Here is a 144179-nt window from a genome sequence, read left to right on the forward strand (position 1 = left end):
CTCTTTGTACCGAATGATGAAAAATTGACTGAAAAAGTAAAACTAGTAAAACGGTTCTCTGAGGACATTCATATGGAATTTGGACTCGGTAGTGTGTCAAGTGCACATTTGTAGAAGGTAAACCAACAAAAACAAAACAGCCGTTTTTACAGCCATTTTTCCCTGTTTAGCAGGGGTTAGCTTTTTTGCGGGCTCTGTGCAATCATGGTTCCCTTCTTGAGGTAATGTTTTTTTTATGGCCGGATGCCCTTCCTTATGCCAACCCTGGTCGCCTCTTATGACACACAGGGATATGGTACACCTATTCTAACCGGGGCAAACACCGGGACCAGTACACTGGTACTCATTTCACCGACCTCGGAAGGATGACAGGCAGAGTCAACCCTACCTGGTATTAACACAACAGCTGAGGGGGATTTGAACTCAAGAACCTTGGATCCCAAGCCAGCCATCCTATCCACTAAGCCAACTTCTCCTTCTTCTTTTCACTGCTCCCGTTAGGGGTCGCCAAAGCAGATCATCCGTCTCCATCTCGCTCTGTCCTCCAAATCTTCCATTGTGACACTAACCACCTGCATGTCCACCCTCACTACATCCATAAACCTCCGCTTTGGCTTTCCTCTTCTCCTGCTACCTGGCAGCTCCATCCTCAGCATCCTTCTCCCGATATACCCCGCATACCTCCTGTGCACATGTCCGAACCATCTCAATCTCGCCTCTCTCACTTTGTCTCCAAACCATCTTACCTGCGCTGTCCCTCTAATATACTCATTTCTAATCCTGTCCATCCTCATCACTCCCAATGAGAATTGCAGCATCTTTAACTCTGCCACCTCCAACTCCGCCTCCTCTCTTTTTGTCAGCGCGACCACCTCCAAATCATACAACATAGCTAATCTCACTACCCTCTTGTATACTTTAACTTTCACTCTTACAGATACCTTTCTATCACAAATCACTCCTGAAACTCTTTTCCACCCACTCCATCCTGCCTGCACTCTTCTTCACTTCTCTACCACACTCTCCATTACTTTGGACAGTTGATCCCAAGTATATTAAACCCATCCACCATCACCACCTCAACTCCTTGCAACCGCACCATTCTACCACCCTCCCTCTCATTAACCCACATGTACTCCATCTTACTCTTACGGACCTTTTATTCCCCTTCTCTACAGTGCAGACCTCCACCTCTCGAGGTTCGTCTCAGCCTGCTCCCTATTCTCATTACAGATCAACATGTCATCCGCGAACATCATAGTCTATGGAGACTCCTATCTGATCTCGTCCGTCAACCATTGCAAACAGGAAAGGGCTCAGAGTCGATCCTTGATGAAATCCCACCTCTACCTTAAACCGGTCCATCATTCCTACCGCACACTTCACCGCTGGCACACTGTCCTCATACATATCCTGCACCACCCTCACATACTCTACCACTCCCGACTGCCTCATACAATACCACAACTCCTCTCTTGGCACCCTATCATAAGCTTTCTATAAATCCACAAACACACAAAGTAACTCCTTCTGGCCTTCCCTATACTTCTCCATCAACATTCTCAAAGCAAACATCGCATCAGTGGTGCTCTTTCCTGGCATAAACCCATATTGCTGCGAACAAATCGTCACCTCTCCTCTCAACCGAGCTTCCACTACTCTTTCCCACAACTTCTTGGTGTGGCTTAACAACTTTATCCCTCTGTAATTTCCACAGCTCTGCACATCACCCTTGTTCTGAAAAATCGGAACCAGTACACTTAATCTCCACTCCTCCGGCATCCTCTCACTTTCCAAGATTTTATTAAACAATCTGGTTAACAACCCCACTGCCATCTCTCCTAAACACTTCCATGCCTCCACTGGTATACCATCTGGTCCAACTGCCTTTCCACTTTTCATCCTCTTCATAACAGTCCTCACTTCATCCTTACTGATCCACCCCACTTCCTGATTCATTATCTCCACCTCTTCCAACCTTCTCTCTCTCTCATTTTCTTCATTCATCAGCTCCTCAAAGTACTCCATCCACCTTCTCAACACACTCTCGTCGCTCGTCAGCACATTCCCATTTACGTCCTTTATCACCCGAACCTGCAGCACATCCTTCCCAGCTCGGTCCCTCTGTCTTGCCAATCGGTATAAATCCTTTTCCCCTTCTTTTGTATCCAACTTCTCATACAGCTCATCATATGCCTTTTCCTTAGCCTTCGCCACCTCTCTCTTCGCCTTGCGCCGCAACTCCTTCTACTCCTGCCTACTTTCTTCATCTCTCTGGCTATCCCACTTCTTATTCACCAACCTCTTCCTCTTTATACTTTCCTCTACTTCCTCATTCCACCACCAAGTCTCCTTATCTTCCTTCCTCTGTCCAGATGTCACACTGAGTGCTTTCACAGCTATCTCCCTCACCACTTCTGCAGTAGTTGCCCAGTCATCCCACACCTCTTTACCACCATCCAACACCTGTCTCGCCTCTTCCCTGAATTTCACGCAACAGTCTTCCTCCTTCACCTTCCATAATCTGGTCCTTGGTTCAGCCCTCACACGCTTCCTCATCCTCACCACCCAAATCATCCTACAAACCACCATCCGATGCTGTCTCGCGTCACTCTCCCCTGCCATCGCCTTACAGTCTCCAATCTCTTTCAGGTTGCATCTCCTGCTTAAAGCAACAAAAACTTAAACCTAACCACGAAGCCAAAACCAGGCTTAAATCAAAAAACCAGACAACATAAAAATTGACCTTGAAACACCAATACAGCAGTAATACCTCGGAGTAGAAGAGGGCCACCAAATACATCAAAAACAAATGCACAAAACAATCGCCAAAGAATACCTACGTAGAACGAAGCTGATCTTGAAAAGGTACCTCTCCCCAAGAAACAAAATCTCAGCCATAAACCAACTCGCAGTACCAGTGTTCCAATACAGCTGCAGAATAATAAATTAGCCCCAATCAGAAATCAATAAGTTAGATATTAAACCAAGAAAACTCCTTACCATCCACAAAATGTTTGAGATGGGAGGGAGCGGCCTGCTGGAACTTAACCGGGTGCACAGAGTGACGAGTGTTGGACTAGCTCAGGATGTAAAATGCTCAACAGACGATTGGAATTCAATTTGTAAACAAACATGAACACAACAAACCCGAAAAAGTATCCCCAACTCACCTTGCAAAAAAATTCCCAAAAACAGGTGCGAAGAGAAGATGCTACAAAGGAAAATGAAACAGCAACAAATACAGCCCAAACGGTTGCAAAAAAAATGCAAAATGTATAATAAAAGTGTGTGTGTGTGTGTGTGTGTGTGTGTGTGTGTGTGTGTGTGTGTGTGTGTGTGTGTGTGTGTGTGTGTGTGTGTGTGTGTGTGTGTGTGTGTGTGTGTGTGTGTGTGTGTGTGTGTGTCAGTGTCAGAGTGTGTGTCTCCTCCATAACTCCAAAACCATGAAATCGAGCAGCCTGAAACTTTGCAAGCATACGAATGGAACTCCAAGAGAGTGCACAAGTGAAAATTGGGTGTTTGGGTTAATTAAAACACCCCTTATTAAGATAATTAACGGCTTTATTTAATTATATCTTTCATCAAGGTGTCGTCCATAGTCAGCTCTCTGTTAATTAACTGCTCTGGTCTTAAGTTACCATTTTGTTCAGCTATTCAAACATGCCTTGCTTTAGAAGCACGATCTATTCTCACAGAAGAATTGAAATATATAATCGAAATATTACATCTGATTTGGGAATCGGATCTCGTTCACGAAATAAGCATCAATCTGGAGAGAAATCTGAAATTTTTGAAACAAATTAGGGATTTTTATCACCAAGTGCATTTATTTAAGCAAAACATCTATATATTACGAAAACTCTCATCTTGTATGTATGTATGTATGTATGTACCTGAAATACATCCAAAACGGTACACGATAGCACAAAAATTTTATGGCCACCTTACTCACCATTCTCCTGCGGTGTGCAATATCAAGTTTCATTCAAATCGGGCAAAGAAAAAAATATTAAAAATCAATTCCTCATTCAGTCAAGTACTCTTCGGGAGTATTTGATCAACGCAAACAACCTCAGTGGTATATTTCGCTGGAGCTATCTTTTTTTCTTGAAATGATGCTTTTTTCATCAACCGCTGTCACAACGGGAACCCAGCGGGTTCACGGGTCGTCTAGTAAACTATAAAGCTCAATTTTTTCTTCTGTTCGGACGATTATATTTAATGAAGGAAATATTTTTAAATGTGCAGAAAGTATAACTTCATTGGGGGCAACGCCATGCTCGATCTGTAAACTGTTTTTGCAAGCCATGGCGATACAGTCCACAAGGGTCCCTTTCAGCAATTACGTACACAGTTTGCTTTTTCACCATTTTGTGCTCTCTGCTTTCGTTAAAAAATATTATTTATAAATTACTCATAGTTGCTGCAATATATCAATTGTCATTTTCTGCAAGTGAAGAGGTACTTTATTTGTTGCTGCAAGTGAAGGTTTTTTTTTGCTTTACACCATTTTGTGCAATCTGATTTCATGACAAAGTATTATTATAATTATACTAATAGTTGCTGCAAATATATATATATATATATATATATATATATATATATATATATATATATATGTGTCTGCAGTTGCTGAAAACGAAAAGATACGTAGACAGCACATATGGATGAGGTGGTGTGTGTGTGTGTGTGTGTGTGTGTGTGTGCGTGCGTGCGTGCTGGGTTTTCTTTAGAACACTGCAGTTAAAAGGAAAACGTTGCTGTTTGTGCATATTTTATCACCCCGGTCACACCCTGGTACACTGTCCACCCTCCCCTTGCACTGCCTTCCCTTCAATTCCCCACATGCTGCCTTCCCTTCCCCTCACGCTGCCTTCCATTCCCCTCACGCTGCCTTCCCTTCCCCACGTGCTACCTTCCCTTCCCCACATGCTGCCTTCCCTTCCCCACATGCTGCCTTCCCTTCCCCACGTTCTGCCTTCCCTTTCCCACACACTAAATGTTGAGGATTCTGTGTGGGTAGAGATTAGAGATTGTAAAAACAGTAAGATACTGGAAGGATGCTTTTATAAAGCTCTGGATGTGAAGGAAGAGGAGGAAGGAGGAGACATGAAGAATTCAAAATGGCAGGTGGAAAGGGAAGAGTATTGATTATGGGGGATTTTAACTTGCAAGGGACAGATTGGGTCCAGTAACAGGAAAAGGGCAGAACGGATGAGGATTTCCTAGTTTTGATCCAAGATTGATTTTAACCCAGTTTGTAGATCATCCCACCAGGAGGAGTGCAGTGTTGGACCTCCTTTTAAGTAACGATCCCAATATGGTGGAGGAGGTGGAGGTTGGGGCACATTTAGGAGCAAGTGACCATAACATTGTGTGTGCAAAGATTCTGTTGAGGGTTAGAGTTCAGGATGGTAGGGTAAGGCTATTAGATTTCAGGAATGCAAACTTTGAGGGTATGAGGAGAGAGTTGGGTGATGTAGATTGGGAGACTCTAACAACAGAGAAATGGGAAACCTTCAAGGACCAAATGTGTGGAGTGCAGAGTAAGTACATTCCAATGAGGTGTAAAACAAGAAGTAGAAAGAGACCAGGGTGGTTGATCAGTGAGATAAAGAATGCTATGAAGGAGAAGCAAAATGTATTTATCAGGTTTAAAATATCAGGACTGGAGTTAGATTTATATCACTATCGGAGTAAACAGGCAAGTGCAGAAAATAACTCGGCAAGCCAAGCGAGAGGATGAGAAGGACATGACTAAGAATATTAAACATAATAGCAAGACTTTCTTTAAGTGTATCAGGGGAAAAGAACAGGTTAGGACCAGTGTGGGCCCATTGAGGAATAGCACCGGGAGAGTGGTCAGTGATGAAAGTGAGATGGCAGGCTTATTAAACAAGTATTTTGCTTCAACTTTTACGCAAGAACAATCAGGAGAATTGGCAATAGCTGAGAGTATCTATCGAGGAGATGAGGAAGGGCTTTTACAGAAGATCCAGGTTGGAGTGGAGGAAGTAAAGGAACAGCGAGGTAATGTAAGAGTGGATAAGGCTCCGGGTCCAGATAATATGCAACCGAGAATATTGAGGGAGGTGGTTGAGCAGGTAAGTGAGATGTTAACGGATGTTTTCAATCGCTCACTGGAGTCGGGACAGGTACCGGAGGATTGGAGAGTAGTAAATGTAACAACATTATTTAAAAAAGGATCCAGAGAAGAATTGGGAAACTATAGACCTGTGAGTTTGACTTCAGTTGTGGGGAAGGTGATGGAGACATTAATTATAGACCTGATGAGGAACCATTTAAACAAATACAAACTAATTAAAGGTAGTCAGCATGGGTTTACCAAAGGTAGTTCCTGTTTAACAAATCTTTTAGAGTTCTATGAATCAGTGTCTGATTGGGTGGATGAGGGAAAGGCAGTGGACTGTGTACGGAGTGCTGTTGGTGGGGATCTTGTTGAGGGGGGCTGTGTGGTTGATGGGTGTTTTTAACCAAGCCCACGTCCCCTCTCCGAGGGGAAGAAAAAAAAATTACAACAAAAAAATTACAAAAAGACAAAAAAAAAAAAACTACAAATTTTTTTTTCTTTCATTTATTAAAAACATTTTTTTGCCTCATTTTCTTTGGATCTTGGGTTGGTGTGGTGTTCACGCAGGCATGATGGGCTGAATGGCATCCACCTCTGTGTTGGATTTCCTTTTTGTTCCTTGTTGTTGTTGAGGTTGTTTGCATTGATCAAATACTCCCGAAGAGTACTTCACTGAATCGGGAATTTATTTTTTAATAATTTTTTCGTTGCCCGATTTGAATGAAACTTGATACTGCACACCGCAGGAGAATGGTGAGTAAGGTGGCCCAAAATTTTTGCGTGATCGCGTACCGTTTTGGCTGTATTTCGGGAACATACAAGATAAGAGTTTTAGTAATACTCGTGCAGGCCCGTAGGTGCGTGCCAGTATGTGCAGCTTCGTTCCTTCGCTCTCGTAAACGACGACTGGATTGGGGCATCGTTTCAATTAGATCAGACCAACCATCTATAATTCCAGCAATCTGTGTGTCTGTCTGTCTGTCTGTCTGTCTGTCTGTCTGCGACCGCCGTTTCTCAATGGCTGCCAGTCCGATCTCATTGAAACTTGCCAGGAATATTGCCGGGGACCCGCGGATGTGCCTTTTCGAGGTTTTATATCGATCGGACGAGCGGTTCCCAAGTTACGGCCATTTATCTGTCAACCAATGACAAGACACGGTGCTATGACGTCACGAATGACGTCACAATTGTTTATTTATTTATTTTATTTCATTTTTTTTGCACGATCGATGGTCCGATCTGATTTAAACTTGCCAGGAATATTGCTGGGGACCCGCGGATGTGCCTTTTCTAGGTTTGATATTAATCGGACGAGCGGTTCCCAAGTTACGGCCATTTATCTGTCGACCAATGACAAGACATGGTGCTATGACATCACGAATGACGTCACAATTAATGTTTATTTCTTTATTTTTCTTTTTTTGCACGATTGACGGTCCGATCTGATTGAAACTTGCCAGGAATATTGCCGGGGACCCGCGGATGTGCCTTTTCAAGGTTTGATATTAATCGGACAAGTGTTTCCCTAGTTACGGCCATTTATCTGTCGACCAATGACAGGACATGGTGCTATGACATCACGAATGACATCACAATCAATGTTTATTTATTTATTATTATTATTTCTTTTGCACGATTGAAACTTGCCAGGAATATTGCTGGGGACCTGCGGATGTGCCTTTTTGAGGTTTGAGAGAGAGAGAGGCTGCACATACTGGCACTCACCTACGGGCACGCACCTACGGGCCCGTACTAGTATCATAAATGGCCATAGCTTAGGAAACATATTCACGTCCCCAGCATCAATTGTGACGTCATATCAAACGAAGAAGAAGACGAATTGTGACGCCCCTCTCTCTCGCCTCCCCTCTCTCGCCCCCCTCCCCTCTCTCGCCCCCCTCTCTTGCCCCCCCTCTATCCCCCTAGTCTTGCCCCTCCTCTCTCCCCCTCCTCTCTTGCCCCTCTCTCTCGCCCCTCTCTCGCCTCCTCCTCTCTCCCCTCTCTTGAATTGTGACGCCCCCTCTCTCTCACCCCCCTCTCTCGCCCCTCCTCTCTCGCCCCTCTCTCTGTAAATGTATTCACAAATGTCTACCAAGCAACACAATTAATTCAAACCTTGGGAAAAAACAGCTTTCAAACCCTTGTGAAATAGCTGTTTTCCTTGGGAAAATTCAACCTTGGGAGTAATTAATAATTTGAACCATTAATTCAAACCTTGGGAAAAAACAGCTTTCAAACCTTGGGAAACACTTGCGAAACAGTTGAAACGGATGAAGAACGATATCAAACCTTGAAAAGGCACATACTCAGGTCCCCAGCATTGATTGTAACGTCATACCAAATGAAGAAGAAGAAGAAGAATTGTGACATCAATCGTGCAAAAAACAAACAAACAATAAACATTAATTGTGACGTCATTCGTGATCTCATAGCACCGTGTCTTGTCATTGGTTGACAGATAGATGGCCGTAACTTGGGAACCGCTTGTCCAATTAATATCAAACCTTGAAAAGGCACATACTCAGGTCCCCAGCGTCGATTGTGACGTCATACCGCACGAAGAAGAAGAAGAATTGTGACGTCAATCGTGCAAAAAAAACAATAAATAAATAAACATTAATTGTAACGTCATTCGTGACATCATAGCACCGTGTCCTGTCATTGGTTGACAGACGTTATTGGTCATTATTAGTTGACAGACAATATATAGGTCGTTATTGGTTGACAGACATTGGTCATTGTATCACATTATTCTTTTTATTACTGCCAATTATTGTGCTATTATTATTAATATGCTGTTCTCATTATTCTGAGATATCTTTGGGAAAAAATGGCATGATAAGGTGGAACGACACTTCAGCTGCGACATAAACACCTTTCCAACACTGAAACAAGCAGTCATAGACTGGTACTTACGAAATCGTCAACTTGACCTCTGACCTTGTTTAATAAAAGCTGTCTCGAGAGAAGGTAGCGACGCAAACCAGAAGTTTTTATGATGATTCTGTACCAAACCATCAAAAATCGTAACGTCGACCGAAGCAAAAATCTCCATTTCTCCACGCAATTATTTAATATTATTTTATAAAAGTCACAAAACCGTAATATTCGGCCATCCACCAACAATCTTTACATAATCCGACGGCTTAGCGAGTCAGACATGCGACGATAACCTTTATTGGGATAAAAAAATGACTTTTAAACACCATCTTTATCGAAAACACCGTCAGCGCGCACACTCAAAACCTTTACGTGACTCAACGACGCCTCTACTCGAGCGCGCTGCACCACGTGACGAGCCGTGATGCGGTGAGTGAAATATTTTTTGTACAATCTTAAAACGTCTCCAAAACATCCGATTTTTACCAGAATTTCGACAACCCAGTGTTAAGCGTCCTAAGCGATCGCAAAAACAGAAGACAAAATTAAAATTGAAGTTAAAACGAACTCGTAACATCGACCGAAGCAAAATTACTCCATTTCTCCACATGGATTTACGGAATTATGTTTGACCTCACTGTGACCTTGACCTTTGACCGATTTTGACCAAAATCTAATCAGCGCTAGCCATCATCCTCCTGAATCAAGTGGTGTAATTTGACATTGGTATCTTCTTCCATTCTCGAGTTATTGTGCCTACAAACAAAAACAGAAACACACACACAAACAAACACACACAAACAAACACACAAACAGAGGACGGAAGTCATCAATATACTGACGAAATCTTTAGACTTCGTAAGTAAAAAGCAATAAAATGGCCGTAATTTGGGAACCGCTCGTCCAATTAATATCAAACCTTGAAAAGGCACATCCGCGGGTCCCTGGCAATATTCCTCGCAAGTTTCAATCAGATCGGACCGGCGGTTGTCAAGAAACGGCGGTCGCAGACACACACACACACACACACACACATTGCTGGAATTATAGATAGATACTAGACGACCCGTGAACCCATTGGGTTCCCGTTGTGACAGCGGTTAATAAAAAAATCATTTCAAAAAAAAAAAAGATATCTCCAGCGAACTATACCGCTGAGGTTGTTTGCATTGATCAAATTCTCCTGAAGGAGTACTTGACTGAATCGGGAATTGATTTCTTAATAATTTTTTCGTTGCCCGATTTGAACAAAACTTGATACTGCACACTGCAGGTGAAATGGTGAGTAAGGTGGCCCTAAAATGTTTGCACTATCGTGTACCATTTTGGCTGTATTTCAGGAACATACATACATACATACTTACACACAAGGTGAGAGTTTTAGTTTTATACGAGCAAAGTACCCGCTCATGGGAGGGTACAGTTATCTGTTGAATGGCGTTGGTCCTGTTTCGATCGGATGAAATTGACATTATCCGGTGACCTTGACCCCGTGACCTTTGACGTTGATCCCCTTATGTCCATTCCCAGGGATCACATATGCCAAGTTTCATCTCATTCTATCCAATGGTTTGGCCATCTATAAAGGACAAACAAACATGAAAAATTGACGTTCTAGTCAATTTATGACGTCATATCTCGAAAACCGGAAGTGGGAAGTGAATGTCGTCAATCAACTGTGTCATTTAATTTTGATTATCTGTCGAATGGCGTTGGTCCCGTCTCGATCAGATGAAATTGAAGTTACCCGGTGACCTTGACCCCTTGACCTTGAACTTGACCCCCCCCCCCATGTCCGTTCTCATGTCCCAAGGATCACTCATGCCAAGTTTAATCTCATTCCATCCAACGGTTCGGCCGCCTATAAAGGACGAACAAACACACACACACATACATACAAACATATTCTGTTTTTTTAGTATAGTAGATAGATTATTATCTTGTCATCGATTTCAACAATTTACCAGCCTGCATCACTCTACATCTGCTTTTACCTTCCAAAAAGCACAGACATCTTCATGATCACAACCACAATATGGAAAATAGGAATTGATCTTGGTTATCTGAACACATTTATGAGATTTCATTTAATCTTGTCTACAACTGCTGAGCAAGACCCATAGTGGGTCAGGCTGCAACCTTCATGGTCTCGTGGAGATACGTACTTGTCCTGCATGTAATATATCTACAACTTACTCCAAGTGCATCAAAATGTATATCTTCTTTTGGGATTCGTCCTATCGAGCACTGTATTCATAATGAGTGTTTACATGATCATTTATTTATTTCAATTTGCTTGTTACCTCCACCACCGAAAGTAGACGGAGGTTGTTTTCACCCCTGTTTGTCCGTCCACCCCTGGTTGTTTATCTGTGAGCAGGATATCTCAAAAAGTTATGGACGAAATTTGGTGGATAGGTTGGGCGCTTGACAAGGTCAAAATGATTCCATTTTGTTGACGATCCGGATACGAGAATATTTTGAGTGATTCATTTTCACCATTGAGAGATAGGGCTAAAACGACCTATAGCAGGATAGCTCAAAAAGTTGTGGATGGATTCGGACGAAACTTGGTGGATGAGTTGGTTCGGTGACAAGAACAAGCCGATTAAATTTTAGTTCAGGTTCGAATCCAGATCCGGCCTATCAATGGGATACAAAACGTAAACGAATCAGCCTGGCGGAGGTATGCGCTCCACCGCGCACCGTTCTAGTTAGTATTGCAACATTTATGACAAATTTAACAAGATTTACTTAATTTCCTAAATAACTCAAAAAGTCCACTCACGAGGAACGTTAATCATCTGTCTGAAATGCTCAATTAGTTTCACGTGTTGAGCACTGAAACGGGAGTGCGACCACAGACGTGATGGCCTGAACGGCCTTTCACGGTATCAGACTTTCTTCTCTTGGAAAAGCAAAATTGATTCACAAAATTTGTTTGAAAAGCTGTCATCTTTGTTATTGATCAAAATGCTTACGCAAAAATATGTTTGTTTTCCCACGTATGAAAAATAGCAAATCAGATTGGATGTTTGCGATTAAGCCATCGCACAACAAACGACCATGTCCTATTTTATAAAAACACATTTGAGAAAATGTACACGTTTGAAATGCTCTGTGTCCCAATCTTCATTGCACAAACAAACGTACATTCATCTCGTTTCTCTGCTTGTAAAAACTGGCACACGGCCATGTTACCGGGGGTTTTTACCATTTTTCATGCTTTACTAGCCATCTCTCCGATATGTGTTGGCTCCAGGCCGGTGTAGCTCATATTGAGTTTTTGCTGCACCAGCAGAGTGGGAAAGAATCACATCTGACTTATCTCTCCGGTACAGCAGAAATTTGACAATACCTTTCATGGTTTATGCGATGTTTCTCCATAGCAATCAAGCCATCATGTCAGGTCAGGAAACGTGTTCGCCGACGAGTTGACGAGTTGTCTCGTGCGGTGACCAAAGGGTTCAAGTTATGTAGGCGCATGCAGGGTGGCCTGAAAGTCGCTTAACCCCCTCCCAATAAAACATTTGTTCTTCAACTATTTTAATTGACAGGTCTTATTGTGTCGTACTTACAATAATTATGTATCTGTATACGCTCCATCATTCTCCTTGCACCACCGAACTTGGTTTCCATGGCGTCAAGCTGAACAAGGTGTGAGGAAGGGGCGCCAGCCCAGAGTGGAGAACAGTATTGAGGAGACGGACACACTCACGGTGACAGTTAGTAGTGCAGATATAAATTCATAGTATTTAGTACACTATGCAGTAACACAAATTAATGCAACAAAATACTGGCATTTCAAATGAATCCATCCATCCATCCATCCATCCATTGGGAGCATACTCTGTGCAGAGCATTGGTGCTGCCTAAGCGGTGTCCTTGGCTATTGGGTACAATCCTGGGCGGGTCACCGCTCCGACACAGGATACCAGCAAGCTTGTACTCATTTTGCCGACCTCGGAAGGATGACAGGCAGAGTCAACCCTACCTGGTATTAATTCAACAGCCGAGGGGGATTTGAACTCAGGATCCTCAGATCCCAAGCCCACCGCCCGAACCATTAAGCCAACACCAGACATATTTCAAACGAATCATCTACATTCTACATCATCAGCCCCATAGTAGTCATCATCGCCACGCCACCAACCCACAGGCGCTGTTCTTGTTCAGTGGCGGTATAGCTTTTACAACTCTTACACCCATAAAAATCGTTGCAAGACAAACCCGACCAACAGCATGAGCAGAGCTCTCCTTCACAATGAGTTTTCACACAGTCACAATGAACACTCTCTTTGAGGATACACTCTGTGGATTGTCATCGATGTGATAGACAGTTCATTGTTTGATACGTTCCACCGATGTCCATCTGGGGAATGGGAAATTATAATTTATCATATCGGGGGACGACCCTTATAGAAGCCAAGTCAACAATATCTTGGCAGATTGATGTCAATGTGACGTCGGCGTCATCATCTATCACGACAATGTTTGTCATCCTGGGAACATTTGACAGTCCAACACTCCAGACATGGAGTTTATACAATTCAACGGGGATGGTGTTTTCAGCAGTTGCAAGCGCAAGAGCTCCTGCAATCGGTGGCCATGGACAGTCCAGAGCAGGTGTTCTATATGCAAGGCATTCTTCATGATGAGCGCTGCTTGGTGGACATGCGAAGTTTCATCAACATTTGGTGCCGAAGCTACTGAATGATGACTTCATTCAATCTCAATGACAAGGACGTCACTGTGCAGGTTTCAGTCAGCTTCGGATGACAAACCATCCGCCGGCTCCGTTAAAGAATCGTTCTTGAAGCGGTCAAAAACAGTTCTGGTCGATAGCAGGTCGACGAATACAACCCGACTTCCGTTCGGCACGTAGAGTTCATGGAGCACGAGCTGCGGGTAGTCCTATTGTAGCTTTCGCTTCAGTTTATCCGACCTGCGGAAAACAAAGACGATGTTTCGAGGTGACAGAGGAAGAAAAAAAAAGTTCTATCCAGAAGTGAGATGTTGTTGTTTTGAAATTGTGAAAAAGTCAGCAACGACAACAACATTTCTATCAAGTTTCAAGTTTAATCTCTAAATGTGAACCAGTCTCATAATTTACTTCGAAAGAAAAAAAAATTCATAATCTCGATCTCCTTTACCGCTTTAGATGAGGAAAATACATTCTGAAACAAATAAACAGCAACGCAACCACACGAATTGGCGCAGCAGGTGACTTCTCATGGACTCAGTATTTGTGTCCTGAAGCATCATTTTTGAGTCCATTTTTTGAGATGGCGACCGGCAAATGACACCGAGCGCCATTCACTACGCACCTGCATTTACCTGAAAGTCTGTGAGGGGGAGCCTCGTTCTCTTTCAGCACATTTCAAGAATCAAGTGATGGGCTCGTAGGTCATCCGGAATACTTCACCATTCTCGATTCGCTCCTCCTCCACGCGACGGTCCTGCGAAATGAAGTGGAGGCTGCGTTGTGGTTGGCACTGAAATTAAATAAATACATCATCAGATCATGGCCATCCTTAATCTTGGAAATAAACTCACTGTTACATTCAATATGATGATTTTTTTTTTTTTACCTCTCAGGTGCAGTTCTTGGTTTTTGGTTATTGCACAGGAACCTGTTGTAGTCCTTGTATCAAAGTTGATGATGTCTCACTTCAAGGGCAACGCAGTCTTTTCCTCCGATGTACGTCGCACAATGCTTTCACGGTGTTTCGGTGTGGAAACTTCCAGAAGTTTTCCTGAAAAGTCATCCGAGTTGACGTAAAATAAATTTCCATTCATCCTTTTCACTCATTCAGGGGAATTTTGATCGTTTCACACTCTTGGAAAATTTACTAACCTGCTGTCAATGTCCCGACTCACATTGAGGCGCCTTTTGTTGTTTTATGAGACACTCTCACATGGCGGCATTACACCTTCTTGAAAATGATGCACACTGCAGGCAGGACATCTGCTCAGGCAGGAAGACTCGATGGTGAATATAATTTTTAGATCCTCGTGGAGGATCTCTCAGTCTTTACTCACGTTGTTGTTCTTCATCTTCTTCTTGTGGACTTTTTTGTTTCACAGCCTACAGTTTTCATCGAAACTTCCTGAAACTTGGCACATATATATCTTCTTCTTCCTCTTTCGGCTTGCTCCCGTTAGGGGTCGCCACAGCGGACCAACTGTCTCCATTTCTCTCTATCCTCCACATCTTCCATTGACACTCCAACCACCCGCATGTCCGCCCTCACCGCATCCATGAACCTCTTCTTTGGCCTTCCTCTTCTCCTCCTGCCTGGCGGCTCCATCTTCAACATCCTTCTCCCGATATACTCCGTTTCCCTCCTGTGCACATGTCCAAACCATCTCAATCTCGCCTCTCTCACTTTGTTTCCAAACCGTCCTACCTGCGCTGTCCCTCTAATACACTCATTTCTTATCCTATCCATCCTCGTCACTCCCAACGAGAATCGCAGCATCTTTAACTCTGCCACCTCCAGCTCTGCTTCCTGTCTTTTGTTAGCGCCACCGCCTCCAAACCATACAACATAGCTGGTCTCACTACCGTCTTGTATACTTTCCCCTTCACTCTTGCAGCTACCCTTCTGTCACAAATCACTCCTGCAACTCTTCTCCACCCACTCCATCCTGCCTGCACTCTCTTTTTCACTTCTCTCCCACACTCTCCGTTACTTTGGACAGTTGATCCCAAGTATTTAAACCAATCCACCTTCCCCACCTCAACTCCTTGCAACTGCACCATACCACCACCCTCCCTCTCATTTACGCACATGTACTCCGTCTTACTCCTACTGACTAACATTCCCCTTCTCTCCAGTGCGTACCTCCACCTCTCAAGGCTCGATTCAGCCTGCTCCCTACTCTCCCTACAGATCATGATGTCATCCGCGAACATCATGGTCCATGGAGACTCCAGTCTGATCTCGTCCGTCAACCTGTCCATCACCATTGCAAACAGGAAAGGGCTCAGAGTCGATCCTTGGTGCAATCCCACTTTAACCTTAAACTGGTCCGTCATTCCTACCGCACACCTCACCGCTGTCACACTGTCCTCATACATATCCTGCACGATCCTCACATACTTCTCCAACACTCCCGACTTCCTCATACAATACCACAACTCCTCTCTTGGCACCCTATCATAAGCTTTCTCTAAATCCACAAACACACAATGTAACTCTTTCTGGCCTTCCCTATACTTCTCCATCAACATTCTCAAAGCAAACATCGCATCAGTGGTGCTCTTTCCTGGCATAAACCCATATTGCTGCTCACAGATCGTCACCTCTCCTCTCAACCGAGCTTCCACTACTCTTTCCCACAACTTCATGGTGTGGCTTAACAACTTTATCCCTCTGTAATTTCCACAGCTCTGCACATCACCCTTATTCTTGAAAATCGGAACCAGAATATATATATATGTAGAAATTCCTTACGCAGGCAGCAACCACCTCCGATTTTGGAAATTCTTCCGAGAAAAAAGTTGACGTCATAATATTGCCGCTAATGGAAATCGCTGATACCGTTATCTCCGAAACTGGGCAGGCTGTTTGAATTTTGTTTGCGGGAATCAAGCCGGGCATTAGCACAGATAATTTATCGCAAACCTGATACATCACAATGACGTCATATTCGTTTTTATGATGTCATCATTAAGAGGACGAGGATCTTAGCTCATTTGAGCTTGTTATCACCAAGCATGGAGAAATAATCCAACATTAAAGCTTACCAAACACCTAAACCTGCAGGAATCAACAGTTAAACTTTTAGTATGTGCTACATATTACCTTTTTCTCTGCATACTAATATTTATGTTTTAGAACTGTGACCTCAGAATGAAACTGAACAATATAAATGGTGTTGGGTTACAGCCTTTCAACGTGTGAATTGAATTCAGCAGGAACAAATGATGGTCTCAGACTCCAAGGCGACTCCACAAGATTAATGGAGCATGAAGACAAACGCCTGAATGATTGAACAACAATTGTAAAAGTAAATAACGATGGAACATTAAATTCACAATGTCTTCCTCTTTGCCTCCCTGATGTTAACAAACAGTATTTTGCACCACTCCTTCACATTTACATATCCAGGCGATGCATGACGTCATCACCAGGCGGGAAAGGAAAGGACACTCGGTTTTTACTCCGTTTGTTATTTGGCAAAAAAAAAAAAAAATTTTGGACAAGCATGTTGACCTTTTACCTTTTAATCGCCTCCCGGTCACAATTTTAAACGGATCTTCACGAAACCACCAAATTGTGGAGTGGGTGGTCAGAGAGAATCCTATTTCTTTTTGAGGTCAAAAAGTTCTCATTGGCCAAAGGTCAAAACTTTTTCTGATTCCTAAAACCCTCGATTTTCATCTGATTGACTTTAAATTTGAAGAGGATTTATATTTCAGGTCACTCAAAGGTAAATCTAGACCAAAACGTCAACATGGGCCAAATTTCCAACTGTCAATTTCCATCCGATTGACTTGAAATTTGAAGGGCATTTGCATATCGGGTCACTGAATTCAACCAATGAGTTGTTGAGGTAAACATAGGCCATAAGGTCAACATAGGCCAAAATTTCTCAAATTGTCAATTTTCATCCAATTGAAATTTGAGCAGTATTTTCACATCAGCTCACTCAACAAAATCACCAATTATTTTTGAGGTCAGCATATGCCAAAAGGTCAACATAGGCCAAAGGTCAACAACTTAGGTGCGATTTCCAAAATCCTCAAATTTCATCAAATTGACTTCAAATTTCAAGAGGATTTGCATATCAGGTCAATTAATTCCAACCACCAATTATTTTTAAGGTCAAAAGGTCAACATAGGCCCAATTTCTAAAATTAAGAGATAGGGCCACAAACTATATGTGTGTATATATATATATATATATATATATATATATATATATATATATATATATATATATATATATATATATATATATATATATATATATATATATATATATATATATATATATATATATATATATATATATATCTCCACACACACATCTCATAATATCTCAAAACGTTGTGGATGAGTTGGCCAGGTGACAAGAACAAGCCGATTCGATTTTGGATCATATCCAGCCCATCAGCACAATACAAAAAGTAAATTTTTTAACCTGGCAGAGGTATGTGCTCCACTGAGTGCCGTTCTACTTTGATCTGTTCTGCCAAGTGTCCCTCTGAGTGTTTTGTTTTTAATATACAATGTCAAGGCTCATATAAGAACCAACACACAGAACGTGTAACAAAGGCAGCAGGAGACAAGAGGGACAAGAGAGGGAAGCACAAAACAGTGGGGAACAGGGACATTGGGAGATCTGTGGAAGGAAGAGGGATGGGGGTGGGGTGGGGAACATGGGGTAAACAAGATGGACACTCCAGAGACTTTCAGGAAGGAAAGCAGGGAATTAGAAGGAGGTTGGTTTGGAGTGCATTGATGGTGGTAGAAAGGATCATGCTTTTAGATGCGAGAAGATAAGAGATGGTGGTGAACAGCTGTTTTGTTGATCTGGAGGGAAGAGTGGGATTGAAGAGAGTGTGGGAGTTTGTTCCAAGGGCGGTAAAAAAAGAGGAATGAAATACTGAAGGTGAGCAGTGATTCTTGATTTTGGTAGTTTTACCAGAGGGGAGTTGCTGGCAGACCTTGAGCACCCTGCAGAAATATGGGGGGGGGGGGACAGAGAGCAGACAGCAGGAGGGGCAAGGCCAGAGAGGTGATGACAGAATACAGAAAGACCGACTTGCCTGCGGTGAGAGAGTGAAAGACCAAAAGGCTCAGCCCCATCGTGGGAGATACCAATGATCCTAAATGCCTTGGTTTCTATAGCACAAAGGTGAGAGGCTGGATCACCAGCCCAGAGGAGAGAGTACTCCATCCGGCTGTGGACAAAAGCTTTGTACATGGTTAGAAGCTCAAATTTGCCAAGGAAAGACTTTGCACGACGGAGAACGCCCAGTCGGTGACTGGCTTTGGAGGCCTGGTTGGAGATGTGGCTTTGCCAAGAAAGATCACGGCAAATAGTGAGACCAAAAAGTTTGAATGAAAGGACTTCAAGAGGATTATTGAGAAAGTTGATGGGGGGGGGGTTCCAGATGGTACTTTCATAGAGACATAGTAAGAGTGTGAGATTTGTCAGGATTGAAAGACATGTTCCAAATGTTAGACCAGTTTGTGATTTTGTCCGGATCTGCAGAGAATGAAGGGGCTGTGACTTGCCGATCTGAGGGATGAGAGATGGTACGCCAGAGGATGGAGTCACAAAAGAGATAAAGAGGATTTTCCAGAGAGTCGGAGAGGTCATTCATGAAAACCCGAAAGAGCACAGGGCCCAGAACGCTACCTTGAGGAACTCCAGCCTGGACAGGAAGAGGGGATGAAAGAACTCCATTAATGGGCCACACGTTGACTGCAACAGGACAGGAAATCTGTGAGCCATGAGTGGAGATTGCCTTGGATACCCATAGGAAGAGAGTTTGGGAAGCATGGATGGGGTGCCAGACTGTCTCGAAAGCACACGATATGTCGAGCAAGATGGCTCTGATCTCAAGTCTGGCATTGAGGACCTCCATCCATTGTTGGGAAAGTAGTAGCAGCAAGTCCAGGGTAGAGTGACCTGGTCTGAATCCAAATTGATGATTAGAAATCAGGCCATTGGAGAAGAGGAAGGATTTAATGTCAGAAGCGATGATGGATTTCAAAACCTTGCTGATGATTGGGAGCAGGCTAATTGGTCTGTATTTGCAAGAATCTGTTTTTGCACCTTCTTCTATGCAGAGCGGTAATGTTTGCTGATTTCTAAGGTGATGAGAAATGGATGACCTTGAGTTTTTGATGAAGAGAGCAACTCCGCTGCCAGGAAGATGCTCAGGTATATCGTACTAGAGTAGGCAGTCACCGGAGAGAGAACCAAAGGAGTCAGAGACGTCTTGAAGGAGGAAAGTTTCTGTTAAACAGATTATGCCTGGTTTGTCACTGGCAACCTATTTGGAAAGATCTGTCAAATCTTTCATTTGTTTGTTTTTTCATGTTAGTCACCTATTTCCATCTCATCTGGGCAATACCCTAGGCACCTTTTGAGCAAGGATGCTGATATTTGGACACAATAGTAGTACAAGAGAAAAGAAAAAATATAAAAAAAATACAAAAGGTCGAGTAATATAAGATAAAATCATCGGATAGACAGACAGACAGACAGACAGAAGCAAACAGAACTAGAGGGGGAGCACTCGGGAGAGTGCAAAACCTCCGCCGCCAATACTGCTGGGTCACTCAAGTGAACCTGATATCTTATTCATTAAATATGATGTCAACAGTGCTGACAGTTATAGTTCTTTTCTCCATTTTTTTTTTGGGGGGGGGGGGTTGGAAATCACTTAAAACATGTAAAAATGCCAAAAAAAAATCGAAATTTTGTTGAAAAAAAAGTTGCAAAAATTTTTTTTCTCTAACAATTTTTTTTGGGGGGGGGTTAGAAATCACTTAAAACGTAGAAATGCAAAAAAATATATATTTTTTCTTTTTTGGGGGGGGGGGTTGGAAATCATTGGTGATATTAAAAAAAAATAAATTATATTGGCAAAAAATTAAAAAAAAATTCTCCAACAATTTTTTTTTTGGGGAGGGGCGGTTGGAAATCACTTAAAACATGTAAAAATGCAAAAAAAAAACATTTTTTTCTCTAACAACTTTGGGGGGATTGGAAATCACTTAAAACATGTAAAAATGCAAAAAAAAAAAATTTTTCTCAAACAATTTTTTTGGGGGGGGTTGGAAATCACTTAAGACATGTGGAAATGAAAAAAAAAAATTTTCTCTAACAATGTTTTTGGGGGGTAACTTTTTTGGGGGGGGGTTGGAAATCACTTAAAACATGTAAAAATGCAAAAAAAATAATTTTCTCTCACAATTTTTTTTGGGGGGGTAACAATTTTTTTGGGGGGGGGTAACAATTTTTTTTGGGGGGGGTTGGAAATCACTTAAAACATGTAGAAATGCAAAAAAATTCTCTATTTTTTTTTGGGGGGGGGGGGTTGGAAATCATTGGTGATATTAGCAAAAAATAAATGATATTGGCAAAAAATTAAAAAAAAATTTCTCCAACAATTCTTTTTTGGGGGGGGGGTTGGAAATCACTTAAAACATGTAAAAATGCAAAAAAAAAACATTTTTTTTCTCTAACAATTTTTTTTTGGGGGGGGTTGGAAATCACTTAAAACATGTAGAAATGCAAAAAAAAAAATTTTTTTTTCTCTAACAATTTTTTTTGGGGGGGGGGCGGGGGGGACCAAGTCCAAAATTTAATGGCATGATCCTTGGACCATACCTAACCCCCCACCAAGTTTCGTCGAAATCCGTCGAGGAGTTTTTCCGTAATACTGTTCACAAACAAACAAACAAACAAACAAACAGAAAGGGGTGAAAACAGTCACCTCCATCCATCTTCGAAGATGGCGGAGGTTAATAAGCATTTATACATTCTACAATGTATAGGAATTGCATCTTTTCTGTATGTCCGAACTACAAAATGTTAGTGGTGAAACTCATGAAGCAAACAAGTGGGCAATGAGGCGCACATGGCATAGTTAGTTTAATCCTTATCTTGGAATCGATGGATAGTCTCAATGTTGTGTTTGTTGATGTGGAAATCTGTGCACCGTTTCACTTTCATGAGAAAGGATTTTGTCTTACAGAGGCATTATTACCCACAGCGCTGCTACATCAAATATGTTTTTGCAATTAATATGCAAGATGTACAGATTTTTTTAAAATCTCAATTTATTTATTTTATTTATTCGTTTGCAGCCTGTGGCTGCTTGGCTGCATCATTTTTTGTGGACGCAGCTGTGCTGCTGATGCAATGCCCCGTTTACCAGCATGCTGGTACTCATTCTGCCGACCTGGGAATGATGACAGGCTGAGTCAACCCTACCTGGTGTTAATTCAACAGCCTGATGGGAGACCCAAGCATGTTAAGCCAAGCACCTTAACCATTAAGCCAACACCAGGCCTTACTTCTGTAATCATGGCTCCCTTCATGATCTCCTTGGATCACACACCATCATATTGGAAGACTGTCAGCTTTGAAGACTGGATTCTACCCTCGATAAGGTTGACTGCTCACCAGGTGCATAACCGCAGCCTGGACGTCACTTTGTCCACGGTCTTCCACCTGTGCTTACCTTTTGCAATCTTGTGCCTCCTGTCAACCACAGCTGATCGATTCTTTTGCTTTTCCCGTGCAGAAAGGCTGCTCGTTTCGGTGACACAATGACATTTTTTTAATGTCAATCGCTGGAGAAACTATTTCTCATACTTACCGTGATAAGTTGATTTGGAGTTAGTTGTTGTTACCAACAAAACACATGATATATGGCACGAAAGGAGCCCGTTTCTCAAATCACACCCATCTAAATTTTAAAAGATCGATTTCGGACATCACAGGCAATTACCTCGAGCCAGTCAGTTAGAGGATTTGTGCGGTGGCACAAACAGCCTTTATTTTGGTTATAATTATTGATTTGGCACTGACATTATTCACAGCGTCGAGCAACTTTTCTGAAAACAGGAAGAGTAGAGAAAGTAATATGCCAATCAATAACCACCATCATTTCATGTGCACCACATGACTGCAGGTTGCATCATTGCTGGAAGTGTGGATGTCCCGCTGATGCAGTGTCTCTCCCCCCCCCCCCCGACCCCCAGAGCAGGAATTTGTCATTTGTTCAGGGTGCCAGCAACAGCTTACCCACGTACTCTTCATTTAAGACACTGTGGGATCTTTAACATCCAACGACTCGTTCTAGCAGATAAAACACCCAGCTTAACGTCAATCCGAGAGACGGCACACTTCGTGATGCAGTACCCGGCCTGTGAAGCACCAGTCCAAGTTTATAGTTGGGTCGGGAATCAAACCCAGAATAGACAGTTCAAAGCGTGTCATCTCTAAGCTATCCTGCCACCTCCTCTCTTTACAACCTTCGATTTTCTCGAAATACTATATCGATAGAAACCTTTCAACCACATTTCATGTTTGCAAAGATACAAGGAATAGACATTTGGCACTTTCACATTCCTGCTAAACTTGAAAAGAAACGAAATGAAAGCTAACACTCGTATTCACCCGTTTAAGGAAACTTTCCCAAGTACTCGCGAATATCACCAATGATGTGGAATGAGACAGGACACCCAGCTTAATTCCCCCATTAAAAGTGCTACCGTGCTAGGAAATGCAGCCAGCACTGGATGAATCAAATCCAGGATTACACAGAGCTATCCTACAACACCCTGGGCAAGGTGGTGGTATTGTGGTGAGGGTGTTGGACTGGTATCCAAGAGGTTGGCAAACCTAGCCAAAAGGTACATATTAAGGATCTAAATTCGAAGCTCTTGGAAACCTCAGGTCTTGGGAGAATTACCCCGTTAATATTTGATGACGAGAATGGTTTCCTGGGTCTTCTGGTCAATTGCATGCCTTTGTGACTCCGCAAGTCCCCAAGAACATTTAAAATCTGAGTGCATGCGGCACGTGTTCGTCGCTGATGAAGGCAACTGTCGATGAAACGTTGGCTCATTCATAAACCTACGTTTCTTTACGGATTCTATTTTGTCTGATGAATAGAGACGCCTCTTATCCTTCAACGCAGGGTCTGCAAGTTGTGCGACTGGAGAGCACCAGTAGTTTATCACGTGTTGCCAAGACAACAAGAAAGGTTCATTGTGGCATCACAGTTCCACAGGTCGAACCATCTTTCCTTCCAGCAGCGGCTTTCTGCCGAACCTGCCATTCCTGGAAACTGGGAACGTTTCAGATTAAAGCCATTTTCCGAATTGTTTACCCAAAAACCCAGTTTCTGCATCTCTTACAATTATTTATTTAACAACTCGCTGAGATTTGTACAGTTTCACATCATTCTCTAATTGTAGCAAAGGGTTAAAATTCTGGAGGGATGATAGGACGAAGAAAAAAGAGGAGTGGAAGGTGTATGGAGAGAAGATAAAGGAGTTTAGAAGCAGGTAGGAATGAGAGGAGGAAACAGAAGAGAAGGAATATATTACTGGGGAAAGGGGAGTGGGGGGTGAGGGGTGGGGGGGGGTTGGGGAGGAGGCGAAGGAGTGTGGAGGAGAGGGGTGTGTGGTGGTGATGCAAGTGTGGGCTGGAGGATATGAGAGGAGTTGGGGGGGGTGGTGTTATGGTGGGGAGGTGTGGTGGTAGGGAGGGGAGTTTGAGGAGGGGACGTGGGGAGGAGACGATTTTTGCAATGTTTGTTAACATAATAATAATAATAATAATAATAATAATAATAATAATAATAAATATAATATGGCCCCTTACATAATCCTGATTTCCACAATGTAAATGACATGTCCATAAAGCAATGCCCACACGATGCACACAAATGGGCATTGATGAGTTCAAGTGAAACATTACTGAGAACAATGGACATCCATTCATCCCACATGTAAAGCATCAGGTACCTCGTATATACATTAAACACCGACACCCCTCATGATGATCAGTCCGACATCATGAAACAGAGTCCACATTAACTGGGTTAATATTCTTAAGGCAAAAAGTTATTTGAATAATCGAGTAAAATTCCTACATCCAGCACATTCACCTAGGCCCTAGGGGGAGGGTGTATCGGCCTCCTCGGAGACACCACCACGATGAACCACAGAGCCGGGAACACTCGTCATGGATCAAAGTACAGCATAGATTCTCCACCCTCACTTCTTGGGATTATTCTGAAAATACGAGTAACAATAAACGACGAGATGAAACTCAATTTCCGAACGAACAGAACTCCACGATCAATGCCTCCGAGGCTTGTGAGATTACATTACAACTTAACTTTATACAAGAACCTCATGTAAACACGGCTCCTCGGTGAGGAATTTCATGTTACCTGCTTCCAATGAGGCCTACGGAAAATGCCGGAGGGCTTTTCATGCTCCTTGTGTGGTTTTTCATCGACAGCTGCGCTCTTCGGCCGTGAAGGAAGGCCCATTGGAGCTTGTGGCGATCCCCGTAAGGGGACTTGCGGAGAACCAACTTTGGAAACGGGCTGAGATTTAGTCGTTGACATGGATGGAACTTTCTTGGCATCGGGATGGTTGCTCTTTGTATGGTCCATCATTGGGACCTGTAAGAAGGGAATGAAGTTGAAGCACGTTAGAGTGTACTGGGGAATGATGCTGGACCACTATAGTTTGGGGAATGATGCTGTACCTTGAGTTCCAATTCTCCATTGCTTGTGGCCTGATCATGATTATAAAGTTATATTAAAGGCAAATTTTTTTTCAAAAAAAAAAAAAAAAAGAGTAACTTGCTTTTTATTGGTGAGTGCCACAATGAAGATTGGACCAAAATGCTCACCCACATGGACATTCATTCTAAAATTGCTAAGTTAAATGAACTGACCCATTGAATGGTGAACGGTGCAAGGTTTCATGATGTTCATTGTTAGATATGGTACAAGGAACCTCCATTCGATCGGAAGGAACGTCATCTCGATCACACAAATGTTGCCACTGCTACACTTCCCTACACCTCGACTTTTAAAGTAAGACTCTCAGTAAGACCGAAAAAACAAATTTCGTACCGTTAAAGGTTCCTCAGTTAGTTCACGTACAGCCTTGCGGATGGAGGGATAGAGGCGAGGAAATGGCCTTCGGCCATCGGCCATGTTTGGTGAAGAAGAGTCTGGCTCCGCAGGAAGCGTGGTGCCATTACTATATGGCGTAGAAGTATTAGAGACTAACAAACCACGACAATGGAGGAACTGAAGGAGGTTCATGTAGTCTGGGATTAATGAGTTCTAGGGTATGGAACATGAAACAGAACAACACCAGGCAAAATTAAACTTGGTTTAGAGAAAGCTGATTAGTAAAGCAGAACTTCTCACAACTATAAATTGCCAAAGAGATTATGAGAGATTGTCACTCAGAGGAACATGTGGCTTCCTGAAGACAACGCATCAGTGCTCCAAGATAATGCATAAGCCAGATGTTATTCTTGACAAAGTGATTTGAAATAAAGAATCAAAAATCCAATTAAAGAAAGGATCTCTCATTTACAACTCTGCGATTCTGGATCATCACATCTTAATCTTGGTCATCACGCCTCACCCCCAAACTGGAACATGCCGTAAGCCACCTGTTCCATCTGCATACACTACATGTTGGTTGTCAAAGATTCCATGGTACCACTCTTAAAGACACAACAGGCCACTGTGTGCTCGTACCCTAGTAAAAATTACAAACTTCAGTCCGAATTAATGGGAACCCTGCTTGAATGGCAAGACTGCCCCAGCACTGATGCAAAAAGGCTGAACAAATTACTCATTTAATCCTAGTCAAATAAACATTCATGATATTGGATAGAAGGATAGGACTGGAACATGGAAATTATCCCTCAGGAATCCTAACATCCGTCTCAGTAACATTCTCACGTACCTGGCCGCAAGGATCTGTGAGACATTGTCTATGTGGTTCCAAAGGTGTCGCCTTGTGATGTAAGATGAGAGAGTCCAGGCTGTCATGTGCCTGGGCAGTGTTATCCACGCAGTAACATTCGTTCATCTGATGCAGGATCCGGTGATGAAAACACTGAGTAATGGTCCTGTAAATACACCTTGGGTTAATGGTCTCAAACTATGCGAAATCATGCAGTGAGTTTGCATAAGAGGCAGTTTTTTTTGTGCAAGTTTGAACTGTTTTGTTCGACTCCTCCTGGGTCACATCCATGATAATGCCCTGTGGAGCTCTCTCTACAAACTTACTCAACAAAATTTCCTTCCAACCCACTTCAGGGAAAACGTAACTCTCTTACTGTTATAATTACAACATTATATTCATTGTGCCAGAATGAGGATATGGCATAGATTTGGAGAGCCAAATAGTCTTTTCCTGTCCCGGCTAAGGGGTAGTTTGGATGTGCAAGATGGAAGTGAGTGGATGAATCAGGAGGTGGTCATGGTGTTGAGATTACACTTTCGTGAGCATGCACATCCTCCATGCAAATAAAGGAAATTCTTAAGCGTGGCTCCTTCTGACTTTTCTCTCTTAATCTTTCAATGCATTCCATGATATTAAAAAAAATGTGATTTTTCAAAAACCACTCAAAAGCAAGAAGGGTATCGACAACACATAAACATCTGCTTCACGAAACGACTTACTTCACAGACAACACCAAGCCAATGGCATTCTCGCTCATGCGTATGAGGAACGAGCCGAGAGGTTTGTCTTTCAGGAGGTTTTCTGTCTGTCTGAAAAAAGCACAAATATTCATCCTTTATTATTATTAACATTATTAACAATTATTAACAATAATTATTAATAACAATTATTAACATGAACATTATTATTATTAACAAGGCTCATGGAGGAGCTTTTACATACACAAGCAGAAAAGCCTGTCAAAATGATGGGTGACCCTTCAGTATTTTCATATTATTCAGCCTTGAAAACTCAGGCTAGAACCGAAACGATGGACAAAATCTTTATGTCTTTAATTCTGACAAATCTCACACTCAAACCATGTCTCTCCAAAATCCCACTGAGATACAGGACAATCTAGAACCCAAACCCCCCCCCCAAGGCCTAAGTCACATTTGGCACGGCGGTCGTAGGGTCTACAAAATCTACGGCCACTAGCAATTATAGGGCGGCCGCAGTATTTCCACGGTCACACAATGTAGCAGTCACATATGTTTTTATTTTTCGGAGAGCCGCACGGCGTATTTATAAATTGTGGAGACCGAAAACGTGGGGGTGCCATACGGTCTTTGATTTGTTGTCGCACGGTGACCTTAGGGCGTCCTTGCGGCGGCCATATAATTTTCAAGACAGAAGCAAGGTAACCTCAAGGTGCCCGCAAGGCGACCGCAGGGGGGCCCTAAGGCGAACGTGCGGCCAGACGGACGGTAACGAGTGGGTATATATATATATATATATATATATATATATATATATATATATATATATATATATATATATATATATATATATATATATATATATATATATATATATATATATATATATATATATATACCAGTTCTTTTTTTACTGAAATAAAAATATAACAGTTTGGAATATACCAGTATATATAACTGAATATACTATAGCGATAATATATATATATATATATATATATATATATATATATATATATATATATATAAATGAATATACCAGTTCGGAGTATAAGCAAGCACCTATACTCTGATCTCTAGCGATAGCGCACGGTGGATGCATGGTCGACGCAGACTGCCACGGAGGCCGTACGTAGGACGCACAGTGGGCGTAGGGGAACCGTGCGTCGACCCTGCGTTGCCCGCAGGTAGTCACACAGACTGCAAGGCCACCGTACGTTGAACACAGGGACACCTTAGGACTACCCTACGGCGACCGTGGAGATAGTGCGGCCGCCGTAATTTTTTAGGGGTTGGCAAAATTCATTTTCATTGATAAGACCCTACGGCAGCCACACGAATAACGCAAGCCCACCGTACGTCCTGCGTACGGTCGACGTGGAACACATCTATGTCACAGCTTGGCTTGTCGAATTGCTATGGCCAACGTAGAAATGAAAAAAAAGTTATAACTCCACGCTATAATTCCACGGCGACCCCTATGGCCTGTAAAAGTTAGCCATATGGCGTAGGGCCACCCTGAGGCCACCTCAGAATCTCTGCGGCCGCCGCACGTTTCTGCCAATTCAGTGGGGGGGGGGGGGTGTACGGCCGCCGTATCCTAGCCGTAGAGCAAATATGACTTAGGCTTTATCTACGTTCTCAACATTCCTCTTGAAGAAGTGCTTTGATTCAAACTTTTAGCCTCATGATCTGCCATGATCTTTCCTGGGAAAGCCACATCTTCAAGCTGGCCACCAAAGCCAGTCGCTGACTGGGCATCCTCCGTCGCACAAAGTCCTTACTTGGCACACCTGAGCTCCTGACCACATACAAAGCTTTCATCCAGTCTGATGGAACACTGCTCCCCCTCTGGGCTGGTGCTCCTGCCTCACACCGAGCTTGACTTCACACTGTGGAAACCAAGGCTTCGAGGATCATCGGTATCTCCAGTGATGAAACTAAGTCTTGGCGTCTCACTTTCTCACTGGAAGCAGGTCGATGATCTTTCTGTCTTCTACCATGTCCTCTCCGGTCTTTGCCGCCACCCTCGCCCCCTGTTCTGTCTGTGATCAGTCCCCCCTATATTTCCTCAGTGTGCGGAAGGTGTTCCAAAAAGACCCCTCTTTGTGAAAGTGACAAAATCAGGAATCACTGCTCACCTTCACTCTTTCATTTCTCTTTTTTCCCCCACCTCTGGAACAAACTCCAACACTCTATTCAATCCCACTCCTTCCAGGTCTTCAAAACAGCTGTTCACCAACATCTCATATCTTCCCCCATCCAAAATCTTGATCTTTTTTACCCCCGTCAATCCATCCCGAACCTACCTCCTTCAAATTCCCTGTTTTTCTTCCTGAATAGTCCCTGTAGTACCATCTTGTTTACCCCATGCGCCGTGCCCCCATCCCTCTCCATTCCCCAGATATCCTATTGTGTTTGTTCCCCACTATTTTCTGCTTCCCTCTCCCGCCCCTCTTGTCTCCTGCCTTGGTATACGTTTCTGTGTATTACCTGCAGGAGTTTTCATAATTTTTTTTCAGTTTTCAAGTCACGTAATTGGCAACTAAAATTGTGTAATGAAAGGCAATGCAAGCATAGCACACATCCAGGCATTTCTCACAGGTAAAATAAACTCACTTCAAAAATGTCAAATGTTCAAATCAACCAAGAGGTAATCAACGACATTGTTCGAATCAACATTAACAAACAGGAGATGAGCTTACGCACCGCCGGGAGATGATGCCGTGGAACCAGTTGGGGAAAGTTTTTGAATGCCAAAGTTTTTGCACCTGGGTGTCCGCAAACCAACGGAACTTTTCATCTTGGGAAATGCACGATGGACCTCCGACGGCTCGCAAGGATGGTTTGTCTGCGGAGACGGCCATTTTGGATGCAGAATCGCTTGTAATGTTCAGCAACCCTTTCTGCCACCGTCACAATATAAAACAAACAGAGTTCAAGATGTAGGAGAACTGCACGATTGTTTTGCCAAACGCAGCCCACATATGGAATCGCAGTGACAAAATGCCCTTACCTCGACAAGGTGATTGTGATTCCGTGGGGGTGGCACGGGAGGCATGCCATTCCGCTCCCCGACCTGAGGAAATTTGGTTCTGGGTTTTGGAATCGGCACCGTGTTCTTTTCCAATCCTGTATAATGAAAACACTTTAAAATTGAAGTGGCGAATGTAAATGAACAAAAATAGTCCAATATCATTTACATGAGTTGAATTCTTGAAATTACAGTTGGTGTGAATTCCACAACTCATCGTTCAGATCTGGGGAATGTTTGATATCTCATCTCCTTATAATTTGAATAAAGAGACATTGATATCTCCTCGTGTGAGAGTTATTCATGTAAAGTGTGTGCAAGCTCTTCCATGAGCCTGAGATGCTCTACTTTTCTGTTCCTCTTCTCTCTTCTTCTCTTCTTCCTCCTCTTCCTTTAATATTCGTAGATCCTCCTGTCTCTGCATCATCAGAATCTCCAGCAACTTCTTGTACCTTCTGAAAACAATAAACCTGCGCACAACTGGGGGGAGGGGGGAGACAGCATCCAACATAGTACTCAAACTTATGGAATTGTTCATTCATTCCTTCATCCAAAACAATAACAATCCAATTTGTGACCACGACATGATTAATGTAGTAATGAGAGCAGAGAAAAAGAAAAGATAATGGTGTTTGTAATAATGGGCTACACGTACACTCGGGGTAGTGGGGGGTGTTCTGTATGTGTATAGAGCGAGTATGGTGGCGGTGGGGGGTGGGGTGGATTCAAACGTCTGACATATTTACATATGCATTAAATATATTGTTACGGCTGTGGAAATTCGCATTACACCATAAAGGACCCTCAGGTGAGATATCTTCATAGGTACATGTGTAGTTAGCCCAAACCCGTTGTATAGAGGGAATTTATGTGATCCATCCGGGCTGCGATGCTTTGAGTCAGTCTTTTTTCTTTTTCTATCTTTTATTTCAAACACACAACATTTCAACAACCACGCCATCCCCATCACAGCGCCAACCACACTGCAACCACGCCACCTCCACCATCTACGCTACTACATCTTCGCCACTACGTCCGCTTCCGAACGGAAAACAAAGGCGCCAAGGAGGGAACTGCGAGGATGTGCAGGTTTCCCCGCCTGTTCCTTCCGTTTGACTTCTCCGCGCTTTGGAGTGGAGGAGGGGCGTTGCAGGTCAAAGGTCAGAGGTCATGTAAAGGAGGGGCCTCTTTTTGGGGGAATAATTCTCTGGCCCAGAGCCAAAAACTGACTCCCACGGCCCCCGCACGGGGCGGGGTGGAGGGAAAGCGTGAGGGAACGCCCTTTTCAGGAACCCTCTCGAAGGAAGGTGGAGCCGAGAATGGGGCGGGGTGAAGGGTGGAACCCCGCGCTATAAAAGATGGACATGGGCGGGCGCACAGTCGCCTCTTCCTTGGTCGCCTCTTCCTCGGTCGCCTCTTCCTCTTCAGCCTCTTCCTCTTCAGCCTCTTCCTCTTCGTCTTGGCTGGTGGTCTGGTTGGACTTCGGTTGGTTTTTGTGGAGAGTTGGTCTTCGGGAAGAGGTCCTGCACCCGCGCCTTGGCGAGCGGCCCTGTCACGAAGGCACGGACGGGAGACGCGGCAGCGCCCGTTGCGAGGTGGACCTGCGTGTCCGGACGGGGAGTGCCGGAGAGGGTTCGCCGGCCGCGAGAGAGGTCGGGGCCAGGTGCGACCACGCTGACGGTCGCGGGAGAGGGACTCACCAGCCATAAAAGGGAAGTCGCGACTTCTTTTTTTCTTTTCCTTCCTTTGCTTTTTGTATAAATGACTGTGGGAGGCGCCTGTCCGACAAGTAGAACTGTTTAAGTGTTGCCGTGTGTACGCGTATTCAGTTATAACTCTGCATCGTTTCTTTTGTTTTAATTGCTTCATGTGCATTACTGTATGACTGCAAATACGTGCCTTACGTGCTTGTCTGTGTGTGCATGTGAATAAAATGCTTGCTTGTTGAACTGTTCCCGCTCTGCTTCGTCTATTTTCCTTTTTTATTGACCCTCCATCTTGCATCACGGAAAGGGGTTCGTAGTGGGTGCAACATCCCGGTAATTAATCGGAACCGTCAAGGCCGACGATAACACCGCTCGGTTATCACTGTAGCACGGAACGGACCACTTAAGCGGTTCGTGTCCGGAGTCGGCCTGTGGCGTGGTACGATCGCCCGGTCGACCATCCGCGCAGGTACTTAGGTAGATCGAATTTGGCGAGCGACCCTATCCTGCGCGGGTGGGCAATTGGCACGGTCGTGGTGGGGTTAAACCCCCACCCGTGACTAGCTCCCGGCGTTGTTCCGAGAGGGTCACGACAGAATTGTCCGTCCGGTGGGCGACGTGCCGCGATTCGAGTTACGTGGTCGTCCGCACGCCTGCCGGCGCGAATTCGCAACAATATGATCCCCAAATTGGCACCATGTAGGCACAAAAATACAAATCGGAACTCTTTAAGTACAGGTGGCAAATTAATTCCTTTTGAAAGTGTAACCCTTTACACAATCAACATTGAAAGCTTTTCTGTTAACTTTATAGACACCAAAGGCTTCCAGGATGTGTCCATCCTGTTGTAGATGTAACTGACATCCAGCATGTGTCCATCCTCATGTTAGAGATGTACAACCGACATCCAGCATTTGTCCATCCTGATGTTAGAGATGTACAACCGACATCCAGCACGTGTCCATCCTGATGTTAGAGATGTACAATCGACATCCAGCACGTGTCCATCCTGATGTTAGAGATGTACAACCGACATCCAGCATTTGTCCATCCTGATGTTAGAGATGTACAACCGACATCCAGCATTTGTCCATCCTGATGTTAGAGATGTACAACCAACATCCAGCATTTGTCCATCCTGATATTAGAGATGTACAACCGAAATCCAGCATGTGTCCATCCTGATGTTAGAGATGTACAACCGACATCCAGCATTTGTCCATCCTGATATTAGAGATGTACAACCAACATCCAGCATTTGTCCATCCTGATATTAGAGATGTACAACCGAAATCCAGCATGTGTCCATCCTGATGTTAGAGATGTACAACCGACATCCAGCATGTGTCCATCCTGATGTTAGAGATGTACAACCGACATCCAGCATGTGTCCATCCTGATGTTAGAGATGTACAACCAACATCCAGCATGTGTCCATCCTGATGTTATCGGTACAACTCCCAAAAGGTAACCAGTCCTACTCTTTTTTTTTTGTCCTTCAAAACGGTAGCTCACCAGTCACCACTGTCTTGTGACAAACTCTGTCTCTTCCTCTGCTCTCTTCTACTCGGTCTAACTATTTTTTGGTCTCATAACTGACATTCTTCCATCCGTGCAACATCTTATTGTATTCCCTAAGACCCCATTTATTCAGCTCTTACATGAACCTCAGCACCTGTGGAGTAAAACTAAAAAAATAAACAAACGAAATCATAAAAAGCAAAGGAACGTACATGTTTGCAAAACAACTGCAGCTTTGCTGAGTCTCAGAACGTACTGGGATAGTTCGTCTTGGTGCCAGTATTTAAAGAACAGTCTGTCCTTCCTGAAACAAAAGACACAATTCAATCAGTGTTCCACCAACATGAGAAAAACAACAGGGAACAATGTAATGGGAATGCAAACTGTGTTTTTCACATAATGTTCCACAAAACAAACAAACTCCATATGCAACTCCATATGTTCCATCTCTAACTTATTTCCAGTTGTTACTCCCGGGGTGTGTGCTGGCCCCCACACTTTGCAGGCTTGTTTGGAATGGATTTTGGGGAGGATGTCAGAGAGATCAAGCTGCGGTGTATCATTTGGGAATGTCAAGATATCTGACCTTGATATCGCAGATGATGCGGTCATCTTTGAGGAGACTCTGGATGTCCTTTTGGGACCTTTTGGGGAAAACTAGAATGTTTCAAGTAATCGACTTTTCTTCGAATAATCGACACCACAAGGTAAGTTTCCATGTGAAACGTCACAAAATTAGACATCGTAAATTGCAGGTGTTAACATCTGAAACCAAGAAGTCTAATTTTGTACGACAGGCCGATTCAAGTTGCACTGTATTTGTAACAAAGACTGAAAGTGACAAGGTCAAACAACACAAAAATTAAAGGACAACAAAGGAACGGGTTAAGGAGAGGTATACATGGTCAACCAATGATCGACGTTTAACTTCACCACACGCTTACCCTGTTTTCCACCCTTCCAAGGCAACTTCATTCAAGACCTCCAGGCAACTGTCGGATGGAACAATAACTTGAGTAATAATTGAAATCACAACTGGTTTATGGACATGTAAAAGTTGACGGGGCCTGAAACCAATCACATGAAGAATAAAAATAGTGAAATCAAATATTGATTTAAATGCACGTTAATCATCTCTACGTTGTCAAGAGAGACGATCAAAGTTCGTTCTGTCAGTTTTAGGGATAATTTTCATATCCACGTTACCTTTCTTTAGTCCGTGCAACGGAAGGTCGAAGAAGCACCACCCCGTATCTAGGAAGAAACTTCAGTTTTGTAAAAAGAAAAACTCAAACAATGCCAACGGTAGTGACGACGACACCACGAGCCGAAGTATTTGTAAACCCATCAACGTTAAACTATTCACATATTTGGATTATTTCTGCAATCACGAAAAGTTACTCAAAAACGAGTCGTGCTCAGTGATCCTGCGGCGAAAGCGAAACAAAAAACAAATTCCTGGTCCACACTCACCCGTCAATGAATTCTGCAAACGATGGTCTCCAGGAGAAGCCTCCTCGACGGATTCTGGTCGTTTCTAGGAGGCCGTTGTTATGCAACTGAGGAAAGGTGCAGAAAAAGCTGACTCACCAAATTGTGTGAAATTTTAAGAAACAAATTATCATTGATTTGGAAATGAAGACGGAACCACCGGCACCATCAAAAAACTGTTTTCACCCTCGAATAAAGACGGAATCTTATCGGCTATCTTCCAGGTACAGTACACGTGCTGCTAATGAGAGCGATGGTCTGTGGGTTCTGGTCAGGGGCATTGGCACGATTGCTCTCAACCATCAAAAGGTACACTCGTACCTGTTCACGGACAAGCTCTGATTGAAAGTTGTCTGGAGTCTTCTCCTCGTTGGGCTTCAAGCAGCGAATGAAATGGGGACGAGATGCGGCCATCTTCTCGATGAGGACAAAAAGCGATTGCTGGAAACACGCGTACAGGTCTCGTTTGTGACCCAGGTAAAGACTTTACGACAACAAGTGGTTAGGAATATTCAGTGCTCGTTATAAAAACGATGGCTGTCATAACAACCTCCTGTTCCAAATGTCCCACATGTCACCATCCCTTCTCTCCCATTTCCCGTGTCCTCTCCTTTTCATTCTGCCTTCTTTCCAACTGTCCTACTGTCCCACGATTCTCAATTTCTGTCCCTAACCCTTTAGTATTCCCAACACAGACAATGTAACATGATTCAAACAAGAAGGGTTTCTGGCTGATGACAACGATGATGATGGTGGTGGGTAACATCAGTCTGAATCCCTCCAGGGATGCATTCACAATAGACACAGAAGAGCTGACAGTCCTCAGTGCATGTAAATATAATCTCAGTTTATGTCTTCGCTGTAAGTTGACAAAAATCAATTTGAGTGCTGTCGTGCAATTTCAAGTGCGGTATTATTATGAAAGTGCATATTATTGTGCATAATAATAATAATAACTACAAAATGAACCTTCTTTGAAACAGAGAGCAATTTCTGAAGTCATGATCATTCCTCGGTGAACTCATACGTCATTAGAGTAGATTTGAGACAACTAGAAGCACCCGCTCCCAAACGGAGCAAGGAGGGGGACCGGGAAGCAGGATTTGAGGTTATGTATATGTGCGTACCATGCAGACACAGTGGTGTGTTCATATTATTATTATTATTATTATTATTATTATTATTATTATTATTCCATAACGGCCCCAATTATTCGCACTTTCTTGTGGGGTTGGCTGAGTGAAGCTTGACCCAAGTCTTTCACGAACTTGCTGGCCAGGTCTGATGCTCCACTCATCTTGGTTGGGGCAGGAACTTGGAATTTTGCCATGGTGCCGGCGATAGCTCACCGACTCTTTGTGAGGGGAACCATAGGATCTTTAACATCCGCCAACTAATGCCAGCAGACAGGATGCCCAGTTTACCACCCATCCGAGGGACGGCGCACACAATGATAAATTACCTGTGAAACACCGGGATGACAGTTTAGCACTTGGTTGAGATTCAAACCCAGGCTAAACGGCTGAGAGGCGAGTGTGTGTACATTGGGGCCATCCTGCCAGCCCCCATGCCAATATCATGTCATTATCATCAGATGGAATTGACCGATTGATTTGTGGTTAAATTGGTTGTGACGAAAAATCAAACTTGGATGACACAGAGGGTTGGAGTCAGGATTAGAAGACGAGTCAACAATCTACGGCAGTGCTTCTCAAACTATCTGATGTGGCGGACCGGCAGGTTTTTTTTTCCCAATGTGCCAGGGACTGGTACCATATTTGTGCCATATTATTATTTGTTTATGATCCGAGAAAATATTGTTTGAACATCCGGAGTAATATTAATTTATACCGGAAAAAAATGTTAAAATATAATGAATATAATAAAACTTGACACATTTTTTAATATATATTTTGTATTACACATATATATATATATATATATATATATATATATATATATATATATATATATATATATATATATATATATATATATATATATATATATATATATATATATATATATATATACTTCTCTCTCGTATTTTGAATTTGTCAACTTAAATATATGATTTTTCAACATTTTATACATTGCATTTTATACATTACATGGTATATATTATGATAATGTGAAACTGGAAACTCGCCGCTGACCAGCAGTCAATGACTCGCGTACCGGCACCGGTCCGCGTACCAACACTTTGAGTGGCACTGATCTACGGTACACTGATGACATCTCTCTGTTGGCAGAAAGTAAAGAGAACTTGATGAAACCGTTGCAGACAGTGAAGAAAGAAAGTTAAAAAGCTGGTCTATAGATGAACCTAAAAACGACTAAAATCTTGTCAACTGAGAAGATCGATGTGTTCAGATTGAGAGACGACCTTGTGGAAAGAGTGGGAAGTTTCATCTTCCTGGGTTTTAAGGTTGAAGTGAGTGGGAAAGATTGATTGAAATCGGATGGGCAATGGGAAACATCATTCGTGCGTAAATATTCATTTAAGCGCCTTTATTAGCGAGAGATCATTGCGGCCGAGCTAGCGGCCAACCTCGAGGCCGAGCAAGTCGAGAGAGCTTGGATCCGTTAGTCTATGGTGGACATAACAAGCATGTCAAGTTTCCTCCAAATTGCTTTCAGTTCAGTGTTAAACCAAAGTATCGAATGTGTTGGACATGAGTGACTGAATAGTTTGTGGTTAAAATAATTTTTACTTCATGTACCTTATGTGTAAAGCCTGGTGTTTGCGGTTAAGGTGGCTGGCTTGGGTCCGAAGAGTCCCGAGTTCGAGCCTGTTTTTACCATTGAATTAACACCAGGTGGGGTGGACTCAGCCTGTCATTCTTCCGAGGTTGGCAAAATGAGTACCAGTGTACTCGGGTAATAACTATTTGGAATAACCTGCAGCGGAGTGGCGACCCATCCACAGGACTGTACTCCTTGCCAACGAAACTGCCTCGGCAGCCCTATACGCCTTCATGGCATGAAAGGAATAGTATTATATTATTTGTTATGTGTGTCCCACAAAATGCCACGATAAGCTATTTATACAGCCTAATACGGAGTTTGTCCAAGGCGGAATATCCCTTTGGGGAGGGGGGGGCAAACAAAGTCGCTACAACCTTCGTCATGTGACCCCTAGTCCCCTTGGCAAGTTTAACTTAGATTGGATAAGTAATGACCAAATGTTTCGCAGTCAGACAGACACTTCCAGATACACCAACTTGCATATTTTAGTATGATGATTGAGTTTCTGCAGATCCTTCTTATCTTACTCTGAACTCAGTTTCATTCAAAATAATTCTCATCTAGATAGTCCATCCAGACACCGATATCCTAGAAATTGCTGGTTGCGAGAATGCTAACGAAGAAACTACTGGACGAGAAACATCAGAAGAGAAAACACGAGACCACTATCCACAAGAACCTTGACCTGAAGACTATTCCACAATTTCACGTCGGTTATCATTCGTTGACACAACTATTGTCCTCGAGCAAGCGTTTGCGAGGCAACGATATGGAGACTTACCCTGAACTGAGCTCCAACTGTTTTCTTGGAGGAGACCACATGGCTTTCACTGCCCTGTGAACAGAACCTCCAGGTTAGCAAGCATCCTTTTAAAAGGTAATGCCTATTAATGAAAGATAAGCTGAAGAAAACAAACCTTTAGTACGGGAAGGTGCAGAGTGCCAGTCCGGGATATTTTTCCTGAAAATTAATAATGAAGATGAACAGAACAGTACGACAGGTTCTTACAAAATGCCCTAACTGTGCGATTGCACATAGGTGAGCACAAGCCTGACATTGAAGAAAATGTCCTCAATCATCGACTGACATGCAGGTGGAATGAAAACAAATGACAGATCGTTGACAATAATATATTAATATATATATATATATATATATATATATATATATATATATATATATGTTATACAGTATATAAAGCTGAGTTCATGTCCATGTGCCGCAAGCACTGCCCCTTCTACAAGCCACACCTTCCCCCTCTCCCCCAGCATCACAAGCACTGCTCCTTAGCCAGCCACTGCAATTTTGTTTGCATCACATGCTGTAGCTTTGACACCCTATAAGACTCTGGTGTACATTTGAAGAATGAATCATGTCTCCTGTCATTAAATAATAAAATGAGTGGGTGTAGGTGTGCATATTTGGAGAGACGGCACACACACATTGATGAATCACGCTACCTGTGAAACACCGGGATGACAGTTTCTAGCGGGGTCGGGATTCAAACCCAAGCTCGACAGCTTAGAACGAGCATGCCTACCTCTTTGCTATCCTGCCATGATGTGGTAATTCATTGCTTTGTAACAACTGAAAATAATTTTTTACTCCTTGTAATCATCTAATGTATTTTGCTGACCCAACTCCGGAGATATCCCCATGGAGAACCGAGCTGCGGCATCACCATGGAAGCTCGTCACCGCCAAGTGGATTAAGCACTTTCGACTCAGATTCTGCAACCGGTCCAGATGGCATCGGTCCACGTGTCCTGAAAGCCTGCTCCTCTGCTCTTGCTCACCCCCTCTCTCTGTTCCATTCACCCTCTCATTTTCTCAAGGTCATCTGCCATCTGCTTGGAAATCAGCAAACATTATTGCCCTGCATAAAAAAGGTGCAAAAACGGATCCCTGCAAAAATAGACCAATCAGCCTTCTCTCAATCATCAGCAAGGTTATGGAATCCATCATCGCTCCAGACATTAAATCCTTCCTCTTCTACAATGGCTTGATTTCCAATAATCAATTTGGTTTCAGACCAGGTCACTCTACCCTGGATATGCTGCTTCTGCTCTCCCAAAAATGGATGGAGGTTCCTCAATGCCGGACATGAAATCAGAGAAATCTCCCGAGACATATCACGTGCTTTTGACACAGTCTGGCACCCTGCCCTGCTCACCAAACTCTCTTCCCATGGTATCCAAGGCCATCTCTACTCATGGCTCGCAGACTTCCTCTCCTGTCGCAGCCAATGCGAGACCCTCAATGGAGTTCTCTCATCCCATCTTCCTGTCCAGGCTGGAGTTCCTCAAGGCAGCGTTCTGGGCCCTGTTCTTTTTCTAGTTGTCATCAATGATCTCTCTGACTCTCTGGAAAATCCTCTTTATCCCTTTGCTGATGACTTCACCCTCTGCTGTACCATCTATGATCCTTCAGATCAGCAAGCAACAGTTTCTTCGCTCACTGCAGATCTGGGTAAAATCACAAACTGGTCCAACACGTGGAACATGTCTTTCAATCCGGACAAATCTCACATTCTTACTATGTCTCTCCGAAAGGACCGTTTGGAACCCTCTCCCACCCCCACCCCACCCCACCCATGTACTTTCTCAACAATCCTCTGGAAGAAGTCTTTTCTTTCAAGCTTCTGGGTCTCACTGCCATGATCTTTCCTAGGAAAGCCACATTTCCAACCTGGCCTCCAAAGCCAGTCGCCAACTGGGAATCCTCCGTCGTGCAAAGTCCTTCCTTGGCACACCTGAGCTCCTGACCACGTACAAAACTTTCGTCCGCAGCCTGATGGAGTAGTGCTCTCCCCTCTGGGCTGGTGCTCCTGCCTCCCACCTTTCTCGGCTTCATGCTGTGGAAACCAAGGCATTTCGGATCATTGGCATCTTCCACGATGAGGCCGAGTCTTTGGGCCTCTCACTCTCTCACCGCAGACAAGTCGGTGGTCTGTCTTCGACCGTCTCTTCTTCAGTCTCGCCCCTCCCTGCTCTGTCTGTGATTTGTCCCCACCATATTTCCACAGGGCGCTCAAGGTCCACCGACAACCCCCTTCTGGTAAAACCACCAAAATGACGAATCACCGCTCACCTTCACTCTTTCATTCCTCTTTTTTTTTTCTCCCTTTGGGATAAACTCCCTTACTCTGTTCAATCCCATTCTTCCCTCCAGGCCTTCAAAACAGATGTTCACCACCACCTCTTATCATCCCCCATTAATCCACCCCAAACCCACCTCCTTCAAATTCCCTGCTTTCCTTCCTGAAAGTCCCTGTAATATCAATCTTGTATACCCTGTGTTCCCCGTCTCCCTTCCACTCCCTTCCACAGATCTTGTAATGTCTCTGTTCACCGCTGTTTTGTCCTTCCCACTCCCTCTCCTCTTGTCTCATACTCCTCTTGCTGTGCGTTGTGCATTAGCTCTTATGAGCCTTGACAATATATACAAAATAAATAAATAAATAAATATAAAAGCACTCAAACAAGCACTCCAACGAAACGGCTGAAGAATATTAAAAAAAAAAACAAGAAAATTTTCATTTTTTTATATATGTATATTCATGTTGAAGTGAGAGGTCATATAATGTCAATGAGAATGAGAGGACACCCGGAATGTCAAGCAGTGTCCGAATTGAACAAATGAGCAAAAATTTTTAGCAGACGGAACTGCTGATAAGTTCAATTGCAGAGTTTACATTCTCAAATTTGGTTCAGATCAAGAGATTCTAGAGGTTAGGGCATGTGCGGAAATGAAACAAAGCCACGAACGCTGGCGTCTCCAGGCATTTATGAACATTGCAATGTATCCGGCGATTCTGTGGTATGATGATCAGGCATTTGATGATATGAGTGAGGAAAGTCAAAAACAAAACTATTCCTGTTCCAAGTTGTGGCATTGTTGAGCAGACCAAAAAAATGGTGAATGAAGGCCACAGTGTGGGACAGCGAGGTGACCAAGGATGAGCGTTGATAAAGGATAATTAAATAAGGTCGTTAATTATGTTCAAAAGGGGGTGTTTAAATTAACCCAAACACCCAATTTTCATTCATGCATGACCTTGGAGTTCCCCAAGTATGCATGCAAAGATTGAGTCCACTAGGTTTCATGGTTTTGGACTTATGGAAGAGACGGAAGGACAGACGGACGAACGGACTGATGGACTGACACATATTAGTATAGATATACGAGTTCCATTTCAACAATGGCTGTTTGGTATGATGAGCTCGATAAATAAAACCAGCCTTGAGGGTTATCTTTGTATCAGACACTGAAGGCATTAACATGTCTACCTTCTACGAACAGGGGGGGCTCGAAAAATCGCTTTACCCGTCTCCAATAAAGTATTCGTTTTTAAACTCTTTTAATATACAGGTTTTCTTGTGCAGTACTCACAATAATTAATCAGTTACTGTATCTGTATGTGCTCCATCATTCTCCTGAGATAACTGAATTTGTCACCAAGTCCTCTTAGACATCTTGTCTTGCATTTATGGAGTCACCTGCGTGAAAAGAGGCCGCAACCGTAGTGAGCAATTCTTCAATCGTCCTATACCAATGTGTTGACACTTTCCTTCTTCATGAAGCTGCAGAAAGATCTGGACTACGTTTAGCGTCATTATATCTGGACTACGTGATGGCCACGGTAGAGGAGCTTTGATGGAGAAGGTTTTTCAAAGCATTCCACGAAAGCTGTCCGCACCTGAGCAAATGTTTGGCTTGTATGTATGTACCCTTTCATGAACCCAAACACAAGCAACCAACTGGTCTTAGACATTGCAACAACTTGTGTCCGTCGCGCCCTCCAACTTCCGACCGACTCTTGCGTCAGCGAATCATTGTTGCCGCATACCACGACAGTGTGGAGGTATGAGAAATTTATCAGGGGTAAAGCAACTTTCAGGCCACTCTGTACAGTGTCTCAGGCTCATGTACAAACAATACCATTATGAGATACGAGTGCATGTTATTCCTGAATCACAAGGACATGTGGAGGCAATGTTAAAATCAACACACAACATGAGCATTTCAACCAAGGACCACACCATCATGAATTAAACGCTCAGATGAGAATGCAAGACAGGTAGCTGCTCGTTCTATTGTGCAACAATGACCTTGTCCTTCATGACCTAATCTATCAAGAAACCTTTAAAATGACCCTTACATTGTATATTTTTGTTTTCCATGAAAGTAGTTTCATCTCCCATCTAGTAATTGATCAATTTATCTGGAAAGGCCCCCATGATGTATGACAAATGGCTTGTTATAATACTTTGGGCGTAGACACAACTGGGACATTGTTCGGTCAATTGACATTGTCCTCTTCCTCTTTCCCCCCATTAATTTAGGGCCTACATGTGCTGTTAAATCAGCGATTACTGTCGGGATCAGAGTTACAGTACTTTAACAATACAGCAAGACCTGTACTGATAAATTAACATCTCATGATGCCAAAGGAGGAGGAAAATGTTTGCACCTCCAAAGACTTGGCAAAGCAAATGAACTTCACTCCCCGTTAGGATCTTGCCGATATCTGCATGTAGAGAGTCCCGGTTTTTTTCCAGACACCCTGAAGCAGAATACACCACCTGCGGAGGACATAGCACCCACCACCATGTCCCGTTGAGGGAAGAACAACTTATGAGCACATACTCTACATCACCCAACATACTCAATGAAAAGCCACACTTGTAATCCAACATTCTAACTCACCACGATGAAGCGCCAAAAGAAATGGGTCTTGCCGTCCATGTTCATGACACGAACCATGTGGTACGAACCGTGGACAGATCTTAGCGAATGTTTGGGGTCTATTCATCGAAAAACAATCTCCGATAGGTAATGCATCCAGGCGGATAAAGGCCTTTGGTGCCTATCATGAAATGCTTTACTATGAAGCATAAGCTCGTTAGCGAATGTCCATTGGAAACGATTTGTTTTTTTCTCAATGAGTGAGAAACCCAAAGTGTTCAATGGGTGTTTTTGGAAACGATATTTTTCTCAATGAGTGAACAAACCCAAAGCTGTGAACCAGCAGTTCCTAAACAATTTAACGGATAGCATTTTCTGAGAATACAAACATGGGCGCACACAAGTCAACACAAAACTGTTGTTACCCAGCACAGCAGGTCATTGTATTGAAAAAATAAAATTATTTTGTACACAATGTCGAGGCTCTTAAAAGAGCTAACGTGCAGAACGTACAACATGAGGAGCACGAGACAAGAGGGGTGGGAGAGGAAAGGAAAAAAACACAGTGTGGAAGAGAGACGTGAGGAGATCTGTGAAAGGGAGAGGGATGACGTGGGGTATATGAGGTAAGCAAGATGGACTCTACAGGAACTTTCAGGAAGGAAAGCTGGGAATATGAAGGAGGTGGGTTTAATGTTTGGGTTTGGGGTTTGGGGTGGATTAACGGGGGTAAAAAAAAGATCGTGGTTTTGGATGCGGGGGAGATAAGAGACGGTGGTGAACAGCCTGTTTTGAAGACCTGGAGGGAAGAGTGGGATTGAAGAGAGTGTGGGAGTTTGTTCCAGAGGTGGGGAAACAGATGAATGAAAGAGTGAAGGTGAGCAGTGATTCTTGATTTTGGTAGTTTTACCAGAAAGGAGTTGCTGGCGGACCTGGAGCACCCAGCGGAAATATGGAGGGGGGGACATATCGCAGACAGAGCGGGGGGGGAGAGCAAGGCCAGAGAGAAGACATTAGATGACAGAAAGACCACCGACCTGCTTGCGTTGAGGGAGTGAGAGACCCAAAGACTCAGCCTCCTCGCAGGAGATACCACGATCCTAAAACCTATCATGAAGTGATTTAGAATGTGAAAATCAACACAAGATTCCCCATAAACAAGCATGAGGTGATGAGTAACATCAGGATAAAGCGGTGATGCACATTTAGCTTCAAGCGATTTGACGAACACGCTTTGATTAAAATGTATTTCTATGCTCGCCACCATTTTGTACTCTGCTTGAGTGCTACTATCGAGCTGTGAAATCTTCAGTTGAGTCAGGAATCTAACCCAGGATTGACAGCTCAAAGTTAAGTGCGCTACCGATACACTTTCCTGTCGGAGTAATCAAACATGGGGAACATGACCTTGAGTCATTAGGCTACAGGCAACACTACCCCTGACAATCAATCTGACAGACCATTAAAAACTAGAACGGCACCTGGTAGAGCGCAAACCTCCGCCAGGCTGAACAGATTACCTTTTGTACCCCACTGATGCAACTGGACCTTAACCAAAATCTAATCGGCTTGTTCTTGTCGCCTACCCAACTCATCCACCAAGTTTTGTCATATCGAGCGATATATCGTTTTGGCCTGATCTATCAATTGAGAAGAATCCATTTTGAAATTATAGTATCGGGATCCGGCTCCAAATCTTCACCAAAATTGAATTTCTCCTTGTCACACACCCAACATGTCCACCTCGTTTCGCCGAATCCGTCCACAACTTTTTGAGATATTGCGCTTTATATTAATTTAGTCCTATCTCTCAATTGTGAAGAATCACTTAAGAAATTATCAGATCCGACTCCGTATCTTCACCAAAATCTAATCGATTCGTCCTTGTCACACACCCAACCTGTCAACCAAATTTAATCCGGATCCGTCCAACAATTTTTTGAGATATCCTGCACACAGACAAACAAACAGACAGACAAGCCGGTAGGTGACGAGGGATCCGCTAGGATCGAAGCGCTGAATACTATGCTTTTCATTTTGACCGATCCACCGACGAAGATTCATTGCCAAGACGTATTGGTTCACATACAATTGTTCCTCTGCCTGGCAAGATTTTTCCTATTGCGTATTTTGCCAACTGGCACTCCTCATAAAAAATGACGGTAAATAGACACCCTATTTTTGAAGGACTACCATTTGAAAAATAAAACAAAATCAAAAATCGGCTCGAGTAAAATTTTCTAAATATCTCGAAGTGTTTAATTCCGAAGTCTCGTTTCTCCACATTCAAAACTGTAGGACAAGTATTGAAAATAGTGAACGCGGTTTTGCGGCCGCTGCACAACGGGTGGATGCTAGGCAATGAAACTCAAACGCGCACACTCCCAGCGCATATGGCACCTGTTCACCAAGTTTCATCGAAATCAGTTTGCTGGTTTGTGCTTTGGAGCCTCGCGTTGCAGGCACGCACAACCACCCTGTGTGTCTGTCCATTGCCTATCAACGTCCTTGTAATTCATGTAAAGTACACTGATGTCTACCAAAGTTTTCGGCCTGAATGTGACACATGTACAAGCTCCTCCATGAGACTTTGTTCAAAATGTAAAAATTAAAATAAGAATAATCTTGGAGCCAAAAAGGTTAATGAATTCCTCATCAAGGTGTCGCACAACACAGTGACGAATATTCACGATATCTCGTTATGTACCATGTAGCAAACAATGAACGAACAAAGCAAGGATACGTACCTTTCCTGCATAGTGTTTCACTGCAAATTTAGGGTCACCCTTCACTCCCTGCACAACCTCGTAGTTTGGGTTGTTTGAGAAGTTTCGATTCAGTTTCTCCACAAATGTCACGTCTGATCCCTGAAAATCAAAACAAGCAAAATCACCGCTCTTTGGAACAATCGCACCGGGCGGCAGGAAACACTTTGCTGGGATTTTTCTTTTCTTCCGACAATTTTCAACGGAGTTCAAGTGCCTTTGGGTCTCTGCGTCACCTACTGACAAGCTTTCCTTCAAGCCTTTGCTGATGCAAAGAAAATTAATCCCAGGGTAAAATATTAATCTTTATTAGGGTGATGAAACGTGCTTGTGTTACAGATATAGACGAGTCTTCATCCATACCTTCGGAAAACGACTTTCTTCATCCATCAAAGTCATTAGACCGATCGGTTTCCCCAGAAAGAGATCCTGAGTTCAAGTAGGCATAAAAAAAGAACAAAAAAAAAACAGATAAGTACCAGGCCAATATGATGTCCGTGCACTTAAATCTGGCTCTTGTGGTTTTATTCTTAATCGTCTCGATTCTGACTACAACTAGCGTCTGGTAAGGTGCCAGCAGGAGGCACTGCATTATGGAGCACCATGCCATTTGAAGGGGATGCAAAGCTGGCTATCCAAAGTCCACATACAGTATCCTTCAAAAAAGCAAGCTTTTGGCTCAGTACCATGGACCACTTACAAACTGTCGAAATGAGTAACCTAGCCATCTTGTCTCATTACAACCCCTCCCCGTTTATAATCAATCCATAACAGACTGTGAATGTCCAACTGAAAAGTAAATAAAGACACCTTGTAAGGAAGGGAATTTGTTGATTACAAGAAATGCTCCATTGCTATGTCCATTAATGCACTTCTTTGTTTAAACCTTACTAATTATTTCAATAACAATGGCCGTTGTTGCACGCGAAAAGGAAGAGTTGTTGCGTCTACCAGTAACGGCTTGTTATCCTCGTAAGAAACCAGGTCGCACTCAATGCCATCTTGCTGGTAGGCCTCCTGCTCCAACTGGAACACGTGCTGCAAAGGAAACAGGTACACGATCAGATTTTGTGAAAGGGTTTTTATCGAAGCGTGCTGGACTTGTATTCTGCCATCACAGGTGATCCAACGCGCTTCCATTTGCACCTGCACTCAAGGGAAGGTGAAACGCAGTGATGCATCATTGGTGCAGTCGGTCCACCTGAGTATTCTACGTGTGAGCTACTAACATGGTTACTAGTTCAAAATCCCACAGGCTTGTTTCCATCCATCCATCCAATGGAACCATACTCTGTGCAGAGCGTTGGTGCTGCCTAAGCAGTCTCCTTGGCTACTGGACACAATCCTGGACGGGTCGCCACTCCGACACAGGATACCAGCAGGCTGGCACTCATTTTGCCAACCTCGGAAGGATGACAGGCAGAGTCAACCCCACCTGGTATTAATTCAACAGCCTAATGGGATTTGAACTCAGGACCCTAGGATCCCAAGTCCACCACCCTAACCATTAAGCCAACACCAGGCATAGGCGTGATTGCTATGTCCATTAATGTTACGTGAAGCATTTCAAGGGAAGTATCTTGCAGCTGCACTCCAATTGTGTCCAATTTAAAGGAAAAGTGCATTTGAGCAAACAGGATAAATGAATGAGCAAACGGTGGGAGAATAACCAAACCTTGTTGAAGAAGAACTGGAGTTGCTCATTGGCAAGGTTGATGCAGAGTTGTTCAAACCTGTTCATCTCAAACTTCTCAAAGCCAAAGATATCCAGGATTCCTGTCCCGTAATGACATGGGATTCAGGAGGACGACGTGGATGGAATGATATGCATTGATAAGTTGTTTCATTACATTAATATACCTTCACAAGGACCAATCGTTTTGTTTATAACATTTGTTGAGACGAGGATCTTGAGCAATCCTGAATCCGATTTTATTGTGTAGGTTCCCTGATTGGCATCCAGACTAACAGCCATTTCAGGGCAAAGCGTGCTTTAGCGTCGTTATAAAGTTTTTTGGTCGATTCATCATCTCTGAGCTATCCTCAATCAGAATCAGCCGGGAGCCAGACTCGCACCCTTCACAATTTTTACAGGCGAAAAACAAAATGGTGTCACGACTTTCGATAAATTCTCTTTTGGGCTATATCTTCACTTCTAATGCACTTACACACACAATGTTGGTGTCTACTACGATGTTTTCATGGTCAAGGATTCCGATAATGATAAAATTGAAGGTGTATATATAAGACCTGTCTCATATTTTCAAGATTGGCAACATTTTAATATGAAAAATGGCTATTTTGCAGTTCCACTGATCACTTCGAGTAAGAAATTGAATTTGATGAACCCTCAAATGTTAATACTACGAACAATAATAGTCAATGACGGCCGAAGTAACTTACTTGCAATGATCAATGAATTGATGATTATATTGGAACACAATTTTTACACAAATATATCCGGATACATGTGGATAGTTGACTACGACTTTGGGTTATGTCTTAAAGTAAGTATGTACATGTATATGATTTTGAAATTACCTTTTATTTTTAGGCAAACAAATGTTAACTTCGTTAGGGATGCAATGTTCTACATTATGTTCAATCCTCGTCATTGTCATCGTGATTAGCAGCTACTGCCCTTGTCTGTTCGTCACAACAGTCTGATCCAGCATTACAACTGCAAAACATCGAACATGACATCTGTGCTGCCACACAACCACACCTCCCGGTGGAACATGGCCGGCTGGTGGAGCATCCACACTTGATCAGCTGCAGAAGGGTGACTGGTGCAGCAGACACATCAGGTGGAAGTGTGGTTGGACACAACGTCGCACCGTCCTCACCTTCTTGCCATCCATACTTGATGGGATCCAAGTTCGGAGGGTCTGACTGAGTGGCTGATTTCCATATAATGACTTGATTATGAGCGCGATGTACATGTCGAACAAAGGCATCATGCGATGGGGGCAATGACTTCAATTTCGGAGCAGAGGTAATCTTGGAGTTGGCCATCTTAGACTTCCACAACTGATACCGGTGTGTGGACATATCACCTTGGACTTTGGAACCATAACAGGCAGCAATGAAGGTAGTTGCCTCAGATATCATCTTTTCCTCGTCTGCTTCCAGCTGACCAAGTAAGGTGGAATGATGTCCGCACATTAGTACCTTCAGCGCTGTGACCTTTCCAATGCCAAACAAATACGACACAGTATCGCATCCGGTCAGAGCATGTACAGCAGGCAGATATTTGGCGATGCTTTTGTGTTTCAGTGCTGTTTGGCGAATGTCTACGTTTGCCCTCCCAGCACACGGACTCTCCATGCTGATATCCACAGTCATCTTTTCCTTGAGGTAGAAATGAATCAACAGGACAAAGACATTTGTATCGTCACAGACCACTTTGATGTGTGAGTCACCACTGACACCTGACACAATTATAACTAAGTGATGGATGATGATGACATCTGCTTCTTCATGGTGCGTTTTCAGATCCTGTCTCTGGAGAGTGGAATTGTTCCATACTTGTACTGGTGTAGGATCTTTTCCGGTGATCACCAGTTTGGTCTGGTTGTCCACAATGTGGGTCATCGGATACTGACAGATCAAATCGATCAGTTGTACTTTGTTGTCGGCTACATTTTGGACCACTTTTTGCGCTGGAAGTGTTGTGTGTAAGTTGAGTTGATGTTTTCGAGTTGAATCATGACCTGCGCGACTGGATCTCGTCATTTGTTTCGTGCTGATTTTGATGTACCTGTCGAAAATCAGGTATACGTCACAACACTCCAGGTGGTATTTGATGGTTCCCATGAAGTTGATCACATAATCCTCAACTGTACCATTTGTGGGCCAATGTACAGCCCATAACATGGCGCATCCATCGATGATGACAGCATCTGGAACACCTTGAATTCGACTTGATTGCTCAACATGGAGTTTCGTCTTCAGGATTGTTTTCGACTGAGCCCGCATCGCACCGCTCTCATCAAACAAGGAGGCTGGGACAGGGAGGGGACGGTTCGTAAGAGATGACATCCTTGATATCAATATCCCTGTATTGTTGGAGACGTATGACTCGGGTGCAGATCAATTCGGTATCATATACTGGCCTTCCATCCAGCTTGATGCTCTTTTTGGTCAAAGTCATCAGGGTCACTTTCTTGGTTAGTGTCTTGTTGAAGCTTGTTGGCCGTCCAGATGCAAATTCCGCCATCTGTTGTCGTCCATTCTTGAGAGAATCATCAATGTTTACCTTGTCTGTTGCATGAAACATAGTAGTAGTAGACACCAAAATTGTGTTTGTAAATGCATTAGAAGTGAAGATAAAGCCCAAAACAGAATTTATCGAAAGTCAGTGGAGGCCATTTTGTTTTTCACCTCTTAAAAAAAATTCCTCAAGGGTGCGAGTCTGGCACCCGGCTGATTCTGATTCAGGATAGCTCAGAGATGATGAATCAACGAAAAAAACTTCATAATGATGCTACAACATGCTTTTTCACATTTCCGCTGGACGAGTGATTGTTAACAAATTGCAAGTTCATGAACAATCCATCAATATTGAATTTGAGGTGGCCGGTTTAACATTCACCGATGGGCTATGGCTCATGCTGTTGGGATCTCATACATGTTCAGAAGCCATATTCTATGTTGATTTGTCCAATATCTACGCATGTCCTGAACCTGTATGTAATATATGTACAAGCTCCTCCTTGAGACTTACATCAACATAAAGCAAATCCAAACAGAATTTCCTTTCTGTTGAAACGAGATTTGGGGAGGGAGGTGAGTGAGTGGAGGGGGATGTATGGTGAGTATGTAATAAAAAATAAATAAAAAAACATAACTCACCAATTTCTCGCATCTCTGTCAACCTTTCATTACTCTTTGAAGCTACGAGTTGGTTGATCTTCAGGACAATCCAGCTGAAGAGACGTGCGTAAATGGCCTTGGCCATCGAATCTCTGGCATCTAACCAGCAGAACATACAGATAGCAATGAGGGCTCAGGACAGGGACAGTACATAACGAGCTTTTGCTTTACCTTCATTCACTGCATGGGAAAGGACATTACACAGTCATCATTTTAATATTCGAAGAGACCAGTAAGTACAGAGAGAGATGTCATTAGTAGAGAGAGAGAGAGAGAGAGACCACACTTTGGGAGAGGGAGACTACACTATAGTTACAGTTGTGGAAAAAGGACCCCAGGGAGTTACATTCAACACATAAGAAACCTTTAATTAGACATTTCATGAGTAAGTGTGCTTCGTCAGGTCCCATCCCTTCGGAGCAGGGGACGGGGAAGATGTGTTGTGTCAGCAGTCGGGTGATGGGTCCAACCAACCCCTTCGTGAACCCCGTGCTCACCCAAAAACGTAGCACATCCTTTGGTAGAGAGACAGAGAGAGAGAGAGAGAGAGAGAGAGAGAGAGAGAGAGAGAGAGAGAGAGAGATAGAGAGATAGAGAGATAGAGAGATAGAGAGATAGAGAGATAGAGAGATAGAGAGAGAGAGAGAGAGAGAGAGAGAGAGAGAGAGAGAGAGAGAGAGAGAGAGAGAGAGAGAGAGAGAGAGAGAGAGAGAGAGAGAGAGAGAGAGAGAGAGAGAGAGAGAGAGAGAGAGAGAGAGAGAGAGAGAGAGAGAGAGAGAGAGAGAGAGAGATCCTTAATAGAGACCCCACCCGTTGGTGGAAAAGATTCTACAATTTAGGATGAGAGAATTTTCAAGTGGAGAAGGAGTGCACCCTTTGGAAGAGAAACCACAACATTTCTGGTAAAGAAGAGCTCTCTGTGTTGTAGAAAGGGATCACCTTATCTCGTGGCTACTGTCATTGTGGAAATAACATTGTAATAATCAAGCAACCATCATACACAGACCTTCAGCCTGTTGCTGTGTGTAGAGTTTTCTAATCTCCTCTCCACGCATGGTAGAGCAAGATGATGTAAGGCAGTTGTACAGTTGCTCAGTGCCAACGCCAAGCTGATTCTACAACAGCAAAGACAGGATGTAGAGGATGGAATGATAAGTAGGAAAAGTATTTGGGGGGGGGGAGGACGAGTAATGATAGGTGCTGTTGAGAATTTATGGCAGACAAGGTTTCCCATATTTAATCAGCTGAAAATAGAATAAACCCAATGAACTTGACAAGTGAAGGCTTCAAAATCACGGACGTATAGTTTTCATGAGGTCAAATCCAAATGTTTTGCTCAAGGGGTTTGGGTGAAATGCCCACCCCAAGGTGCAATCCTGACAGTAATTCACGGACTGGTGTTTGTTTGTTTGCGGGTTTGTCTGTCACGCTACTCCTCCTACAGTTGTGGCCCAATTACATCCAGACTTGCTACAGAGGATCAGCATGACCCCAATTAGTATATGGCAGTGTTTTTCAATCCGCAGTGATCTTGGGGGTTGGGAGGGGGGATGCAAATTCTCCATGTAAATGTGTATCATGTAGCACCACCTCCAGGTGAGGGTGGGTATTACAAGTCTCCACCATTTGCAGTACAGTATTCCTGTCCCCACGTTCAGTGATGTGAGGTGTTTTGAATTGTAAGCAGTCGGTATGTTTTTGCTTAATACACGTAACCCAGGTTATTTATTATTATTTTTTTGCCAACATAAGAGCTGTCGGTTGCTGATACACCACCCAAATAAAGTTATGCACCAGAAGAACACATTGCATGCTTGGAACAAGATCACCCGTAGGGCGGGTACTCTGCCAGCATAGGTAAAAAAGAAAGAGCAAAACTATAAATAGTCGATTAATGGGCAAATGTCAAAGTAAGAGAATGCACCCTCATAGAAAATGTCTCATGAGTATCTATTATAAACACCATGGTGTCTCATGTGAGCACAATTTAAGTATCCTACGCCAGTGTGGAGCTGTTGTGCTAACCCCAATGGTGTATTACGCAATCACCATGGGGATTCGTTGAGATGAGGATAGTGCGTGCTTCTGATGCCAGTGATGAGACGTTCAAGACACTTCTCTGATCTCACAGGCGACGTGTCTTCGTGGAAATTAATTAAATACCACGCACTATTCGCCGGTCCTCCACACAGCAGGAGATGGGGTTTTGCAATCACGTGTGTGTGTGTGTGTGTGTGCGCGCGCGCGCGCGTCTGTCCGAGCCGCAACTCTTTTTTACCATTTGAGCTTTTCTCATCAAATTTTCAACAAACCTCAATTATGAGAATATAAAGAAGACAAATCAATAACTTGGTCAAAAGGTCAAAGGTCAACGTCACATAAAATCGTCAATTTTCATCCGATTGACGTGGAATTTTAAGAATTTGCATATTGGGTCACTGAATTGGTTCACCGATCAAAAGTTTGACGCAGATTGGGTTGTTGTTTTTTTTTATATCAAAAGGTCAAAGGTCAAGGTTGCATAAAATCATCAATTTTCATCCGATTGACTTGAAATTGGAACAAGGTTTGCATACAGGCATGGGGTCACTGAATTGGTTTACCAATAAGACAGTAGGAGCTGATTGGTTTGAGTTCAAAAAGTCAAGGGCACAAAATCATCAATTTCCATCCGATTGACTTGAAATTTGAGCAGGGTTTGCATATTTATTGGATCACTGAAGCCTCTTGCTTTTGAGGTCAAAAGGTCAAGGTCACCTAAAAAAAATCTTTTTCGTTGTTGTTTTTAGCTGTTTTTTTCATGTTGAGCATATGGAGGAAGAAGTCCGAATACAAAGCGGACGTGGATGGGTTTTGCATTTTCAGATGCTTTCTCGTCTTCTTTTTTCACAGGTAATTAAGTCTGCCTTCACTATCATTGGGAATTATAATTCTCCCACAAATTTTCATCATAAACTTATATTTACTGCAAAACAAAATGGTGGGTGTTTGGGGGGGGGGGGGGGGTGGGAGGTATGCATGGGTTTAACTGAGAAAAATAGGATTTTGAAAAAAAAGAGAATGAAGGATGATAATAGACAGAAGGGTGGGTAGTGAAGGGAAAGGAAAGTTGGGAAAAAAGGGGGGGGGGAGAAAAAGAGCTTTTACGGGCATTTGGCGAGGGGGTGGCAGGAGTGAAGGGGGTGTAAAATTAATGAATTTAACTGCTTATCACAGATGGTTCCTTATCACATTGAGAAAATTTTTAATGTTCTCATTTATCAGTACTCATAATGTAGAAGGAAAATCTCATAATGATAAAATAATGCTCATACTCATATGAGAATAAAAACTCATAATGTAGAAGGAAGAAGGGGATCAGGAACTTACAACAGCTGTATTCAGCCATTTAAGGGCCTGGCCAGTGATGGCAACCCCTGAAGTCTCCTGTTCGGTAAACGTAACATTTCCGAGAGAAAGAATACCAGCCAGGAGAGTCAGCAAGTCTGTTTGTTCCTGGAAAGCATGGACGTATAGTCGGTGAACCGACATTCTCATACAAACTCCACATCGCAAACCACCACACTGACAGCTGTTGTATAATACGTACACAGCTGCACAAATAAGACGTTTGTGCTGCAAATTATTTTTTAAATCATTTCTAAACATTCAAACGTTATTCGGTTTACCTGCTTCTGAAAGCCAACGAGGTTCATGGCATTGCAAAGATCTTGAAAACTTTCAGACAGGGTCTCTTTCTGCTCCTCAGGAAGTTCCCCCGAGCAAAGGTACCTGCCAGAAGAAAGACACCTGGAGAGTTGCTTCAGCTTCCAATGTATCTTTATGGGTGATTAATAAGTAAATGAACAACCGTTTCAAAAAAAAAAAAAACCATCAACGTGCAGACAGATATGCAAGGTGAAAAAAAAATAAAAAATAAAACCCAACAATTGAAAAGTGCAGGAGAAAAAGAGAAAGTAAAATGTATAATTAAAGAGAGGCAAACGGGATAGTATTTCATGTGAGAACCACATGAGGACAACATCTTACCGATAAAACTGTGGTTCAATCAGTCCATAGCTCTCCTTCTCATTGGGCTGCATTCCGGCAAACATGTAGTGAAACACGTGGAAGTTCCCTTCCCCAGAGTCCTGGTGGACTAGTCGTGATTTCTCGAGCAGGTACTCGTTAATTTTGGCACCAACCACTGAAGGGAACCAAAGTGTATGTGCGGAGGATGTTGAGAGATTGTGAAACACAGAGAAAGAGCACGGTGGATTCTATACTCTGAGATCTACTCAAGGACTGACCTGCTCCAGAAGTCATCCACTCAACAACAGAATGACCTGCTCCACACATCATTCTAAAATTGGCTAAACTCTTATTGGACTAACTCACCTGCTCTCGGAGTTACCTGCTCCATGTATGACTGGAGATACAACAGAATGACCTGCTCCAGGACTGACCTGATCTTCCAAGGAAACGCAGCTGAAGAAACTTTCCAAACCGACTGCTGTTGTTGTTCCTGATAGTGCGGGCGTTCCCAAAAGCCTCCAGCAAAGGGTGTACCTGAGTAGAACATGTAGCATGGACGTACATGTCCGTCAACCAGGACATGGACAGAACAAAGTGCAGAAGAAAAACGACAACTCTTAACTAAAAACTTCCCTGTGTGTCACATCTAACAGGTGATATATTTCAGTGAGAAGTACATAAGCAAGAAAGGTTGACGTGTTTCAATGGAGTACATAAACCTATTTAATCAAAAGTAGGTTACTAAGTTATAACTATTATTAACATGAATTATTAACCCTGAGATACTCAACTCTCTTCAATAAGTAGTCCTCTGTACATAGTCGTTTTGTTTGTGTTACATAACTAATGCAAATTAACTCCAACTGATGAGCATACGGGCACGATAGCCGACTCCTAGATGTATGCACTCTCACCTCTGGGCCTGGGTTTGAATCCCAACCAAGATATGAACTGTCATCTTGGTGTTTCATGTGGCATCATTGTGTGCACCATCCATCGAGTGGACATTAAGCTGAAGGGCCCATCTGTCATCACTGGTTGTTGGGGGATGTTAAAGATCCCACTATGTCTTTTGTGAAGAGTAGGTGAGTTATCCACAGCATCCTGAACAAATTACAAATTCCTGCCTAAACCAACTTCAGTTAAACATCAGTTGAGAGATTCCAGAGCTTGTCATTTCAGCTGTAATGCTATTAAACGTCGAGAGAGTCTGCATGATTTGATACTCCGCATGTGTCGGGGCGGCGTTCATCTCCGGACACGTCGAGGCGGCGTTCGTCTCCGGGCGTGCCGGGGCGGCATTCCGTCTCCGAGCATGTCCAGGTGGTGTTCGCCTCTGGGCATGTCCGGGCGGCATTTATCTCCAGGCGGTATTTTTGTATGACCGGTAGAAAATGGATTTCAGACATTATTTTGATTCCATCTTCAGTGTTATTCTATGCAGAATCATTTTTGAGACAGTGTGAATTGTAATTAATGCTCTTCTGCACATCTGTCTTCCCTTCCCCTTGCCTCATGCATACCTCCTCCTCAACCCCCTCCCCTCCTCCATACCCATAAAAATTAATCTCTTTAATTTATAATCATTACAGCTGAAATGTGATAAGCTCTAGAATCACTGAACCTGAATCAAATTTCAAAATTTAAACTGTGGAATTGAACTTAGCAGCAGTTCTAACTGCTAAAAAAAAAAGTGTTTATTTGTCCAATTCACATATCGTTTGATACCCCAGATGTCTCCTGTCATCTCCGTACAATGTTTAGTAAGACCCAGGCAGTTGTTCCTTATCAACCACTTCATTGGAGCGCTTGCTTGAGTGCTTAATAGTGAGTGGTGGGCGGATCGATTCCAAAGTACTCTGTCTGATTCTAACCGTTGGATTGAAAGGAATTGAGTGGGGAACTGTAATCGACGTCAATTCCGAGGTAGATACCGGTACCATTTGGGTCACGAGGCGAATGTGATTTCAAATTTTGTGTCATGGACAAAAGGTTTGCGAACCACTCATCTAAAGCTATCCTGCCAACCCCTTGCGTGACACAAAGAGAAATGTCACTGAACTGGGTATCCAGAAAACTACGATGGGAGCACACCTGCAAGTTAAAATGGAGCGCAAATTGATTTCTGCATTGAATAAAGTTCCTTCCAATACAAGAAAAGTGCTACTTATGTTTGTCAATATCCTTCTAAATTGCCAAGATGTTGTTGATCAATTTTTGAAGAGGACAATTTCAATATGGATGTGGTGAGTTAGCCATTGCGGTTTCGATCACTCTTTTATCAGCTTAGGCAGCACTGACCACGTCACATCATGGTTTACTTTGTGACAGCTTATTCTGTATTAATAAAACTTCCAGTAATCCAAGAATGTGTGACATGTTTTCGCTATTCCAAAACTGAATCCTATTGGTGCCTCCATTCATAATAACCTCATTCATCATCATCATCATCATCATCATCATCATCATCATCTCGTATGCAGTCTGTGCCTGCTGGTTGCATCATTGCTGGGAGGGTGGCTGTGCCACTGATGCATTGCCCGTTTCTAATAAGCTGGTACTCATTTTGCCGACCTCAGAAGGATGACAGGCTGAGTCAACCCACCTGGTGTTATTTAACGGCATGACAGGGGCTCAAACTCAAGACCCTAAGATCTTAAGCAATACCCTCATTGATTTGAGCAGTGTGTTTGCATTCAACTCTCACAAAGTCCAATTCACATTTTGAAAATAATTATTTATCTTCACACTCACCAACCCATCATCACTACCCCTCCCTCTATTCATTGTTCCCCTTCCTTCCGCAAATTATTTGAGGCACACCTGCAAAATCTGCTGCTCCAGTTGCGAATGCCCTTTGCACATCTCCATAATGTGTCTCACCAACAACTTTGTGCCTTCAGTCTTTCCTGCTCCACTTTCTCCACTGTGATGAGACATGTACACCCACAGCTCTCCTCAACAATTCCAGCACCGTCTCAACACACACTGCAACCAAACTCACCAGATTCTCACCACTGTTACAAGGCATACAATTCAAACTCACTACATTCACACCACTCTCGCAGCACTTTAGCCACACTAACAACAACAAAAACAAAAACAAAAAAATCCCAACTCGCTGCATGAGACATTTGCTGGATAAAAGAAAAGGAAGTCATCAAATTGAAATCACGATAGAGGGGTGAAGGTGGACAAGTGTTAATTCAGAGGGGACATTCTTAATGAAAAGAAAAGAAATACAAGGCAATAAACTTGGAAAGTTTACCTGAACATTCAATCAGTGCCACCTTTTTATCACCAAACAATTTGAGGTTTCTGTTCCAGGCACCCTGAGCTACTCCGCCAATTTAACCATTTCCTTTTTTAAGTGTGACACAAAGATACAGACATGTCTGTGAGAGTTTATTAAACTCTTTTCATTCGCCAAAATTGCAATCAAATGCAACGAAGGTAAAAGTTCATCTTTAACAGGTGCTTGCATCCTCCACCGGTGCTATATCATGAAGCGTCATGTCACTTATTGGAAGCTCATTGAAATCGTTGAAGACAAACTCATTGAAAGCTCATGGAAATATGCCTGGTGTTGGCTTAATGGTTCGGGTGGTGATTTGGGGATCCGAGGATCCTGAGTTCAAATCCCATTAGGCTGTTGAATTAATACCAGGTGGGGTTGACTCTGCCCGTCATCCTTCCGAGGTCGGCAAAATGAGCGCCAGATTGCTGGTATCCTGTGTCGGGGTGGCGACCAGTCCAGGATTGTGTCCAATAGCGAAGGAGACTGCTTAGGCAGCACCAACGCTCTACACGGAGTATGGTCCCGATGGATGGATGGATTGAAATCATGCTTTTATTTATTTATTTTCTCCAGTTATCCGAGGCTCACGGTGGAGCTTGTACATATATCATTAGATATCAGTGTACTTTCACACAATTTACAAGAACATAACTAAAAATTAGACAATAACACATGGTACACAGGATTTGAACCTACGTTCTCTGCATAACGAGCCAGGGAATTCAGAAGGGAGCATGAGGAGGCCAACACAAATCCAATTACTGTAAAATTTGTCATAAACATTTGACCAGTTTCTGAACAACCCTAAAGGTCATCAATTTGATCTCTCCTCTTTATTCCAAGCACAGAAACCTGCAAATGGTTTCCTTTTGGCCAAACAAGACAAAACTGGTCCAGAGCCGAATGTCAAGCAGTGACATCACAACACCACATCGATGATTTTTGTGCAAATATTTGTAAGTTTGTCAACAGCATAAAACACCACTCACCTGATAACCACACATTGGCTTTCTGAACTCGAACTGCCTTCTCCCACTGCACCGCAGTACGCTGAATTAGCAATCGCAAAAATGTGAGGAGGTAAGCAGGTTCTCGGCTGCTCTCTGTAACGGTCTGAAACCTGAAAAATAATCGTTGTCATAACCATATTGTCGGAGATAAGTTGTCCGAACTTGATGTCTTGATTCTCAGTGTGCCCATGTCATATCTACCTTGGGTTCAAACCATGACAGAGTCAGATTGCAGTTGAAAACCACGACGTTGTGCAATGAAAATCACACGGGCTTGCAGACAAGACTGCCTATCCTGTCCACAATCATGTGGGTGTAAAACAACCTGTACCTTTGGACTGGTGAACAATGGATTTTATTAGCGAGAAGTTTGTAAGAGCATGTTTACCGCCACGGGAAACGAGGTGCAGCTGACGTTTTTATTTTATTTTATTTTATTTTTTTTTTACACACATATATGAAGGCTCATGGAAGAGCAGAATGAGAGAGGGTAATGGATAAACAGACAAAATGGGGGGAAAAGGCAGAAGAGTGGGATGACAACAAACCAATGTAGCACAGCACAAGGAGATGAAAGCAGGCGTAGTAAGCATCAGTCATGGAAATGGGAGAGGTAATGAGCTGGAGGTGGGCAACAGACTTGAAATCCTTGAGGGAAGAACCTGAGAGCAGTTGCACAGGTGAGAAAACGGCTTGGGGTTTGAATTAAGAAGTGAGCATCGAGTTTGGACTCAGGAAGGGTAACAAGGAAAGGGCTTCGGGCAGAGCTTGTGTGAACTGGAGGGACAGGGGCTGAGCACATTCCTGGCATTAAATATAATGGATAGTCGAGCAAACATGGCTGACTTTGTGACGTCGTGAACTTTACATCATGGCTTTGATTCGAATAACAAACCTTGGCCTCGAGTTCCGCTTTCAAGTGATACAAATTACACACTTGTGCATTAGCTTGTGGATGGAATCATCACAAAAATGTGGCACGAGGATTGGCCGATTTGGCATTCCGATCCAAGCCCATGGCTTATGATGCTGGAGACCCCCACATTAACATCCTTTATGGGGAAATGCATTCACGGTTTCCATGTGTGTAATAGATAGGGAAATGCTTTGAAAATTGCTTCGTTTTGGTGGAAACACCAAATATTTCTGAACGGAACATAAGAGTCTGGAGTCAATCAGACAGACCCTTGGGAGACAAGAAGTCTATGCAATCACGAGGGGTCCAACTCAGGAGGGACTTGTCGGCCATTAGAGGGATTTTAAAGCAGCACGGTGAGATAAGTCATCAAATTAGTCAATTTGCAGATGTGGAACTTGTATGGGAGAAGAAAGATGAATGTTTGGTGGGAAAGACATGGTCGCACATAAGAAGTCTTTGAGCTGTTTGCTCACATTTCTGACAAGGTGCCAGTAGCCAGATAAGAAGTAGTGTGTTAATAAATAAACTTGGCTGGAATAAGGTCTGTTGGGGATATTTCATGCTACGGACTGCGGAGGTTAAAATTGTTACCTCGACTGCTGCATCAACAGATTTTGACTTGGTCAGGGGAAGCTTTGCCTGGTCGTTATTGTCTGGACGATTCATCTACTGAGCTGCTGCTAAAGTGCATGTCACTTTTAATAAAACTTTGACCAAATTGTATGAAAATCTCTGAAAAGTTTCCAGAGAACCGTTAACTGGCAGCAGCAGTGCAACAGCGAGTAAAGTAAACAGATAAACAGATGATGGCATGTGGATGTCGAACGAAGTAATAACACAACCGAGCTACGGGTGAAGTCACCGATTGTATATAAAACCAGAAGGGCACTCGGTAGAGCGCATACCTCCGCTACGTAATGCCTGATCCACGAGAACATATCGGGCCATACAGTACTATATCGTTTCTGGCCCTATCTCTCAATGGTGAAGAATCACTTCAAAATTAAATAATTCTCGTATCCAGAACCGGATCTTCACCAAAATTGAAACAATTCCTTCTTGTCACGCACCCAACCTGTCCACCAAGTTTCGTCCGAATCCGTCTACAATTTTTCGATGTATCTTGCTATATATTAGTTTAGCCCGATCTATCAATAGTGAATAATCACTTAAAAAAATTATCGGATTCGGATCTTCAACAAAATCTAAGCATTGCGTACTTGTCACACACCGGACCGGTCCACAAAATTTCATTCAGATCCATCCCAAACTTTTAAAAATATCCTGCGTACAAACAAACAAATGAAATTGCTGGAATAACTTTGTCATATCTCCATGATCTCAGAAAAAACAAAAACCTGGAAATCAATTTGGTTCTTACAAGTCGATAGTGCTACTGTTTAAGGAGTTATCGCACTTCGTTTGGTCATGATCATAACTTGGAAGTCAATCGGACTTGAAATGGCGTTTTTAATCGCAATTTGAAAGTTTTGACCCAACCCCCCCTGACATTCGACCCGCGACCGCTAAGAAGGGTGTTGGTGTGACTCCCCAATGAGACATGTGGTTGGATGCAGAATTGGAAGATGCACATTTTGGATTTGGTCTGAAGTCGACACGACCATTTCAGCGGACGTTATTGCGAAAATAAGAATTTCGGTCTTTCGGTGACCTTGACCTTTGACCTAGATTCACCAAAAACGCCAAGTGTCTAAGTTGGACCATGGCCGACGTCTGTACCCAGTTTGGTCATGATCGCTAAAACAGTGTGGCTGATACAGGGTAAACAAACACACAGACAGACAGACAGACAATGACACACACAACCAACCAACATAATTGCCGAAATCCGAAGGATTTGGCCAATTAACAAAAAGAGACAGACAGACAATGGGGTGAAAACAACCTCCTTCACCTTCAGTGGCGGTGGTAATGAAGAAATGGAATACTTACGCCATTTTCATAAATTGGCAGCAGCTTGTAAGGGTTTATTGATATCAATATGTCTCCAATGTACGTCTGCAAAGAGAGAACCCAGAAACTATCGTTACAATTGCACCCTTAAACAATGCAATATCATTTATCACAAAAATGAGTGCTTCTTGTACTCAAGTCAAAGTATAGTGAAATGACATGTACAACAAAAAGGAATACGACTTGTGAAGATCATTAATGAGTGAATTAGGTTTTTGTTGGTCATTAATGAGCTAACATCACTGCAGGGTAATTCTGAGAATGGCTCAGTTGGCAGAAGTTTGGGAGAATACAATTCTTTACTCTCACGACCTACAGCTGGATTTAACCCACAACCACTCGGATCACCAGTCCAGTGTCCTTCCACAAGGCCACCAGCATTCCCATTACCCAATTGTTATGATTCATTGTGGAATATTAACAACATAATATGGAACCATTATCAACATACTATTTTTTGTCCAGTGCTGCCAAAACAGTTTCATGGCAAGGATTACTCTGGGTAGTTTTCCTTTGTCTTCCCAGGTGTAGCAAGGGCAGAATTTTGGGAATTGTTCAGAGTGTCGGCGATGACTCACTTACTCTTGAAAAAAAGAAACCAAGAGATATTTAACTTCCACCAGCAACGACGAGCACACAGGACACCCAGCTTAACATCCACCCGAGGGATGGCACACTTTGTGATGCAATACCATACCGACAACAAGTTGGTAGCTGGAGTATGCATGGGTGATTGTTTACATGTGTGCTGATTGTGATGTCTGTGAGAGGGTCTCAGAGGGATAGTGTGTAGTCGGTGTTGTATATTCTTCACTCTGAAACAACCTTCACTCTCAGACCCCTCGCCCCCCTCCCCCCATTCCCCAAACAAAAGATAAAATAAAATAAAATAAGTTTTTTTATTTTTTTAATACCCTGGTGATATCCCTGAGCCTGCCACACTTTTCCTCTCCCCACTCCTCCCCCCATTCTACCAATTAAATTAAGTCTCTAGGTTGACATATGTTTAATCTGGTGGTGTTGTTGTAGCACAGGCATGATGCGCCGAATGGCCTTCTTCTGCATCAAATCTCATTGTTATAGCTTCATGGCAGGCACACCCCAAGCCCGGATGCCAGCACCCTCTGAGCCTGGCACCCCAGGAGGTCACCTGGGTCCCCTGCCCCTAAATCGGCCCTGCTCCCAGACTCAGAGCTGAAACTCTAACCATTACACCACTGAGTCTGGTTTGGGGATAGTAAGGAGAGTTTACCCACAATACAATAGTACGGAGCTCTGTTCTTCAATGCATGGCCCGTGAGCCACTGGCGGCCCTTAATGGCCTAAAGTGCGGCCCGACATGCGGCCGATAACACACAAATGTGAAAGCACCCCATCATAATCTGCTATAAATGCCATCAAATTGACCCAATGGTTTCAAATGAATGTTCCAACATAAAGCATAAAAGTAACATAACTACATCAGGAGATGGCAGTGGACAAACAATGATGCTTCTTGCATCCCAGTTAACCACAACGAGGAAGAGTACGTGGGGTCGGGGCCGAACAGCAGCCAAGATGGGGTCCTGCAGGCGGTGTGGCGGCTCTCATGCTGATGTCTTGTCAGCATAAGTGGCCACCCTCAAAAAAAAATAGTGAAGATCACGGACTTTGGAGGGTTTATCTGGGATATAAAGGGGAGTAATCCATAATGGAGATGGTAAGGAAGGTTACACACCGAATGAGTATTGCATCAAAAAACATCAACTTCACTCGGAGATGATGTTAAGCTCAAGGGGAAGTGTCTGTTAGCATTTATTTCTGATGAAGATAAGATCCCACATTGACTTTCATGAAGAGTATGTGAGTTATCGCCAACTCCCTTAGCACCGCCCAAAATGACTGCGGGTGAGTGCCAGGTCTGGAGAGCCAGTTAATGAGGAACTTGGGCCACAATAACACGTGCTTCATGAGCCGCTGACCACAACCTTTTGGCACATGGCATAACGAAGAACGAGTTTGGGATCAAAGGAAAATGGTGAAGTACCCAAATATTTGGAGCTTTTTGCATGGCCGTATGGACACCATGGTGTGCAGATGTGGACATGTCACAGTAGGGATTTCCCTATGTGGCACTTGCACTTGCACCAAAGACATGTGACTTTTCAGAGCACACTCATTGGTTACCACACGATTTCTGGTTAAAAACCTGTCTCCAAGGCCATCCATTTGGTGCATCAACTGTTATTACTGACTTTGAAAACTACTCACCAAGCTGGGACTGATCCGAGTCGTGAGAGGCTGAAGGCCTACTTTTGCTACTTCGTTCAGAGAAGCCAATTGTCATTCTCTCTTTGGTAAACCCAATGTTAAAACTACTTGGATCATTAAACAATGCCATCCAGGCATCTGCTACAACAGTAGTACATCTTTATCCAGCAATATAATCTACACTTGGATCAATTAGAGAGATATCCATTGAAAAAATATTGGAAGAAGCAAAAAAAGACCACTCCAGAAGTTGGCGAGTGAAGGCCTTTATTATTGACTTCCCAACTGATGGGGACAAGAAGTGTTTGTTAAGCCAACTCAAAAAGCACACAGACTTGATTGTTACCAATCTACAACGAGACTTCTGGATTCTACGCATCCTCGACGTACTTTTTGCAGTTGCTTCTCTCATAAAACACCGACAGTTGACTGGAGTGAGGCTCTGCCAGCAATGGGGCTACCACATGATCAGGACAGAATGTAGAATTTGAACACAGAGTGGAACCTCATACGGCGAATTAATGAGGATTTGACTTCAACTCGTTCTTTTTTTTTTAAATCACGACTCGTGTCTCGACATAATCTCTTGCTCCGTTTCCCAGAATCAGAGAAGTAGAGATTCATCTTTTGCTACTTCCCGTCACAACAGCTACAGTTGAGCGTTCTTTTTCTTCACTGAATAGAACTGTGTGCTCTGAAAGAAGTCGCCTTCTGCCTGATCATGTAAATGAACTAATGAGCCAATCAATGGAAGGACCCGAGGTATCGGACACGTGGGAAGCCACGAAGGACGATCGCACTGCAATCGAGAAGTTCATGAACAAAGTCGTGCAAAATTACAACAAGAAACCAAGAAGGATGTGGATGTAGTTCGTGTAGTCCTTTATCTAAGGCCTGAGTTCATTATCATTCATCTTAAGACAGCAATAATTTATTAACTTCTCGAGACTTTCCTGCTCTACATGCATGACGTGTCCAAAGTGTTACAGTTTCTGTTTTAGCATCAGCGCTTCTATTGTACACTAGACGACCCGTGAACCCGTTTGGTTCCCGTTGTGACAGCAGTTGATGAAAAAAAATCATTTCAAGAGACAAAAAAAAACATAGCTCCAGCAAACTATACTGCTGAGGTTGTTTGCATTGCTCAAATTACTCCTGAAGAGTACTTGACTGAATGGGGAATTTATTTAAAACAAACAAACAAACAAAAAAAAACATTGTTGCCCGATTTGAATGAAACTTGAAACTGCACACTGTAGGCGAATGTTGAGAAAGGTGGCTCCCAAATTTTTGTGATATCGTGTACCGTTTTGGCTGTATTTCAGGAACATACATACATACATACATACATACAAGATGACAGTTTTAGTAATATATAGATAGATTGTGGTTTAATTTCTACCAGCACTGACTTGTTTGTTCTTCTTGCAGTCTTTTGGATTGATAACAATAGTCTCCAACACCACATTTAGACGGCGCTCGAACACAGCCGAGTGCATACCCTCATCCTCATGATCTCACCTCTCATGCAATATAATCAAAGTAAAGACCAATTACTGCACCATCGTCCCAAGAAGGAAGCCAGACATAATACACGCGCGCACACACACACACACACACACACACACACACACACACACACACACACACACACACACACACACACACACACACACACACACACACACACACACACACACACACACACACACACACACACACACACACACACACACACACACATATATATTGTACTGGTAAGTAGTTACAAAGGTTATTTTGTTTGAAGTTATAACCTTAACTTATTAGCAATTGACTCATTTCCCAACTGCCCAGATCATCAGCTGGGCACCATTCATCATCGAGGTTTCGATCCTTTCAGCCCAGAACCTCTACAAACGGCGGATCCACAACCCCGGTCGCAGGTCCACATCAGTAGAGTACTCAACATCAACGGACCCACAACCTCAAAGTTGTGTCCAGACAGTCAGTCAACACAGCAATACAATATCCTTATACAAACTTATTAGCTGCTCTTAGAGCACCCTTATTCTGGACATTTCCATCTGTCTGTCTGTCTGTCTGCGAAACTTTGGTCAAGCCTCGGGGCTAAACCACTCAACCGATTCCAATGAAATTTGGTAGGTAGGACCAATATTTCTGGGAATCGTGTGCTTTCGAATATGGGACACCAAGCCCCAGCAACGGCCCTTTAAAGTGGTCAAAAAATCGAAAAAAATTAAAAAAAACATGTATCGAAAAATCGAAGCTTAGAGTTCTGTGCGCAATCTATCTAGCTCCCTTCATGCCAATTTGCAGCCCTAACAAAAATATTTGTAGGAGGAGATCGGTTTTGGGCGAGTACATGTCGAACATTTCAGAAACGGTTAATTGCGAATATCTCTAAGAGAAAGAGTCTGATTTTGGTGAAACTTGGGTGAAATGTGTACAATGTGGCTAGCATGTACACAAAAATGAATGGTTGCTATGCACACCACCGTTGCTTCGCAACAGCTAAAATACTTTATCGTACATCGTACACTTATTGTGGACTGTACAAAAAAATCAATACCTCCGAAACTGAACCTCCGAGGGACCTGCTTTTTTTTGTGCCCAAGGAGAATGTCTTACAGCATCATATAAAAAATAATAAAAAATTGATGCTTTCTGCACTCAATTGAACCTCATTCCTTCCCATCATGGACCGACACGTGGCACTGCTCAGCTGGATAATGTACTGATTCCTGAACAATATACAAATTACGAAAATCTCCGATACATGTATACTCTAACTTTCGCTAATTGTACTCTGATCATCGTGCTGTGGCCATTCGATTGTCAAAGAATGAAATTGATTGATCGCATGTACATGAATATCGGCTAGTCGCGTCGGCCAGCTTTCCATCTCGAGCGAGCATCCATGTCGCCTACCGGCTTGTTCCAGCATTTGTAAACGTCATAAGTACAGCTGACAAGGCCAAACCACACCTAAAAATTCCAAACCATGTGCTTACTGTGCTTATATTTAGCTCGTTTGACTCCATGCAGCAGATCCGGTTTGGTCACCTTTCATCTTGCAGGCTGGCAATAATGTTTTGAGCAGGTACAAGGTGTCTGTGTGCACCAGTTTAAGTGCGTTTCAAATCTCTTCTCACACACAAACACAGAGAACGTTATTAGATTATTATGGGGCCACACAAAATAATACAACACCAACCGGACAGACAATGCAGAACAAATGAAAAGCTTTGCAATAAATATGAACAAATCATACCTGGATTTGAAATCAAAATCCATAATGAAGGGGGTTAGAATTGGAGCCGAGACCGTTTTGGCAATGGATCCAAAAAGACCCAAACAAAGAACGTCTCATCAAACGTATTCTAGTCATCGTGATGACTCAGCCTGAACTCGAACCCAGACTAAGTCAGGAGATGACGGCGACTACTATTCCTACTACCACTACGACTAGTACTACTACTTTTGTTCCCACCTTCTTGTGGAGTCAGCCCAAATCTTTTGGCCCAAATCCTTTTGGTCCAAATCTTTCACGTACTGGGCTGGCAAGGCCCGATATTAAACTGATGGCGATTTGATGAGGAATATATAATTTGTTCAGTGTGCCGGCAATAACTCACTTACTCATCAGGAACTGCACCTTTGGATATTTAACATCCACCAGGTAATGCAATCAGAAAGGACATTCGGCGAAATTACTATCCGAGGGATGGGGTACTTTGTGATGTAATTCTCTGCCTGGGAAACACCAATCAAAGTTTAATCAAAGGAACCAAACCCAGACTAGACAGATCAGAGGTAAGAGTGCAACCTATGTACTAGCCTGGCAGACAGGTAAAGTCTGGGTTGCATCTAAGCAGGTTACTCCTGACAAAGAGCCACGAACTTAAGCAGATAATTCAAGTCTTGGGTGAGTCAAGTTTATCATGAGAATCACTCAACAAGAATCACGGGTTGACAGGATGGTCTAGACTAGAGGTACGCACACACGCCTCAAAACTGTCTCGTCTGGGTTTGAATCCCAACTCAGCCATAAATTCTCATCCCGGTGTTTCACAGGCAGGGTAATTCATCAATGTGTGTGCCGTCCCTCAGATGGACGTTAAAACTGGATGTTCCAGCATTCACTGGTGAACGTTAAATATCCCACGGTGTCGTTTGCGAAGAGTAGGCAAGCTATCGCCGGCACCACAAACAAATCACAAATTCCTGCCATAACCAGCAGAGGGCACTGCATCGGCGGAACATCCACATCCTCAGCCAATTATGCTACCCCGCAGCCTCGTGCGACATCCGAATGAAGAAGAATAAGAATCACAGATGGATTATAAAAAATACAAAACTTTGTTTGCAGAAAGTGGACGATTTTACACATTTCGTGACATGTTACATATGAAATGGGATTTTCATTAAAACCTGACCAGGTGTGACACAGGACAGGTGGACTCACGTAGATTTGCTGCTTGTTGTATCGGTCACGCAGCGTTCCCAGGATATGCTCCTCATCCAAGCTGGTTAACTTGGCAAGGTCCACCACCTGATCACAGTCCGGATCAACCATCACGAAGCCTTTCACAGGACTCTGTTTGGAGGTTCACAAAGATGCAGACAGGATTGGCTGTTATTTGTAAAAACTTGCCCAAACACATGCCGAGAATTAGTCACTTCACTTCATTGTACTTCCCATGCCCAAAGCCACGATTAAGAGTCAAAACTTCATCTCGACACCGAAACACATAAAAACTTTTCCTTAAACTTTCAGAACTTTTTGAAGTCAAGGTACAAAACATTTCAAGTTTAGACAATTCGATGTACGTCTCCATTTGGTACACACACTTGTCATGCAGCACATTTGTAATCAACGTTGTCGTAGTGCGCTGCAACAACACATCAACTCACCCCGAAACGCTGGAATATGTTATTCAGTCCAACCTGTACAGGCTGAAAGTGCATTGCAGTATCCTCAATGGGCGGGGACTGCACCACGGACACGCCCACGAGGGCGTGGCCAAAAGTGATACAGCTCATTACAAAATCAAGGACATGTTAAATTATTGGAGGAGTCCATTTGCCCCCTCATCGCTGCGCTACATCAAATTGTGTAAAAATCAGAATTCTCCCATTTTTCAGACAACTTAGATGGAAACGAGACTATATTTCATGGAGGAACAATGCGAGGCTTATGTTTATCCACTAAATGTTAATAAAGAACGCCAATTCCCAGAAAGACCGGAATCCCACTCATCGATCACTGTGAATACGTCATTACGTAACAAATAGATAGATGGCTCCTCCAGCACCATGTGTAAGTTATGATGGTGGAGTGGGAGGGTAAGGGGAAGGGGTGTCCCTTAGTTGAGTGGGAGGGGAAGAGGTGCAGGTGGTTGGGCTGGGGATTCATGGAAATGGGAGGTTTGTTTTTGTGCTCGATACCCTTCCATTTCATTAAATTGTTCCCATTTAGAAAAAAAAAAATCATGGAATTCCAGGCATACCTTGCTTGCTGCTTTGTTATTGGAAGCGAATACCTTTCTTGTCCGAAGTTTTAATAATTGCAGGAAGTGGCGTCACAGTGGTATCAATTTATGGAGACAAAGTCTCAATGAGTACATCATACTGGAGGGTACAGACCAGTCCCATAAATGGTGGACAGGGAAGGGGAAGTCAAAAATTCCTGACATTTGTGCACCGATGTTTATGTAATAAACGTGCGTACCTAAAAGCAACTTGATTACATGTTTAAAACTTTACAGGATACTGTCACAGACTTCGTTGTCAAGCCAGCCCAGTTGTCAGGTCCGAATCCTGACAAACCACCGTCACAATGATCACTGCGGTCTACTGGTTTGGACGCTCCAATCAGGGTCGCGGGCCTGATTGCCAGCTACCACACTTTGGTGGAACGTCTGAGCTGGTTAAGAGACGTGCTGGCACTCCCTCAAGCCCCACACCAAATGGGGGTACGAGCGGTTAAGGCGCCGGACACAGGGTGCTTTTCCTGCAGACACTAATCGTCCCGAACCCAATCTGTCCTTTTCCAGACAATTCATTATTAAGGCCGTTTGCGATCAGGGCAAATCGAATCGCTCAGAAACCAAGTGACTTCATATGCGTATTTATTAAATTAATGGGGAAGGAGATCAAGGGACACGTGAACATTTATTGACGGATCATTTTTATGCCTCGAGTGGGTGACGAGGCGTAAAAATGATATACGTATGTACGTGCAAATTTTCTCCGTTTTCTCTGCAACCGCTTATCCGATTGACACAATTTTGACCATCGATGTGAATCGTCATGCGGAATTTTTTCATCATAATTATGGCGTCATGCGTCACGTGGGGGTGGCATCCATGTTGGAAAAAATGGAAAAACATTGGACCTCTATCTCCTAAACCGCAAAATGGGGAAAAAATTGAAACTTAGCACCTGACAACTACTCTACATGGGGAACAAGAGCGATTTGACTGTGATGTAATCGGTGAAGTGGTATTCGACGAGTAGAACGCTGCATTCAATCAGTATGAAAATCTGTGAGGTTCATCTCAGGAAATATTTCAACACGGAAAAAAATATATTGTGACGTCATCCATCACGTGGTTTGGCAGCCATATTGTTTTTTTTTTTTCATGGAAAAAAATCTTCATCTCCAGAACCGCTTTACAGATTTAAGTGAAACTGCACACAAATGATCGACTCTCCATGCTGAATAAAGTTTGATAACTATAACATGATCGGTCACATGTTCTGGCAACCATCTTGGATTTACCCTCAAACCTTCAAAAATCTTCTTCTCCAGAACAGCTGGACAGATTGAGGGGAAACTTCAGACATGTTCCCCATGAATTAGGGATATGAGGATGATCAAGAATAATTGATGTCACGTGGTTTGGCGGCCATATTGGATTGATGAAAAATATTAAATAATGTTTTTTCTGGAACCGCTTATCCGATCAAAGTGAAATTTACCAAGTATTACCAAACCGTATAACTGCATACAGTGTGGAAATGATGTCAACGGTCACGTGGTGTGGCAGCCATATTAGATATAAAAACGAACCTTATCCAATCAAAACAAAACTTCACACACATGATCTGCTACCAAATCTCAGGCAAAGTCCATATTTTCAATGCCATTGGTCACGTGGCTTGGCAGCAATGTTAGTTTGAATACCAAAAAATTAAAAAACCCTTTTCTCCAAAAAAAAATATTTGTAGCAACAGTAGTGGATCATCACTGCAAAGTCTCACATCAAAAGGCTAAGCAGTTTCAGAGAAATATTTTTTTAAAATGTGATCGACTTGGCATGGGGAATATTGGTTGACAATTTCAACATCGGTCACAAGGTCTCGCAGCCATGTTGGACAAAAAGCCTTGTCCGATCAACGCAACTCCAAAAACGTGATCGGCCACACATTCCGAATCTGATTTTATAAAGAAGACGTCGTGGGTCAGGTGTCCAATCGAGGTGGGGTTGTATATAAGCGGCATGGTTGTTTTTTATCACCATAGAAATTTCATGAAATTTTCACAATAGATGTGACTACTGGACCTTGGGGATATTAGGATGATACCGCAACAAACCATCTTCTGTGAAATGCAAGAGTCCCCAGGTTCTCATGGCTGGTACTGCCCTCTTCACGTGAATTCCCCGGAACTTCTTGGAACGTGCTCGCAATATTCCACACCGAGGTCCAATGTGCGACTCTCCGCCCCTGGTTACCCACACATTTATACTCTTGGTCTCCGCTCCACCCCATAACATTACCCCACACTATCCACCCTGCACCGAATGGCAATTCAACTGTCCATAAAGGCACGCCCCACCCCTAAACTTCACGAAAACTCTTTGAATATGGCTGGATGCACCCTTGTTGCACCAAAACTTGTGCCCATGGTGTGGTCTTTCCCCCAAAAGATCATCGAGGATAAACTACAGAGGAATAAAACATTAAAAATGTGCCAGTCCGATGAATTAAAAAGGTTCCAGGTAAAGTGGTTTTAGATATGAACGTGCAGGGAAGGAAGACGGTTGCTTTCTATACAAATAACCACACATTTCCTAGCATGGTCATTTTACCTCTCTGGAGGTAGAGCCGAAGAGAGCCACCGCACGCTTACACTAAACATGCACTTTGGAAATAGTGATAGGCAATGCAATGTTAACCACTACAAGTCATTCCCATTTTAAACACCAAAATAATGAAATAAATGCACATTTAATAAATATATATTAAATAATACATCTATACTAATAAATACACATTAAATAAATACATCTAAACTAATAAATACACATTAAATAACTACATCGATACAAATAAACACATTAAATAAATACATCTAAACTAACAAATACACATTAAATACACATTAAATAAATATATATTAAATAAATAAATCTATACTAATAAACAAACGTTAAATAAATACACATTAAATAATTACATATATACTAATAAATACACATTAAATAAATACATCTATATGAATAAATACACAATACACATTAAATAAACACATCTATACTAATAAATACACATTAAATAAACTCATTAAATAAATACATCTATACTAATAAATACACATTAAATAAATACATGTAAACTAATAAATACACATTAAATAAATACATCTAAACTCATAAATCTATACTAATAAATACACATAAAATAAATACACATTAAATAAACTCATTAAAAAAATACATCTACATTAATAAATACACATTAAATAAATACATCTATACCAATAAATACACATTAAATAAATACATCTAAACTCATAAATCTATACTAATAAATACACATAAAATAAATACACATTAAATAAACACATTAAATAAATACATCTATACTAATAAATACACATAAAATAAATAAATCTATACCAATAAATACACATTAAATAAATACATCCAAACTAATAAATACAAATTAAATAAACACATCTAAACTAATAGATCTATACTAATAAATACACATTAAATAAATACACATTAAATAAATACATCTAAACTAATAAATACACATTAAATAAATAAATCTAACCTAATAAATCTATACTAATAAATATACATTAAATAAATACATCTATACTAATAAATACACATTAAACTAGAGGGGGAGCACTCGGTAGAGTGCAAAACCTCCGCCGCCAATACTGCTAGGTCACTCAAGTGAACCTGATATCCTATTCATTCAATTTGACGTCAACAGTGCTCATAGAGTTATAGTTTGCAACTTTCCCTTTCACTTTTAAGATTTACATACTCAATTCATTCGTACTCACTCCTCAATTCGTACTCCACATACTCAATTCATTCTCTAAAAAAAATTGTTAGAGAAAGAAAAAACACAAAATTTTGGTTTTTTTTCTCCATTTTTTTTTGGGGGGGGGGGGGTTAGAAATCACTTAAAGCATGTAGAAATGCAAAAACAAAAATTCAAATATTTTTTTCAGAATGGCCGCCATAGCGACCATATTGGACTTTGGACCATGTCCAAAATCGAATGGCATGATCCTTGGACCATACCTAATCCCCCCACCAAGTTTAGTCGAAATCCGTCGAGGAGTTTTTCCGTAATAATGTTCACAAACAAACAAACAAGCAGTCATAGACTGGTACTTACGAAATCGTCAACTTGACCTCTGACCTTGTCAAATAAAAGCTGTCTCGAGAGAAGGTAGTGACGCAAACCAGAAGTTTCTACGATGATTCTGTACCAAACCATCAAAAATCGAATGTTTTGGATGTTTGACCTCACTATAACCTTGACCTTTGACCGATTTTGACCAAAATCTAATCAGCGTGAGCCATCACCCTCCTGAATCACGTGGTGTAATTTGACATTAGTAGCTTCTTCCATTCTCGAGTTATCATTTTTTGGATGTTTGACCTCACTGTGACCTCGACCTTTGACCGATTTTGACCAAAATCTAATCAGCGTGAGCCATCACCCTCCTGAATCACGTGGTGTAATTTGACATTGGAAGCTTCTTCCGTTCTCGAGTTATCGTGCCTACAAACAAACAAACAAACAAACAAACAGAAACGGAAGGCATCAATATACTTACGAAATCTTTAGATTTCGTAAGTAACAAACAGAAAGGGGTGAAAACAATAACCTCCATCCATCTTCGAAGATGGCGGAGGTTAATAAATACATATAAAATAAATACACATTAAATAAATGCATCTATACTAATAAATACACATTATATAAATACATCTATACTAATAAATACACATTAAATAAATACATATTAAATAATGTCAATACCCAATTTGAAATTGTAGCAGCTTTATTTATGAACCGATTTGAATGAAACAAAATGTAAATGATAGAGTGTCCAACAGCATGAAGTCCAAAAACCTTGATGAACTGGAGGCAAGAATAACCAATTAATGTTCTCACCAACATTCCTGAAAACATGTTGCGATCAGCAGTAGCGGATGTGCCAGTCCGATGAAGGAAATGTCTTGACAGTGCTGGAGGAGCAGATGTGGAGATTTAAAGAGTCATATATATATAAAACCTCACTGGACACTTTTTCATTTACAGTTTATTTCATAAATAAAACTGCTACAACAATTCAAAATTGGGTATTGACTTATCATACACTCTGTAGTAAGACACAACAAATATATATTTAATTCTTTAAATAATTAATTAATTATATAAAGTTGAGGCTCGTGGAAGAGCAAGACCACAATGGATCAGGACACAACATGACAACAGGAACAGGAAAGAGAGTGAGTGGGTGGGGGGGGGGGGGGGGAGTTGGGGGTTTGGGGGGGGGACACTGACAGCAGAGTTGACGGCCAAGATAAAGGTAGACTTGGACAAATAATGGGTGTGGGGAGGAATGATGGGCAGGAGAGGATGCATGGGGTAGAAAAGATGGATTCAGGAGAGAAAACTGGAAATTTGGAAGGAAGCGAAATTAGGGTGGGGTGGGGGATTAATGAGGGTAGAAAAGATGATGGTTTTGGATTGGGGACGGTTTGAGATGGTGGTGAAAGGCCGTCTCGAAGATATGGAGGGAAGAATGAAATTGAAAAGAATGTGGAAGTTGATTCTACTGCGGGAAAAAAATGAACGAATTACTGCAAGTGAGAAGGGATGCTGGATTGAGGTAGTTTCACGAGAAGGGGTAGTTGAGGTAGTTTTTCTTTCAAAGAAACTTGCTCTCCCTCATGCACGGATTTATCCCCTCTCGTCTTCAGTTGTCCTACCCTTCCTCCCACCCTTGGTTCACTGAAGCTTGTGGTGAGGGTTGTCCTGAAACAACTTGCCTTTGCCTCATGGAAAGCAAACCCAACTGAGAGTAGTCTCAGTTCCTTCCATAAAGCTCAGAACAAGTGTGTATCTACCCTCAGGAGAGCCAGAAAACAACATCTTTCGCATCTCAAGTCTCAACTCTCAAACCTCTCTCACTCCTCAAAATCCTGGTGGCATCTAATCAAATCTGTTTTTGGTGTATGTTCCCCCTCCATCCCCTCAATTACCTCAAATGGCCGCACAGCTGAGACCGCACGTGAAAGAGCTGAATGCCTAAACTCGGTGTTTGCAGCTAAATCTTGTGTCCAAAACCCATCACTTTCTCTACCCACCTTACCCAGTCGGACCCAACTGTCCCTGGACTCTGTGTCCTTTTCTCCTGACAAGGTGGAGAGCTTGCTGTCAAACCTTGACTTGAATTCTGCAACCGGTCCACACGCCATCAGTCCACAAGTCCTCAAAGCCTGCTCTTTTGCTCTTGCTCACCCTCTCTCAGTTCTGTTCACCCTCTCATTTGCTCAAGGTCATCTGCCATCTGCTTGGAAATCAGCAAACATCACTGCCCTGCATAAAAAAGGTGCAAAAACAGATCCCTACAACTCCAGACCAATCAGCCTTCTCCCAATCATCAGTAAGGTTATGGAATCCATCATCACTTCAGACATTAAATCCTTCCTCTTCTCCAATGGCTTGATTTCCGATCATCAATTTGGTTTAAGACCAGGTCACTCTACCCTGGATATGCTGCTTCTGCTCTCCCATCAATGGATGGAGGTCCTCAATGCCAGACAGGAAATCCGAGCCATATCCCTGGACATATCATGTGCTGTTGACACAGTCTGGCACCCTGCCCTACTCACCAAACTCTCTTCCTATGGTATCCAAGGGCATCTCCACTCATGGCTCGCAGACTTCTTCTCCTGTCGCAGACACCGTGTGGCCCGAAATGGAGTTTTTTCATCCCCTCTTCCTGTCCAGGCTAGAGTTCCTCAAGACAGCGTTCTGGGCCCTGTTCTTTTTATGGTTTTCATCAATGATCTCTCCGATTCTCTGGAAAATCCTCTTTATCTCCTTGCTGATGACTCCACCCTCTGCCGTATCATCTATCATCCCTCAGCTCGGCAAGCAGCAGCTTCTTCGCTCACTGCAGATCTGGATAAAAAATCACAAACTGGTCCAACACGTGGAACATGTGTTTCAATCCGGACAAATCTCACACTCTCACTATGTCTCTTCGAAAGGACCATTTAGAAAACCCCCCATCCACTTTCTCAACCATCCTCTGGAAGAAGTCCTTTCTTTCAAGATTCTGGGTCTCACTATCTGCTATGACCTTTCCTGGGAAAGACACATTTTAAACCTCGCCTCCAAAGCCACTCGCCAACTAGGAATCCTCCGTCGTGCAAAGTCCTTCTTCGGCCCACCTGAGCTCCTGACCACTTACAAAGCTTTTGTCCACAGTCTGATGGAGAAATTCTCTCCCCTCTGGGCTGCTGCTCCTGCCTCCCACCTTTCTCCGCTTCACGCTGTGGAAACCAAGGCATTTCGGATCATTGGCATCTCCCGCAATGAGGCTGAGTCTTTGGGCCTCTCACTCAATCACCGCAGGTTGGTCGGTGGTCTTTCTGTCTTCTACCGTCTCCTCTCCAGCCTCGCCCCCCTGCTCTCTCTGCGATTTGTCCCCACCACATTTCCACAGGGCGCTCAAGGTCCACCAACAACCCCCTTCTGGTAAAACTACCAAAATCACGAATCACTGCTCACCTTCACTCTTTCATTCCTCTTTTTCCTGCCTTTGGAATAAACTCCCTCACTCTATTCAATCCCATTCTTCCCTCCAGGCCTTCAAAACAGCTGTTCACCACCAATTCTTATCATCCCCCATCCAAATCCTCGATCTTTTCTACCCCCATTTATCCACCCCAAACCCACCTCCTTCAAATTCCCTGCTTTCCTTCCTCAAAGTCCCAGTAATGTCCATCTTGTATGACCAATGTTCCCCACCCCATCCCTCTCCCTTCCACAGATGTCCTAATGTCTCTGTTCCCCACTGTTTTGTCCTTCCCACTCCCGCCCCTCCTGTCTCATGCCCCCCTTGCTGTGCGTTGTGTTTGCTCTCACATGTGCCTCAACAAGTATACAAAAAAAAGAAAAAAAGAAGGGGGTTGATGGTGAACTGCAGAAACGTTGGTAGACATTTCTATAGTTCACCATCCTGAATCATCCCGAACTACAGAAACCTGGGGGTGGGGAGCGGGGGAGGAGGGTGGGGAGGGGAGGGAGGATGGGGGGGGGGTTGCGGGGGTGGGGAGGAGGGGGGAGAGGGGAGGGGGGGATGAGGGTGGCCCAAGCACAGATTTTTTTTCTTCAATATTTCAACAAATCATTATAATCTTATTCTTAATCTTCTTGAGTCTGGCAGCTTGGTTGGGGTGGCTATCTATCATTTTGTTGGGCCGGCTGCACCGTGACGCTGATGCTGTGCCCCTATACCAGTACACACTGGTGCTCATGTCGCTGCCATCAGAAGGATGACAGGCTGAGTCAACCCCACCCTGTGTTAATTCAGCGGGTAATGGGACTCGAACTCAGGACCCGAAGATCCCAAGCCAGCCCCCTTAGCCATTAAGCCAACACCAGATTAAATCTTTATTTTGAGAATATGGAGAACAATATATAATCCATACATTTAACTTCCTTTGCTTTTTCTTTCGCTGGTATTTTCATCAAGTTTAGTTTGAGCACAAAATGGACGCGGACGTGCTTTGCATTTCGAGACGCTTTCTCGTTCATTATTAAATTGGCCAAACATTTCCCACACCTGGACATTCACATGAAAAACACCAGTGATCGCCAACATGTTTACTCACTGCTGCGGAGTCCAAGTAGCCCCGCCCCCTAGCTCGTCCGCCGTTTGTATTGGTGGATTATGTTGATATTGGCCCCGCCCCCTAGCTCGTCCGCCGTTTGTATTGGTGGATTATGTTGATATTTGCCCCGCCCCCTAGCTCGTTCGCAGTTTGTATTGGTGGATTATGTTGATATTGGCCCCGCCCCCTAGCTCGTACGCCGTTTGTATTGGTGTATTATGTTGATATTGGCCCCGCCCCCTAGCTCGTCCGCCGTTTGTATTGGTGTATTATGTTGATATTGGCCCCGCCCCCTAGCTCGTCCGCAGTTTGTATTGGTGTATTATGTTTATATTAGCCCCGCCCCCTAGCTAGTACGCCGTTTGTATTGGTGGATTATGTTGATATTGGCCCCGCCCACGTCTCGTCGTTGTTTGGATGAAATCCGCTACGTTCGGTTCCGCTTTCTGCTTTGTTTGTCGTCTGAGTTATGACCAAAGTTTAATGTTTACGGTGTATTGTGGTCGTTAATGTAAATTTATAATCCAAACGTAGATATTGAAAAAGAATGAATTTCTCGCCATAAGAGACTGCGCTGACCACGCACCAGGAACTGCCACGATGGGATCGGTGTGAGATCCAAGGCCTCCGTCAATCGCACACCTTCAGTAGCAGGTGAGACTCAGGTCCCGGGGAAATGCACTTTAGAGTTTTTAGAATACCTTGATGTAAATGGTTCCATCCACGTGGAGATTCTTATGGATTATTTATTACGAATGTAAAATGTGACGAACTTTGACCCTCGCGGCTCGCACTCCTTCCTTCCCATGGAAACCGACTCACCACTCTGAGTCCGCACCACTCTGAGTCCGCACCACTCTGAGTCCGCACCACTCTGAGTCCGCACCACTCTGAGTCCGCACCACTCTGAGTCCGCACCACTCTGAGCCCGCACCACTCTGAGTCCGCACCAGAAAGCTGAACCCCGGCCCACACGATCACTCAACCCGGAGCAACTACACATCGGACAATGTCATCAACTTGATATATCTCTCATCACGTCGTGTGTAACATCGAAACCTTAAAAACTGCTACAAACCCCCGAGAGTTACCATATTGTTACGGGCCGGGGGTCGGCCGCCAACCGACCGCTCTGAACGGAGCCGCAAGTCGAGTCGGCCCGACCGATCGCCCGGAATATAGATCGCCGCCCGGATAACTCTGAGCAACGGGTCCTTGTACAAGAACCGAAATACGCCAATCGGCAGATCACGTGGGGTGGGGTCGATTGCCAATCTTCAATTTACCTTAATACCCACGTGATCCAACTACCGGGATATTCCATCCTCGACGGATCTCGTACGGAACAAACCGCCGAGGCGAGCCTGTCCGTGCGCGATTCCGAGCGGCGTAATCGCCGAGAACCGTCGGTCCAAATGTCCCCCTATTACGGCAAACCAACGGCTTTCTAACTACCAAAACACGAAATGTTCAGTCAATGAGGGAATGGACGCAACGAGCGGGTTTACATTCACACAAGGACATTTATTATAATGAAACACGTATGCAATTAAATAAGGCAAAACACGTATGCAATTATACAAGCAACAAAAGCACGACAAAAGAACTACAAACGTTGGCTGAGGCACACACACACACACACACACACACACACACACACACACACACACACACACACACACACACACACACACACACACACACACACGAAATCACGAGATTTCGAAATCACGAAATCTAAAACTCAGAGCTTGACTCGAACCTTTCCACCTCGTGTGGTCTTCAACTTGTCCGGACCCGGGCTCCAGCGAGAGCGAGCTGGATCCAATCGCCGCCATCCTTACCGAGCTCCCGCGAATCCTCCTGCGCTTCTCAACACGTGCCGGTGAGACAAGGCGCCGATCCTTCCTGTCGATCGTCGCTTCCCCGAGGATCCAACTCCAAGAAGAGGCCGATGTGTTGCACCAAGCCGGGAAACAAAATGGAGAACAAAAAGCTCCACGAACCAAGAAGAAGAGGAAGGAGAGGAAGAAGAGGAAGAAGCCTTCACTCGCAGCTCGAGCCGAACAACTGGCTCAAGTTCCTTCCAAAACAAAGCAGCAGCCGAAGCTCACTGAGCCAGCCGAAGCAAAAAGCTTCTGAAGGCCTCAAGCCAAGCAAGCCAAGCAGGATCTGATGGCCTGCTGAACGACTGCTCTCTCCTTAGCAAAAAGCTTACTCCCCCCACGGGACTCAGCACACGAACTCTGCCACGGGACTCTTCACGAACTCTGCCACGGGACTCCCACAAACTCAGCCCTACCACGGGACTCCCACGAACTCAGCCCACGAACTCAGCCCCACCACGGGACTCCCAACACGAACAAAGAAAAGATGTTCTCTTTATCCTTTGCAACCCCTCCCCCGCACCCGGCGTGACTCATGCCCTCGTGATCCACCCCAGCTCAACCACGGGTGGGAAGGAGTTGTTGACGTCACCGCAGGGTTTTTATTTTTTTTATTTTTTTTGTATACCTTGGTCGAGGCTCGTATGAGAGCTAACACACAACTCACAGCAAGGAGGCATGAGACAAGAGGGGCGGGAGTGGAAGGGACAAAACAGTGGGGAACAGACACATTAGGTGAACTGTGGAAGGGAGAGGGATGGGGATGGGACGGGGAACATGGCGAAGAGAAGATGGACATTTCAGGGACTTTCAGGAAGGAAAGCAGGAGAAATGAAGGAAGAGGGCTTGGGTGGATTATCGGGGGTAGAAAAGATCGAGGATTTGGATGGGGGAAGATAAGAGGTGGTGGTGAACAGCTGTTTTGAAAGCCTGGAGGGAAGAATGGGAAAGAATAGAGTGAGGAAGTTTATTCCAAAGGCGGGAAAAAAGAGGAATGAAAGAGTGAAGATGAGCAGTGATTCGTGATTTTGGTAGTTTTACCAGAAGGGGGTTGTTGGCGGACCTTGAGCGCCCTGTGGAAATGTGGTGGGGACAAATCGCAGAGAGAGCAGGGGGGCAAGGCTGGAGAGGAGTCGGTAGAAGACAGAAAGACCACCGACCAACCTGCGGTGATTGAGTGAGAGGCCCAAAGACTCAGCTTCATTGCGGGAGATGCCAATGATCTTAAATGCCCTGGTTTCGACAGCGTGAAGCCGAGAAAGGTGGGAGGCAGGAGCACCAGCCCAGAGGGGAGAGCAGTACTCCATCAGGCTACGGACAAAAGCTTTGTAAGTGGTCAGGAGCTCAAGAGGGCCGAGGAAGGACTTAGCACGACGGAGGATTCCCAGTCGGCGACTGGCTTTTGAGGCGAGGTTGGAAATGTGACTTTCCCAGGAAAGGTCATGGCAGATAGTGAGACCTAGAAGCTTGAAAGGAAAGACTTCTTCCAGAGGATTGTTGAGAAAGTGGATGGGGGGGTTTTGTAAACGGTCCTTTCGAAGAGACATAGTGAGAGTGTGAGATTTGTCTGGATTGAAAGACATGTTCCACGTGTTGGACCAGTTTGTGATTTTATCCAGATCTGCAGTGAGTGAAGAAGCTGCTGCTTGCCGGTCTGAGGGATGACAGATGGTACGGCAGAGGGTGGAGTCGTCGGCAAAGAGAAGAGGAAGGGTTCTTCTTCCTCTTCGCAGAAAAGGGGGAGGGACGTCTCCATTGTTCGCTCCCTAACTATTAAATCGATCCGCAGCGCATCTAATCGATTTCAAAACATTTAAACAATGGAAGGTGAGCTATCTAGGGAACATGCACTTATCGACATAGCTGACTAAGGGAACCTGTATGTTGTGTGCAATTGAATTCCAAATTCGTAACACTACCCCCTCCCCTTTTTACAGACTCGTCCCGAGTCGTCAAATTTTCGTGTGACCAGCATGTGTAAGTTTTCCCCGAGTACATTCTACCTTCGGATCCCTGAGTGCGACATTTCTTTAAACGTGTCCCAAAAATAAATAACCTAATGCGCTGCGTAACTAACTAAACAAACTCTCACAGACTCATTCGGACAACTTAACTTAAATTGCCGGCGCTAAAACAAACATGCAGGTGGGGTTCCACGTATTTACAATCTTAACTTATCTATTACATTGCACTAACCATGGCCCAGGACTTGTGATCTGTGAAAGGCAAAGGGAAAAGTCATTGCAAAGTCTTTGGTGCAGGGGAATGGATGGAGATGGTCGCAAAACAAATGGACATGATGGATGCATGGGCTGCCTGCAGGGCAGTCCTTGCAAAACTGGATGTTCCTGGCGCACATGGTGATGGATGGACACAGGGGCAAACGCAAACAAGGGCTAGCAGGCATGGGGTCATGGCAGAGGCAGACAAACGAGGCATGGCAAGGCAAGTCCATGCAGAACAGGCGGCCGCAGCACAACAGGCCGGCAGGTGAAGCTGTCCGACCTCTGGTGTGGTTCCATCAGGTTTGGAGGGAGTGCGGTGGTGCCGGCCGCTTTGAAGGCGGGCTCAGACCTCGCCTACTGTCCCCCCCGCCCCCCACTCTCTCGCCTTTGCCTGTCTCTGTCCATACCCGCTCCCTTAATTTGCCACAAAAACAACAAAATTTAGCCCCTCTTTATTTTTTTTATAATTGTCTCCCTAACCCCCTTTATTGTCTTTGTCCGGCTAGCCTATCATGTCCACCTAGCCTACTCCCAACCCCTACGTTCCCTCTCTGGAGGGTAATAGGGAGAGACTAGCGTCCTGTCTCGAGGCCCAACGAAGTCTCAGAATGGCCTCCTCAGAGTTCAGCGATCTACCAAGGTGAGTCCAGCGGCCTACAACGAGCGAAGGGATGGATGGTGCGAAGGGGTACATCTCCTATCTACCCTAACATTCATTAACCTGAAACTACCCCGGGGCTGTCCAAAAACGCCTCACACTTTAAAACTATCGGTTCCAAAAACCATGATTCCCGTGGCCTGTGTGGTGTCCATTATAAATTTGGGCCTTGCTCTCAAATTTTCATACATGCCCTCGCACAATTTCCAGGGTGGGCAGCGTGGCTCAACTGGCAGGAACTCCCCCTCTGCCGAACTCTAATCATGGCACCCCCTGGCCCGCAGGCTGCCTCCGAGCCTAGCTGCTCCCTATAAATGTGGGGGGTTGCCCTCTGGCATTGCCCCCCTCCGATGCCCACGTGGCGTGTTGATGCCCCGGGTCCCTTTCCGAGGGTCGCCCGTGCCCACTACACTATCCCGGCCTCTCTTGGGCCCTTGGCCTACTCTGGCCGACTAGTCCAGTGCCCGGGGTGCCCATTAAACAAATACTCAACTTTCCACAGCCACGCTCCCAGCCGGTCCATGAACTCTTGCACCCATCCAAACGGGTTTCGTGCCTTCTCTCGACACCAACAACAAAACGACCTCCTGTGAGTAAATTTGAATAACCCACTAGCTTACATTAAACTGACCCCAGGGTCACTTGGGTGGGAATCACTCCTCCCCCCAACCAGTCATTCGCACCATGCATACCACATTCGCTCCACTCGCACACTTGGGCCCACTCTCCTACACTCATTCCTCACCTCACACCAACACTCCACACTGCCATCCTTTTAACTAAATCCCCTGACTAACTCGTGCTCCCTCGTCATCCCTTAAAACTCATGCACGTTCCATTTACTCTACGTAGCTCAGCAACATCTCCACTACACATTTCCAGTCTGTCCGTGTCTCCAAAAATCCAAAAATTCCATTTCCTAAATCTAGACTAAAATCCCTCTAACTAATCCATTCCACGGGCTCCATGAGGTACAACCCATGTTCCCATGAAGCCGGTCTCACTAACTCTAACCCATCCTCCTAACTAGTACTTCCTGTGCCCCCAAACAAGGGGGTCTTCCACCCCTTGCCTGGGAATCCTGTTCACCCGAAGCGAGGCTTGCTTTTCTCAACTCTTTTTTTTTTTTTTTTTTCATAATGCGCACCACCAGCACGGCAGTTCACAGCCGCGCTCTTTTTCCTTGACGTCATGGCAGCTGCTTGCGCCCTGCGCACCTCATCCCTCTTGGATGGTACCATCCGGCAGGAATTCCCTTCTGCCGGATTCCAAACACACGTGCAGCCATGATGTCACTCTGCGCATGTCAAAGCAAGCCCCGCGTTTCGAGGGGTTCCCTACGCGAACACATGTGCTCTGCTCGTCGGAGCTTTACAAACACGCTCGCGGGGAGAACCCATCCGGTCCAAATTCCGAATCCAGCCTCGCTTCTGTCCGTCTGTGGGATCGGCTAACATCCACCGCTGGCGTTTCCGGACCGGGTTTCACCTGCGCAGCCGCACACGTGGCGGCCTTGTGCGTAGCATAGCACGGACCCCGCGCTCGCTGCTGTGCAAACCCGGCACGGTTCTCAATTCAGCTGCGGCCGCTACTCGGCCCTTGTCCTTCATCTGGTCCCGTCGTCGCCGTTCAACGCACACACTCCTGCGTGCCACGACGCTCACACACTCCACCATGGCACTCGGACACGGGGATGCGGTTGTGTTCTCCCGCACAAGACTGTCATCTCCCTTACACACAGCGACCTCACACACGCTGTCTCTCTCACATAACGTGCTTCACTCACACGTGCCGTTTCCCTCGCACACGTGGTTCCTGTCACGCACGGTGCTTCATCCACGCACGGTGCTTCATCCACGCACGGTGCTTCATCCACGCACGGTGCTTCATCCACGCACGGTGCTTCATCCACGCACGGTGCTTCATCCACGCACGGTGCTTCATCCACGCACGGTGCCTCATCCACGCACGGTGCCTCATCCACGCACGGTGCCTCATCCACACACGGTGCTTCATCCACACCATGCGTGCTGGAGAGCACGCATTTCGGCACACTTGCAAACACACATTTCGACACCACACACACAGGAACAACCACGCTGGGAATTAGCACCACCTCAAGGGGTCCCGGGGTTTCCATAACCCCCAAGCTCCGCGTGCACCCATTCACAGCACTCGCCCCCTTTACCTCGCAAGGCTCGACCGGACTCTCCTCGTCGCGATCCGCCTCAAGGGAGCACAGTCCCTCACCTCGTTCCTGAAGGAGGCTATCCTGCCGCTCGCACCAGGTCACACAACACTCCCCCAGCTGACCCCCATTGTCCCTCACTATCCCTACCTGTGTGTGCTCGTCAATTACCTGGAGTTTCTCCTCTACTTGCTTTATCTCAGTCACCTCGTTTATTATTTCCGTTTCTTCATGGCTTTTTGTCTCTGTTTCCTGTTCTATTCCCCGTGGCTCTGGTGTTCCTTCCTTTGTCTCCTGCATCTCCGTGCATTTCTCAGTCACCTCCACGTGTCTCGTCCTGCATGTCTCGATCACCTCATTTAATTTTTCCCTCTGTGTCACCGTCACTTTTTCCATCACCTGCACGAGTCTCGCCCAACGCGTCTCCCGAATTATTTTGTCCTCCACCGCGGAGCCGACACAATCCACACTCTCTCTCAGCTCGCTCGCTGGTTCGATGCCTCTGCCACGTGGCGCCGCCATTTTGCACTCCACTGCCCGTATCTCGCCATGTGCAGGCGCCATTATGCCTCTTATGCCCAGACTTACTGCCTTTTGCCCTTCCTGGAGGTCCAGCCCCATGCTCTGCATTTCACCCCGCATTTCTTTCATCTCTTCCTTCATTTTGCTTTGTATATTTGTCTCCATTTTTCCCATCAACGCCTCGAACATGTCTCTTACATCAAATAACCACGTGGCAGTCAGTTCGCCATTACCGGGCGCGGATCTGACGGGGACTGAGGAGGGATTTTGATGGAGGAGGGGAGGGGGGTGTCATACACCGCGGCCCCCGCCGCTGCGCCCATTGCGGACTCTGCATTTATTTGCGGGGAATAGTCAACCTGCATAATGGGAGTGTCCTGCATGGTCATTTCGTCCTGAGCCATAGATTCTAACATTTCCAAATCCATTCCTAATGCCTCCTGCCCATGCTGGCCTTGGCTGAACATTTTACGTGCTGGGAATAAAATTTATAACTCTCATAATTTGGGGACACGGGGTGGGGGGGGGGGTTTGCTCCGTATACCCCTGATCCGACTCCGTGAATTTTGCTACTGAGGCGGAGGGGGGCCGAATCGCACTCCTGACAACCAATTGTTACGGGCCGGGGGTCGGCCGCCAACCGACCGCTCTGAACGGAGCCGCAAGTCGAGTCGGCCCGACCGATCGCCCGGAATATAGAACGCTGCCCGGATAACTCCGAGCGACGGGTCCTTGTACAAGAACCGAAATACACCAATCGGCAGATTACGTGGGGTAGGGTCGATTGCCAATCTTCAATTTACCTAAATACCCACGTGATCCAACTACCGGGGTATTCCACCCTCGATGGAACTCGTACGGAACAAACCGCCGAGGCAAGCCTGTCCGTGCGCGATTCCGAGCGGCGTAATCGTCGAGAACAGTCGGTCCAAATGTCCCCCTATTACGGCAAACCAACGGCTTTCGAACTCCCAACACATGAAATGTTCAGTCAATGAGGGAATGGATGCAACGAGCAGGTTTACATTCACACAAGGACATTTATTATAATAAAACACGTATGCAATTAAATAAGGCAAAACACGTATGCAATTATACAAGCAACAAAAGCACGACAAAAGAACTACAACCGTCTACTTATTATGTACAGTCATTTACACTTAACAGCAGTTCCTACTTATTAGACGGGCCCACGGACACACGTACGGACACACACACACACACACACACACACACACACACACACACACACACACACACACACACACACACACACACACACACACACACACACACACACACACACAGACACAAGAAACGGTGGCTGAGGCCTTTAATCACGAGCTCCAGCTCGGAGGACAGGTGAGCTGAAACTCAGAGCTTGACTCGAACCTTTCCACCTCATGTGGTCTTCAACTTGTCCGGACCCGGGCTCCAGCGAGAGCGAGCTGGATCCAATCGCCACGATCCTTCCCGAGCTCCCGCGAATCCTCCTGCGCTTCTCAACACGTGCTGGTGTGACGAGACGCCGATCCTTCCTGTCGATCGCCGCTTCCCCGAGGATCCAACTCCAAGAAGAGGCCGATGCGTCGTCCCAAGCCGGGAAACAAAATGGAGAACAAAAAGCTCCACGAATCAAGAAGAAGAGGAAGGAGAGGAAGAAGAGGAAGAAGCCTTCACTCGCAGCTCGAGCCGAACAACTGGCTTAAGTTCCTTCCAAAACAAAGCAGCAGCCGAAGCTCACTGAGCCAGCCGAAGCAAAAAGCTTCCGAAGGCCTCAAGCCAAGCAAGCCAAGCAGGATCTGATGGCCTGCTGAACGACTGCTCTCTCCTTAGCAAAAAGCTTACTCCTCCCACGGGACTCAGCACACGAACTCTGCCACGGGACTCAGAACGGGACTCTTCACGAACTGTGCCACGGGACTCCCACGAACACAGCCCTACCACGGGACTCCCAACACGAACAAAGAAAAGATGTCCTCTTTATCCTTTGCACCCCCTCCCCCGCACCCGGCGTGACTCATGCTCTTGTGATCCACCCCCCGCTCAACCACTGGTGGGAGGGAGTTGTTGACGTCACCGCAGGGTTCTTCTTCCTCTTCGCAGAAGAGGGGGAGGGATGTTTCCATTGTTTGCTCCCTAACTATTAAATCGATCCGCAGCGCATCTAATCGATTTCAAAACATTTAAACAATGGAAGGTGAGCTATCTTGGGAACAAGCACTTATCGACATAGCTGACTCAGGGAACCTGTATGTTATGTGCAATTGAATTCCAAATTCGTAACAATATTATATCCTCGGCTGGTCCAACTTTTATAATTGGGGAAACGAACACCTGAATACGGGACCGACGCTTCCATGTGACGGGACCGACGTTTGCGTGAGACGGGACTGGCGTGTCTATGAGACGGGACCAACGTTTCCTTGTGACGGGACGACGTTTCCATGAGACTGGACCGGCGTTTCCTTGTGACGAAACCGACGTTTCCTTGTTTCCGACGTTTCCGTGTGACGGGACCGACGTTTCCTTGTGACGGGATCCGCGTGTCCATGAGACGGGACCGACGTTTCCGTGAGACGGGACCGACGTTTCCGTGAGACGGGACCGACGTTTCCGTGAGACGGGACCGACGTTTCCGTGAGACGGGACCGACGTTTCCGTGAGACGGGACCGACGTTTCCGTGAGACGGGACCGACGTTTCCTTGTGACTGGACCGACGTTTCCTTGTGACTGGACCGGCGTTTCCTTGTGACTGGACCGGCGTTTCCTTGTGACTGGACCGGCGTTTCCTTGTGACTGGACCGACGTTTCCTTGTGACTGGACCGACGTTTCCTTGTGACTGGACCGACGTTTCCTTGTGACTGGACCGACGTTTCCTTGTGACGGGACCGACGTTTCCTTGTGACTGGACCGACGTTTCCTTGTGACTGGACCGACGTTTCCTTGTGACGGGACCGACGTTTCCTTGTGACGGGACCGACGTTTCCTTGTGACGGGACCGACGTTTCCTTGTGACTGGACCGACGTTTCCTTGTGACTGGACCGACGTTTCCTTGTGACGGGACCGACGTTTCCTTGTGACGGGACCGACGTTTCCTTGTGACGGGACCGACGTTTCCTTGTGACGGGACCGACGTTTCCTTGTGACTGGACCGACGTTTCCTTGTGACTGGACCGACGTTTCCTTGTGACGGGACCGACGTTTCCTTGTGACGGGACCGACGTTTCCTTGTGACGGGACCGACGTTTCCTTGTGACGGGACCGACGTTTCCTTGTGACGGGACCGACGTTTCCTTGTGACGGGACCGACGTTTCCTTGTGACTGGACCGACGTATCCGTGAGACGGGACCGACGTATCCGTGAGACGGGACCGACGTTTCCGTGAGACGGGACCGACGTTTCCGTGAGACGGGACCGACGTTTCCGTGAGACGGGACCGACGTTTCCGTGAGACGGGACCGACGTTTCCTTGTGACTGGACCGACGTTTCCTTGTGACGGGACCGACGTTTCCTTGTGACTGGACCGACGTTTCCTTGTGACTGGACCGACGTTTCCATGAAAATGTTACATTGATAAACCAATGTATTGAATGTTATTTAAATTTACATAAATATAAACGATTAAATTATAAAACATGAGATTTATCATTTTATTAACATGACACGTTCAAACTCAGTCCTTCAAATTTCTCCATAATGGTTGTTGTGTTTTTGATAGTGATAGACACTGAAAGAATCCAGGTGCAAACATGAAGGTAAGGCGTTTGAATCCCATAATTCATCCCATTTAAAAATGTAAATGAACAGGTTCCTCAAGTTCTTGTTCTTTCTTTGCTGTAACAATGAGTTCCTCTCTCTAACAAACACCTAATGCTTTGCAGGTGTTTCAGACCGTAAACCGTAAGTCCTTCCCTGTGATTGTTGTGTCCCGATTGTAATTTTGGATAATAAGTTGATTACACACACGTTTATTGGTGTACGTTTTAGTTTCCCCGACAGTAATCTAAAAGTCATTTGAGGGCTTGGACGTGGAGACATGATGGACTGGACATTTATATGAATTGTACAGATAAAGGGACAAATAGACACAGGATATAGGATTTGAATTTGGGATTCCAACATTGTCATGTCCTCAGATTGTAACACAAAACAAAACCGCCCAGAGGATATTATAGTAATGTGAGAACAAATCAGATAGGGTGAGTGCGAGTGCAGTGATACACAAACACTTGCTTACTCTATGTCATCATCGGTGACTGGAGACAGTCTTGCCCAAAATGGATGGGTAGAGACGAGACCTGCCCAAAATGGTTGGGTAGAGACGAGACCTGCCCAAAATGGATAGGTAGAGATGAGACCTGCCCAAAATGGATGGGTAGAGACTAGACCTGCCCAAAATGGATGGGTAGAGATGAGACCTGCCTAAAATGGATGGGTAAAGACGAGACCTGCCCAAAATGGATGCGTAGAGCCGAGATCTGCCCAAAATGGATGGGTAGAGACGAGACCTGCCCAAAATGGATGGGTAGAGACGAGACCTGCCCAAAATGGATGGGTCGAGACGAGACCTGCCCAAAATGGTTGGGTAGAGACGAGACCTGCCCAAAATGGATGGGTAGAGACGAGACCTGCCCAAAATGGATGGGTAGAGACGAGACCTGCCCAAAATGGATGGGTAGAGACGAGACCTGCCCAAAATGGATGGGTAGAGACGAGACCTGCCCAAAATGGATGCGTAGAGCCGAGACCTGCCCAAAATGGATGGGTAGAGACGAGACCTGCCCAAAATGGATGGGTAGAGACGAGACCTGCCCAAAATGGATGGGTAGAGACGAGACCTGCCCAAAATGGATGGGTAGAGACGAGACCTGCCCAAAATGGATGGGTCGAGACGAGACCTGCCCAAAATGGATGGGTAGAGACGAGACCTGCCCAAAATGGATGGGTAGAGACGAGACCTGCCCAAAATGGATGGGTAGAGACGAGACCTGCCCAAAATGGATGGGTAGAGACGAGACCTGCCCAAAATGGATGGGTCGAGACTAGACCTGCCCAAAATGGATGGGTCGAGACTAGACCTGCCCAAAATGGATGGGTAGAGACGAGACCTGCCCAAAATGGATGGGTAGAGACGAGACCTGCCCAAAATGGATGGGTAGAGACGAGACCTGCCCAAAATGTATGGGTAGAGACGAGACCTGCCCAAAATGGATGAGTGGGAGATCGACCTGCCCCAAAAGATGGCCATTTCCTGGAGTTTTCAGATATTCAGTGATTGGATATTTGCTGTCTATCCCGTTATGCCTCGTATGTTCCCTTTCTTTCCTCTCAAACTCCCTTGTCTTCTCTTATTTTCCTATTCTTAATCTTCATTTGTTTCACTTCACCCTTTGTGTACACAATGCGTGTACGTTGTTTCCAAACCGCCCTCCCACACCCGAGACATTTCCTATATCGGTCGAGATTCGAAGAGAATTGCTAATTTTTTATTTATTTATTTTTTTCACAGTGACCTAAGACCCATGGAGTTTGCACACATATCAGATGATGTTGTGCAGAGACAGTAGTATACATCTGTGTGCTTATGCATGAATTACTGATGCATCAGTAGACAAGAGATAGGTCTGACGGGATAGCTTCGACGGATGCACACACCCTTCTGAGTTGTCTCACCAGAGGTTAAATATCGACTCGGCTATAAAAACTGCCACCCTGGTGTTTCACTTAATTGCTGCGATATGTGAACCATTAACCAGAAGAATCTTAAGCCGGGAGGACTGGTCTGCCAGCACTGGTTGTTGGTGGACGTTAAAGATCCCAGTGTCTTTGTGAAGAGTCGGTGAGTTATCGCCATCACACTGAACAAATTAGAAATTCCTGTCGAAATAACCTTCAGTTCAACGTCAAGCCTGGCTCGTCTGTTCATGAAGGGCTTGGGCCAAAAACTTTACCTGTCCACCCCTACAAGAGGGTGCGAATAATTGGGGTAGAAGTAGTAGTGAACAATGGACAAATTCATATAGGTGTGTGGGATTTGAACCTGTTTTCCTGGCATCGTTAACCACGGGTTCAGATGGGAACACTCACAGGCCAACTTGATTATAAAGGTGAACTGCTTTGTGGTTTCTGCCCAAGTGGTGCTCTTTGTGTGTTTTGAAACAGTTCTCGAGACCACACGCTCCTGGTACCTGTTCTTGTACAGCCTGACTCTGTTTCTGACCTTCTCCTGGGTCTTTATCAACATGACTGTTCGATTCATCTCGTTTGGAGAAGGTGAGGATAAACTGCTGAGTGAGATGAGTGCTCTGATTCTAATTTGTGATGCGCTCTCATTTGGGTGGAAGGTTGCTAAATGTTTACATCTTTTGGCAGATATGTGAATCACATTACTCGGAACAAGTTATTTGCAACGTCGGTACAAATGTGGTGCAAAAATTATTTTGCACCTCCCCCCTCCACCCTTTCCCCATGCATACATAATAAATAGATGGCGACAATGTAAAACCACACGGTTATAAACTTCCTGTTGCGAAAACAAAAGACGCAACATGCGGAGGTGCCAATTTAAGTTAAAAATATAAATATACCAAAACAGATCTGGAAAATTGATGGGACACTTTAAGAGAATATGATGGAGTCTCACAAATACGGGACTTTCAAAATTGAGTAATCCGCCCCCAGAATGCTCCGCACGCCCTTGCAGAAACCCAGAGAAAGAGCGATTTTCGGGGAAGGTGAACTTGTATCGAGCGTTCACGACAGGGTTTGTTACCTAAAATGGTTCACAAAGCTACTCAAAGAAGCTGAAAATAATTGGAAAAGTATCCGAGTGAAAGCTGGGGTTTGCCTCTGCACAACAAAAGAGTTGGAGGGAGACACAGTATTTGGTTTGGGTGCTTCCCAACACCGATGGGTAGGACATATCTGGGACTTTTGAATGCACAAGATAAATTTAAGATCAGCTTTCAAAATGAGGAAACTTACTCTTAGAAGGTGTGTGTGTGTGTGTGTGTGTGTGTGTGTGTGTGTGTGTGTGTGTGTGTGTGTGTGTGTGTGTGTGTGTGTGTGTGTGTGTGTGTGTGTGTGTGTGTGTGTGTGTGTGCACACACGCACGTCTTCTGCCGCTCGCTTGTGCTAACAGGAAATGGTAGGAACTTGACACCTCTCATCCATGGATATGTTTTCGTATTTCTTATATTTGTATCTCGGAACACAACATTTATGGTTAACCACTTTGAAATTATCACTCTTTCGTTTCAATGCTGAAAAAATTGTTTAAAAGACCATTTGACTTAGAGATTTTGCTCGAGCAATAGCAGGTTAAAAGTGCCCCGTCTAGCGGAAGTGAGTCCCTGAAAATGCACGCACAGAGCATGCATGAAAGGACTCGTTAGCATTCATCCATCATTTTGAAAGTTCTGTGTACCACTTGAAGCGGTGAGAGTTCCATTGCAGCCACTGGCTTTGGAGGCCGGAGAATTGCATGAAAGACGCATCTAAGTGAGTATAAGATGCGTGCTTTGCTCCTTTGTAAGATAAGTTCTGCCGATTGGATAGATTGTGCTCGCCTGTTGTTTCTTGTCATTAAGTGTAAAACGTTATTGGCGTCCATGGCAGTACCTGTAAGTTCCGTACAGATTTGTGTATTCGCTTCCCTGTTACTTGGTCCAACGTTACAACGGGATTTGTGGCCTGCCTGAAAATGCCTCTACAATGCTCTTTGTACTGCTCACTGTGTGTGTGTGTGTGTGTGTGTGTGTGTGTGTGTGTGTGTGTGTGTGTGTGTGTGTGTGTGTGTGTGTGTGTGTGTGTGTGTGTGTGTGTGTGTGTGTGTGTGTGTGTGTGTGTGTGTGTGCTTGGCCCTCTGCACTCACCTGCTCCGTTTCCAATCCTCAACTGCCCGCTGTCGCCGTCACGGCTCCTTTAATTATCACCTTCCATGTTCCACCCATGGTTCTTGTTCAAACCTGTATTTATTGCATTTAGTTGTTTTTATTTTAGTATCAGAAATCCTAATCAACATTTTCTGCTTAAAATAATTAAATAAATAATCAAAACTTCTGCTCAGAAGGAAGCATGAATGATGAGCTTTCTTTGGGACGCAAGATTGTTTTCGATGGGCAAAGTGAAATGAAAAAAACTATTCATTTGATTTATTGCGATAGCTCTGACTGTTTTTGTCATTGCGTCAACAATATAATGAATGAATCCACAAATTCTGAATGCGCTTCATGTCATGTGACGGTGAAACTTTTCCCTTTCTCTTTATTGATTTCTAACATCTTCCCCTTACCTCTCACACCGCTTCATCAACTCTACTAGACTCGTTGACGGACACATTCTATGCCATTGGAAACATCATGGGGTTGTCTCAAGGCCTGGCCATCTTGGAGATAATACATTCCTGCTTCGGTCTCACCCAAACTCCCGTTCTGGTGGTGATTTTAAAGGTAAACGTTTTTGACTCTTGATGTACGAGTTTCATACGTGAGTTGTAGGTAATCATAAACTTGGCTGTAAATCTTTGGGCGAATTCAATGCATAGCTCGAGCAGTGACAATTTTCTTTGGTGATCTAAGGATCGTAGAATAGTGTTCGAGGACACGTAGCACATCCAGGACGGATATTAGGAGTCGATGCAAGACATGGGGTTAAAAACTGGGATCGCAGCCTCATGGGTTGAATGTTGAGATGGGAATGCCAAACATAATCTGCATTGTAAAGGAAGCTCTTATGGAGAATTCTGTAGATATTGAAGCTTTCCACTAGTTTTGCTTGCATGCTTACCATGAGATACAGATGTAAGTCGATAACAGATGTATTGAATAATTTGTGCAATTGGTGATGGCAGAGGAGAGGCAGTGAGAGATTGTGTACTTAGCGTTAGGGTTCTGGAGTTATGAGTGTAAAATACCTGAGATATGGATTGTAAAACAGAAAAATAATCCAACAAGTGAGAAAACTTCCATTTTAAATATGGATATTTCTGTGGATAAGCATCTTCTGCATAAGTAACCTTTACCCTCACCAGTTGTTACTGGAGTTCGTCAGGGGTGTGTACTGGCCCCCACACTTTTCAGCGCTTGTGTGGACTGGTTTCTGGGGAGGATGTCGGAGAGATCAAGCTGCGGTGCATCGTTTGGGAATGTCAAAATCTCTGACCTTGATTTAGCAGATTATGCAGTCATCTTTGCGGAGACTCCAGATATCCTTATCACCAACTGGTGATACTAATACCTAACTCTCGAGGTGCTGAATGAGGAGTCGGAGCCGCTGGGATTACGGGTTTCCTGGGTCAAAACTAAGATCCAGGCTTTCAATGACATCTTGGATGCTGCTATCCTGTCTGTACCTGTTTGTCGTGAGGATGTTGAGGTCACAAAGAGATTCACTTACCATGGCAGTGATATCCATGTCTCTGCATGTTGTGAGCCAGAGGTCAATAGACGTTTGGGTCAGGCCTGGGGAGTCATGGATTCATTGGATCATGGGGTGTGGCATTGTTGATACCTATGCAAGACGACGAAAGTCCAAGTCTTTGGTCCTTGTATTGCTCTCCGGATGTGAGACTTGGACACTGACCCGGTACCAGGTCTCTTTGGAGAAACCTTGGCTATCATTTGTCAGACCTTGTGTGTGTGTCCAACGAGTGGTTGCTGAGCGCGACTCAGATGAAATTTGACCTGCATAGTCCGTGAGCGTCAGCTGTGGCTGTATGGACATGTGGCTCGTTTTCCTGACGCTGATCCTGCTCACCAGATTCTCTCATTGAGGGCTGATCACATGCCTCATAGTTGCATCTCAGGGAGATGGAGATGGCCAGATGAAGGTCCCTGGAGTACCGGCAGAAAGTGGACACAGCGACGCTTGCTCCAGCGCATGCTCCCATACGTGACCTGACCTGACCTGACCCTCACCGACCATTCCATTCTTTCTTTTTAATCACTTTTCGATTAACATACTTTCATATGCCTGGTGTTGGCTTAATGGTTCGGGTGGTGGGCTTGGGATCCGAGGGTCCTGAGTTCAAATCCCGCTCAGCTGTTGAATTAATACCAGGTGGGGTTAACTCAGCCCGACCCGTCCAGGATTGTGCCCAATAGCCAAGGAGGCTGCTTAGGCAGCACCAATGCTCTGTACAGAGTATGGTCCCAATGGATGGATACCTTCACAATCAACACTGAGCAAAGAATGACATTTTCCATCATCGTGTTTATCATAATAACTGTCTTTTCTGATTTACACCATGAGGAGGAGCATGAAGTAAATGGGGGACGTGTGCATCATCCTGATGTCTCACAAACCTATTAAACTTATCCCAGCAGAACTCTGTATCCTCGAGTACAAGGCCCTTGAATTTTCATGCTTGTAATAAACTTTCCATATCATTCCTTTCTCACTTTTTGTATTTTTTTATTTTCATTTTTAACTTTGAAGGTCCACATGCGCAAATGTGGTGTCACTATATAATGGTATCTTGTACGGGCTGGGGATTCTCATCTGACTGCAGGAAGAAGTAATAAACAGAAACTAAACTTGTATTTTAAAAACAGAAAATTTATTATATCTGATAATTAATTAATTGACCAATTTATACCTTTATATGAATAAACATTATCATGAAGCAGTAAATACATTTGGTGAATTTCGATGGAAGCCGCTGTATCTTGCTATTGGGTGTCTGATTGGCTGTGAAAAGCCCCAAATTTCGCAGCCAATCAGGGACTCACAAAGGCAAGACCTACTGGTGATACCAATATACATTTTGCACTTGATGAAAATGCTCTCCAATAATAAATAAAAGCACTGCATGGAAACCACCGGATGTTTGTTTGTTTTTGTTTTGAACACAGGTGGTAGGCAGGTGCTTTATACTCTTCGTCCTCATTTGGAAAGAGGAGCATGTGCAGAACAATGACATTGTGTTCGCCATATTCTACTTATGGAGCGCTTTGGAATTGTTTCAGTAAGTTATTGAGTCCACAGGTTGGTGCACGCCGGCCGGTATTCCGTACACACGTATAATGTATCATGTTTTACTCCTAAAACTCGATGCAAGAAACGATGTTTTAAAAAGGCTCGAAACAAAGGAACATTTTCTATCGGAGAGGTCAGGTCAGGTCAGGTCAGATCAGATCTGTGACTTGCTACAGGTATCATGTAAATCTGCACTAACCTGTTCCATGGTCGGGTTGGCGATGACTAAACCGTCTCCCCTTCCAAGTATCTTGGTGAGGAGGGTGTTTGAATATGGACACCCAGCAGGATTAAAAACAAAACCTGTCAAAGGGCGGAGGAGCTCCTTGTGGGCCAACGGTCATCCATATGTAGTGCTCGACTGTGTCTGCAGACGTCCTCCTGCAGTTGGGTTACTTCTTATTAGGAGTTTGGTGGCAGGATTTGCACTCCGGCCACCGTAAAACACTTCACCCCGCAAAATAATCCAGAAGCAAAAAGAAATCTGAAAACCCACTCCGTGGGAGTACCTCCTGTGCAACTTCCCTTCGCATGGCAGCTCACCGGATGACGGGATTGGGGCAAAGCCTTCGCAACGCCCAATCTTTAATGATAGGAGGGTAACCACGGGGTAACCTTCCAGGGTCATATTGCGGTAGTGTGTCGGGGTGGTGCTGAGGTGTCATCTACCAGACGGCGGTCTCCTTGGGTTAACCTGAGGCGGTCCCTTCGGGTGGGTGCCTGGAATGTCCTATCCCAAAGAGAGGATGATCACCTGTCTCTGTTATCATCTGAGCTCAAGCGTTTGGACATCGGTATTGCAGCACTCTGTGAGGTTCGGAGACCGGATTGCGGCGAGATAATGGCGTGTGGTTACACCTACGATTGGTCTGGTCGGTCTGATTGTTACCATGCCCAAGGAGTTGCTGTAGCTGTGTCCAATAAGGTGACTCCAATGATAATTGAGCTAACACCGGTTAACGAGCATATTATGAGACTACGGATTCATCACTCTTTGGGGGTCATTTCCTTGTTCTCTGTACATGCTCTGACTGAGGAAAGTGATCTCACCGTGAAGGACGCATTCTGTGCCACGCTTGAGTCTGTGGTTGATCAGTTTCCCAGGCGAGATACTTGGGGGATTTCAATGCAGTAAGTGGAATCGATATGGATGGTAATGAGACATGTGTTGGTCCCCATGGGTCTGGAACTTGTGAACCAGAATAGCACTAAGTTCCTTGACTTTGCAAGAAGTCATGGACTTAGGGTGGCCGGTTCATGGTTTCAGTGCCCACAGGCTCATCGTTGGACTTGGTATTCCAACGCTGGTGGTGTGGCAAAGGAGATTCACCATGTACTCATTGATAGTCAGGTCAGATCAGGTCAGATATGGGAGCATGTGCCAGAGCAGCGCGTCCCTGCGTCCACTTTCTGCCACTACTCCAGGGACCTCCGTCTAGCCATCCCCCAGGCAGATGTCTGGCCCATCCCCATCTCCTTGAGATGCTGATCAACCTGCTGCAACCATGAGGCACGTGGTCAGCCCATTGCCCTCCTCTACTCATGAGACTCCCTCGCTGAGAGAATCTGGTGAGCAGGATCAGCGTCAGGAAAACGGGCCACATGTCCATACAGCCACAGCTGATGCTCACGGACTATGCAGGTAACAAATCTCATTTGAATCTCTCTCAGCAACCACTGGTTGGACACAAAGTCTGACCAGCGATAGTCAAGGATTCTCCGAAGAGACCTGAAACCAAAAGAATTGTCTCCATCTCAGATCCCTGGTCAGAGTCCAAGTCACACATCCATAGAGCAAGACTAGAAGCACCAAGGACCTGAAGACTCGGACTTTCATCCACCCGCACAGGAACCGACAGCACCACACCCCATGATCCAGTGAATCCATGACTCCCCAGGCCTGACCCAGACATCTGTTGACCTCTGACTCACAGCCAGCAGAGACATGAATATCACTGCCAAGGGAAATTAATCTCTCTATGACTTCAACATCCTCACCACAAACAGGCACAGACAGGACAGCAGCATTCAAGATGTCATTGAGAGCCTGGATGTTAGTTTTGACCCAGGTAACCCGTAATCCCAGCAGCTCCAACGCCTCATTCAGCACCTCGAGGGCCCCCAAAAGGATATCTAAAGTCTCCGTAAAGATGACTGCATCATCTGCGAAATCAAGGTCAGAGATCTTGACATTCCGAAACGATGCACCGCAGCTTGATCTCTCCAACATCCTCCCGAGAATCCAGTCCATACAATGCTGAAAAGTGTGGGGGCCAGAACACACCCCTTATGAACTCCAGTAACAACTGGAAATAAGTCAAAGATGGTACCACCACATCTCACAACACAATAACAAATATGCGTTGATAGTCGCTGGAGGATAATTCAGAAGTGCAGGGTCTACCGTAGTGCTCAGTTCCTCAATACTGACCACAGGCTTGTTGTAGCAACTTTGAAGTTGCAGCTTAAATCCAAGAAAATGGTACCATCTCAGCCTAGGCTAGATGTAGGCAAGCTCAAGGATGAGAGGATAGCTGAGGAGTTTGTGAACAGGCTGAGTGGAGATTTGGCGAGTCTGGGTGCTTCGGGAGGTCCTGAAGAGTTGTGGAGTGCCTTCAAGACCACCGTCCTTGATGTTGCTGGTGGATGTCTTGGAACTCACCTTTGGGCAAAGAAGAATTTTGTCTCTCAATGGACACTGGATACCACTGACCAGAGTTGCAGGGCCAGGCTGAATGGCAGAGTTGAGCTTTTCAGGGAGCTGAGGCGTAAAACTGTACGTGCACTGAGGGTGGACAAGGAGGCCGATGTGCGAGGAATCTGTGAGGGGGTAGAGCATCACCTGTGGTCAAGTGATTCTCATCCTGCTTACAGGGGAATTTGCGCATTGTGTTCATCCAAGCCTATCCATCGGTGTACTGCAGTGAGAGCAGAGGGTGGTGGGCTCTTGACGGAGGAGTCCGAAGTGAAGTCCCGCTGGGCCGGTAACAAAGACAAACAAGCAGACTTGGGAAGAACAAATATGTGGGATTGTTGCCTGTTTTTCTCCCTTTATCGTTTAATCATGATATGCCTCCCTGCAGACACCCATACGACATGCTTTCTGCATTAAAGCTCGAAATGTTCTTCATTACGTGGTTGCGTTATTCTGCCTGGATCGTCCTCGACCCACTCACTCTCATGGCAGAAGGTATGCTCATCACCAATTCCTGACCCTCTTTAATTCCCCACACCTTTGCTGGAGGGGGCAGGACATCCTTGATGGCATTTCAAAACAAACAATCCCTCTTTTGACTGATGGTGGGGAGCACAGAATATTCAAATTGATGCGATTCAAGTGCTTGTATGTTCAGGCAATCCAGGGATTGATTTCCATACATCGTTCAAAGTATATGATATGTTAACCATCTCTTGATTCACCAAGTAGTTTCATAATTATTGCATATAATGTCTCCCAAAAAGATGAAAATATTCCACATTATCAATAAGATCCATGTATATCCATCCATCCATTGGGACCATACTCTGTGCAGAGCGTTGGTGCTGCCGAAGCAGTCTCCTTGGCCATTGGACACAATTCTGGACGGATTGCCACTCCGACACAAAAAGATTACCAGCAAGATGGTACTCATTTTGCTGACCTCGGAAGGATGACAGGCTGAGTCAACCCCACTAAGTATTAATTTAACAGCCAAGCAGGATTTGAACTCAGGATGCTAGAATCCCAAGCCCACCACCCCAGCCATTAAGCCTACATCAGGCATATCCATGTACAGTAAAGAAGGAAGTCATTACATAATTAATGCATTTGGTTATAAACAAGTCTGAAGACGACGATGGTTCACGAGCGGTATTTGACGATGTAGATTGTTTCAGAAGTCAAGGATGAGACAATGTGATAATTTTTGACCAAGTTATAAAAATGATCAACATGATGTGGTACGAGTGACAGGTTATTAGCTGCAAAATGTCGAAAATCCGGTTTCGTTCAACAACTTTCAAAATTTAACCTTTGCATAACCTATAAAGGTCACAAATCAATGTTGTGGACATTGTATAGGCTCTGGGGTGGGGGGGGGGGTGTTTGTGTACATGACTCTTTTAGAGCGTCACCCTATTTTTTTTTTTTGTTCTATATGTGAAGACCTTCCAAAAAAGTTTGGGTAACACCTCCAGATCAAGTACATTTTCTCTGTAGGGTCCATCTTGGATTCGCAGTTGGCTACCAGCAAACTATAATTGAACCAAAATGCCCATATTGGGTTGAGATGGAATAAATCATTAGTAAACATCCATAAATTATTAATTTTGATTTACTTCAATTACTTATGCATTGCTTAACACATTTTAGCATGATTTATTCTCTTAAAACTTGGTTCACAGTCGAAAATGACTATTTTACGTAATTTTAGTCAAAAATAGCTTTCAACTTGAAAGTAGCTCAAAGTTTGATGGTCTCTGAATGACTTAATATTGTAAGTAGAGCTATAAAATTTGGCCAAAAGTTTCGATATTAAGTTCTCTGAGCAATTCGATTTTCATATTATCACAATGGGGCTATGTGTGATGACCATAGAGCTCATTGTAAACCAAAGTCACCCCTTCCCCCAAATGGCCACTTTTACGGCATTTCATCAAATGATGATATCTCCTCAACAAAATGGCATTGGAAGTTGATTTTTTTTTTTGTACTAAATATAGGTTATTGACCACAAGAAATTCATTGGTTACATTTTTTTGGAGTTTTTGGAGTTGATCTACTTATTAATAATTCCAAAATTGCTGCCGAAATATTGAAAATTCGGAATGCAGAACAATGTTCAAGATGAAACTCCAACTTAATATCCTTCCCACTCCCTCAAGCCTATCTATTAAAACAAGTCAAAAGCAATATTAATTTCAGAATTTTAATGTTTACACATTGAAATAAGTTCTGGTTTATGCACAACCATTAATACAGTGGTGCACATACATCAATACTATGAGTTACATACCACATTGCTGCCAAATAGCTCAATATGTTCCTGACTTGTTGATATATTTTCTTGAATTATCACTCATCCAGCATTCAAGATAACTTGTTCTAAATGCCACATTAAATATGCTACATACCGCTAGTACTAATATTATTACACACTCTGCATAATTTACGACATACATACATGTACCTGGATAGTTTTCCAGAAAACTACAGTAAACACACTGCATTCTAATACGAGTTACATGTACATTACTACAAACTAGCTCATAAAGTCCAGGTAAAATTGTTTTAATGTATTGTTGATACATTTTCTTGAATTATCATTCATCCAACATTCAAGATTTATAACATGTTCTAAGTACTACACTACCTATGCTACATACTGCTAGAACTAATATTGCTACATATTGGTTACATGGTGGTTGGCCTCGAACAATGGGGTCAAGGTCAAATGGACCCTAACAGCATTGTCATCACAGTATTACCTTTATCGAGGAAAAGCCTATATCATTCTAAACATGGTGTGATGGCAAGAAATAAAATATGGAAATCTTTTGGTTCTTGACCTTGCCCCGGAATGTGGTTGTGCCCCAAGTTCCCCTACATCTAATTAAGATGAGTGTCTCAATATAGTCTCCGTAGGATTGAAGCATATACACATCACTGTTTTAGAACATTAATTAAAACTTCAATGTTAAATCATGTCTACTTTTCATTATTTTGGCAGTCATTTTGAGGAAAATCTTGGGATTATGCTAATTATATCAGCTAAAAAAATACAAAAATGTTACCAATGATTTCCTTGGGGTCACTAACCTATATTTAGTATAAAAAAAATCAACTTTCCATGGCATTTAATGAAGGAGATATCATAATTTGATGAAATACTGCAAAAGTGGCCATTTGGGGGTAGGGGTGACTTTGGTTTACATTGAGCTCTTTGGTCATCACACATAGCCCCATTGTGAGAATATGAAAATTGAATTGCTCAGCGAACTTAATAATGAAACTTTTGGCCAAATTTTATCGCTCTACTTACAATATTAAGTCATTCAGAGACCATCAAACTTTGAGCTACTTTCAAGTAGAAAGCTATTTTTGACTAAAATGATGTAAAATATGGTCATTTTCTACTGTGAACCAAGTTTTAAGAGAATAAATCATGCTAAAATGTGTTAAGCAATGCATAAGTAATTGAAATAAATCAAAATTAATGATTTATGGATGCTTAATAATGATTTATTCCATCTAAACCCAATACGGGCATTTTGGTTCAATTATGGTTTGCTGGTAGCCAACTGCGAATCCAAGATGGACCCTACAGAGAAAACGTACTTGATCTGGAGGTGTTACCCAAACTTATTTTGAAGGTCTTGGCATATAGAACAAAAAAAAAATTAGGGTAACGCTCTAAAAGAGTCATGTACACAAACACCCCCCCCCCCCAGAGCCAGGAGTAATATTAAAATAAGGAAACAGGATACGTGCTATAGCTTATTGGAGTTAGTTCGTCGAAGAAGGTCGAAAACACGGTTCGATTCCCACAACTTTGAAAATTTGACCTTTGTGAACCTTAAAGGTCAAAGGTCAAGGATTATGACCTTTGGTGCAAAACTTCCTCTGGAACATTCCAGGAACAATATAACGTCATATAGGCAATATGGCATTTCGCACTCCTCGGATTATCCAGACTTTGATGAAATCAGCGTAAAAACAAATTGAAGGGGGTGCCACGGGCAAGGTGTTCGAGATAGAGCAAAATGGTTTCAAGACTTTAGGTGGGGAATGACCTCAAGATTATGCATAAAAAATATTGTCATCCTTGCTCTCAAAGTTTGGGTAGTCATATGATTTTTATGTCAAAATTCACAATTTTCTAAGTTCGTGACCTTGTGACCTTGTGACCTTGACCTTGGGACGAAAATGAAAAATTGAGCTCCGTGGGGCTATGCATGTGCCGTTGGGCTAACGAAATACCGAAACCCCTGCCAGATTCGACAAACCCCCTCGGAGAAGATGTAAATTGAAAAAACATGTTTTTTGGGCGTGGCTCCACCCATAATGGGCACAGCACGCCCATTCGCAGGAAAACACAACTAGATCATGATATAAACCTCCCACCAAAATTTTATCAGGATCGGATCAAAACCCACGGAGCTATGCTCGGGACAGACAGAAAGACACACACCAATAACGAATATATTGGTCACTTACTGACTCGTGAACCAATTAGTGGCACTTTGACTGGTGGACAACAACTCATTTTAAATCTTTATCTTGGAAATATTGTCAAGTATTTGTGTGTTTGTACATTATTCTTTCATGGCTGAACCTTAGCACCTCGACCCCAAATTTTGGTTGTAGTAACTTCAGAATCTGGGCAAGGTTTCAATGTCCCACACGTTGGACTTGATGTCCATTTTGGCCACTATAAAATGTATATTGGGATGTGTGGTCAGGCAGTGCTGCTTCTGGCCTGCAGGCAAAAGGTAACCACCATAAGGCCAATAACCCCATAGCTTTTCAATGTCCACCACGTCCCCGAATCATTGCTGGGAAAAGCTCACCCAGCTGGGCATCGCCAGGTAGCTCCTGCTAATAATGAATAGTTACATGTACAATTGTATTTTCTTAATCACCAAAATCCATAAGCCATTGCAGAAAAATAAGTTACATTCTATAGTAAGTACATTTAGACCCAAACAGAAACTCCAAGAATAACCTCTATAAGGTCCAGTGAAACAAATGTGTCGGGGTAGGGGAGAGGAGAGTGGGGGTAAATTTCACAGAGCTATGTCATGTTTACAATGCCTTGAACACTGTGGGTTTCCACTTCATGGAAGTGGGGGGAGGGAGGGTTGGATTCCTGGTACAACAAATGTTCAACTTACTGACCAGTCCAATGAACATCCGTTAATTAACATGAAACTCTATTCTACATGTACTTGTCAAAATAATTATTGTTTTACGATAATATAATTTTTTTTAATGGATGCTTCATAACTAAATTAGTCTTGCCATGTCACCTTGTCTTGCAGTTGTCTGTATCGTGAAATCGACCGTTTACTTTGGCCAATATTCCATCGGCTTCAGCTCGTCGCGAATCATGTCTGTAGAGATGCCGACCTTGCTGTACATGTATATCTTGGTGTTCATTCCTGCAGGTAAATGCACTTTTAGGCAATGTACAGGTCGGTATACTACAGAGTATAATTTGTTATGGATTACCAGCATGAGCTTGTTGTACCCGAATAGCACCAATCATGGCGTCACAAGCTAATTTTACAAGAAAGTGTAGAATGTAAAAAATAAAATAAAGAAGGCAATATTGATGATCCAACCAACGCCAACAATCGATCCACAACATTTGCACTTCTGTACTAAAGGCCCGGTCACACCTTGACGTTTTAGCCAACGTATGCCGATTTTTGAATTTTTTTTCTAAAACGCTGGCACACGTTGAATACGTTATGGGTAAGTTTTGATAACATTGAGAGCACGCTGAAAAACACTGCCATACGTTGTTGTACGTTGGCTTTAAACGTTGTACTTTTTGGTTGTCCTCAAATTTTTTCATGCTTGAAATTTCACGACGTATGCCGGCGTATGACTCGCACGTTTCGCTACGCTGGCCACAAGTTGTATACACGGTCTGCGATCGTTGACAGACGTCAACACATGCTACTTGTAAGTTAATCACAAGTTGAGACACGCCGAGGTAATGTTTAGCGTACCCGAGACTTATTTCTAACCTATGATTAACGTGTTGTTGGCACGTTACGCGATCGTTGCCACACATCGATAGACGTTACTTTTAAGTTACTCATAGGCTGAAAGACGTCGGTATAATGGATCGTCCTTGCGTCAGCGTCCACGGCCACGGCCAGGACACTTATTTGCAGCATTCTTCAAACTTTTCTTCGGCATGACGAGGATGTTCACACTTCGATGTCTAGCTTGGCTATGATTCCAATTGTCCATCGGCAGCGTCTATTTAAAATAGTCGAGTTTGAGCGATTTAACACGTTCAAAAGAAACTCTTCAAATTTCAAAACCCCAGCGTCAAAAAACAAAGGCGAGTGACAGCAATTTAAATCGTTCATTGTAAACAATGAAAATGGCTGAGTGGTACCGTTTAAAAGTCGTTGAGTGTAAAAAAAATCCAATTGTTGAGCGCAAGCGTCTACTTTCAATAGTGGAGATGCAGCCATTTAAATCGTTGAGTTTATCATTTAAATCGTTAAATCGTTAAACGCAAGGACGATCCATCATAACCCACACCCTCCCCCTCACACTCACCTACTACTGCCAACATGAACAAACTACTACTAATACTGATACTGATACTGATACTGTTACTGCTGACATGGACATCGACTCAAAAAGGACTCGAAAACACTGTTGGGTTCCCCTTTTATGAACACCATTTTTATATACCAATTCCCAAAACCGCTGGGAACACGTCTTTATATGGCAGTTGTAAGCTAGAAACACGTTAATTTTTTTTTTTGTCGACCAGAAGATGTCATTGGAATACGTGTACATACGTCGATGTGTGTTGGGACTACGTAAAGAATTGGTTCAAAGCACGTCAAACATAAGTTAGAAATAAGTTTCGCGTAAAAAAGATATTACCGCCACGTGTTTCGACTTATGAGTAACTTATAAGTAGCCTTTGTGGACGTGTGTAAGCGTCCACATATCGGGTGTAAAACTTATCCCCATCGCATGCGGAACGTGTGTCATACGCCGAGTACGTTGTAAAATTTTGAACATGTTTAAAATTTCTTGACGTACTCTACTTACTACGACGTATGATAGCGTACTTTAGCGTTCTACTCACGTATACCAAACTTACTCATACCGTATTTGACGTGCCCCAACGTTTTAGACACATTTTTCTTAGGTCGGCATATGCTGACAAGTTCGCCAAGGTGTGACCGCGATGTTGACACTTCCATTTCTACGGCAGTTATGATTCGAATCGTTGTGCGTCAGCCTTTTAATAGGCTACGTCACGACATCGTCGGCGATGCGTGCAACGCGCTATGCCTAAGTTAGACTTTCGTTGGGCATCGGTTGTGTAGGCCGACAACAGGTTCAGCATTCGTTGGTATAAGTTATCTATAACACAACGAAACGTTCTGTGTCCGTTACCAATGCGTTATACAGAAGACCAAGTCGCTATGAATATGTCCGAATCTTTAAAAAAAAAACATCAAAAGTTCAACGTAAGCCAGCGTTTTACATACATTTTAATACGTTGCCATCACTGGCTAAAACGTCAAGGTGTGACCGGGCCTTAACAACTAACCATCTGTATATTTCCCCCATGAAAGCCAACAGTACCTCCTGCCCATTGTCTTTCATAGGCATGATGCCCTCCACCCACTCCTCCTTGCCCCTGACTCCCTACCCCATACACACATCATATGCTGTGTATGTAACATACACACAGAGTGAGAAACAGCGTTTGAATGATGAACAAAAGAATATTCTGCCACATCAATATACATACGTTGGCGTAAAGAAAATCCGAACCCACCAACCCCATCTTTTTAAATTATGAAACTGGAACCTCACAATGTTTTCCCTTCGTAAAGAGGGTTTCTATTAATTTCAGGATGATAAACTACAAATACAGTTCTCCAACATGACTTCACACCTTATCAGACATTCTTCAGCAGGAAATTGAAATCCTTGTAAGTGGTGATTGGCTTTGATGAAGTGAATAAGTTGTTTTAAGTGATGACAACATTTAAACGAGCGTGACCTTTTTACAAACAAATTTTTTTTGGGGGGGGATGAACCAATTCCTCCTCGTATCTGCTGCTCTTCCCTTTAGGCTTCTATGTCAAATGCAGGTACCTGATGTTACAGAGGAGGAAACTTGTGAATGAATGGAAGGTAAAGCTGGAATGAACTTTTTTCTACTTCAGGTTGTGTGATCGAGGTCAAGTGTTTAAAAGAGTATTTTTTATCGGCAAAATTGTTTTCTACAAACTCCATTGCAAAAGTATTGTTTTTTTCATGAAGCTTGGACTTCTGTTCTCTCAGTTGGTAGGAATATTGTTCTACACTGAAGGATATTTTAGAATGTGAAAATATAACTTACGAGTTCCTTTCCAAGGAGCTTCAACGCTGGATGTTGGTTAGGCCCAGGAATCCTGCACATTGGTTGCCAACCTATGGTTGTCTGTACTCCATAATGAAATTTAAGATGTATTTGTTTTAATTACCCTGCTTTACCAAAAATTATAATTTTTGTTTGTTTGTTTTCTTACTGTGTTGTTTTACCAACAAGGTGCTTATTGTACCTGTGCACAGCTGTGTGCAGTTTATATCATATATATATATATACAAGTCTGGAGACGACAATGGTTCACGAGCGGTATTTGACGATGTAGATTGTTTCAGAAGTCATGGATGAAACAATGTGATAATTTTTGACCAAGTTATAAAAATGATCAACATGATGTGGTACAGGTGACAGGTTATTAGCTGCAAAATGTCGAAAACCCTGTTTCGTTCAACAACTTTCAAAATTTGACCTTTGCATAACCTTTAAAGGTCACAAAACAATGTTGTGGACATTAAAATAAGGAAACAGGATACGTGCTATAGCTTATTGGAGTTAGTTCGTCGAAGAAGGTCGAAAACCTGGTTTGATTCCCACAACTTTGAAAATCTAACCTTTGTGAACTTTAAAGGTCAAGGATTATGACCTTGGTGCAAAACTTCCTCTGGAACATTCCAGGAACAATATAACGTCATATAGGCTATATGGCATTTCGCACTCCTCGGATTATCCATACATTGATGAAATCAGCGTAAAAACAAACTTGAAGGGGGCACCACGGGCAAGGTGTTTGAGATAGAGCAAAATGGTTTCAAGACTTTAGGTGGGGAATGACCAAGATTATGCATAAAAATATTGTCATCCTAGCTCTCAAAGTTTGGGTGGTCGTATGATTTTTTTAATGTCAAAATTCGCAATTTTATAAGTTTATGACCTTGTGACCTTGACCTTGGGACGAAAATGAAAAATTGAGCTCCGTGGGGCTATGCAGCCGCTACTGGACTAACCAAATACCGAAAACGCTGTCAGATTTGACAAACCCCTGAGGAGAAGATGCAAATTGAAATCGGCTATGCCCTAAAAACACATTTTTTGGGCGTGGCTCTGCCCATAATGGGTGCACCATGCTCATTCTCAGGAAAACACAACGAGATCATGACATAAACCTCTCACCAAAATTTTATCAGGATCGGATCAAAACCCACGGAGCTATGCTTGGGACAGACAGACAGACACACACCAATAACGAATATAGTCATCACTTACTTTTTCGTGAATGTATATATATATATATATATATGTATATATATATATATATATATATATATATATATATATATATATATATATATATATATATATATATATATATATATATATATATAGACAGTAGACTAGGCGTAAGTCGTCACCATCGGGACCGAGAAAAAAGTGACGACTTGCGCGTATGCGAACATTCATGATGACTGTGGGGTGAAGGATGAAGTCGCGCGTGGCCTGGACACGTACGTGTGAGAGGGCGCAACAATCTCTAAGCCGGCTATTGTACCAAAAGGGAAACACAATCCTCGGGGCATAGGTGGAGGTTCATTGGTGAGTTGGAAAGTGATCAAGCAAAGATGGAATTCATGAATCACTTTATCAAAAGTAAAGATAATGAACAACTGTAAGACAACTCGTATACCATCGGTGATGGTATATAACTATTGACAAATGTGGAATTAATGGCTGTTAGAATTCATTCATTGGAATGAATGTAGAATGAGTTTTCATATGGAAAGAAAACTCTGATACCATCGACAAATTACATGACACACAGTCATCGTGATGACTACCACTCAATACCTATGTGTAAGTGAATGCGGTGATGTACAAAACAAGCCAATATAAAACCATGATCGGACTTCAACACAAAGCTCGATCGATCCTTTACTCCTTCACCAGAGACTGCATTGCGCAGCCTGTCTACCTCTTCAGATGCATGTGGGACGGCACGCTGACTGAGCTGAACGCAGCGCAGTTATAAATAGCCTATCACTGGCGGTGTACACCAATGAGCGTGCATCACGATTCCATGAAATCGGGCTTCTCACGAGGCAGCAGTTCCGTGTGACGAGTTAGGCGTGGTAATTTACTTGAGTTTCCATTACGCGGGAACGGACAACATCTGACGACTTAGACGAAGTGACGACTTAGGGATGACGACTTACAGACTTTATTCAAAGGGATTTAACATTGGATAAATTCGGGACTTTTTGACGCTGCCGACTTTGGCGAAGTGACGAGTTACACGCTGCTGACTTGCGCCTAGTCTACTGTACATACCGTATCAGGAAAAAGTTCCTGTGCATCATTTTACACCGTTGTGAAATGAGAAATGCAAACAAACACATCACCTTGGTTGGTAATATCAATATTTAGTGTTTGATAAACATGAAATCGACATGAGAATGTCAACACGTATGCAAGACATGTCTCTCAGGGCTTGAAGAAGGGTGTGGTCAATAGTCAGTTAACAGCTCAGTATCTGGTGTGACCACTATTTGCTTTGGTACACGCTTGGCAACGGTGCCTCATTGAGAACACAAGATGGTTGAAGAAGGCTTGAAGGATGTCATTTCCAGATTTGTACCAAGGCCTGCCACAGTTGGGCCAATGTCGCCAGCTGGTTTTGAAGACTGCGCAATCGTCGTTCCATTTCATCACACGCATGTTATTTGGGAGAAAGATCAGGTGATACAGCTGGCAAGGGAAGTTTGGGAATGTTCTCTTGTGCGATGAAGTCGGTGACCACTCGTGCGACGTAAGGGTGCGCGTTATCCTGTTGAAGTGTGACGTGACATCCAATAACCTGCAGGAACGGGAGGACGCGAGGATGGAGAACTTCATCACGGTACCGAATACCTGTCAAATTGTCATCAATGTCCTCCAGCTGGGTTCTGTGATGTGCGGTAATGCCTCTCCATGCCATCACACTTCCAACAACGAATGTTTCCCAACACATTTGTCAGCATAATGTTCCCTTTCCCGTTGATAAACATAACAACAGCCATCACTACTGTCAAGATAGAACCTCGACTCATCTGCAAAGAGGATGGCAGCCCAATGTCGTCTCTTGAACCTCAGATGTTGTCTACACCAAGCTGGGAGCGCATGGCGATGACGTAGAAACAAAATTGTACGTTCTGCTGGTCGTCGTGGTTGGATGTTTTGCTTGTGTAACCGATTCCTGACGGTTCTGGCACTGATTGGTCACAAGGCAGGTGTGCTGCGAGCTATCAAACTTGCTGTCTGGAACTGATTCATAAGGTGCACCAATCGGGTACGGTTATCTTGCCGACGTGATGTCACACATGGTCACCCAGAACATGGACCGTCTCTGATGTTGCCAGTTTGTTGATAACATCTCCAGTGACTATATAGTGTTCTGATGAACACCAAAACACCTCGCCACAACGTTTTGTAGCATTCCTATCTCAAGCATGCCGATAGCACGTAGACGTTCATTTTCAGCCGTTTAAACGTCAACAAAAATGTTTTTCACAGCTGTGATGATTCACTGAATCTTGTTATGTTGCAATTTGCTCAGTACAATGTGAAGCACTGTCACGTGACTCTGCACACGTGCATGGCAATTTGTGTGTGCACTGCACAGTACGCATGTGCAAATTCCGGATATTCATGGGTAAAAAAAAAAAAGATGACGGAGAGAGAGGATGGGAGGAAACGGTCACCTGCAAAGCAGATAAGAGAATTGCGTTATGAAAGGTTAATGGATGCAGAAAAGACCATGGGTAGGAATGGCAGTGAAATGAGATGGTAGTGTCCTGCCTGCTTGTAGCTTTGGACAAGCATGTTCTTGATGGAAGAGTAGGTTTGACCTCAGGAAGGTATGTACACAAACAGTAAAAGTGACGGAGAAAAGAGGTGAAGCGTGTGGCAAGTCTGGATTTTTTGAGTTGAACCAGGAGGGGGTTACTCGAAGAACATGCATGTCTTGTAGTAAGTAGCTTGGGGGGGGTGGAGGATGGAGGGAAGGGGGTTTGGAGGGCTGAGAGAATAGTTATGTAATTTATGCAAAAAGAGCAGGTATTGGCAAACTTGTACATCTGTTGTTCTCTCATTAGCCTTGCCCATTCCTGAAGGGGCAGGAGAGGTTATTGTGCATGGCCATGCAGATCTATAATATGGGTTGGTTAGTCTCAGAACTACTGAGATATATGTATATATTCTATATACCTTGGAGATATCCTACATTGTTAAATGCTCTGTCTTATTCGTAATATTGCCTTATCCACCATATACACAACCCTCATTTTCTGTATCGGAGATATATTGTTTCATATGCCATTATTGTGCTTGTTCAACTGTCTAAAGATATAAAAATACAAATAAAAACAACCTTCTCCAAACGGTTTGTTTCCATGTTATAACGACGTTGAGAAAAAGAGGTAATTCAACAAAACATGCTTCGAGTCATGTGCTACCTGTGCAACAAATGACCAAAAACATCCATGGCACTGTCGGCTATGGGCTTGAGGTGGTCCACCTGTACCCCCCTCACTATTAGGTTTCTTAGCTATTTTTATGTAACCCTGGGTCTGTTGAGTTGGAAAATAATGTTAACAGGAAAAAACTTGGGTCTCAAGATATCCCCCCCCCCATGGACTTTTTGTTCACGTCCATTTTTCTAACCACGGGTAGTGAATTAGGGGTAGGGGAAATTGAAACGGCTGTAATTTTTCAACCAATCATTGTAGAATAACAGATGACCACTTCAAATGTTGGCCTTGGCTCGGCCTACAATTCGATGTATAGCTTATGCAAATGCATTCAGTAAATAGGTCAACAGAGGTCAAAAGGTCACGAAATTTGACCCCTGCCAAAAATCACGCCCCTTCTCAGAAAATTCATCACCCATACCATTCCAAAGGGAATTTCTCAGCTAAAATGGGTTCAAATAGAAGCCAATAGGTACCCAAGTTGATTATAAGTTTGAAAATGTGGATGCTCTTATTTCTTAAGTCATGGTATACAACGGTTTTGGACCCATTTTTTTTTTTTTAAACATATGGTTGTTTTTCCGCCAAAAAGCATGCAAAATTGCACAAACACAATCAAAGTCTAATTTTGTCACTTCAAATGATCCAATTTTGACAAACCTGGTATCAAAATATTGGTATTAATGATTCCTACCCTTAGATGCATCCCAATGCCCGATTACATAATCAGTGACGTCATCTGAGGTTAAATGGCCACACCCATTTTCCAATACAACTGTGTTGTATTTTCCGTTGGACGAACTTATAAATACCAACCTCGACAGCAGCACATGCAATTGGATCCATACCCTTATGCCTTTTTAACCTTGGTACAATTTATCAGATTGACTGAATTCATCTTGATAAAGTGGTGTTCACCTCACCAATATCTTGTAAATCCTGCATACAGTCACCCCTTCAGGCGTCACTGTCACTTTCACTATCACTATCTGATCCCATTCCTTCAATGAGGTCACTTTCATCGAGTTCACTCTCGCTATCACTGTCACAATCTGATTCGTCCATGTCGTTCTCAATCGTTTCCTTGAGAATCTCCACCAACTGCCGTGGCATCACCTCACCATCAGTCCACTTTGGCTGCATGATCCCGGTTTCAAACGTCCACCCGTGCCCGTCGTTTGGGTTGGGAACAGAAGGCTCTGCAACATGCGCCAGCTTACATATCCTAACCTGGTAGATGCACCGACACACATGCTGCTCAAGGGCGCTTCGACACGGTGGCAGTGTGGCCAGATCAAAATGGCTGGATTTGCTGAGGACGTTCTTTCCGCCACATTTTCCTTGCATGACTTTGAATCGGAGTTCATTCACTTGTTTTGAGCTTTTGTTGCCGTATAGCATACAAGTAAACCGTTCCAACTCCTCCATCACCTTTTCATCCACTTCTCAAGAATCCCCCAATTTGGAGAATGCCCTTTGAAATGATTCATCCATTTCACTGCCTTTTATTCCCTTCACTTTTCTTTTGTCTTTAAAAGCGCTGGTACTGTCACAACCCGTGAATTCACATAGGCCGAGCAGTGCAGTACAAAAGAGAGATGTGGAAGACATAGCCAACTTGGTCACATCGATACAGCGCCTCGTGCTGCCCTTGCCCGTTTCAAATATACTATGGATTCCTTCCAAGTATCTCACGTAATGGAGTAGGATGAAGAAAATATCTGAATCGGGACTCCTCACGCGAACAAATTTGAACCCCTGTCCTTGGCATATATGCAGTACAAGATCACCTGAGAATCAGTTTCTTCTTGTGAGGATGCCAAAGACTGGATCTCCTGGCACTTCGTCATTTGTCCATCCGATGTTGACCGATACGCCAGTCCTTCACAAATGAGTAGCACCTCCTGTCGGCTGATGCATCACTGCTCCATGTTGTCAGCAAAACCTGAACGAACTGCGTCTTGTTCTCATGATTGGCGAGAAACAGTTTCCAGTCCTTGGGGCGCTTTGTCTTTTCACGACTGATGATGAGTTTGTCACCACAACCTCTCCTATTCCGCTCCATGGCTTTCAGAGTCCTCCTTGTGCATATCAGTGCTGAAAATAACGGCTGATTGGTGTAGCGCGGAACCTCATATTTTTGCGAGATATTTCACCGAAGTTCCCCGGGACTTCACGTAAACAATGGAAAATTGCATTTCCATCTTCTGTAATGAGGCTCTCCTTTGGATTACTGGGCAAGTCCGCATCATCACACCCTTTCACATCATGTTTGAAGCCTTTGGATTTGTCTGTTTTGGCAAGAAATCCATCAGCCAAGCCAATGCTGTAGGGGACAGGCGTCAGTGGGTACGTAATAAACTTTTCAAGATCAAGTTTATGATCAGTCTGTGTTTGGGACTTCACTAGTAGCTGGAACGCGATGTTTCCTTGCTGCTTGTACTTGATGGTTTTGTTCTGTGAGGTTGAGAGTTTAACGGACTTGTGCATGTTAGCCATAGTTTTCAAGTTGAAGCATTTGGTTGGCTTTGATCTTTTCATTCTGTCCAAGTTGGTAACTTGACTTTATCGCTTCCCTCATGTCCATTTTCAGGTTGAACACTAAGTAAGAACTGAATTGACAGCAATCTGCCCCAATAGGACAAAACCCCAGAGGTCCCTGGTAATCCTTCTGCTTTTCAAGTTTTGACTTCAGCTTTTCAGCAAAACAGCTTTTCACCCCGATAGTTTGGATTTGGAAAGGGTGTTTCATTGAGGTGTGAAATGTAAATTTCACGCAACTCGCTCAGTCGAACAACTCTCTGGGCGAGTACAACGTTTTCGTTGACCACTGAACAGACATTTGCAAAAGTGTCTCGGCGCGCTTTCTCCAGGGCTGCTTGTTGCAGGACATTTTCGTTGTCTTGTGATCTCCCCTTGTCTGGACAATTGACATAGTTTCAGCGGCATGAGGGATGACATTTGGCCTCGCAAGCAAAGAGATCAAAGCCAGAAATTCTCCCGAGAAGGTCACAGTCTCCCTTTTGCTCAGCCAATTTAACGACAGTTTCACTTCCCCCACGTTCTAAGACCTTCGTGTCTTCATTTGTCCACAATCCTTTCACTTTAACTTTCTTCCTTCTTTGTTTATTACAGAACAAACAGTCCGGATTGAAAAGAGTTTTGTCTTTGTCAATGGATCACCTCCTGGGCTCCCTCAAATGGCTGGTTGAGGGTTACTCATCTGCAGGAACCTCCTTGAGATGCTGAAGATTCGCTGTAAATCATGTGCAGCATGTACGATGATACGCATGGTTATCTTCACAAACCTCTGGTATCTGTGCGCAAGTGTCATTCACCCGATATGGAGATTCGAAAGGCTGCAACACAACAGGATATTATCACGACAGGATCTTTTTGAAGTGTTCTTGATGAACGTGAACTCATCAGAATTTGGATGTTTTGCATGGATAATGCAGACTCCCATCTCCTCGCCTGAACAATCATCCACCTTCCTCATTTTTCTACGCTCCATGATACATTTCTAGCCAATACCTGAAAAGAAAAACAAACAAATTTTGTAAAAACAAAGGGGAGGAATCATCAATACCAATATTGAGATACCAGATTTGTCAAAATTGGATCGTTTGAAGTGACGAAATTAGACTTTGATTGGGTTTTTGCAATTTTGCATGCTTTTTGGTGGAAAAACGCAGTATGTTAAAAAATGGGTCCAAAACTGTTGTATACCATGGCTTAAGACATGAGTATCCACATTTTCAAACTTATAATCAACTTCAGTATACCTATTGGCTTCCATTTGAACCGATTTTGGCTGAGAAATTATCTTTGGAATGGTATGGGTGACAAATTTTGTGAGAAGGGGCGTGATTTTAGGCAGGGGTCAAATTTCATGACCTTTTGACCTCTGTTGACCTATTTACTGAAAGCATTTGAATAAGCTATACAGCGAATTGGAGGCCTAGCCAAGGCCAACATTTTAAGGGGTCATTTGTTATTCTACAATGATTGGTTGCAAAATTACAGCCATTTCAATTTCCCCTACCGCTAATTCACTACCCACGGTTAGAAAAATGGACGTAAACAAAAAGTCCATGTGGGGTATCTTGAGACCCAAGTTTTATTTTTTCCTGTTAACATCATTTTTCCAACTCAATAGACCCAGAGTTACATAAACATAGCAAAGAAACCTAATCGTGAGGGGGGTGCATGTGGACCCTCTCCAGCTCATGGCCTATTGGGACATTGAGCAGAGATTGCAGCACTTCTGCTCTCTTGAAAACTCAAATATCAGAATTTATCTCATAATTCTGCAAAAATAAAATCCTTGGTCATTGTGAATTCAATTGAATGTTGGATTTTGAAGACTGAATGGCTAAACTCCATGTTTGCTTCTAAATTTTGTGTCCTAAACCCACCGCTTTCTGTACCCACCTTACCCAGTCATACCGAGCTGTTCCTGCATTAAATGTCCTTTTCTCCTGACAAGGTGGAGAGCTTGCTGTCAAACCTTGACTTGGATTTTGCATCCGGTCCAGACGGCATCAGCCCATGTGTCCTAAAAACCTCCTCTACTGCTCTTGCTCACCCTCTGATTTACTCAAGGTCATCTGCCATCTGCTTGGAAATCAGCAAACATTACTGACCTGCATAAAAAAGATGTAAAAACAGATCACTGCAACTACAGACCAATCAGCCTTCTCCCAATCATCAGCAAGGTTCTGGAATCCATCATCGCTTCAGACATTAAATCCTTCCTCTTCTCCAAAGGCCTGATTTCCAATCATCAATTTGGATTCAGACCAGGTCACTCTACCCTGGATATGCTGCTCCTGCTCTCCGAACAATGGATGGAGGTTCTCAGTGCCAGACATGAGATCAGAGCAATCTCCATAGACAAATCGTGTGCTTTCATTCTGGTCTGGCATCCTGTCATGCTTGCCAAACTCTCTTCCTATGGTATCCAAGGACATCTCCACTCATGGCTCGCAGATTTCCTCTCCTGTCGCAGTCAACGTGTGGTCCTAAATGGAGTTCTTTCATCCCCTTTTCCTGTCCAGGCTGGAGTTCCTCAGGCAGCATTCTGGGCCCTGCTCTTCTTCTGGTTTTCATCAATGATCTCTCTGACTCTCTGGCAAATACTCTTTAACTCTTTGCTGATGACTCCACCCTCTGCCGTACCATCTGTCATCCCTCAGCTCAGCAAGCAGCAGCTTCTTCGCTCTCTGCAGATCTGGATAAAATCACAAACTGGTCCAACATATGGAACAGCCTGATGGAGTACTGCTCTCTCCTATGGGTTGGTGCTCGCACCTCGCACTTTTCTCTGCTTCATGCTGTGGAAACCGAGGCATTTCGGATCATTGGTATCTCCTGCAATGAGGCTGTCTTTGGGTCTCGTACTGCAGGCAGGTCGGTAGTCTTTGTCCTCTACCGTCCTGTACCCCCCCCCCCATATTTCCGCAGAGCGTTCAAGGTACGCCAACAACCCCTTTCTGGTAAAACTACCAAAATCAAAAATCACTGCTCCCCTTCGTTCCTCTTTTTTTCCCCACCTTTGGAACAAACTCCCACACTGTCTTCCATCCCACTCTTTCCTCCAGGTCTTCAAAACAGCTGTTCGCCATCATCTCTAATCTTTCCCCCATCCAAATCCATGATTTGTTTTCTAACCCGATTAATCCACCCCAAACCCAAGTCCTTCAATCAAATTCCTTCCTTTCCTTCCTGAAAGTCCCTGTAGTGTCGGCACTTGAAAGTTCTTGTGTCCATCTTGTTTACCTCATCCCTCTCCCTTCCACAGATCTCCTCATGTCTATGTTCCCCAAAGTTTTGTGCTACCCTCTCCCACCCCTCGTCTCCTGCTCCCCTTGTTATACCTTCTATGTGTTAGCTTTTATATGAGCCTCGACATTGTATATTAAATTTAAAATAATCAAAAAACAAAACAGTAAAATGAACCTGTAGTTTAGCAGTACTTCGGCTCTCCATTTATCCCAATCGCACATGTGCAGAGAGGAGCGAGATAAAAAAAATTACTCTGTCTGCATGCCAAGCAGTAAAACTCTCTCGTTGCACAAATTTGTTTCCATTTCTTGGTTATGATTACCTAAAATGACACCAGCTTCGATTTCCATAAGTGAGCTATGTCAAGCTGCAAGAAGCGAATAGATACAAAAAAAAAAAAAAACACATCCTAAAATTTTTTGAAGTTAATTTGGGAACTTTGAAGTGGCACAGTTTAGTCTTGTGTTGCAGCAGTTGAATTTAAGAAAGAAGAATTTTTTTTTAAAGGGTGAAAGCCCACCCAGAGAGCAGCTTACCCCAGAGGAGAGGGGTTTCAACTGATACAGCACGGCAGAAGGGAATAAGCAAATATTTCAAACAGAACCCTGCATAAAAATGCTGGGGATGTCAGGTTACCATGGATTTTAAAAAATAAAGAAAAAGATTGATGGGAATGGAAGATGACTGCATGAAGAGATGGTGGTGAGCAAAAACGTTGATCCAGTGGAGTGAGGAACATGATTGGACAGACTCAGGTTGGTGGTTGTACAGGGGGTGGGGAAGGAATGCAGGTAAGCAAGAAGCATGGACTGTGAAGGGTTGATGAAAGAACCGCAAGAACAGGGGTCTCCAACCTTTTTTGGCGGAGGACCACAAAACCAAAGTGGTGAGGGGCGGAGGACCGCACCACAAAAAAGGACGCTAAATTCCGAAAAAAAAAATATAATTAATATGTGGAAATTTAAACCAAAATTAGTGCTGAATATATTTTTCTTGCCAACGAATATGATAAATGAATAATCGTGTTAAAAACACGTGTCTAATATGAATCAAAATCATAATAAAAATTACAGAACGCTTTGATCATTGACCCTGACAAATTGGCAGTATCGCGGGTCGCATTGTAATGTAAACTTAATATGGCACCGCGGGCCGCATAAATACATCTAAGGGGCCGCATGTGGCCCGCGGGCCGCAGGTTGGAGACCCCTGCGCTAGAACCTTTAGGGTCCACATAAAATTTTGGATAATTAGGACAAGCCCTTGTATGATTGCATGACGGTGGAAGCGATGTTAACATGCACTTTCACCATCTTGGTCCACCAAGCGTGACTGCTCCAGGCTTGACACTTTGGTTTAAATTGCCATTGAAAAAGGAAGCACCGACAACATGTCACAAGCAGTCATTTTCTAAAAACAAAAAACAAAAAAAAAAACTTATGACCACGCAAATAAAATGCTGTACTCCAACAACTGCATTTCATTTGGAAAGGGGATCAAGACCTCCATCTATTTCGCTCAGGTTCACCAAGTTCTTTCAGCATGTTCCATATGGTTGCAGTCTCCCAAAATATGCTGTTTTGAACGTGTAGCAAGCAATATGGTAAATCTGGGTGAATGGGAATGTGGTGTGGTACAGGCCTCCATATTGACTCCCTCTGCCTGCAATTATTTAATCATTGCCATCCTCCACAACAGCTTTATTTTTGCTCCATCAACTTTATTAGCATCATTTTTTTTGAGGGTAAATGTGTCCCCCAGCCCTCCACCCCTCAATTTCTATTTTGTTATAGTGATGGATGTTCAGTCACAAGTTATTGGAAAACTGTCACTTGTGAATTTGAATTGTGACAACCAACCACTTCTCACGTGTCCAGCATTCATGGATGACAATGCTAAACCGTACCGTTCTCGTGCAGTTACAGACTTCTTACAAAACGATGCCATCACAACGTTGCCCTTGCCAGCAAGGAGTCTTGATTTAAATCCAAAGGAGTATGTTTGGGACGTATTCTGGCATAGTTTAGAGGGCTGCTTTGCACCAGTTATGGAAATTATTCCCTTTGGATTCTCTTTGGCAGCATCTTCAGGAGAGAATGAGGGTTGTAGAAGTTATTTGGTATAATTATAGATTTCCTCGTTATTAAAAAAAATGAAGAAATTCTCGTATCAGGATCCGGATCTTCAACAAAATCTAATCAATTCGTCATTGGCAGACAACCAACCTGTGCCCACTAAGTTTCATCCGAATCCATCCTTAACCTTTGGAGATATCCTGCTCACAGACGGGGGTGTAAACACAAGCTCCGTTCACCTTCGGTAATGGGGGTAACAGTCCAAGATCCCTTAGGCCAACCCAAGATTTGTGTGCCACTTTTTCAAATTGAAGGAAGTACTTATCTACTTCTCGGTCATTAAAAAAGTGTGTGTGGGGGAGGGGGGGACAAGTCTCACACGTCTGGTAATCTCCCAAGAGTTTTGACGAAAACAAGTCTCACATGTGAAAGAAATCGAAACAGATTTCTTTAACGTACTAAATTGTTCCTTATTTGGTGACAACAAATCATCTGATGATTTTGTCACACTTCCGGTCAGGTAACAAAGTGCCCACTCAGGCCAGTGGGGAGGTGATTGTTTACCTAGTTTCAGTATAAGTGATTTCAGTATAAGTAAAGTATATACAAGTTTCAGTATTGTATGTTTCAGTACAAGTGATTTCCAACAAAAAAAACATGCCAAAACTAGAAGGGGAGCACTCAGCAGAGTGCAAAACCTCCGCCGCCAATACTGCTGGGTCACTCAAGTGAACCTTATATCTTATTCATTAAATATGATGTCAACAGTGCTGACAGAGTTATAGTTCTTTTCTCCAACATTTTTTTTTTGGGGGGGGGGGGTTGGAAATCACTTAAAACATGTAAAAAATCGAAATTTTATTGAAAAAAAAGTTGCAAATTTTTTTTTCTCTAACAATCTTTTTTTGGGTGCGGGGAGGGGGGGTTGGAAATCACTTAAAACATGTAAAAATGCAAAAAAAAAATTTTTCTCAAACAATTTTTTTTGGGGGGGGGGTGGAAATCACTTAAAATGTAGAAATGCAAAAAAAAAAAAAAAATTTCTCTAACAATTTTTTTTGGGGGGGGGGACCAAGTCCAAAATTTAATGGCATGATCCTTGGACCATACCTAAACCCCCCCCCCCACCAAGTTTCGTCGAAATCCGTCGAGGAGTTTTTCCGTAATACTGTTCACAAACAAACAAACAAACAAGCAGTCATAGACTGGCACTTACGAAATCGTCAACTTGACCTCTGACCTTGTCTAATAAAAGCTGTCTCTCGAGAAGGTAGCGACGCAAACCAGAAGTTTCTCCGATGATTCTGTACCAAACCATCAAAAATCGAATGTTTGATTCGAATCGAATGATGATTCGAATCCAAACCATCAAAATAAACCAATGTCACCCGCAGGGTGTCCCGTATCTTGCCAAAAGGTGACCACGTGTGACTTCTTTAAGGTCACACTGAGGTGAACAGAGCTGCTATCCACCAAGAGCGACTCCTTGAGGAATATCTGCCTACGAGAGATTCCGATGAGAATCGTTCTTCAGAGTAACCATGAAAAATATGCGTTTTCCTCATAACGTCACCAAATGACGTCATAATGTCTCAAGGTTGACATATCTAGAAAGCACTCATCGAGGTGTTCAATTTGAGGTACTACACGATATGGTTCCTAAAACTTGAAAATTTGACCTTGGGGTCAAATATGTTTGACCTCAGGCGCTAACCATGAAGGTCAAGGCCAATCGCCACCAAAAAATAATCAACTAAGCGCCAGACCATGAACTATATTCCCATGAAGTTTGAAGACGATCCCATCAAAATTACTCAAAAAATAAGGGTTTCGTTGACTCCCCTGATTTGCGCCAAAGTGACCTTGACCTTCAAAATTTTGTGCGCTGAAAGGGACCTCTATAGGCCTCTGATATGCGAAGTTATAAAAATTTCCGATGATAACTGTGCTCTGCAGAATTTTTTATACGTGATTACAGACAGACAAACAAACAAAAATAAAAAAAACATACAAGCTGACTAACATATCTGGCAAAAACTTCGTTTTGGCAAGATAACAAACAAACAAACAAACAAACAAACGGAAGGCATCAATATACTTACGAAATCTTTAGATTTCGTAAGTAACAAACAAACAAACAAACAGAAAGGGGTGAAAACAGTAACCTCCATCCATCTTCGAAGATGGCGGAGGTTAATTATAATTGCGGCTGATTTTGGAACATCAGGTGGATATACCCACGTAAAATCAATTTCTGTCTCAAGGAATCTAGTTATGATGAATGAATTGAGTATGTAAAAGTTAAAAGTAAAAGGGAAAGTTGCAAACTATAACTCTGAGCACTGTTGACGTTAAATTGAAGGAATAGGATATCAGGTTCACTTGAGTGACTTTGCAGTATTGGCGGCGGAGGTTTTGCACTCTACCGAGTGCTCCCCCTCTAGTTTCTTGTGTTTTCAATGACTTCATGTTTCAGAATAGTGTCAAGCATTTTGAATCGGCGCCATATCACCTGGCCACAAACAGCCAGGCTGACTCATTATTACCTTCGCATTCTGCGAAAGGTTATGTTTTGGTCGCTGTGTATTTATTTATTTGTGAATATGTGTGTTTGTTTGTTATTCGCATAACTCAGAAAGTATTAAACCGAATTGCATGAAATTTGGTGGGATGATTCGTGAGTATCCAAGGACGATTTGATTAGATTTTGGGAGCAATCGGGTCAAAGGTCAAGGTCATGAAAAGGTCAAAAACACTCTTGAGCATAACTTCCTTCATAATACAGCTATCGACATGCAACCACCGCCATATTGTTCCATGACGAGATACCTTTCGGATATGTAGTGTCGGATTTGACGTAACGTCATCGGAAGTGCGTCTAAATGACGTCACAAGATGACGTAAATTTTCAATTTTCGATCTCATCAGTTTTGATAATACCGTTTTGTCGGACTTACCTTCAGGACGTCACACACCAAATTTGACTTCGATCGGACTGACCGTTATGACGTCATTGACGTTTGAACATGACATTTTTCAATTGTGGCTAAAATGTCCTGATATTTTACATTCAAATATCTATATAATTTATAAAGCAAAGTCTCCCAAATCCAGGCATTAGGATCAGTACCAAAATATCTGTTTATTGATGTACAGGTTTTGCCAATTAATTCTGTAGTCAAGGTCACACTCAAGGTCAAAATATACTTGAAGGCATAGCTTCAGATCTAATGGAGCTATTGACATGAAAGCAACGTTAAAACGTTCAGTGAACTACGAGCTTTCAGAATTTCTAGTCCCCGATTGGACGTGATGTCCCCGGAAGTGCGTTAAAATGACGTCAAAAGATGACGTCATTTTTCAACTTTTTAATTTTTCAGTGTTTATCATTCCATTTTGTTGGACTGCCTTCAAGGAGGTTACACACCAAATTTGACATCAATCGGACTGACGGTTGTGACGTCATGGACGTTTTAAAATGACGTTTTTCAAATGTGCCCGGAAAAAAGTTGCGGCGGCGAAGGTATGCGCTCTACCGAGTGCCCGTTCTAGTTTAAGTTGTTAAACCCAATAAAACATGTTTTGCGTGAAGGAAAGGGGTCATCTCTGCAAACACTAGTTGATGTGTTTTTGCTCCATTATTGGAATGCTGTTCACCCATCAACTAGCAATACATCCGCTATGCGGTTTTATGAGTGTTCATTGAGATCTAGACTGGACTTGTGTAGTCATATGGCAGCTTAGCTGCCGGGGTAGCTATCATATCTTGAAGCGTGACTGTCGCTGATGCAGTGCCCCTCTACCAGTACACACACTGGAACTGGTACTCATTTCTCTGACCTCGGAAGGATGACAGGCTGAGTCAACCCCCTGGTGTATTAATTCAGCGGCAGACGGGGCTTGAACTCAGGACCTTTTGGATCCCAAGCCGCCACCCTAACCACTGAGCCAACACCAGGCTCTAGACTGGACTTGTTGAGACATAGCAGACTTGTGTCCGTGTCTATCATGTCCAAAGCTTCATCATACATTTGAAGTAGGTCAGCCTGTGATGGTACGTCATTACTTCTACAATTAAATGGGTACTGGAAATTGTCTCAGTGGTACAAGGATCAGCTAATTACAGGGTTAAAACTGATGATGGAAAAGTGTGGAAACTGCATGTTAACCAAATTCATGATCGTGTTACAGCACAGCCATCAGGTAGCATCGAGTCTGAACTTCTTCTTGTACGACCACATCAGGTTTCTATTTAATCGGCAACGCCAGACATTCCAGCACCACTTGGCCATTTGGTCCAAGGTGTGTGTCTGCGTGAGTTCTGACCGGAGAAAATGCACAGGACTTTCTACCTGGTGCGCATGATGCTCAAAATGTGATGGTATGTCACCCCTACCAAATAAGGAAGAATATATGTGTCTCCCAGTCGCTATGTTTGACCTGTGCGCCTCAGAAATTGTTCTCAGCATTTGGAGGACTTTGTCTGTTAACTCCAGACACTTAGAGGGGTACGATGTGTGCTGCATGTCCAGATTAGTGTTTAATATGTACTTGAGCGCCACCCAGTGTTTTGGAACCACTTGGAATAAGGTACAGTGAGTGCATGCTTGTGCCTCCGGCCTCGTCTCTTATTACTTGTGTCGTCAGTGATCACCACACAGTAAAATTATCCTGGAACAGCCTACGTGTCCCAATTCTTGTATAAGAATGCTCCAAGCAGTTTAACCAATACTTTCAGAGTTTCAAATCACTTCTTCATTTAAAATAAAAAACACAGATGCAACAGTAAAAAAACCGTGCCTCGTCCACATAACCACACGTCTCACCAGACCGGGGAAGGGCCCGCTCGCCCTCTCCAGTCGAGATGGTGCACCAAATTGGCGGAGCATAACATACATTTTACATTCAAACTTGGTTACATTACACTCCTCCCCTGGTTTTTATATAAACCACCACAGCATTTGATTGAACTAAAAGAATCATGGGAACATGAGAATCAGGGTTGCCACCTTGGCTCGAAACTGTCAAAATGTTGAACATTTATCAAAAATGAATAAACCGACTACATCGAACATCATATACAGACACTCAATTCATGGACCAGACTATGGCTAACAGAATGTGACAGAATGGAAAAGAACATGAGAATATAAAATTCACAATCAATAGAACACAATGAAGGAGTTCACTCTTCCCTCACTGGTATAAGCAGCACGACCTCAGTTTCAGGTCACAGGTAGATATGGGGTTTGCCGTCCTTCATGGTGTTGGTTCGCACTTTTCAAACGCCACCGTCTGCGCTGGACAATGTCTCAGTCACACATCCAGAGGGCCAGTCGTTCCTTGCGCATCCACCTTCAACAGAACGATATCACTGACACAAAGGTTGTGTTTCTTGACTTGGCACCATGTTATGGGGCTGCAGAGTCGGAAGGTATTATTTGCACTATCGTGACCAGAAGGTATTCGTAAAATGCTGAACATATCACCACTGATAGCCAAAGATGTGTGCAGGGTGACTGGAATTGCCTGATGGTGCACAAAGAACCGTTGTCTTCATGGTAAGTAGTGCCGACTGTCAAGATTTCTGGCATGTCTGCATCTGTAGATACCGGTACAAGTGGACGAGCATTCACAATAGTGCATACCTCTGTCAGGAAGGTAGTGAGGTGTTCGTGGGTTACTCCACCCATATGTGAGGCGTGGGGGTGGGGGGGTGGGATTTGAAATTCCACTTTGAGAAGTGTGTGAAACATTGTGTTCAGTGAACGTTCCTGCTTGAAAGCTGGCATGGCAATGTAAATAAAACTTCTCATCGTTAAGCAACTCTACAGCGGGCAAAGTGGGTTTAATGGGTAGTTCGGAATCCCAGAGAAATGTCAGAAAGTCGTGCTGATCCTCACGCACATCGACATAATAGAACATTTGCTCTACGTTGGCTATAATGGCGATGGATTCCTGTCTCAGGTCAGGTATGGGAGCATGCACTGGAACAGCATGTCACTGCGTCTACGTTCCGCAGTACTCCAAAGGCCTCCGTCTGGCCATCCCCAAGGCAGATGTCTGCCCCATCCCCATCTCGAGATGCTGATCAACATGCTGCAACCACGAGGCACATGGTCGGCCCATTGGTGTCCTGCACTCACGAGGCTCCCTCACTGAGAGAATCTGGTGAGCAGGATCAGCATCAGGAAAACGAGCCACATGTCCATACAGCCGCAGCTGACGCTCACAGAATATGCAGGTAACAAATCTCATTTGAGCCTCTCTCAGCAACCACTCAGACACAAAGTTCGACCAGCGATCGTCAAGGATTCTCCGAAGAGACCTGGTACCAAAGGAATCAAGTCTCCATCTCGTATTCCTGGTCAGAGTCCAAGTCTCACATCCGTTGAGAAAGACTGGAAGCACCAAGGACCTGAAGATTCTTTCATCCTCCTGCACAGGTACCGACAGCACCACACCCCATGATCCAGTGAAACCACAACTCCCCAGGCCCAATCCAGACATCTCTTGATCACTGCCTCTCAGCCTGCAGAGACATGAATATCACTGCCAAGGAAAGTGAACCTTTCCGTGACCTCAACATCCTCACCAAAAACAGGCACAGACAAGATATCAGCATCCAAGATGTCATTGAGAGCCTGGATCTTAGTTTTGTCCCAGGAAACCAGTAATCCCAGCGGCTCCGACTCCTCATTCAGGACCTCGAGGGCCCCCAAAAGGATATCTAATGTCTCCGCAAAGATGACTGCATCGTCTGCGAAATCAAAGTCAGAGATCTTGACATTCCCAAACGATGCACCGCAGCTTAATCTCTCCGACATCCTCCCTAGAATCCAGTCCATACAAGCATTAAAACTGTGGGGAGCCATACACATCCCTGACGAACTCCAGTCATCATCACACCATTTGAAAGCCTTTATCCTTAAGCAGGCATCAGCTTTTTGCGGGCTTCAATCATGGTACCCTTTCTTGTGGCAATGTTTTTACGGCCGGATGCCCTTCCTGACGCCAACCCTTTAGTCGCCTTCGACCTTGCAGGGATAATTACCAGTATACTGGTGCTCATTTCGCCGACCTTCGGAAGGATGACAGGCTGAGTCGACCCCCCTGATGCTAACTCAGCGGCCAGCGGGGCTCGAACTCAAGAGTCCGAGGATCCCAAGCCACCGCCTCAAACACTAAGCCACACCAGGCTCATCCTGACGAACCCCAGTAACTACTGGAAATAAGTCGGTGATGGTACCAACACATCTTACAGCACTCACTCTCAGTACTAGAGTATAGTTCAGACATCAGATTGATCAGTTTTGGTGGCACCCCATTATAACCTGGTGTTGGCTTAGTGATTAGGGTGGTGTCTTGGGATCCTAGGGTCCTGTGTTTAAGCCCTGTTGGTTGCTGAATTAACATCAGGGGGTTGAATCAGCCTGTCATCCTTCTGAGGTCTGCAAAATGAGTACCAATTTAGCAGCCAAAAGGCTGCACACGAAGGAAAAGGGTATTGACGGATCTATTAAATCTTGTATTGGTGTGGCACAGGCAAGATGGGCCAAATGGCCTCCTCCTGTGCAAAAATTCCTTGTAAACCAAGAATCTTTGAAGAGGGCATCCCGATTCACTGAATTGAACACTTTGCAGAGATCAACATATGCTGCAAGCAGCTCCTGCCGAAACTCTCATCTGCGTTCGGTGAGGACACGAAGGGCAAGGATACGGTCAATCATTGACCTCTTTGGTGTAAACCCTGACTGCTCTGGGCGCAGGTGCTCAAGCAGATGGTGGTGAACCCTATCAAGAATTATCCGAGCAAAGACCTTGCCAGGCACTGAGAGCAGAGTCACCCCTCGGTCGTTGTTGCAGTCCTGGCGATCACCCTTTCCTTTCCAGAGAGGGACAAGGTTCCTCTTCCAGTAAATAGGGATGATGCCTGTATTCCAGGCAGAGCACAGAACTGCATGCAATGACACGAGTGCAGCATTTCCACCAGCCTTGAGAAGTTCAGCATGGATGCCACAAATCCCAGGAGCTTATCCCCATTTAAACTGGTTCACCGCAGCCTGTGTTTCCAAAAACGAAGGTGGACCACAGTTGATTGGAGGGTTAGCAATAGTGATTGCAACACACCTGACGTCCAACTCAACAGCTGGTGGATCAGCCTGGTACAACCTCTCAAAGTAAGCGGCCCAGCGGGCCTTCACTTTGGACTCCTCTGTCAAGAGCCAACCACGCTCTGCTCTAACTGCAGTGCACCGAGGGATGGGTTTGGATGAACACAATGCGTGAGTTCCCCTATAAGTAGGATGAGAATCACTTGACCACAGGTGATGCTCTAACACCTCACAGATTCCTCGCACATAGGCCTCCTTATCCACCCTTAGTGCACATACTGTTTTACGCCTCAACTCCCTGAACAGCTCGGTTCTGCCATTAATCCTGGCCATGTGACTCTGGTCAATGGTATCCAGTGTCCCTTGAGAGACAAAATTCTTCTTCGCCCTATGGTGAGTTTCAAGACATCCACCGGCAACATCAAGGATGGTGGTCTTGAAAGCACTCCACAACTCTTCAGGATCCCCCAAAGCTTCCAGACCCAATGGAGGAATTGAGTGTTTGTGCAGGAGTGAAAAATGAAATCGTCGACGGCCTTGTGTCTTTCATCTTTTTCCTTGGAACGTTTCCGCTTTTGAGCACCACCGTCATATTTCCGTGGAGCCCTGGATTTGTGCCTGTCGTCACCAAAGCCGCTCATTGTGGTTTCTGCAGCTGGTAGGTACCGAGTAACCGAGATATTGTCAGAGTACACGTGGGACGTACCACAATCACGAACAACAAGTATTGAAAAGTAGGTTCTGGTAACCTACGGTAAGTCTGCTCATACGGAGGATAACGATGAACAGCGGATCCAGGAAAATACCGTGATCAAACGGCTTGGATGAGATGAGACACCGAAGTTCCCTTGGTATTCATAAAGTGCATGAAACATTCTTGGGCACAAGCGTACCAAACGTTCATACATATGGTGAAACAGCAAAGACTTTCTAACAAGTATGTTTCACACACCTGAAACATAGAAAGTCACACCGTGTTGCTGTGCTGGCCTGGCCTAGTTTTACCACGTCGACTTTCACCTTTTCACCTCTCCTCTGGCCGGACCTCTGTATTCCGTCTGTGCTTGCTGGGCTCTGGCGGGCAGTGCCGTTGTTAGTTGGCCACGCTCAACCATCCGAAGCATCAATGATCGATCCAAAAAAAGATCTGAATGTGGGCCCCCAATACCCGAGGCTTGCCCCAGGAATTTTTGACCACGTTGGATCCGTTCTGTGGACCGTGGAAGAAACGGCTTGAAAAAGCCAAAGCTTGAAAAGGACCCTCACAATGATGGACAATTTTGAAAAGATATCCTTACAAAAAGTTTACAATCTTCTTTCACCGACAATAAAACTTTAGAAGCACATTTTCAAGGGATTTTCAAAATGTCATCGAAATTGTGGGGGGCCCCGAAATGTGGGGGGCCCCGGGGCCATGACCCCACCTGGCCACCACTAAATCCGGTAGTGATTCTTGTAATCAAACAAGACTAAATATCTTTTGTGTTTCCCACGTGAAAAGCATGTACAGTACTGTGATGAAATAAAGGATGAAGTGACGCGCGATCACGTGTCGCGCGGCTCGCACACAAGACAGATAAAACCGAGATGCCACGCGGTCGGTGGGATTGTCCCTGGGGCAATGTCATTTACGGCGGTGGTTCACTCGGTGCTCGTTGAATGGTGAGAATTGAGGGTATACCGGACTCCGTGCTTATGCTGGCTAATTGCTGATATATTTTGCGGTGATCGACTGCACATGTATTCCTTTTGTGTTTGTAGAGACGGCTTCAATCAAGTGAAATAAAGCCTTATACTCCGAAGGTTTTTCTCTCACATTCATTTCAATTTATTTCACTTGATTCCTTCGGCTGCCTCAAACGACAATTGACAAGATCTACAAGCCGGAGAGGTTCGATGCGGACCCCAACGCCACTGACTCGGAAATGAAGTGGACCCATTTGTACCGCTCCTTCTCACACTATCTGACCATCATTGAAGAGGGAGCCGACAAACTGGCCGCCCTTGTAAACCATGTCTCGCCACGTGTATTCAGGCTCTTCTCGGAATGTGACACCTACGACGCAGCGATCGACGTGCTGCGGGCGCTCTACGTGAAGCGCAAGAACGAGGTATACTTAAGACATCTTCTCACCACATGCAGGCAAGAAGCCGGTGAGACAATCGATCAGTAACTGCAAGCTCTGAGGCAGTTGGGCAAAGACTGTAATTTCCGGGCTGTAACTGCCGAGGAACACCGAGATGAAGCGACCCGGGAGGCTTTCATCCAGGGGCTCAGGTCAGCCCCCATTCGGCAACGCTTACTGGAAAAAGCACAACCCAATCTTGAAACGGTTGCTGACCAGGCCCGAGCTATGGATACGGCTCAGCAGCAATCTGAATCATATGGGACACCGGTGTTGCTAATGAATGCTGCTACAGCGGAAACTCAAAGAACTCCCCGGGATACCTAAGACACTAAGGATGGAGATAAACCCGAGGAATCGGATACCCAGACCTCGTCAAACTCCTCGGCAACTACTTCGGTTGCTAAATGTTTCTTTTGTGGGTATAAAAGACACCCCCGTAACAAATGCCCCACCAGGGATGCCACATGCATGAACTGTGACAAGAAAGGGCATTATGCCAGGGTATGCAAATCTACTCTTAGACGAAATAAACCCACTTCTGCGGCCCTCTACTCACAAAAGAAAGTAACAGCAGCTTCACCGGGGAATATATCCAAAGTTATCATCAACGTACGAATTAACGGGCATATGGCCGAGGGGCTGATCGATACCAGTAGCTCTGAAAGTTTCGTCAACAGCTCACTAGCGAAAGGCCGGAAATGGAAGATCCACCCGACAGACAATACGGTATGCATGGCCTCCACATCACTACAGTCCAGCGTAGGAGGGTACTGCAATGTTGAGTTGGACGTAAAAGGGTACACGTATCGGGATGTAAGGGTACTGGTGCTTCATGATTTATGCGCAGATGTAATTTTGGGTCATATTGTCCTCAAGCAGCACACGAGCGTCGAAATACCCTTTGGAGGAAACAAACCTTGTCTAATTCTAAATGCTCTGACCACCGTAGAGGTATCGTCCCCCCTGCTGTTTGCTAACTTGTCGCCGGACTGTAAATCGATAGCGATCAAATTGCGACGATATACCACTGCCGATATGAACTTCATCACTTCTGAGACTAAGTGATTACTGGAAGAAGGTATTATAGAACTGAGCGATTCGCCATGGCACGCGCAGGTGTTGGTGACCACCAGTCAGAACCATAAGAAACGAATGGTTGTCGATTACTCTCAAACGGTCAATCGCTTCACCCACCTCGATGCCTACCCATTGCCGCGCATAGACGAGATGGTCGAACGCGTGGCTAACTACAAAATATTCAGTACCATCGATTTGCGAAGCGCCTATCATCAAATTCCCATTCGGGAGGAAGACAAACCTTACACCGTGTTCGAGGCAGGTAGACGCCTCTATCAATTTAAGATGATCCCGTTCGGTGTCACTAATGGAGTAGCTTGCTTCCAACGAGTTATGGACGACATCATCTTGGATGAAAACCTCAAAGACACTTTTGTTTACGTGGACAATGTCACGGTGTGCGGTAAGGATCGGGGGGAACATGATAGGAATCTGGACAGATTCTTGAGCATTGCTAGAAAATATAATCTGACACTCAACTACGACAAATGCGTATTCTCGGTAAAGTCAATTGATCTTCTCGGCTACACAATAGCCGACGGCACGATTAAGCCCGGTCCTGAACGATTGCGCCCGCTCCGTGAGCTACCCCCACCTCATGACCTGCAGTCATTGCGCCGGGTGATTGGGATGTTCGCTTACTACGCTAGATGGATCCCCCAATACTCTGAAAAAAATACATCCCCTGGTGCATTGCAAAAACTTCCCGCCAGATGCCGCTGTTGTAAAAGCTTTCCACAGCCTCAAAGATGATATCAGTAATTCCGTGGTATTATCGATCGATAGCACGGTGCCGTTCGTGGTGGAAACGGACGCTTCCGATCACGCGATCGCCGCGACGCTCAATCAGTCCGGCCGACCCGTCGCGTTCTTCTCGAGAACTCTCTCTGGAAGCGAGCAGAGACACTCAGCGACAGAGAAGGAAGCGCACGCTATCGTCGAAGCCCTACGTAAATGGAGACACTATTTACTGGGCAACCACTTCACACTCGTCACGGACCAGCGATCCGTTGCCTTCATGTTTGATGGGAAAAATAACGGGAAAATTAAGAACGAGAAAATAATGAGATGGCGGATAGATCTATCTTGTTATAGTTACGACATTGTTTATCGGCCTGGGAGGGAAAACCCTGCTGCAGACACCTTCTCTCGGGTCTACTGTTCGGCAACATCTGGTCGGGCATTGCAAGACCTTCATGTGTCTCTGTGCCACCCAGGGGTAACCAGAATGGCACATTTTGTGCGCAGACAAAACCTTCCCTATTCAATCGAAGATATTAAACAAGTGATTGCCTCATGCCCTGTTTGTGCTGAACTAAAACCCAGATTCTATGGCGCCGCCCCTGGCAGGTTGATCAAGGCCACTTCACCCTTCGAGAGACTAAATATCGACTTCAAAGGGCCCCTGCCGACTGAGACAGACAACAGATAGATCTTCACTGTTGTTGATGAATACTCAAGGTTTCCATTTGCATTCCCGTGCTCGGATATGACCTCGGGCACTGTCGTGAAATGTCTCTCTGACCTCTTTGCCATGTTTGGGAAACCTTCGCACATACATTCAGACAGAGGACCGGGTTTCATGTTGGCCGGGCTAAAACAGTTCCTATTTGAGCACGGCATAGCAACTAGTCGAACGATGGGTTACAACCCACAGGGTAATGGGCAGGTGGAACGGTACAATGGAGTTATTTGGAAAGCCGTAACCCTGGCGCTGAGATCGAGAGGACTGGGGCCCGAGTGGTGGGAGGTTACCCTTCCCGATGCCCTGAATTCCATACGCTCTTTGCTCTGTACGTCCATCAATGCTACTCCACACGAACGAAGGTTTACTCACCAACGACGATATACTGGCGGCCAATCGGTGCCCAGCTGGCTAACCTATCCGGGAACAGTGCTCATGAAGCACCCGGTACGACAAAGCAAGTATGAACCGATGGTGGAGAAGGTCGAACTCATCGATGCTAATCCTGAGTATGCTCATGTTAGGCTTCCTGATGGCAGGGAGACCACTGTGTCGGTTCGCCATCTGGCTCCCGCAGGTACTCCTCCCGCAGGTACTCGTCCCTCTGGTACTCCTCCCTCTGACATTCCTTCCCCAGGTGTTTCCCCCTCAGGAACTCCTCCACCCGAGAATGGTGGCGAGGAAGCAACCGCATTCCACCCGAGAGCGATCGAGGAGTCATCCCCGGCACGAGTCGAGGCTCCCCAAGAGGATCGGAAGCCTCCCTCAAGTGAAACCACCATTTACTCCCGGAGAGGTCGACGGATAAAACCCCCTCGACGACTCGATCTGTAAAGGGGATTATCGGCATCCCTCGATGGCACCTTACCATGCTCCTATAACTCAAAATAACCCTCACTGCTTGAAATGTATGCTTCTGTAGTTTAAATAACCCTCACTGCTTGAAATGTATACTCCTATAGCGTTGAAGTAATCATGGTGCGTTAGTTGAGCCTCTAGTTACGTTTTAAAGACGGGGAGAATGTGATGAAATAAAGGATGAAGTGACGCGCGATCACGTGACGCGCGGCTCGCACACGGGACAGATAAAACCGAGATGCCGCGCGGTCGGTGGGATTGTCCCTGGGGCATTGTCATTTACGGCGGTGGTTCACTCGGTGCTCGTTGAATGGTGAGAATTGAGAGTATACCGGACTCCGTGCTTATGCTGGCGAATTGCTGATATATTTTGCGGTGATTTATTTTATTACATCCCACGTTTGAAGGAACCGACCGACCAACTTCCGCTGTCGAATCTATACATCGCACATAAAATCCCTTCGCGGTATTCCTGTCGTTCTGCATCTGATTTGGCAGAATAACCCACACTGACTCGTTTTCATTTCTAAGAGATGGTGTTAAACTTATGTATTTTTCAATTTTATATAGATAGAGGTGTTTATTTAAAAAAAATAAATCATCGCGAGACTATATTATAAAAAATCGATTGGGGCGTCGATTGATTGATTTTGGTTGATTGTCAATTGGTGGAGATATTAATTAATTATTGGGGAAACCTCCGAAAATATTTATATAAAACCAACGATGAATCTTCCAGCAACGTATTTGTTCAACAGAATCAACAGTTGATAACAACAGTTGATTTATAATGTTGTGACGATGTACAAATTTGAAAATGAAACATGCAATGACGTCACACATTTGCACATATTTAATAAATTAATATATATCCCGGAAGTGACAATGCTCTGGTTTTCCGCTCCGTTTAGGCCCCGCCTTGTTTCGCGTCACTTCCGGCCTCACGAGATCCAGACCCGAGTCCAGCTGTGTTGTTTTCTGACAGGAAGGGCACGCAGCGCAGCTCCGTTTAGGCCCCGCCTTGTGACGCGTCACTTCCGGCCTCACGAGATCCAGACCCGAGTCCAGCTGTGTTGTTTTCTGACAGGAAGGGCACGCAGCGCAGCTCCGTTTAGGCCCCGCCTCGTGACGCGTCACTTCCGGCCTCACGAGATCCAGACCCGAGTCCAGCTGTGTTGTTTTCTGACAGGAAGGGCACGCAGCGCAGCTCCGTTTAGGCCCCGCCTCGTGACGCGTCACTTCCGGCCTCACGAGATCCAGACCCGAGTCCAGCTGTGTTGTTTTCTGACAGGAAGGGCACGCAGCGCAGCTCCGTTTAGGCCCCGCCTCGTGACGCGTCACTTCCGGCCTCACGAGATCCAGACCCGAGTCCAGCTGTGTTGTTTTTTGACAGGAAGGGCACGCAGCGCAGCATCCGTTTAGGCCCCGCCTCGTGACGCGTCACTTCCGGCCTCACGAGAACCAGACCCGAGTCCAGCTGTGTTGTTTTCTGACAGGAAGGGCACGCAGCGCAGCTCCGTTTAGGCCCCGCCTCGTGACGCGTCACTTCCGGCCTCACGAGATCCAGACCCGAGTCCAGCTGTGTTGTTTTCTGACAGGAAGGGCACGCAGCGCAGCTCCGTTTAGGCCCCGCCTCGTGACGCGTCACTTCCGGCCTCACGAGATCCAGACCCGAGTCCAGCTGTGTTGTTTTTTGACAGGAAGGGCACGCAGCGCAGCTCCGTTTAGGCCCCGCCTCGTGACGCGTCACTTCCGGCCTCACGAGATCCAGACCCGAGTCCAGCTGTGTTGTTTTTTGACAGGAAGGGCACGCAGCGCAGCATCCGTTTAGGCCCCGCCTCGTGACGCGTCACTTCCGGCCTCACGAGATCCAGACCCGAGTCCAGCTGTGTTGTTTTCTGACAGGAAGGGCACGCAGCGCAGCTCCGTTTAGGCCCCGCCTCGTGACGCGTCACTTCCGGCCTCACGAGATCCAGACCCGAGTCCAGCTGTGTTGTTTTTTGACAGGAAGGGCACGCAGCGCAGCATCCGTTTAGGCCCCGCCTCGTGACGCGTCACTTCCGGCCTCACGAGAACCAGACCCGAGTCCAGCTGTGTTGTTTTCTGACAGGAAGGGCACGCAGCGCAGCTCCGTTTAGGCCCCGCCTCGTGACGCGTCACTTCCGGCCTCACGAGATCCAGACCCGAGTCCAGCTGTGTTGTTTTCTGACAGGAAGGGCACGCAGCGCAGCTCCGTTTAGGCCCCGCCTCGTGACGCGTCACTTCCGGCCTCACGAGATCCAGACCCGAGTCCAGCTGTGTTGTTTTTTGACAGGAAGGGCACGCAGCGCAGCTCCGTTTAGGCCCCGCCTCGTGACGCGTCACTTCCGGCCTCACGAGATCCAGACCCGAGTCCAGCTGTGTTGTTTTTTGACAGGAAGGGCACGCAGCGCAGCATCCGTTTAGGCCCCGCCTCGTGACGCGTCACTTCCGGCCTCACGAGATCCAGACCCGAGTCCAGCTGTGTTGTTTTCTGACAGGAAGGGCACGCAGCGCAGCTCCGTTTAGGCCCCGCCTCGTGACGCGTCACTTCCGGCCTCACGAGATCCGGACCCGGGTCCAGCTGTGTTGTTTTCTGACAGGAAGGGCACGGACAGCGTGGAAACTCAGGATGAAGAAGTTTCTCCAAGACGTGAAAATGGACGTGAGGTTTAAAAAAGCTGGTGCTGGACAAAAACTCAATGAGCATCGCAGGTTCGTTCGTGTTTTATCTCAACACCGGTATCAGACGTTACCGAGCCCGAGGTACCGAACACGACAACCGCTTATTTGGAACAACATTACAATCTCCGCGACGGACATCGCCCAACACTTCCGTCCATGTTTGTTTGTTTGGGTTAAAGTTTCACATTATTTTAATTCTCGGTGTGGGAGGCTTTTGTTTTATCCGATGTTACTGTATGTGATAAATGTGGAGTGGGTTTGGTTTTGTTAGATTTGTACTCGTGTTGGTGGCGCCGCTTGTGATGCCAGGCTGGAGACCCAGGGATCCACACACACATCGCCCGAGGTCCCTCGGCAAGAACCGACCGCGAGCAGTCAAATGGCGGGTCAAGCAGCGCTAGAGCGTGTGGGGAAAAGACAGTGCAAGACCATGGACTCGAGCAGGCGTGCAGGTGTGCTTCGGTGGTTTTGGTGAACCTTTAACAAAATTGTGTCGATCCATTTGTCGTGGTTTGGTTTGGCTTTGATTGGTCGGAGCGGAGGTCGATTGATTTTTGATTGGTCGGAGCGGAGGTCGGTTGATTTTTTGATTGGTCGGGGTGGAGGTCGATTGATTTTTGATTGGTCGGGGTGGAGGTCGGTTGATTTTTGATTGGTCGGGGTGGAGGTCGGTTGATTTTTGATTGGTCGGGGTGAAGGTCGGTTGATTTTTGATTGGTCGGGGTGGAGGTCGGTTGATTTTTGATTGGTCGCGGTGGAGGTCGGTTGATTTTTCATTGGTCGCGGTGGAGGTCGGTTGATTTTTGATTGGTCGCGGTGGAGGTCGGTTGATTTTTGATTGGTCGAGGTGGAGGTCGGTTGATTTTTTGATTGGTCGGGGTGGAGGTCGGTTGATTTTTGATTGGTCGCGGTGGAGGTCGGTTGATTTTTTGATTGGTCGGGGTGGAGGTCGGTTGATTTTTGATTGGTCGGGGTGGAGGTCGGTTGATTTTTTGATTGGTCGGGGTGGAGGTCGGTTGATTTTTGATTGGTCGCGGTGGAGGTCGGTTGATTTTTGATTGGTCGGGGTGGAGGTCGGTTGATTTTTTGATTGGTCGGGGTGGAGGTCGGTTGATTTTTGATTGGTCGGGTGGAGGTGGGTTGATTTTTGATTGGTCGCGGTGGAGGTCGGTTGATTTTTGATTGGTCGCGGTGGAGGTCGGTTGATTTTTTGATTGGTCGCGGTGGAGGTCGGTTGATTTTTGATTGGTCGTGGTGGAGGTCGGTTGATTTTTGATTGGTCGGGTGGAGGTGGGTTGATTTTTGATTGGTCGCGGTGGAGGTCGGTTGATTTTTGATTGGTCGCGGTGGAGGTCGGTTGATTTTTTGATTGGTCGGGGTGGAGGTCGGTTGATTTTTTGATTGGTCAGGGTGGAGGTCGGTTGATTTTTTGATTGGTCAGGGTGGAGGTCGGTTGATTTTTGATTGGTCGGGTGGAGGTGGGTTGACTTTTGATTGGTCGCGGTGGAGGTCGATTGATTTTTGATTGCTTGGGGTGGAGGTCGGTTGATTTTTGATTGGTCGGGGTGAAGGTCGGTTGATTTTTGATTGGTCGGGTTGGAGGTCGGTTGGATTGTGATCGTCACAGTATAATTACGGAATAATTATTTTGTAGTCGTTTCTTCCTTTAATCTACAAAACAATGGAAATGTAAATCGGTGTTGGGGTACATTGAGGGGTTAATTTTTTACCCTCCTTCCTGACTCCCTGCCTTTGATGATCTTTATCTAGTGCTCCGTGAAGTGGAGAAGGAAAAGCTCAAAGCCCAGACTTCTGCAGCTTCTCAGAAGGCAGAGGTAAGTTCAACAAGTCAATTATCTGAACTCTTCATTTGCAAGCTGTCTTACCACTTCCTCCATTGGTGCTCAAGTTAACCAAACTTTTCATTGAGGCTCATGGAAGAGCTGGATAGCAGAGGTCAGAAGTGGCAGAGGGACACCAGACACCAGACACCAGACACCAGACACCAGACACCAGACACCAGACACCAGACACGTGCACAGACTCCTCGTTTGCTGAATATCCAACTCGTGTTCGAGTAAACAAGTGGTAGTATGATCATGTGCCCTTTGTCGATAATGTTGCCATTTTTGAAACACTTTAGCTCTGTTGAATGAGTGTTCAAAGAAAACGTACCTCTTAATGCTGCCAAGTGATTTGAGGCATTTGTGCTTCGGCTGCACGGCCATTGAAGGAGGTGATTGTAATTGGTAAGTTTGGTGCAGCGTCGGAACGAGCAATGACTTCAGTCTTTGTTGTGGGAAATGTCGTTTCTTACAATTCCCTTCATTTCGATAAATATCACTTCATTTGTTCCTACTAGAATGTTGTAAAGACTACACTGCAGGATGATCCAATGTTTTCTGTTCACGGTGTCACGTTCATCTGCCCTTTCACCGGAGCCATCTTGGACAAAGGCGAGCGAGAGGCTCGGATAAAGGAAGCCATCCTTCAGGTACGTGTTTGCACCCGTACAAGTGTCCTGTCTTCCCAGGAACGTTTGCGTTCCTGGGAAGTTGAACTTGTCTTGGTTCGGGAAACACGTACATGGGAGACGTTGAAGCACACGTTCTTGTTACTCCTGCATGGAAACGTTCTGGAGTTTCGATCTGATTGCTGTACAAAGGAGACCTTCAGTGGGAGTGCCAGATGTGACCGGAACACCTGGCACACCTGGCACTCCCACTGAACTGGACAGTTGAGTTGTAAAATGCTGATTTGTGTTGAAATCTTCTGGATTTCACGGTCTTCAATTCAACAAGTCGATCCAAACGTGTTTGCAGAGATTCTCGGAAGATCCTGTACAGGCCTCCATTATGATGATTCGCAGTTTAAACAAAGACGGGGAAAAAGTGAAAACTGCTGTTGATACCATTGGCAAGTGAGTTTTGTTTACAAGTTCTATGTTTATTTATTATTGATGTTTTATGTAAAATGTCAACTTAACACTTTCTCGTTTGGTCCATGAACATCAGACTCATGTGCCAATCTCATGGATCTCTCCCTATAGGTTGGTTCCCCATCCCCAGGTATAATGTTTCTCATGAAAACTTTTTCACAGCATATCCCACACTCTCATCTACCACCTTGGTTTTTATATTTTACCATTTTGATATTCCCAATGTTCAGGTGGTGTTGAGGGCGATGTCCAACACTTTCCATTATCACTGCCTCATTCCCCTTTTCCTGAGCAATCCCTGTGGAATGCTTCTCAATCCATGTTCCCTTCCACTGCAATGTTTTGTGACCTCTGTTGGGCGTGTGACAAGGATGAATCGATTCGATTTTGGTGAAGATCTGGATCTGGATACTAGAATTTTTTTTTATACTCCAAGTGATTCCTCACCATTAGGAGCTGGGGCCAAAAACGATAAGTCGCATGTTTCAAACAATGATGGCCGCATTCAGACGAAACTAGGTGGGTGAGTGGGCAGGTGAGAAAAACAAGCTGGTTATGAGATTTTTGTTCAGGTCCAGATGCATATCCGGCCTATCAGTAGGATACAAAATGTACCGGTCCTGAGGCACGTGCTCTATCGAGTGCCGTTCTAATCCATGTGTATGATCTACTGCCCTCGCAACTCTGGCTTTGAGCCTCTCTCAGGTAACTTTTGACTCCTTCCAACTACCCCCTCCCCCCCATGTTCTTAATCTGTGGTGGTTTAATTTGCGAACATTCCCGTTGGTTTAATGTGAGTCCTCACACCACTGAAGCCCACATGGTATTGTCGGCCAAGTGTTTTGTGACGTTTCAGGCTCGTAAATGTAGTTTAACATCTGCTTATTCTTCAGACGTCATATGTTTATGGCCTTGCAAATGTTGGTCTTGCCCCTTCTGCCCTCTCTCATCTCTGCCAACACCCTGTCCGTTTAGGTCTCAATTGTTCTACCAGAAGCCCTTTCTTTGTTCCCTTCATCAAGACTAAACTTGATGCTCACCTCCATATATTAATTCCCTTTTTCAACAAAGACAAGGACAAAGAGAAAAGTGATTTTGGCACCATTGGCAACCTGTGTAATTGTTTTCCTGATTATGTTCTCTCAAGTTCATCGTTTCTGGAATTCAAATTTGTTTATCATCTGCTCATGTTCCCCTTGCATTTCCAGCTTTGAGCTATGCCACTCATACTGAGTGAGATAAGCTTCCCTTCCTTCACAACAATTCCTTCCCCTTGTGCTACGACATGTATTTTTTACTGTCCACCACCACCCCCCCCTCAAATTTTGTCTGGCCATTTGTTTTGTTTTATTTGGTCTTTCCATGAGCCTCGATACCTGCATAAAAGGCCTTCTTTGACTGAGATGTTCCATTCCTCTGTTCTTTTCATGCTCCCAAATGGTCCAATGTTATTTATCCAATACGTCGTACCATTCAAACAGGTAACCTGTGCAACACCACAGCATAAGGAATACAACGCGCAGGAGTCTCTCTTGATGTGGTTTCAATGCAGCATGGTGTAGGGGCCTTGAAATTAAAATCTTTTTTGAAACCTCACTACCACGTAAGGATTCATCGATGTCAGTGGACCACACTACTCCACAACAGGTTTCGGTCGATTCGCCGTTATTCCTGGGTTCAGGAGACAGGGGTTAACTTTTTTTTTTTGCTCCTGATTCGATAACGTGTCTAGCTCGTGCTACTCAACTGCAGGAATGTCAGAAATTATTTATTCTCAGTTTTGTGCTCCTTCGGAGAATGTTGCGTAGCTGCGGGAATAGATGCAACAAAATTGGAAACACACCTTGGAGATCGCTCTACATGCTCACCAGTCTCGCATATGGAAATCACTGCAATTGACAAGCTTTAAAGCCCCCTCCCCCTCTCCTCTTCCATCCCCCAATTCTAACAGTGGTGTCCACAAGCAGTATGAAGACTGATTGCTTATCCAAAAGATGCTTAAATTATTTCAGGTTTTGTGCTACAAAGTCACACCAGGTGGTGCAGGGTGCCGTCAGACATAGAGGTGTTGCCTGATGTCACCATTGCCTGACTCATGAAATGCTGACCCTTGTATCCCACCAATTGTGAGAGACGTAGCATCAAAGGAAACTTCAAATTCTGTTTTGGACGTTTGGCAATGGATTAAATTCCCGGCGATCGCCTTCTCGAGATGCTTGTCATGTACTTTACATAAGCCCAGAGGAGCTGTGTTTCATCGTGGTCATCAACAAGTCTTGTCTGTTTCTCCAAACAACTTTGCCTGTTTATTGTTTGCATGGGAACGTGATGTAATGCACGTTGTTGCGGTTGTGGAAATTCGCATTACACCATAAAGGGTCCTCAGGTGAGATATATCGGTAAGTTCATGTGTCGTTAGCCCAAACCCGTTGTATAGAGGGAATATATGTGATCCATCCGGGCTGCGACGCTTCAGTTAGCTGTTTTTCTTTGGCTATTGTTAATTTGGTGCAAGAACAACAACGAACATCGCCACAACCAACATCTCATGATCACGCCATTCACTACACGATGCCACCTTCCACAACTACGCTACCACATCTTCGCCACTCGTCATTCAACGAGCACCATGCGGGCGCGTGCAAGAACAAAAACCAACAACGCCTGTGGGGTTTTCCCGCCTAATTTCCCCGCCTGATGCTTCCGCCTGAATCCCCCCCCCCCACCACGCTTGGTGTGAAGGGGATGGTGCGGCAGTTTGCTCCCGATTGTTGGATGCACGGCGTGAGACGGTTGGAGTGGGGGTGCGCCCCCCTTCGAGAGCTTTCTGGAAATGCCTCGAAGGGAGGTGGGGACAGAAATGGGGCGGGGCAATGGGCGAGCCGGCCCATACAAAAGGCATGGGCGTGGAGAGGCTCGTGTGCGAGGAGGCTCTTGGTTCATTCAAGCGATTGACAAAAGGCGTGGACGTGAAGGTCGACGAGAACGTCGTTCCCTTTCCTGTTTCCTTGTCCCTGAGGGGGAATTGTGGAGAGTTGTGGTGATCGTCCCTGGTCGGAGGTTCTGTTCATTCGTCTGAGCTGTCGAGCGGACCACATGAGCGACGCACGGCACGAGCTCGCGGACCACGCCAAGGGGCTTGGAGTTGCGGTCACAAAAGGAGGACTCGACACGCTCAGGGAAGTCGCACTTCCATTTTATTTTGGGGTTTGGTGTAAATGTGTGTGTGTGGCACCAGTCTTGTAAAGTAGAACTGTTTAAGTGTTGTAATAATTATATTCGGTTGTAGCTCTGCATTGTGTCCTTGCTTTTAAATGTGCATCACTGTATGGCTGTGAATACGTGCTTGTCTGTGTGTGTGAAATAAATGTGCATTGTGTGAACTGTTTCCCGTTTCGTTGCGTCCTTTTTCTCCCCTTATTGAAAGCTCCATCTTGCCTCATCTAAGGGATTGATGGTGGGTTTTAAAACACCCGGTAATTAATCGGAACTGTCAAGGCCGACGATAACTCCGCTCGGTTATCCCTGTAATACGGAACGAACTGCATAAGCGGTTCGTGTCCGGAGTCGGCCTGTGGTGTGGTCCTATCCCTCAGAAGATTACCCGCGCGGGTACTTAGGTATATCGACATTCGGTGATTCACCCTATTTCGCGCGGGTAGACTGCGGACTGGGTGGTGGTAGGGTTAAGCCCCCACTCGTGACTGGTTTCTGGCGGTAGTCCCAGGAGGGTCACGGCTGAATTGTCCGTCCGGTGGGCGACGCGATCGCGATTCGAGTCACGCGGCCGATCGCACGCCGGCGGGCGCGAATTCGCAACACTGGTGTCAGCGAGCGGGAAACAAACTCTCCCGTCTCCAGGCGAAATTCACGGGGATCGGACCAGGGGTGTGCGAGGTGACCCCCCCCCCCGTTCCCTCCAAATTACGAGCAATTTAAATTTAATCCGCTTGCGTGAAATAAGATGGCGTTTCAAAGCGAGTGGGTGCCGGGGGTAGAAATGTATATGTGTAGTAATGTAGGATCCATGGCCCAGGACGGTACTTGTAATTACAGTCCGTGGGGAAGCTCAACCCCATATTCTGAGCACGGACTTTACCGGCAAACTGAGTCGCATAATGGCGGCGCGATCACACCTCAGCGCAGCACGGAGCGGGCGGCTATTTATGGCGCGGCGAATGGCGCGACACGAGGCGAGCGCTCCCAACAACTGTTTCAAACCGCGTGGGCATGGCAGGCGAGGTCAAGCGCGCCTACGTTGGACATTGTCGGGCTTCAGAAACAATTGGAGGAAGAATGGAAAACTGAGCTCGAAAAGAAACAAAAGGAGCACGATTTGGAAGTAAAACAACTAATGGAAAAAATATTGGAGG

General features: G+C 44.4%; 3 protein-coding genes and 1 long non-coding RNA gene across 11 annotated transcripts in view; 2 read left to right on the plus strand and 2 right to left on the minus strand.

The window, feature by feature from the left end:
• The window catches only part of LOC147016173 (uncharacterized), an 18372-nt gene extending 2900 nt beyond the window's left edge, over nucleotides 1-15472 (minus strand). Inside the window, exons 1-3 of one of the 2 annotated variants that reach the window (XR_015050043.1) lie at nucleotides 14566-15472; nucleotides 14312-14469; nucleotides 12553-13919 (exon numbers count right to left, since the gene is read on the minus strand). This is a non-coding gene — a long non-coding RNA (uncharacterized LOC147016173). The remainder of the gene's footprint in view (nucleotides 1-12552; nucleotides 13920-14311; nucleotides 14470-14565) is intronic. The other variant, XR_015050044.1, reaches the window with a different exon arrangement.
• Nucleotides 15473-22474: 7002 nt separating this feature from the next.
• Nucleotides 22475-74964, minus strand: LOC147016174 (myosin-IIIb-like). Of its 3 annotated transcripts, none has more exons than XM_085848940.1 (31): nucleotides 74898-74964; nucleotides 68929-69060; nucleotides 62190-62255; nucleotides 59297-59427; nucleotides 57833-57935; nucleotides 55441-55543; nucleotides 55025-55181; nucleotides 54664-54766; nucleotides 54365-54490; nucleotides 52002-52110; nucleotides 50975-51094; nucleotides 47796-47896; nucleotides 47072-47158; nucleotides 46484-46549; nucleotides 46103-46222; nucleotides 43141-43252; nucleotides 38585-38628; nucleotides 38449-38502; nucleotides 35241-35360; nucleotides 34902-34987; nucleotides 34635-34682; nucleotides 34373-34420; nucleotides 33641-33732; nucleotides 30550-30681; nucleotides 30184-30299; nucleotides 29877-30073; nucleotides 27189-27278; nucleotides 26467-26632; nucleotides 25614-25829; nucleotides 24918-25154; nucleotides 22475-24756 (listed from the first exon to the last, which is right to left on the minus strand). In XM_085848940.1, exons 1-31 carry the CDS (start codon nucleotides 74913-74915, stop codon nucleotides 24739-24741), a joined length of 3318 nt encoding a protein of 1105 aa, XP_085705066.1. In that variant the 5' UTR covers nucleotides 74916-74964; the 3' UTR covers nucleotides 22475-24738. The 3 variants fall into 3 exon arrangements, with proteins under 3 accessions (XP_085705066.1, XP_085705065.1, XP_085705067.1); XM_085848939.1 differs by lacking the exon at nucleotides 74898-74964 and adding an exon at nucleotides 69378-69521; XM_085848941.1 differs by lacking the exons at nucleotides 68929-69060; nucleotides 74898-74964 and adding an exon at nucleotides 64237-64972.
• A 4071-nt stretch (nucleotides 74965-79035) lies between these two features.
• LOC147016175 (very-long-chain (3R)-3-hydroxyacyl-CoA dehydratase-like) lies at nucleotides 79036-112570 on the plus strand. 3 transcript variants are annotated; one of them, XM_085848942.1, is made up of 9 exons: nucleotides 79036-79288; nucleotides 89840-89876; nucleotides 90003-90021; nucleotides 92284-92394; nucleotides 94444-94571; nucleotides 96975-97087; nucleotides 100182-100288; nucleotides 105118-105243; nucleotides 107925-112570. In XM_085848942.1, exons 2-9 carry the CDS (start codon nucleotides 89871-89873, stop codon nucleotides 107999-108001), a joined length of 687 nt encoding a protein of 228 aa, XP_085705068.1. In that variant the 5' UTR covers nucleotides 79036-79288; nucleotides 89840-89870; the 3' UTR covers nucleotides 108002-112570. The 3 variants fall into 3 exon arrangements, with proteins under 3 accessions (XP_085705068.1, XP_085705070.1, XP_085705069.1); XM_085848944.1 differs by lacking the exon at nucleotides 96975-97087; XM_085848943.1 differs by lacking the exons at nucleotides 89840-89876; nucleotides 90003-90021.
• A 24057-nt stretch (nucleotides 112571-136627) lies between these two features.
• Nucleotides 136628-144179, plus strand: part of UBXN6 (UBX domain protein 6) — a 30584-nt gene continuing 23032 nt past the window's right edge. Inside the window, exons 1-5 of one of the 3 annotated variants that reach the window (XM_085848947.1) lie at nucleotides 136628-136949; nucleotides 137178-137320; nucleotides 138639-138703; nucleotides 139231-139362; nucleotides 139691-139788. In XM_085848947.1, coding sequence (XP_085705073.1) covers nucleotides 136816-136949; nucleotides 137178-137320; nucleotides 138639-138703; nucleotides 139231-139362; nucleotides 139691-139788 — 572 coding nt within the window. In that variant the 5' untranslated portion in view covers nucleotides 136628-136815. The remainder of the gene's footprint in view (nucleotides 136950-137177; nucleotides 137321-138638; nucleotides 138704-139230; nucleotides 139363-139690; nucleotides 139789-144179) is intronic. The other 2 variants (XM_085848945.1, XM_085848946.1) reach the window with 2 other exon arrangements.

This window comes from Eptatretus burgeri, chromosome 12, assembly GCF_056783735.1.
Source record: "Eptatretus burgeri isolate ZD-2024b chromosome 12, Ebu_testis_v1, whole genome shotgun sequence".
NCBI classification, from domain to species: domain Eukaryota; kingdom Metazoa; phylum Chordata; class Myxini; order Myxiniformes; family Myxinidae; genus Eptatretus; species Eptatretus burgeri.

What these genes read in the sequence shown, in the direction of transcription:
- LOC147016175 (XM_085848942.1), top strand. An exon ending in TTCTGGTGGTGATTTTAAAG is followed by an intron (nt 94,572 to 96,974) that starts GTAAACGTTTTT and finishes TTTTGAACACAG; the next exon opens with GTGGTAGGCAGGTGCTTTAT. An exon ending in CTTGGTGTTCATTCCTGCAG is followed by an intron (nt 105,244 to 107,924) that starts GTAAATGCACTT and finishes TCTTCCCTTTAG; the next exon opens with GCTTCTATGTCAAATGCAGG.
- LOC147016174 (XM_085848939.1), bottom strand. Translation starts at nt 69,506, where the DNA reads ATGAGCTGTATCACTTTTGGCCACGCCCTCGTGGGCGTGTCCGTGGTG. An exon ending in ATTGAACCACAGTTTTATCG is followed by an intron (nt 54,767 to 55,024) that starts GTAAGATGTTGT and finishes TTCTTCTGGCAG; the next exon opens with GTACCTTTGCTCGGGGGAAC. An exon ending in CAGTTGGAGCTCAGTTCAGG is followed by an intron (nt 35,361 to 38,448) that starts GTAAGTCTCCAT and finishes GCGTGTTTCCAG; the next exon opens with CAATCGCTTTTTGTCCTCAT.